This window comes from Chaetodon trifascialis, chromosome 8, assembly GCF_039877785.1.
Source record: "Chaetodon trifascialis isolate fChaTrf1 chromosome 8, fChaTrf1.hap1, whole genome shotgun sequence".
NCBI lineage: Eukaryota > Metazoa > Chordata > Actinopteri > Chaetodontiformes > Chaetodontidae > Chaetodon > Chaetodon trifascialis.
Genome location: NC_092063.1, coordinates 5,570,182 through 5,692,077, shown reverse-complemented (window position 1 = coordinate 5,692,077; position 121,896 = coordinate 5,570,182). Strand labels below are relative to the sequence as shown.

General features: G+C 43.4%; 10 protein-coding genes across 16 annotated transcripts; 4 read left to right on the top strand and 6 right to left on the bottom strand.

Annotated features, from left to right (window-relative positions):
- Positions 1 to 545: 545 nt before the first annotated feature.
- On the bottom strand, positions 546 to 5,773 carry xkr7a (XK related 7a). 2 transcript variants are annotated; one of them, XM_070969409.1, is made up of 3 exons: positions 5,238 to 5,773; positions 2,811 to 3,010; positions 546 to 2,622 (listed from the first exon to the last, which is right to left on the bottom strand). In XM_070969409.1, the coding sequence occupies exons 1-3, from the start codon at positions 5,771 to 5,773 to the stop codon at positions 1,667 to 1,669; spliced, it is 1,692 nt and encodes a 563-aa protein (XP_070825510.1). In that variant the 3' UTR covers positions 546 to 1,666. The 2 variants fall into 2 exon arrangements, with proteins under 2 accessions (XP_070825510.1, XP_070825511.1); XM_070969410.1 differs by lacking the exon at positions 5,238 to 5,773 and adding an exon at positions 4,458 to 4,623.
- A 1,683-nt stretch (positions 5,774 to 7,456) lies between these two features.
- rap1aa (RAP1A, member of RAS oncogene family a) lies at positions 7,457 to 17,183 on the bottom strand. The gene is made up of 9 exons (XM_070968291.1): positions 17,099 to 17,183; positions 15,472 to 15,609; positions 12,916 to 13,003; positions 12,339 to 12,407; positions 12,165 to 12,221; positions 11,932 to 12,072; positions 10,586 to 10,729; positions 9,887 to 10,005; positions 7,457 to 8,182 (listed from the first exon to the last, which is right to left on the bottom strand). Exons 3-8 carry the CDS (start codon positions 12,970 to 12,972, stop codon positions 9,916 to 9,918), a joined length of 558 nt encoding a protein of 185 aa, XP_070824392.1. The 5' UTR covers positions 12,973 to 13,003; positions 15,472 to 15,609; positions 17,099 to 17,183; the 3' UTR covers positions 7,457 to 8,182; positions 9,887 to 9,915.
- A 6,369-nt stretch (positions 17,184 to 23,552) lies between these two features.
- On the bottom strand, positions 23,553 to 41,496 carry kdm5bb (lysine demethylase 5Bb). 2 transcript variants are annotated; one of them, XM_070967852.1, is made up of 28 exons: positions 41,124 to 41,496; positions 39,615 to 39,692; positions 39,053 to 39,175; positions 38,789 to 38,959; positions 38,174 to 38,230; positions 37,226 to 37,381; positions 36,981 to 37,074; positions 36,374 to 36,492; positions 35,255 to 35,413; positions 34,315 to 34,434; positions 34,070 to 34,228; positions 33,387 to 33,568; positions 33,063 to 33,225; positions 32,797 to 32,916; positions 32,038 to 32,232; positions 31,530 to 31,711; positions 31,220 to 31,344; positions 30,037 to 30,187; positions 29,783 to 29,897; positions 29,077 to 29,432; positions 28,099 to 28,237; positions 27,828 to 28,007; positions 26,821 to 26,982; positions 26,211 to 26,696; positions 26,038 to 26,122; positions 25,702 to 25,910; positions 25,345 to 25,611; positions 23,553 to 24,477 (listed from the first exon to the last, which is right to left on the bottom strand). In XM_070967852.1, exons 1-28 carry the CDS (start codon positions 41,274 to 41,276, stop codon positions 24,340 to 24,342), a joined length of 4,644 nt encoding a protein of 1,547 aa, XP_070823953.1. In that variant the 5' UTR covers positions 41,277 to 41,496; the 3' UTR covers positions 23,553 to 24,339. The 2 variants fall into 2 exon arrangements, with proteins under 2 accessions (XP_070823953.1, XP_070823954.1); XM_070967853.1 differs by lacking the exon at positions 38,174 to 38,230 and having other exon boundaries at positions 41,124 to 41,424.
- A 2,903-nt stretch (positions 41,497 to 44,399) lies between these two features.
- tuba5 (tubulin alpha 5) lies at positions 44,400 to 49,778 on the bottom strand. The gene is made up of 5 exons (XM_070968051.1): positions 49,705 to 49,778; positions 47,198 to 47,423; positions 45,938 to 46,086; positions 44,769 to 45,449; positions 44,400 to 44,693 (listed from the first exon to the last, which is right to left on the bottom strand). The coding sequence occupies exons 1-5, from the start codon at positions 49,705 to 49,707 to the stop codon at positions 44,400 to 44,402; spliced, it is 1,353 nt and encodes a 450-aa protein (XP_070824152.1). The 5' UTR covers positions 49,708 to 49,778.
- Positions 49,779 to 51,461: 1,683 nt separating this feature from the next.
- On the bottom strand, positions 51,462 to 59,188 carry LOC139334900 (kelch-like protein 12). Of its 3 annotated transcripts, XM_070968153.1 has the most exons (13): positions 58,871 to 59,182; positions 58,662 to 58,772; positions 57,939 to 58,165; positions 57,621 to 57,774; positions 56,776 to 56,993; positions 55,845 to 55,994; positions 55,607 to 55,721; positions 55,411 to 55,517; positions 55,129 to 55,324; positions 54,878 to 55,036; positions 53,554 to 53,652; positions 53,288 to 53,474; positions 51,465 to 52,453 (listed from the first exon to the last, which is right to left on the bottom strand). In XM_070968153.1, exons 2-13 carry the CDS (start codon positions 58,717 to 58,719, stop codon positions 52,327 to 52,329), a joined length of 1,797 nt encoding a protein of 598 aa, XP_070824254.1. In that variant the 5' UTR covers positions 58,720 to 58,772; positions 58,871 to 59,182; the 3' UTR covers positions 51,465 to 52,326. The 3 variants fall into 3 exon arrangements, with proteins under 3 accessions (XP_070824252.1, XP_070824254.1, XP_070824253.1); XM_070968151.1 differs by lacking the exon at positions 58,662 to 58,772 and having other exon boundaries at positions 51,462 to 52,453; positions 58,871 to 59,188; XM_070968152.1 differs by having other exon boundaries at positions 58,662 to 59,178.
- Positions 59,189 to 59,225: 37 nt separating this feature from the next.
- ptpn1 (protein tyrosine phosphatase non-receptor type 1) lies at positions 59,226 to 67,465 on the top strand. Of its 2 annotated transcripts, XM_070968154.1 has the most exons (10): positions 59,226 to 59,303; positions 59,435 to 59,748; positions 60,447 to 60,537; positions 61,681 to 61,781; positions 62,280 to 62,378; positions 62,489 to 62,626; positions 62,763 to 62,972; positions 63,086 to 63,247; positions 63,437 to 63,597; positions 65,383 to 67,465. In XM_070968154.1, the coding sequence occupies exons 2-10, from the start codon at positions 59,692 to 59,694 to the stop codon at positions 65,669 to 65,671; spliced, it is 1,308 nt and encodes a 435-aa protein (XP_070824255.1). In that variant the 5' UTR covers positions 59,226 to 59,303; positions 59,435 to 59,691; the 3' UTR covers positions 65,672 to 67,465. The 2 variants fall into 2 exon arrangements, with proteins under 2 accessions (XP_070824255.1, XP_070824256.1); XM_070968155.1 differs by lacking the exon at positions 59,435 to 59,748 and having other exon boundaries at positions 59,240 to 59,303.
- Positions 67,466 to 78,277: 10,812 nt separating this feature from the next.
- On the bottom strand, positions 78,278 to 80,023 carry cebpb (CCAAT enhancer binding protein beta). Its single transcript, XM_070967510.1, has one exon. The coding sequence runs from the start codon at positions 79,612 to 79,614 to the stop codon at positions 78,742 to 78,744; it is 873 nt and encodes a 290-aa protein (XP_070823611.1). The 5' UTR covers positions 79,615 to 80,023; the 3' UTR covers positions 78,278 to 78,741.
- Positions 80,024 to 82,141: 2,118 nt separating this feature from the next.
- peds1 (plasmanylethanolamine desaturase 1) lies at positions 82,142 to 87,938 on the top strand. Its single transcript, XM_070967937.1, has 6 exons — positions 82,142 to 82,305; positions 83,247 to 83,366; positions 83,471 to 83,562; positions 83,687 to 83,831; positions 83,918 to 84,130; positions 84,255 to 87,938. The coding sequence occupies exons 1-6, from the start codon at positions 82,170 to 82,172 to the stop codon at positions 84,374 to 84,376; spliced, it is 828 nt and encodes a 275-aa protein (XP_070824038.1). The 5' UTR covers positions 82,142 to 82,169; the 3' UTR covers positions 84,377 to 87,938.
- Positions 87,939 to 88,306: 368 nt separating this feature from the next.
- LOC139334777 (ubiquitin-conjugating enzyme E2 variant 1-like) lies at positions 88,307 to 92,571 on the top strand. Of its 2 annotated transcripts, none has more exons than XM_070967938.1 (4): positions 88,307 to 88,352; positions 89,371 to 89,519; positions 90,544 to 90,669; positions 91,347 to 92,571. In XM_070967938.1, the coding sequence occupies exons 1-4, from the start codon at positions 88,331 to 88,333 to the stop codon at positions 91,491 to 91,493; spliced, it is 444 nt and encodes a 147-aa protein (XP_070824039.1). In that variant the 5' UTR covers positions 88,307 to 88,330; the 3' UTR covers positions 91,494 to 92,571. The 2 variants fall into 2 exon arrangements, with proteins under 2 accessions (XP_070824039.1, XP_070824040.1); XM_070967939.1 differs by lacking the exon at positions 88,307 to 88,352 and adding an exon at positions 88,848 to 88,966.
- A 2,805-nt stretch (positions 92,572 to 95,376) lies between these two features.
- slc52a3-1 (solute carrier family 52 member 3-1) lies at positions 95,377 to 101,946 on the top strand. Its single transcript, XM_070968017.1, has 4 exons — positions 95,377 to 95,473; positions 96,914 to 97,994; positions 99,773 to 99,896; positions 100,842 to 101,946. The coding sequence occupies exons 2-4, from the start codon at positions 96,991 to 96,993 to the stop codon at positions 101,052 to 101,054; spliced, it is 1,341 nt and encodes a 446-aa protein (XP_070824118.1). The 5' UTR covers positions 95,377 to 95,473; positions 96,914 to 96,990; the 3' UTR covers positions 101,055 to 101,946.
- The last annotated feature ends 19,950 nt before the right edge of the window (positions 101,947 to 121,896 follow it).

Below are 121,896 nucleotides of genomic sequence, written 5' to 3'. Positions count from 1 at the left end.
TGTAATCACTCTTGCATGAAACCACTGGAAAAAAATCTTTTCAACAAATGGAAAAAGTTCACATGGTTTGTTTTGAGACTGTCAGACGTGCCCCACAGAGCGGTGAGTCCACGTCACGGCCCACTCATGAATCATCAGAAATTATCTCGTTATGTGGAGAAAACAAGCTTTGTTATCTCGAAATAATAATGATAACTGCAAGCACAGGCGCTCTCAGGTTACATACAATTCAACATGTCAGAGGAATACGATTTAAGATAATTAGTGTACTATGAATAAATAATTTCTTTGGTTAAAATAGAGCAGAGATTCCTCCGGAAATCAACAACTGCTTTTAAAATCAGCACTAAACTAGCAGCGTCGAACAGCGTCTTTATTTTGTACCAAATGAGATATTTCTTTTATGGGAAAGTTTTAAGGAAATTATAATAACAGACCTCTAAAATAAAGTGTTACCAAAGTACCACATGCCTGTACCATCAATAATATCAAAGCTATTCGTAGGAGTCTGGCGTCTGCAGCTATTTTTTTGTTTTTTTAAACATTTTTTTGGACAACAAAGTATGGATACAGTACAATTACAGACAGTGCTGTCCCTCTGAAACCTCCACTTCATTGTACAGTTTAATATACATGGAAATTCATGTCTGTCCTGTCTGCTGTGTAACGTGGATGCAGTATGAAAATACAACTGTTGAGAGTCCTATCAGTAGAATACATCCTGTAAATGTAAATGTAAATCATAATGTAGCTATTGTTCAGTACATACACATTCTGAATGAAGGTGCATCTGATTAGAATAATAGTGATGGCATCTCCCAAAAACAACAGATTGCTTGTAAACACACACAAATCTCTTTTTTGTTTTTTGTTTTTTTGTTCTAGCTTACCTCAAAAAACAAATATAGTACCACAGGAATGTTGTAAATCCCACTAACAGCATGAAAATGCTCAAAGCCTCGTCACAAATAATCACATTTTCAACTGTTTTTACATTCAACTCAAATGTTGCTTTTAAACCGCCCTTCAGATCTGAAGCAGCCTTCTCAGAGACTCCTTCAACATGAGTGAATAGCTATGGAAAATCACGATGGGGATTATCAGTACCTGCGTTTGAGTTTATTGTAGCTTGTGTTTAAGATTACAGTGTGAGTTCACCTTCTGCTCTCCTGCATCTGGTTCAGGGATGTTTCAGATCTAGCTGCCATAAGTAATCATGCATGTTGAAGGCTCGTCTCTGTTGTCGAACCGCCTTGAGAGGATGTGCTGAAGCACCTTCACTGAGGAGGACTTTCTGCCTCTGATTGATAATCGTACAGCTGCACTTCTTTGCCTACCTGTGCTTTCCTCTACGCTCGCCGGACAGCGAGCTTCGCCGTCGTCGTCGACCTCTTCCTGTACCACGCCCTGACCTGAGAAATGATACAGAAACCGAAATACGCACCATCGTGAGTCAACATCACAGCATTTTGCCTTTGTAAAAAAATAAAGACACCACACTCCGTCCCCGTCCTCGCCCGTCCGTCTCCGCCGCTTGACAGTACAGAGAGCAATCAAGTGGGCGTGGAGCTGAAACAGACTGCTCAGTGAGAGTCATCCACCTGCCATTTTATGTAAGGCAGGGTGTCCACACGGCGGCGAGCTGAGTCACAGCACCTTCAGCACATCACACGGTGGTCTCGTACTCCATCACTTCTTTGGGTGTGCCCAGACAGCGGTACTGAATCCTTGGCGTGACCGGGGCAGCGCTTTCGAGCACCAGGATGGTTTTACGCAGCCGGCGGTCGATGAAGTGAGCGTCCCAGGCGGGGTACTTCTTCCTAGGCAGGTCTATTCGGATGACAGGCCCCTCTGTCCTGGGTGTGAGGCGGGTCACTGGGGCCTGAGCTCCCCGAGGTGGTCGCACCTGAAACACGTCTCCATCTATCCCAGGCCCCTGGTCTCTGTCAGACCCTTTAGTTCTCTGAAGGGTCCTGGGAGGGCTGCTCACGAGGTCAGGCGGGAGGCTGGAGGCCGGGGAGACCAGCGACTCCACGGGCACCTCCTTCTCCACAATGAAACCCCACCCTGAGACAGGGCCGTCGGGGTGCAGCAGACAGTAATACACAAACATGAAGAAGGTGCCCAGAGCGTAGCTGCTGGCCACCACGCACACCATGATGACGGCGTAGAAGTCTGAGGTACGAGAGCCGCGGTACAGGTACCAGGCAGTGGTGAGCGCCACATTCTCGATGAACACAGTCAGGCTGTAGATGAGCATCCGGCAGCGAGTGCGCCCCTCTCTCACACTGAACCAGCAGAAAACATACACAATGCCCACCATCATGTTATAGATGATCTCCTCCCATTTGGACATGCAGAAGTCCGTTTCGCCTTGAATTATCCAAAACGTCATGATGCACCAGTGGGCCACGATGAAGATGCCGAAGTAAAGCTGGAACACGGAGGCGAAGAGGGCGAAGGCCAGAGTGCGGGCCCCGATGGTGAACAGGTGCCACAGAATCTGAACTATGACGGCCTTGTAAGTCATGGGTAGCTTATCGTCTCGAGAGTCCCTCAGGACTTTCTGATAGGAGGCGATCATCCAGGCGAGGGATATCAGCGAGGCAGAAGCTGAAAGCCCTGGGGGGACAGAGGGAAGACAGAGACTGAGCAAATGAGACAGGGAAATGGCTCTGGGGTTGCTGTCTTACCATTTAGCACAGCTACACTCTGTGGAGGCCTGACTGAGGCGAGCACAAGTGACTCATCATGCACAGTGTGGGCTGCAGAAGTATGATTGACTGATGTGGTGATTTCGGGGCACTCACCCTGCAGGGGCAGCACCTGACTGGCCTGGATCATGATGCTGAGCTGCAGCACCAGCTGAGGGGCGCTCTTCAGGAAGGACTCAAGCAGGCGCAGCATGCTGATATCGGCGCTCTCAAACATCATGCGCCAGTAGTAGTGACGGCGCTCGGGGTCCCTGTGCCAGCGGCTCTGCACGCCCAAATACAGGGCGTGGACATACCTGCGTATCAGAGGCATACACCATTCAGACACATTCATCAGAGCATTTTGGGGAAAAAGTGAGAATTTTAGGGCTTAACACTGCGCTTCAAAAACTTTTGGACATCAAACACAGACTCTCAGAAGTCATAACTCATTATTCCAAACTCTGGGAGCTGTCAGTAGTTCTTGCCAAAAAGCTAGTTGCTTGCTCCTCTAGGATTTAGATTAGACTGAAACTGAACTAAGCAGCTCTGTGGTTTTAATTTTAGTACAGGCATTGGGGGGGTGAATGCAGAGCTTGTCTGCAATCTCGCTTCACATAAAATCAGTCAGAGGGCTGCAGAAAAATATGAGGGGCTGAGGAGAGCGAAGAAATAAATGCTCTCAATCCACTCTTGAGACTGAAGGTTAGAGCTTGCTATAAATCCCTCATTTAACTCCTGAGCTTTGCCGACACGCAGTCCCACCCCCCTTCTTGCTCTATAATGACCTTGTATGACGAACGCACATCATTTTGTAGTCACACAAACCGTGCAAACACATTTCTGCACTAATGTGTTGACACGTGACACCTTTTCCTACCACGCAAATATGTCAATGATTAACTTTAGCATTACAAGGCACCTAATTGTTTGGAAAAGAATGGCGGTTGCCACGGAGGACTGGAGCTATAAATGTCTCAGTAATTGCCTCGAGGAGAAGGGTCAGAAGAGCCTGATGTCAACAAGCCCAGTGAACCACGCTGGGAGTTTGTATAACCCTTTTTTGTTCTGGTTCCTGCTACACAAAGTGTGCCTAGGGAGGTAACACACTGATGAAATAGAGAATACGTGCAGTAATGAGGGTCAAATGCTCAGGAGGACACACACACACACACACACACACACACACACACACACACACACACACACACACACACACAGAGTTTCATCACGCTCACTGTGTCTGTAACACAACCCCATATCCCATCTCTTGCGCGCTGACATTTAATTCTGGTAGCCGGCCTAAATTGATCCCGATTCACCTGCCTAACTGTGTATCAGTGACGGATCATTCCTGAGTTAACAGCTGAAGGTAAAACACACAGCGGTAATCCTCTTAATGTGCAGACATGCCGGTCTGAGAGCAGCAGCGATGAGCGGCGCACACACAACAGCTTTAATGGCATTACCGGTAATTCTGTGCCGCCGCAATGTTTTAATGTGCTCCTGGACACACTCACACATAGAGGTCTAAGTCTCCAAGAGGAAATTAAGAATCAATATATATTACCCATAGGGCTGTCTAAAGAGGCAGGAAGAGAGAGACCACAAAGACAGACACCGGCAGGAGCCTACAGATACATCACAAAGCTGATTTGCATGTGATTTCATCATTACATGCTAATTTGCCTCTCTGTGACATCCCGGAGAGTCTGTAAAATACAACTTGTCTTTGAGTAACATTTCCTCCAACTCTCCTCCCACCACAGCTCGGCTGAATGCCTCCCTCTGACTGGCAGCAGTTCAAGCCTGTCAAACCCCATCAGGGCACTGGAGGCTTGAGCACTGCCTCACCATCTCTGACTGAGTAGCTGACCTACAGACCTACTACCATCCGAGTGAGAGTAATGCTAAAGTGCACACTGGTTTGTTTTTAATCTCAGAGCATGGCTGGTAATTAAACATGTTTGGGCTCAGAGGAGAGAAGCCGGCTCACAATCTGAAACCTGCCGGGAGATTTGAGAATATGGATTTTACAAACATAAAGAGAAGGAGCCTCAAGCCAAGAGCTGAAAATACACTAGACAGTGAGGGAGGCGGGTACACACTTCACTGCAAATAGGAAGCAACTCTCATGACATTTATGACTATTCAGTTTCTTCAGCAGTCACTCTTTTTTTTTCTTTTTTTTTCTATATAAGGCGATTGGTGTGGAGTTGATGATTTTCCCGGGAGATGATTGACCTAAAAGCGCGTCAGGGGGCTGGGGGTGGGGGGGTGGCAGTGGGTGGAGTCTGATTCTCCCTTTCCAAGCTGGGGAGAAACGTCAAACAATACAAAAAGACATTCTGGCATTTTGGGCACAGTCCTCCCTGAATGATTACGTTTCATAAGCGTTAAGCTACAGGGAGTGATGCTCGGCTTTGGAGACTGCATGTGCACGCTCCTCACACTCACACACACACATACACACACAAAAGCAGATGCAGAACGTATAGTTTCCCCCCCTCCTCTCAGATCACGTTTATGAGTGTTCAGACTTACCTCCAGACCTGTGCCAGCTGAAATATGTGAATGATGGCCTGGAAGAGCCACATGAAGACTCTGCAGCAGCCCCGGGCTCCTCCCCCGGTGCCCGGCCCCGGCAGCACCCCGGCCGCGGCAGTGCGGCCAGCGCCCCGCTCGCCGCTGCCCTTGGTGCTGAAGTCGCTCTCCTCCGCTCCCGACGCAGCCACCACAGCGGCCGCCGCCGTGCCGCTCTCGACGGTTTTCGAGAAATCGTAGGCGAACCATCGGAAGCTCAGCACTTGCACGACCACGGACGGGACTATCACAAAGACCAGAGTCAGTGCAAAGCACCAGTAGTCCCTCCATAGGTAGTAATCCGCGGCCAGCCACAGGTCTGAGGCCCCGTCCGAGAAGAAGACCAAAAGGGCGCAGAGCGTCCAGCAGCAGTCCGGGAGGGAGTAGCGCTGTTCGGAGGGACGGTGCTGAGGAGGCCGCGGGTCCGACCTGGAGGGACACTCGGGTGGGATTTCGTTTCGTAGAGAGACGGGTGCACCATCAGATTTCGCGGCCATGTTTGTTGTAGGGAAGAGAGTGAGTAAGAGATGGGAAAATGATGGAAGGGGGGGAGGGGGGTCGCGTAGCCCGTCGCTCTGTATGCATGCGTGCGGTAGAGAGGGAGGGGAAAGGAGGCAGGGAGGAGGGCCGGGAGAGGTGAGAGAGATGGCGTGTCACCGCCGCTCATCAATCAGCGGTGATATTACACAGAAAATGGGACTTTAATTGCGACGACATAAAAGCTGCAGGTCTGGTCTGGTGCCCTCAGAAAGAAGGTCACCACGGACCAAAGGGGGCTTTAAGTGCTGGACTCAGGCTGGAGGTTTTTATCGCTCCTCTTCCTGCACAGCCTGGACTCCGCTCATACAGCAGCAGCAGCAGCGGCAGCAGAGGGACTGTGACCTTTAGCAGTTCAGAAATCAGCCTGCTGGTAGCTGGTGGCTGCAGAAGTACTCAGATAAGTAGAAGTACAGCAATCTATAAATACTACAAGGAATTGCATTCAAAATCCCATTTATGTAAAAGTACTATATCATCAGTAAGACGCCCTCAAAGTACCACAATATACTCCTGAATTATATATTACATTATCAGATAATATGGCATCAAAGTGACAAGCATGTTGCAGGGTTAGATTGTTAAACCACATGGTTCCCAACACAAGGGGGTCAGGGGCCCTCAAAAGGGTCACCAGATACTGTAATTACATCAGAGGTCCTAAGATGGTCACACATTTTGTGAAATATTGGATACTTTTACCTCTTTGAGTAATTTAAATAGAACCAAGTTTACAGGCAGATCTCTCTTTGGGGGACAAATCTAAGACATCTGCTGTGACAAGAGACCCCAACAAGACAGTTTTCTTTCTAAATGTTCACAAGAAATAAAGTTGAGAACTACTGGTTTAATCTCAGCACATTGTATTTTTATATGCTCAGAAGTATTTTTATGTAAACTATTAATTTGTAACTACAGCTATCAGATAGGACAAAGTGGAAACATTCAAGCTGTGTACATCAAACATGGTCCTATGTAAAGAAACTCTACTTAATACCAAGATTTGAAGATTGTTATTTCCTGCAGTGCTTGAGTAAACGCACTTTCTGTCACTGCGTAGTTCAGCTTCACAGGCACGTCTGTGGATATACTTGCAGCTGTGTGCTCCTCTGTAAAACTTCACATCGTATACTGTCAAGGAATCAGGAGGTGATGTTTGCAGTGAAGTGTTACTGAACCATAAAGAGGCCTTTGTGTCTCACCATCACTCTGAGGTGGAGTCCACCATCTGATCAGTTTCTATTCTGCTTTCGCTGCCTTCATCTCTCAGTCTGCAGTCAGGCTTCCTCTTTCTCTGCTCCTTCCTCTCTTGGCTTCAGCCTCCGCTGCAGCTCAGCTGACTCAACTCCTCCACTAAAACTCTGGTGGCCTGAGCTTAGGCTGTCACTTCTGCCAACAGGAAACACTACAGTTACACTCTCAGCTTGTCGAGGCCCTGTTGGAGGTATCGATCCTGTCACTGCTGTGTGTCCTGACAACCAAAACCAGAACTTTACCAATACATCACCAGCTTCAGCCGTGTTCTTCTGTGGAGAAAACACGATGGACAAAACCGTTAAAAATGTTTCGTTTGCAACCTGCAGCTTCAGCACACATAAGGTGTTTAACAACACGCTGAATAAGGAAAGAAAGGACACCAAAAATAATGAAAATGTACTAAAATTTAATCATTCATAAAAGCTGGAAAATCATCTGTGACAGCAATATTAGAGTTGGTTTTAGTACAATATATTTTCAGCCTCAAGACACAAATCAGAACACACCATTTTCCCCATCAGTCTATAAAATACTAATTTCCTTAGCTTTATTATGCAAAAATGGAAGTAGAATATATTATGGGAAATATGGAAGGCTTGCAGCTTTCAATATAAAACAAAGTCACTTAGGAAAGATGTTATCTCATCAATACACATCCTTGTAAGTAGGAGCGAGTAACTTATGGACAATGATGCATCTCTGTTGACACCGTTAGTGCAGAAATGTAGGCCAACATTTCACATGTTTTCTTTTGCAAACGTGTTGTCACAATATGCCAAAGACTGATGTTACTTTGAATAAAACATTTTAGTTCCCATACACGGATTTAAACCCACGGTCTCTTCTTTTACGCCGACATTTCCAAAAGAAAGACACCTTGGAGAAAAAAAACAAACTTAAAACAAAAACAGAGTTGTCATCAGGCTGACAATACAAAAAAAAGGTGGATTTCTTTGCCATTAAAAAGCAGAGAGGAGTATCTTGAGAGTATGTGCCGTCTCCTGCCATTTTGCGAGTGGTGAAGTATCTCTGTCAGCCTTTTTCAAAATGCTCTGGAGAGGACTTGGAATGCTGGCACGATCCACTGGGAAACAGTTAATCATTACAAGGTTCTGCGAGCAAGAAAAGAAATAATGTCAGTGCATATTTAACACTGCGTAGAACACGAACTGTCTGCTGGGACAAGAGGAGCCTCAGGTCAGAGCAGAGGTCTCAGACTCAAAGGACATGGGAGCTACAGGTGCCACTCAAACTGTTAGAGGTGGAAAAAAACAACTCCAGTGTTTATTTTTCCATCAGTTAGCGATATTTCCATCCTCTCCCCGTCGCACTGCTCAGCATGTTCAGTAGAGTGCTGCCTCTGACATCGTACCCTTGGCTGACAGCAGCTTCCTCCTTGCAGATGAGACAGGAAGCAGTCGCACTAAATCTCAGTGAAAACACAATCAGCTGTCTGCGGCTCTTGAAGCTGCCTGGGCTGCAGGTAAACCACTCTCTCAGGTTTAAAAGGAGACATTTTGGTGCCAGGTGTGTTTCAGTGAATCAGAGTGCTGCTGGTTCGAGTTGAAGTGCTTTTGTTGCAGCTTGTTAAGTGTAAAATAAAAAGCCAATTTTTAATGCTCCGGTTTGGCAGCCTTGTGATAAAATTTAAGCGCTCTAAAATCAAATGTGGGGGAAAAACGTGCATACTCAATAAGTGGGGGACCTTAGAGTGAGTCTGCTTTGGGAGTTAATCCTGGTGAAAAAAAGACAGCAATTAAAAAGCCTTCAATTCACTTCAGTGGCCAAAATAAACCACCAGCATACAGCAGTTTGGACGACCTCACTGAATGTAAAACATCCTCTGAGGTTGTAACGCTCTTATAGAACAAAAAGGTTTGAGAGCACTAATAGAAACCAGTCTTTTAGCAAATTTATCCCTGTCATACAAATCATACACTGAAAAGGACAAGTTCCCATTTTTTTTCTATCAGGTGCCTGCATGAATGCTCAAACTGGTTTTGCCTGCTGTAATCACTGCTGCTGTTCATACTGGCCATTTAAAGCACCGTCAGGGTGATGAGGGACAACATTCAGTCCTTGTTGTGGGCTAAAATGTACTGCAGAGCTTATATGAAGCCACACAAGAGGGTCTTGTCATCCCATCACTTACACTATTTACATGCACAAAGCTCGAGGCACACACAAACACACGGTGGCCTGCATTGGGAAACAGGGGCTGGTTATGTAAAGTCTAGTGTATTCGTACAGTACATTATTTGCAGAAAACAGGCTAGAACATGCAGGAACACTGGTTTACTGAAGTGCAGTTACAATGCTCCAACAGTAGGTGGAGCCACAACATTCATGAAAGGTTCACAACTGGACACATTTCCATAAAACATTATGAACCGTCTGGATTCAAAGTAAAAGGTGAAGCACAAAAATGGTTTCCACACATTTAGGTTTGAGTAATCGTCTGAAACTGAACAATGGTTCCATGTACATGAGAACACAGAGGATGCATGAGTGACGGCACCACAAGGCAAAAGGGGACTAAAGAGGGTTTCCATTAATTAATTCAACCCCCTGCCCCACCAACAAAAGGTTTACTCTTAAACCTGCAGTGTTGCTTTATGAGTCATCATTGTTTCAGCAACATCAGCGGCGCTTTCAACATCCATTTACCGAGTTTATCCTGTTACTGCAACACAATGCACGCTTGCTTTAATAATCACCGCGATAAACCTCCAAACATTCAGCGACAATCCAGAGCTCAGAGAGCAGCGGGAGCCCTGCACATGTCTGGAATAAATTTGGTTTCAACACCCACTCACCTGGCCTGGAGCTACTGTGGGAGGGCATTTTAGAGCAGTGTGCAACTTGACTTCTTTTTTGTCTTCTTCTTTTCCATCGGCGTTTTTCTGTTGATCTGTCGCACCAGATCATAGAAAATCTACAACAGAGGAAGTTCCATGGTTTCAACATTTTGCTGTAGCAAAGGACACAGAACTAACATCTTGCAGTGAGAAGTCACTGATTCGATTTCAGCCATTTTTCTTCCTCATATGATGGAAGTAGAGAATGTTTTGTTATGTGGAGGCTTGCAGCTCTCCACTTACTGGACAACAAAGTCACTTAAGAACGTTTTCTCATCAAAACACACACATAATAAGCATTTTTTATCACTGTTAAAGCAGAGGTGTATGAGCAGACCATAAATCTGCATCAATAAATTGATGAATTCATCACCAGAAAATTAACAAGCAGCTATTTTGATTATTAATTTATGGCTTTGAGTCACCTTTCAAGTAAAAAATGCCCAAATTCACCGTTTTCTAGGGTCTCAAATGTGAATATTTTCTGTATTTCCTGCTCAAATATGATGGTAAATTGAATATATTTGACAATGTGTCACCTTGGGCTTTGAGAAATTACGATGGGCATTTTCACTGTTTTCTAATCTTCTACAAACACAAATGAGAAAATTGTTCTTTGCAGCCCTAGAGGGTATGTGGTATAATAGTATTACTCACCTCATTAACATTGATCTTTGATTTAGCTGAAGTCTCTAAAAAGGCACAGTTGTTCCACTGACGGGCCAGGTTCTGACCCTGCTCCTTGCCCACCACTCGCTCATCCTCCAGGTCACATTTATTTCCCACCAGGATCATGGGAACCTGATTGATGAGCAGAAAATTACTTTGTACAGCATTTTCAACGCTGTGTTTTCATTACCTGCCACTGTTTTATGATCTCATGTGCAAAATGTCTTAGCAAAGCGACGCCTTAGCCAAGAGACCGAGCGAGCAACCTGCGATGAATAAGTAAAGCACACACTCAGCATGCTGTATATCCTCTCTCTAAATTAAGAGATGGGGAGACCAAGACTGAAAGTGGCGGATAGCATCTAACAACAGCTCTGACATTTCCACCCTGTCACTAAGTTCCTGCCCCCCTTCGCTCTGCCCTCTCTCCCACAGAGCTGACTTTAATGAGGGAGTGATGAGCCTGAGAGGCGACACCGGCAGATTATACAGAGAGACACCAAAGGTTATCATTGGAGAGAAACTCTGCGCAGACGGAGGAGGCGTCTTAAAGAATTAAAAGAAGGGGCTTATATTGGAAAAAACAACGAGGAAAATCCATTTTAATACTGATATGACATGATGAAACATACGTGACGAGAAGCATGTTTCTCCAATGTATTGATTTTGAGTTGCAGAAAGTGAAGGACTGAATGTTTCTTTATCCATTTTTTATTTTTTTCTCTTCCGTATCATCTCAGTTACATTCTATATTTATGCCCCAATATCCATATTCTATACTTTCATCATGTCTTTTTATGTGGGCCAGTATACACACATTCATACGCATGTCTTCATTATACATTATTCACATGTATGTTTGCAGATGTTTTCTGCTGCACAGTCCTACACACTGTGAACACGTCCACTGTTTGTTCCTCCTTTTGTTCACGAGAAAATAAAGAGAGCTGTTGTTTTTAAGTTCCTTTATGGGTTGAGGAAATGCTCCCACATTAATAATTTAAAAACACATCTGAACAACAGATCTGTTTTTAGAGCTGCACCATGTATCCGATTAACTGATTAATCGATCAATAGGAAATTAAACTGCCACTACTTTTATGGTAGTTTTAATCATTTAGGTAATTGTTGAAGCAAAACTGCAAAACATTTGATGGTTCCAGCTTCTCAAATACGAGAATTTGTTGCTTTTCCTCGCATTATGGTAAATAGCAATATCTTAAAGTGATACCACCATGTTGCCTTGTCTGTACTTCCTCCGTTACAATTACTGATAAAAATAAAGTATGAATGAGAGAAGACAAATGACATTTTAAAAAGAGTATTACACTCACATCCTCAGTGTCCTTTACTCGCAGGATCTGTTCCCGGAGGTCCTGTAGGTCGTTAAATGTTGACTGTGCTGTAATGGAGTACACCAAAGCAAAACCTTGGCCGTTCTTCATGTACAGGTCCCTCATAGCTGTGAACTGTTCCTATAGAAACAATAAGAGAGGGGGAAGCCATCAGCAGCCTGTTTGCATTGATCTTATAGGACCCATCGATCTGACACTCTGACGTGACTTACTGTTCCAGCCGTGTCAAGGATTTCCAGCATACACTGCTGCCCATCGACCTCGACTTGCTGTCAGAGAAAAACAAACATGAATGCATTAATACAAGTGGAAGCATTTAAGCAGTCGATTATTGAGCTGCATTGAGGAGGTCAAATGAGGAGCGTGAAGGGTGTTTCTGAGCTTACCTTTCTGTAGGAGTCTTCTATTGTGGGGTCATACTTCTCCACAAAAATGCCTTGCACAAATTGGACCGTCTGAAATGGACAAATGAAGCACAGGAAAACATCAAGATGCAAAATCACTGCTAATCAAACTGTCAATTACATAGTTTTCACTGTTTGCGCTACTTCATTCACATCTATTGTGCAAATGAAAAATTCAATTACTGTAGATTCAAATATTACAATACATCATCAACACTCATCTCTGACTAGAAGCTGGTTTCATTTCATAACAAGGATCATTTGATTACTTGAAGCTGCACAGCTCATGACCCAGGCTTATTCTTCCCGCCTTGTCCTTATTTTATTTAATGTGGCACAAATCCACAAATACTGTTATTTGCAGAATAAAGCTGTGTACCACGATGCTGTTTATATCTACATTTTTAAACATAATTGGCCTTCTCATTTTCAATCTCCAACTGATTGGAAATTGCATAATAATCATGTCAGTGACACCATGTGACTATAAAACTGTAATGACCATATGACTCAGTTGTCCCTGCCGCTGAGTCCCTCTGTGGTAGCGGCCATTACTCACCAGTGCTGATTTTCCCACGCCTCCTGATCCCAGCACCACTAGCTTGTACTCGCGCATGGTGGGCAACTTCACTGGACAGCACAAGGGTCTGTGAAAGGACAGAGGGAGAATGAGAAAGTGAGACAGAGGATCTTTGTGTCATTTTCAGCTGCAGGAAAAACAGCTAATGAGCCATCTAAACAAGTGTTAACTTTATCCAAATCACCCTGTGCCAAGGACAATCTCATTATTCTTGATTGTTGGTGATGCTGTTGTAGAGCACTCTGCTGTATTTGTCTGACAGGTGCCACAGACAAGGATAACAAATGAAACTAAACAAAAACCAAATGAAATTAAAAGTAATTTTAACAACCTAACTGGAGTTAATTCATGCCACATCCACAATTCAACAAAACAATAGTGTTTCATTTGAATCTTTACACAAAATCTGCGAACAGAGCTTTTAGACTGTCATCAACACCAACAAGTCACTGGGAGTCTATTCTGCTTGCAACAAAAGACTGTGTATCATCATGTAGTGACTGAAGAGACCGAGCTGGTGTCGGTGTGAACACGCTGTCAATACAGTATCACTGCTAACATCAGCAGATTAAAATGTCGCTCCTCTGCCAAAAAAAGGAGTTCTTTTTCCCACCCACTACCATGGGACTTCAGCTGTCATGACAATGGGGGCGTTGCCTTAAATAAAAACACAAAACAAAACAAAAAAGAAGAAGAAGAACTGAAGGAAACCATAAATGGGCTTCCTTAACTCCAGACCAGCGTTTCACTCAGCAGCTGACATCAAAGAATAATGAAGTGTCTTTACAGTAAAAACGTGTATCCACACGACCCATACGATAAAATGTGGAGCCGCAGTCTCCAGATTCTTAAAATGACAGTGTAGTCACTAGGTATCAGCTCCAGTGCCACAAATAACCTAATCTCATTACAATATGGAGGAGAAAGGCCACGGAGAATGACCCATCATCAACTCCATCAGGCTGACACACTTTAGACAGTGTATGTGGCCTAGAAAATACCAGCAGTCACAAGAACTGACACAGGCATGAAAGTGTTTAGGATGAAGACGCTTTTCATCAAACAATCTGGAATCACACAGGGTCAGTCTGTGCTAACATCTTTGACAACTGTGCTGATTATAATTATAACCATACATGCATCATTAAGCAATCGGGTAAAGGGAGGGCTTTTCTTCTGTGGTGCCATTTGACGTGACATGAACATTTCACAGATAGTCTGACTCACTGGATGCAGACTGCTGGTATAGGCCTGCCATTGGCCGCAAACCATTCTGCTGTCTGTGTGCTACCATATTCAAAATACCCTTCACTACAGGAAACAGCAGCCACCGAGCTAGCAAGCAACACGCTGATCTATGCTGAAAACTGCAAGTTACCCTCACCTGGTTGCTAACAATACAAATGTAAAACAAGCTAGCAGCTGTTACCCTTTATTGGTTCCACCAAACACAAATCCCCCCCCAATACTATTCTGCAATCTGCTAATTCAGTCCTTTGATAGATCTGACTGAATGGGGATGTGAAATTAGAGAATTTTCATGTTTAGTTACATCTATATAGCAAATGAATTCTGGTTTTAAGGTGAAGTTCAGAGATAATGAGTAACAGCGCAGAAAAACATCATCTTAGCCAACAGTCACATAACTAAACTGTTCCTGCACACATACAGAGGCACATGTGGAGAAAAGCGCTTTCGAGGAGCTGTGTTTTAAAGGGCATTCTGAAATGCAAATGTAATCTTCATTTGATGTACAAATGTCAAAGAGGGGGCGATGCACAGTAAAAATCTCATTTAAGAACCTCTTTGAATCTACTAACCATACTAGGTCTGTCGGACATTTGTCAAATGCAGACACAAAACAATACAAAAACCACTCTGTCACACTCGAATGGCATTTGCAATTCTAACTACGACGTATGAAGCACCACCAGAAACCCACAGCGTGAGACAGGCACACGAGGCACTCTACAAAGAGCCATTGTAATGACCCTCCTCGACTCAAGTGCACCATACAAACAGAAAATGGAGATCAGAGGGTGCATGCATGACCACTGTGCTGAAATCATTACCAGGGCGAGGGGGTGCACCTAAGGTTGACACCAACGTGCGCCTGATGCATTTGTTAGCCTGAAAATGCAATCAAAGCCAAACAAGTCTTTGTTCAAGATGCAAATTATGTGGGTGTCACAAAACTTTCTTGGAAACCTTGATATCAGATAAGAAAACTAAACCTGCCTCTGATTAGATATGAGCCTGGCTTCAAACATTACAAGTATCAAGCACTTGAGGTGACAACCTTCACCAATCCTACCCATGAATTTTACTGGCTTTGCTTATGAGTGCCTCCTTGTTGGTAGGCCACAATGCTTACAGCTAATAAACACGTAATCCCACATTTATGCCCAAGAAGAAAATGTCTACCCCAATCTACAAATGAAAAAAAAGCCTTACATATTGAATATACTCTGCACAAAATCTGTACAGTGGGGGGAGAACCCAGCACATTCATGCTGTGAAAACAACTTAACCTACTCTGTACACGGCTGCTGCAGATGACAACTCCCTCTACATCTGGGGAGGATGGGGGGCCCAGCAGATCCTCACGTACACTGATGTCAGCGGGCAGGTGCTGAGGGTCAGTTGGGTGCCAGAAATCTAGGCTACACCAAGCTGTTGAAACAGGAAACCGCCCAAATGTAACCAAAGATTTAAGTTTACATTCAGATCAGCACTAAATTATCAGTCTACTGAAGTCATTTAGTTCAAAACTCCAGGTGTTGCTTATATGTTTAGAAAGGCACACAAATAAGACAAATATTTAGAGAGGCAAATATTGCCTGAGACCACTGGAAGAGCAGGCGATTAGAATTATTATTAAAAAAAAATCTGCTGTGCAGTGTGATCAATCACAGTAGTATCGATTATGTTTTGGAGGGATGACTTTCTGTTGCCAGTTTAAGCTGTATGACTCTACTTTATGGAGTCTGGAGGTGAAATACTGCATGTTAGATGACAAACAGTAAACTTATTCCTTATAACACCTGTTGCTGATCAACACACAAAGAGTAAAACAATTTTTTGTTTGTCTGAAATATTCAGCGCATTTTTCTTTTATTATGGCTAACTGGGTCACTACAAACTACCTTGCAGTTCAATTCAAAATACAGAAAATCTTTCCACAACCACACTTTATTGGAACTTTTAAACAGTCTATCGGGACTTTTTAAGTTAAACGGGTAACGCTCTGTTGGCGTGCGAAACATCACATTACAACGAACTTATTTTCGGGACAACTTCTGGGGTAGTTGGTTTCGAAAGGAAGGGTGTGGCTATTAGTTTCCCAATGCAACAGACTGACTGTTCACCGTTTAAAATGACCAGCCAAAGTCGGCAGTATTAATGGGTCAACATACCAAAAGCGTGAATTTAACTTTACGTTCGAGAGGTCGTTGCCAAAAAATAGCTTGGTTTCGACTACGCTTTAACAACTGAAATGTTAGCATTCGGTTAGCAACATTTGGTAAATGCTAGCTAACGTTATTGGGTGTTAGCCTAGAAAAGATACGGCGAGCTGTGCGGCACAAACACTGTGGTAACTAACGTTGGCTCGGCAGAGAAGATTAAGTTGAAGTCACAGTTTAACGTTAGTTCACGCCTGAGAAACATTAAACTCCGTTTTAAGCGGCTAAACGGTTAACATTGACTGTTTAGCCTACAGTGACGGCTAATAAGTTAGTTAGCCAGTTAGCATTAGGCTGAACTCTTAAATCTCGTTCTGTATTTCATCTTACGTCTGAGTCTTCGCACGCCCGTTGGGTTTTCGTTAACGTGTAGATAAACTACAAACTACCTGAAGCGAACGAGATACAATCTTACTTTAAAGTACTTGAACCACAAACCATGTTTGTATCGACAACTCGTTAGTTAGTCATTAGCTGACGTTAGCTACTGAATCCAGGCATCTAGGTTAGCCTGTAAGCTAAGCTATTTGGCTCACAAAAAATATTTCACTAGAGTGGAGCTGGGACTCATTTTAGTGTCTCTTCAGAGACAACCAAGTATTTAGGGACTAATCGTTAAACTAATGAAGTCACAAGCTGGATAATTAGCTATTAAATTGCTAATTTTACACAGGGGTAAAGCTTCACAGGAGACTTACCGTGTTCCGCTATGTGTGCGCTAAATCACACTGGGTGAATGTACGGAAGGGTCGGGACAGCAGCTACTGATTGGCTCAGGATCAGCCTATCACAGCCGCCCAGGTTAGGGTCTGATTTAAACCTCTTCAATTCAAAGACTTTATTCTCTAGTTCAACTGTTCTCAGTACAGCGTTCAGTAACCGCGTGGGACTGTCCCTTCTGTTGTTTACAAGATATGTCCAGAAAGAATATAGCATCTAATATATTGTCCCATTAAAACGCTTAATAAAGTGAGGCACAGTATGTTGAGTGTGTTAGGATTCTATTAGTAATAATCTTCTCAACACACCAGGAAATGAAAAGCATGTTTCTTTTATAGAGTTAGGATATCACCTCACCTGTAATTGTGTGAATTCATGTCTAACCATCACAGACTGTATAACCACAGAACTTTTATAAAGGGCTTTACATGCTTGAACCAGGATGTCCTTCATTCAACGTGCATTTGCTCAAGTTATGTACTTCACTACCTGTATGTTACTTGATCATTTGCATTTGATGCAATCATTTTATAAATTTATACCACAAATCAGAGGAAGTCATTGTACTTTTTTCCACCAGTGCTGGAAGAAGTATTCAGATCCTTTAAATAAAGTATAAATATCACACTGTGAAAGCACTATGGCCTGCACTCAAAAGCTTACCCAAGTATGCAAGTACTATTATGAAAATGCACTTAAAATATCAAAAGTAAAAATACTTGTGCACAAAAATGCTCTGTGTTTTTCTGTTATATCCGATGTTTCTGGATTTATGCCACTGCTGCATTAATGTGCATGTTCCATTTAAGTGCTGCAGGTGTTTAAAGGTTGAGCTCGTTTACTGTTGACTAGTTTTTGGTCTCTGAGATGTAGTGGAGTAGGAGTATAATGTTGCTTAAATGGAAATACTCCATTACTCAACATCTCTGAATGCTTCTGTTACTATTTGAAAAGTATTTGCATTTACATATGCTATTGTTAGAATGCATCTCATGAACAAATTGGATTAAAACATAGCATGACTGAAAAGGTTTAATCCTGATATGTGCACGATGCATGTTTTCTATAGGACAAGAGTCTGTGGTGGCGAAACCTTCGTCTCACATAAACTGTTTTGTCTGTTCTCTGCTTAAAGATCTGAAGAAATCAAATTTTCACTGATAACATTGCAGACAGTGACATTTAGGATTCACACTTTATTTATATTCTGGCTCAGGAAGCTGAAGCGCCTCTCGTGACATCTGAAAAGTCACATTTGGCGCTCAAACACTCCAAGAAGAAGTAAAAACACAGCGGAGAGCGGGAGTGCCTTCATTATGAAAAGTAGCACAGCTGCACTGAGAGCAGATGTTTGGCAGGTGAATTTCGTGGTGAAGTTTGAAGTCGAATCCAATAACAAGTGCTTTGATGAACCCCGTGTGGCGTGAAAGTTCTTGTTGTTGTTCACGCTAGTGTTTTAGATTCGCAGTGAGATGGGATTTTTGTTTCCAGGCTATAACACAACCAAACTGGAAGTTGTTTTTTTCTGGCTTCTATATGGTCTAACCATCTGATCTCAGGTTGTTTTGTTTGGGAACAGATATATGTTGTTCAAAGTATCAGTCTGAGTTGTTCCCGTTTCATTTTATATGAAGAATTTCAAACAGACATTCATGTTCCCCAGAGGATGAACCCTGCTAACTTTGGTGGATGATGGATTCGCACAAAATTTGCTTCAACACGCTCTCAGATGATGAATCTCATCGACTCTGATGGTACTTTACTCTAGCGCCACCATGAGGTTGAAATGGAGGCATTTGAGTAAAATGTGTTGAGAACTATTGGATGGATTGCTCTTAACTTTTCATCTAGCACCATCCTCAAGTCAAATTTTCAATGTTTCTAGTGATTTTGGTACAACAACCAATTCCTGCAGAACTACTGACATTCCCATTAGCCTTCAGCTGTACTTTGTGTTTAATGCTAATTATATTACCGTTATCTCTCCAGGGAAAACTTTTGGGAGCTAGCTCCCATATAAAACACAACTAAAAATTACAATACACATAAAGTTGTAAAAATGACATTACAATAAAACAGTAGAGGTTCATGGAGGATACCGAAAATTAGCTTATGGCTACATTTGGTGGATGTATTGTGCAATGTGCCTGCTAAATAAACAATAAATAAACTAAAATCCACAAGTTTTACAATAAATAAGCCACAATGGCATCATCAGTGATGTCATGCTAACATGCTGAACTAAGATGGTGAGCTCACTATACCTGCTAAGCTTCAGCATGTTAGCATTGTCACTGTGAGCATGTTAGGACATTAGCATGTTAGCTCAAAGTGCCTCAGAACAGCCTCATAGAGCTGTCAGCATGGCTCCAGATTGTTGTATTCTCAGTGTTTGAGGCCGTTTGTCAGCCTTGTGCAGTTTGCACTTCGGTTTGCTAACATTGCTTTTGCTCCTGAAACACGTCTAATTTGTGTATCGGCTGTCACAGTATCTGAATATTTCCTCCAGGTGAACATCCACTTCATCTTTACAGGTTCCCTCTGTCACTGTGTCGAGTCCCTGTTACTGTTGGCACAACAAAGACCCACATCGCAGACACCCGGCGGGTCACAGCCCACTGACTGCAGGGATTAGATGAGTTACTCTTACTGCATATCTTCCTCATTACACTGGCTAAATATGGAGCTCATGACAGATGAAAGGCTGTGCAGCATCAGATGACTGATGACTGTGTACATCATTTGATGTGCTGTATACTGTGGACAGCGTTGCTATGCGACTTTAACAAAATGTTCCTGCCCTCATTCAGAACAAACAAATGAAAGAGTTATTGCCACAGTCATCATCATAAACTGCAGATATGGAAGTTATAATTAACAGCCTTGAAATAATATTGGGAGCAAAGTACATAGAAATATCTGCAGTATCGTGTCAGTGGTGTCTCGTCCTGCTGCCTCTTTATATAAACTACAGATTCCCTTAAAAACACACACACGCTTGTCATTAAGGGGTGATGGTCTGTCCTGAAGCCAGACCAGTTGAGAACCACTGGTTTATTACATGAGGACAACCCACAAGGCTTTGGCTCTAAAAACACCGTTTTAATAATCGGCTGTGGTCACTTCCTCCACCAATTACACCAGATCAGTAACAAGATGTTTCAGATTAAGGTTTAATTCACGAATTTTCATTCACAATGTGTATTGATGAAAATTCACCCAATTCATGCGATTTATGATTTGCCACATTTTCTCCTCCTCATTAAACATCACATGACGACATACTGTCACTTTCTTAACCTTTTGTTATGCTGTTTGCACGGAGTCCAACAGCTGTAATCCCTCTGTCACCACATCTGCTTCTGCTTCATTTGTCAAACTGGGATCAAGAGACACTGGAGGAGCAGAAAGACACCTGGACTGTCCACCTTTTATGAGACCTCGGTCAGAGCGAGGGTCGGTCAAACGGAGAGCGGGAGTCTCACGGATGCTGCATTTCCTGGTTTGTGTGGCAGTGGTGAAAAGTATTCAGATCCTTTACTTAAGTAAATGTACTAATACAACAATACTGTAAGGATAAGCAAAAGCAAAGAAACAAGATCAGCAAAAAGTACTAAAAGTATCAAAAGTACTTGTTCTGCAGTGAACGCTGCACTGACGCTTTGACTCCTGATGGCGCATGATATTAGCAGCCTTGCATACAGCAGTGAGGGTTAAGGACTGGCATGAGGTGACAAAATTGATGAATTTGAACTATTAATTTATAGCTGTAAAATAAATGCACTGTAGTAGAAAGTACAATATTTCCCTCTGAAATGCAGTGCACCTGGGGTATAATAGCATTAAATGGAAATACTCCAGTAAAGTATTTCAGAATAGCACTTACAGGAAGTACTTGAGAAAATGCACCTTGTTATTTTCCACCACTGGCTGCTGGTTCACAGGATGTCTGTCAGCTCAGAGCGAACTTCATTTTCTCCTCACGTGTTTGTCAGGAGAAACCTACGATGGTCGTGCTGTTACCTGAGAGGATCCAGAAGTTGTTTAAAATGGGAGAAAGTCAGTATGATTGGAGAGGGAGGTGCAGGTTTGGAAGCAGAGGGCTTCAGGATGGATGATGCAAAAAAAAAAAAAAAAGGCAATCTGAAGAAGAGAGGAACTGAAAACATGAGGCAGACTGCAGGCACAATAAACTGAAACTTTAGCCAAATTGTTTGTGCATCATTTTCAGTTTGTCATTTGAACTTTCATTTGAAAGTTTTTTCATTTCATTTGAAGAGTTCATCCGACACTAACGTCGTCCTTTCTGTTCTGTGTGGTTTGTGTTTAATCGTTATCAGACCCTGTTGTCTTTTCTGAAAATCATTGTTTGACTTTGGTTTTATTGGCATTTTATTCATTTCTCACTTTTATTTCTTGCATTGTAGATCGTCTGAGATCACAGTCTGAATTATTATTACTTCCTGTGCATCCTCATCATTTCTTACATCCTGTCTTCATCGTGCACAAAATTAAAGGGCCATTTTCACAGCTGGAGAGCAGGTGCTGCTAACAACATTAACAATGGCTCAGCTCCATTCAAGCGTCCCACTTAGCCATGACAGTGTGACAGCATGAACAATACAGGGACGCTGAAGCTGAAGCAGCTAAATGGAATTCAACCATATTTAATTAGGTTTCAATTATTATTTACACCTGTGCTTGTACTGCTGTGGCATGTCACCACGTCTGTTCCAGTCTTTTTTTATCCTCCTCCCCTTCAGCCTTGTTCTCCTTTGTGATTTTTATTTAGGTCATGTTTTCACTGCCACACAATTTACCGTACCATCAAATCACTGGAGTCAGCGTTTCGTGTGTGGCAGCATCATTGAGGCGTCTCAGCAGTCATGACTTCCTCTGTGTTTATCATATTTTGGCTTCCTCTTCTGGCTCGGCTGGTTTTTGGCTCCCCCCCCTCAGCGAGAGGCAGATTAAGAGCCGAGCGAGGCTCTCGCCCTGTCAATCAAAACACCAAAGACAAACTGCAGGTGGACAATGTTGCTGAGACGCAATTGAAAAAAATCACCTTAATCTGTTGAGGCAGCGAGATGGTCTGTGAATATGCAGCGTGGGTCAGCGCGCTGCAGGCGAGCTGCTGCAGAGTAATAACACAGAACTCTGGAGGAGACTGTTCAATAGTCTTTGTATGTGTGAAAGGCTCTGTGGTTTGGCAGCTGCTTCCTGTAAAGGAATTTAAGTTGTCTTCACAGTCGAAGCCACATGAGCTCTCTGCTTCACTCTCTGCTGTTCGACGAGGACATTTCCCTCCAACACGGCTGATTTATTGATGCCTCACAGCTTAATTTTGATCATCATGAAAAGGACACTTGAATAGTCACTGCCGTGCTTTGAAATAAGCACGATTTAAACATAATACACATGCTGTTGTTTATATTTGGTGGCTGCTGGGATGAAAGATGACAACCTTCATCTGCTGAGGACATTCATTTGACTTATTTCAATGTCACTTCCTTTGTCTCTTTCAGCTCCTGCTGTGTTCATCTGTGACAAGGAAACTGAAGAGGTCTCCAAAAATCAGCCCTCAGTGTGGAGCAGGCCTGCATCAGCTGCGTCTGTCTGCACATCACACCTGGTAACGCATTTCTTTTAGACTGAAAGTTCTTGACACATCAGACATATAATTCCTCTAAAACAGCTGATGATCACTTCATCCTGCAGCTCTTCGGCACTCCGTCACTGCTGCGAGACAACAGGCGGCCTGAAGGATACAGCTGGCGTGGTTCATGGGATGTATTTTTCACACCTGCCATCGAGGCTTTATGGTCACACAGTAATGGATCTCCTCCTGCCAGTACCTGCTGTCATCTTCATCCTTACAGTTTTGAAGAGGAGGAGTCGGGTTTAACTGTGCAACATGGAGCTTTCAGCCCGCCTGAAGTCTTAAAAACATGTCATAACTGCATGCAGAGCTTTAGCTGTTCGAACACAAATATTGATTTTTACCTCAATTTGAGGTCAGAGGAAAAATAAAGAAGTTTGTGACCCAACAGTCAGCAAAAGAAGCCGTTAAAGTCATTACTTCTTGTTAAGTAAGCTGTGAAATCCACTTATGAAAAGCTGAGGAAGATTATCCATCACACTGAACTCCAAGCCTCAAACTACTTTTGTGAAATTATGTTTTGCCTGAGTGCTTTTTAATATTGGTCTCTGGCAAGCGTCAGTCTATTACAGCCCACAGAAAGAAATCTCTGCAAGGAAATAATCTCTCACTTTTGTGGTCAACGTGTCAACAAATACGATGGGAATAATTGGGGTGAATGTGTGCGAGACAGGAGGAATGAGCTGTGAAGGTGCTCACTTTCAAATCATGTTTATGAGGACATCTAGTGGCTTCTTTCTCCCACGTTCAAGTGAAAAGACGAGACTTCTCCATAGAACAAAACTGCTTTATTCCACAATATAAACTTGTAACATCTTCAGCTCCCCCTAAGTCCTTCCCACAGTATCCTTCGCTGGGTTACGCGCCGCAGCGGCTCATGTCAGCATCGTCCTGCTGCATCGCCGCCGCGGAGCTGTAATCCGCCCATCTGTGAAGCTTTCTGTACATCACACCATCGCTAAAGCACCGACACAACTCAGCCGAGATCAAGCCATTTAAGTCAATTCAGACAAAAAATTATTGCTCAGATAAATAAACCTATTCTACAAAAAAAGGGAATAATTATATTAAGATGCATGTACTAAACACTGGATTTCAAAGAAACAAATTTTAATAGTAATTTTTTGGGGGGATAGTGGATGAAAACCTTGACTTCTGTCCCCTTAGCTCTGGTTTAACATGCAAGGAGGTTCAGGAGAAGAGAATATTAACCCTCGATTAACCCCGGGTGCATCATGATTTAGACTCCTTTGGGCTGACGTAATGGAATCCCATGCAGCACACTTCACATCCTGTTTTTTTTTTTCTTTTTGACAACCACAAACAATTCATAAGAAGAAAGAAATATATATAATATATATGTAAAAATACAAAAAATAACTAAACATTATAGTTCTGGACAACAAGTCAAAGAGGAGATAGCACCGTTGTTACAAAAGGGTTGGACAGACGGGACGGGGGTGAGGGGGGTACAGGATCAGTGACACATCCAGACTGGTGGCTCCAACAAACGGACCGACGGCTCTTCAGCCATCATTCGGGAAAATCTCCACTTTCTCTTCATTTTCTCATGTGTCCATCGCTCAGTGTACACCTCACGCAAATGTAGTCCTCCTTCTCCGCCGTCTCGGCCGTAACGCCGACGCAGACTTGGTGGAACCACTGGTTACAGCTGCCGTCACACTGCACCCAATCCACCTGCAGGCAAACGCACAAGTGGCTGATTTAACATTTGACCTGCGATAAGAGATTCTTTCGGGCCACTTGGGGGCAGCACAGCACTCACATGTCACTTCCTCAGTTTATAAGGTGAACTTGTTAGCCAACAGTTGCTTATATTTTCACATCCAGCAGACACAACGTTATCGTTCATCATCTGGAGTCGTGTTTGTGGCCACCTGACGAATGTAAATTAATTGTTGATCTTGATCTCAGATGAATCAAGTCAAACAAGAACAGCTGGAAGTGCAAGTTCAGTAAAAGCACCTGCAACACAATCCAGTCATTTGTGAGTGTCTGGTAAGAGCCTGCGTTAAAAGACAGCAAAGGCGTGATGTGAGGGAGTTAAAGCCAGTAAGAGTGTGCATCACGTCTCACAGAGAGAGAGGAGCACCCAACCTTAGCAGACAGCTCACAGTGATGAATATTATAATATGACCAGTAAAAATGTGCTGTGATAAACAGCATCCAAGAGCTTCACAGTCGCAGCTGAAGCATGCACACAGAAAATGTCACCATAATCCAAGAGTGAGAGGAGAGCTGCCTCAATAAGCACCTTCTTACTCTGCAGAGGAAAACATGTCTATTCTTAGAGAAGAAGTTTTTTTCCTTAAACTGCTAAATTACATGATATTTAAAAGTTAGCTTCTCGTTGATCCACATCACAGGATAAATACCACTACTACTGGATGTAAAATCATCTTATCTGACCAATCACCTTTCTGCCTGCACTCCTTGAGTCAGATGGTCTTTGGATGCATCTCTTAAATATGGCGGCAGAGCAGGTGGTCCAATCACAAACAGTCAAGTATCTTACATGATACTTCACTCAGAGGTTTTTCTCACCTCATCTCCTTCTGGCAGCTGACACCTCTCTGCCGGACACACGGCCATTTCCTCATCGGAGTCGTCGGACTGAGAGAAGTCAGAGCGCGGAGAGGACGAGGTCGAGGCCGGCCTGCGCTGCAGGTTCTTTTTACTCATCTTCTGCCTTTTGTGAGTGTGCTTTTTGTCCTTCCCCCTGCGCTCGGCGTCTGAGTCTTCCCTCTCCAGATGCCGCTTTGCTTTCTTTTCTGAGCCAATCACAGTTCCCCTCACACCATTGATGCCATCCTGAAAACAGAAAGGACGCACATTAAAGCTGATGGTGAGGTGGCGTTGAGGAGCGCTTTGAGCAGCTCGTTTGGTGGTCGGAGCTCGCACCTGGTTCATTGGCAGAGCGTTTCCCTGAGAGTTAAACTGCATGTGTGTGTCACAGTCTGTGGGCGTGTCCTGTGGTGGCGACATGCATCTGTTTGTGTGCTGGCTGCTGGCTCTGTCCAATAAAACGTGGTACAGGCTCTGGACCTCCGGCAGAGACACCTGCAACAGGAGCCCCTCCACCATCAGCTCCTCCAGATCCCGACTTAAGCCTGTCACACAGGAAAATACCCAGAACATAAACATTAACAATCAATGAATAATTAACCATGATGTTTCCAAATAATGTACGGAAACTTCATTTAGCCACTACTGCAGGTAGAGCAGGAGGACACTGACCCTGCAGCGGGATGCATCTCTGCTCGGTGTAGAAGACCGTCTGACCATGGCTTGTCCTGTTCCACTCTGGAGTCAAGCAAGGCGCCTGTATCCAAAACAACAAACCCAAACTTAACAACTGCGAATGACCCTTTAACTGCTACAAACGGTGGCACAAGGAGATGAAAGGTGACCTGCGTGTCGTTGTGAGCGTCATGGCCGCCTGATGCCCAGCGCGTTAAGGTGGGAGGAGTTCCTGGCCTCTCTTCCAGTTCTGGTAGGTTACACGACTGTGAGATCTGCTGCGCTCGGTGCTGCCAGTTAACTGTCCTCTCGATCAGATAGTGCAGCGCGTCGCCCTCCGGCAGGCGCACCCCTATGTGCCGCAGAGACGCCAGCAGAGTGAGGACTTTGTTCAAGGGGGGCTTTTCTGATCGCTGGCACTGTGGACAGAGCCACGGCTGTGTTTCGCAGGAGCCTGAGGGGTCTCTGACACACACGCTGTGGAAGGCATCCCTGCAGAGTTCACACTGTAGCATGGCACCCATGGGCGCCTTCTGACAGACACACACTCTCAGGTCCATGCAGTCCGCTGTGGGAAGGAGCTTTGATTCGTTTGCTGCCCTGAGGTTAGAGAAAGCCTCCATCTCCCTCAAATGTAGCTCCTCCAGAGTTGCCAGCTGGTGAATAAAACAAGACAAGAGTCAGAACGTCTCCTGAGAGTGGCCGCACATCAATCCCATCGACTGCAGCCTCTTATATATATTTATGTTTGCAGGCTACTCTTAGACCTCCGACACTTACTGCAGAGGTAGAGTCCTTGGTCTCTGAAAGCGCTTTTTCCACATCACTGACAGTGTTGAGCCTTGGGGTTTTCTTCTTGTTGCTCTTAGGTGATTCTTTCCCTTTCTTCACCTTCCTCTTTGGAGAACCAATGTTTCCAACTTCACATCTTGGACACAGGACCTGTGAAGAACAAAATAACTGTCAGGCGTTTGCATTAACAGGCCCAGAGGAGTAAGGACCAAAGTTCACTGGCACCTTGTTTTGTTTTGTTTTTTTTGCTATATTTTCTTTTCAGTGTATTTTTGCTAAAGCGGCTCACATCTCTGAAGTGAAATTAACTTGTATAAATGTATGAACATGACTGTATTTCTTGGCAATTGGCTGAAAATGCACAATTTAAGATAAATGTCTTGCACATATACAACAAAACTATTTTTTGTGTTTGTAATTAGTGAGCGAGAGGGAGAGAAAGAAGGACAGCAGCAAGAGTCTCTTTAAACCTCCATCTTGTCTCCTCCTGCTCTGTATGGAGATGAATACTTTGTTTTGATACCATCATGACTTTCTGGCTTTCATTACATATTTTTTCTGTTTATGGTGTTAGACGATGGAACGACTATGAAACAGAGATTTAATGGCCCATAAATACTATGTTAACCAGGCAGCTGTCCTCAAGCTGCTGCGCATCTGATCAAATCCTCTTTTTATTATTATTATCGTCATCTGGCAAAATGATCATAGCTACAGTTTGTGTTAGAGTTTTGAAAATGATCACAGAGAAAGTTAAGATTGTCTTCCTAAAGCATCTGTTACAACATCTAAATGAGCTGCAAATGTGTATTCAATATTATAAATGTTGGTATTGGAAGTATGGCAGCTGAAGAACAGATGCTCCTCCATTGAAACATTTCCAGGACGATAAAACAAAAGGAGCCATAATGTAATCACATCCGGTGGACACGAGGAGCAAGACAGCTGAACCCTGACGGCCGCGTGGTCTTACTGCTCATTTTCAGTGATTTTACCTCCAGTAAGGTAAAGGTGGAGTCTTTCTGAAGGAAAGTTGTAGCTGCAGATTCTTTCCATTCTTGCACTTCCACCATCAGAGACTCCAGCCTGTCTAAAGGCTCCAGGTGGACCTGAATAGCTTGTCCTCGCAGCACCATGTCAGAGAGGCTGTCCATCATCGGCTGGCTGCCGCTGGCCTGAAAAAAGCAGATTATTTCAGCGGTGCAATCAGCCAAAAATCAACCCAACAATGAGAGAATAAGTCAGAAATGTCAGGTGTGTCCTAACCTGAAGCTCCTCGGCTTCTTGAAGCCACTCTCGCGCTTTTCTGATGGTGTCTTTCAGCAGAAGACAGTTTGGGAGGTAAGCAGGGATGCCAGATGCCTTCTCAGCAGCAGCACTCAGAGTCTCTATGGAGTGTGGAGGTCTGCGGTGGGCAGCAAAACACAAATGATGTACTGTAGGTAAAACACTTGGACACAATACCTGCATCAAGTCAGTAACTCCCTATAACAAGAGCTGTCATGGCATTTCCTTTCGACACCTTCACTGGAAGCTTTCTGACATTATTTTTCCGACCGGCACTTTCAAAATGTTCAAAATCTCCTACGCACACAGTTTTTATAGGACACTTTAAAGCCCACAATTTCTTTCAAAATAAGACTCTACACATGGAAAATAACTTAACTGAATCATCTTAGGCTAAAAACAACTATAAAACACAATTCTAAACCATATTTTTAGTACAGTGAAACCCAAAATTCAAAGCTGCGGGAAACTAAGCAATGGTGAGCCAACAAAAAACTTCTGAAAAATGTTGAAATTTAAGGCCTGACTTGAAATTAGTTTTTCTGACAATGGAGAGAAAGGATGCACATTACTGACAGCCATGCCATTAAAGCCTCTGAAAAGCACTTGTGACAGTTAATACTGAACAACACTGAGTACCAATGAAATGAGGGCAGAACTAAATATGATGCTCACTTTTTGTTGATCTTGTTGAATATTCTAGCAGCAGCATTTTGCACTAGCTGTAATTAAAATGAAGCAAAATCAGGAGCACTGACGTAATATTACATTATTCACGTACAATCAGTGCAGAAAGGTACAGCTAGGATACATAACACAGACATGATTCGGTTTTGGATTTAAGCCACTACTGACAGAGCAACCGATCACAACATCCTCTTGTCAGTGTTTTGGATGTTTGTCCACACTGTGGCTCAGACGCTAACGTCATCACGGATCAGTCAGCGCTGCCCTCACCTGGCTTTCAGGAGGCTGCTTGCTTTGTCCTCCCAGTGCTCGGACACGGTGAGCAGCTCCTGCAGGCGCGCCATGGCTTTCTCCACGGACGGATGAGGCGTCAGGCCGACTCCCTGGTCGATGAGCCTCCTCATGGTCTCCAGAGTGAGCGTGGCGGGCTGAGCGCTGGCCTGCTGCACGCCCTCCAGCCAGCGTGCCTGTTCCAGCCTCACTCTCAGGCGGGGCAGCTCGGGCAGCTCCACGTCAAAGTCAAAGCTGACGTCTAAGAGGCTCTGGATCTCAGCCACGCTGGGAACTTCATCTGCCAGGACCTTCTCGCTGTGCTGCTGGAAGTCTTCGATGCGATTCAAGAGCTCCTGAAGAAAGACGTCAATTCAAACAAAGAGTCAAAACCATTCTGCATACCTGAGTTCTGTATTTAAGTCTCAGTCATTATCGCCTAACGACAAACTATATAGTTATCCTAAGTCGGACAGACACTGTACAGTTCAGAGGACAGGTGTACAAATCAGTCTTAAAACAACAGTCAGGTACTCGTATGAACAGTACAGCAGGTTTTTCTGGCTGTTATTATTCCTTTTTCGTGATGTAAGGGTGATAATCGGGCTTCAGCAGTCTGCCTTAGCTGAATCAAGTCAGTATCTGCCAAAGTTACAGTTCTTTTGGTAGGCGAGTTAAAATCACAGATTTCTCCTCCACAGCCTACCTTCAACATGGGGGCTTGAGGGAGACTGCAGGGGAGGTTGTACAGCTGCCTCACGAACGAGCTCAGCTCCTCCACAGTCAGCTGGCTGCAGGATTTCCCATTACCACACCGATACCTAGAAGACAGCGTCAGATGAATTAAAGAACTGAAGCCCATTAACGAACTGGTATCGTTTCCCGACTGGAGGAAACAAGTAAGGAACCGTGGAGACAGCTAATCTATAAACCTGATGTGTTTGAGTGTATTAATCCTACCTGGTCTGCCTCTTGCCATTTAAGAGCTGCTGTGCCACCGAGGAGCACTTTTCTGCATCTTGTGTGACCAGACGTAGCCGACGCAACAAGTCGTTGTCGGGGAACAGCCTGGACTCAGATTCAGCAAGAAGAGAGCGAAACACCGGCAGGCCTGAGGAGAGAACATCTGATTAATCAGTCTGACACATAACGAAACATCCAGTCTAAATAACCTGCGACACACTGCGCCGACTTGCCTTTCATCACTTTTGGCCACAGTGACTGTGTTGTTTTGAAACCAACCAACACGACATGCTTTATAACTGTTAAAAAAAAAACAAAAAAGGAAAAAAAAAACAAAAAACTTGTGTACATATATTTATATTGTGAGATTTTTTATTTTACTGCTGTTATAGTTCTTCTATTGTTGTATTTTTTACTTACTTTCTTATTTTTATATTATTTACTTACTGTCATATTTTTAACTTTTTAATTGCTTCTTCTTGATAGATGTGTCATGCACCAACCTCACCAAAGCAAATTCCTCGTATGTGTAAAATCATACTTGGCAATAAAGCTTTTTCTGATTCTGATTCTGATTCTGAACTTAGATTACGACGACTATATCAGATGCATTTAAGTGAACCTGCAGTTTTTACATGTATCCAGGGTTCACTGTTTTCAGTGTTTAGTACTCAAAAAAATCAACCTGCACACACTCCGAACATGCTCACAAAGGTAACGGATCATTTTGACACTAGCTGATTTCTGAGTTTCAATCACTGTAAGTGCTGCTGGCATTGAGTAACAGAACTTTGATCACACTGAAGGAGAAGATTTTTATTTCCGTCTGAATATTGTTTTGTAAGCAGATGCCTGCAGATGACTCTGGACCTTATTAGCTGGTAAACACAATGACACCACAGCTTGAAGCCTTACCCTTGTCCAAGTTCAATAAAAATACCACAGAAAATGAGTATCTCACATGTTTTTGCTAATGGTACGTCCAGGGGTTCACCAAAAAAGGCCATTTCGTGTAATTACTCGGATAATACCTATATTTAAAATAGGAAATCTATATTTAGGCCATATTTCCATTATTCCCATTCACTATATTTCTCATTTGAAATCCTGTGTAATGCCCCTATAAACCACCGCTTTGGTCCATTAACACTTCGTTTTCTTATTTGCTCTTGCTGTTTACCTTTCTTCTTTTCCAGTTTAGCCTCTAGAGTCTCTGACACGAGGGAGGCCCAATCATCATACAGCTCAGCTCGCTGCTTCACAGCATTCATCATGGGGAACAGGTCGTCCAGTGTGTATCTGTAACTGCAAACAAACACAACCCTCAATTTCTGGAGGTATGCAGTAATAATAAGACACAGATCTGCTTCAGGAGGTCCTTCCAGACATGTAATATTCATTACATTCACACATCGCACAGACACCGTGTTCTCTGATCTCTGTGAACAAAGCCTGTTTACTGTCTCTGGATCAGCTCCAGAGGGACTTACTTCAGTGTGAAGTTGGCGACGGGGCAGGAGCAGAGGTCGCTGATGTGGTGCAGACAGACCAGAACCCCAGGGCTACAGGGACAGGTGAGGGCCGACAGGTAGCAGGTGGTCCTGCACTTGGCACACTGCCGCTCGTCATCCTGGAGGTGATCGTATCTTGCCTCCTTGCAATGCACCACCCCCTGAAGGTGTGGGACAATAACAGAGGTGTTAAAAAACAAGTCAAAGTAGAACGCAACAGGGTGAGTGTGTTCGCTTGAACCGACGCTTCACACGGTGTTAAACACGTAATCGCTGTAAAGACACAAAACGTACACAGTAAAAGCAACTGTTAGCAATTATTATGTGTTTTTACACACAGAGAGGAAATTTTATTTTGCAGAAAGGTAGTTGCGTGCACATCCTGTCTGTATTTAGGCCAGATGCAAGATAACAGCATCCCACACGAAGAAACATAATCTACAGAAACTATAATGGCGTACTGGCATGACAGTGAGGACTATCCTACCATTTTCTTAATTTTCTCTCTCAGCCTCTGCTCTTCTTGGATCATGGCGACCATGTCCTTATGGACGGCCGAAGCCAGGACCACGTCGAGTGTTTCTGCTTTCAAGGCCATGTTGCACACCATCTCGTCGTGGGAGAACACATTGTACCGGTGCAGCATACGATAGTGGTCGACGCACTGCCTGCCAAGTGGCATCTGGAGAGCAAAGAGATGGTTTGAAAGGACAGTTCATGTCATGTTCAAAGTCACGGGACTGGCTAATGCGTGAAATTCACTGAAAATGAATCTGCCACAAGTTTGATGACTGATAAATCATTTTTCAAACACGGTCATTTTTTCTGGTTCTGAAACTGAACACTGAAAAAAACTGATTGTCTTTGGAAGTCACCGCGTTGTCTGTGGTGACTGTTTTTCATCTGATGCTTTACAGACCTGATGATTAATTGAGAAAATGATCTGTAGGTTAATTGATAATGAAAATAATTGCTGCAGGCCTACGTGAGATAAAAACTAAAACAAACTGCACCAGTCTTTCCCTGCAGCTCATAATGACGGCCTTTAAAAAAACACCATATGAACACTGCAGTACTGTAAACCACATAAACTGTTTCTTTGTGTAATTCTTGTTTACCATTAGAAATGCTCCCGTCTTTCACAAAGGCTGTCATTCAATGTAATTATGCTTGAGGCAGTATTTTCATTAACTTCACAAACAACACGATGCGTTGTTAGGAGCAACAGGAATAAAGTGATGCATACCCAGTCCACGGTGCAGAAGTTGACCGCCTCTGCGAAGTTGAAGCCCTGATTGAAGCCGCTGTGGTAGGCTCTGGGAAACGTGATGACAAACTCACCCGCACACTGGTTTGTTCTGTAAATCTGAAGGACGGCAGAGACAAAAGAGGATGATTTATGATCCTGTTGAAAAGACCAGCTGCTCGTTCAGGAAAATGTCAGCTGCGCATGACAGCGTATAACTGATAGAAAGCATCGGTGCATGAGAGCAAAGCTATATGAACACGTACTGGCACCCCGTGGGCCATCAGGGTGTTGGGGTTCATGATGGTGACTAGCTGGTGCAGCAGGTCAGGCTGAGACTCAAACAGCTCCGGGGCCAGTTTCCTCATCACCTCTTCCAGCTGCTCTGCAGCAAAACCAGGAGCACCGTACCAGGTTTTGGGTTCCCCCCTTGGAGAAAGCAAGATAAACATAAGATTTTGGTTAAACTGACACAAAAACATCAAAGTCTTGATGTGACCTTTGCCATCAAAAGCCACCGTAAGTAATCTATGCTCTCATCAAGGACAGTAGCAGAGCTTTAGTAGCAGCAGGCTTTTCTTCTTAAGTACCAGTGCAGGTAGTTGATGGAGTAACTCCAGTGATCCTCGATGTGCCAGCAGAAGGAGGAGAAGCACATGCCAACATAAAGCCACGGCAGCGTCATCCCACAGATGTCAGCTGTCACATGAGTCAGTACAGACGGGTTCATCATCGCCAGGTTGTTCAGGTTCCAGCCACACTCGAGGTATTTCTGAAAGACAGAAAACACGGCGAGTTTAATAACACAGGAGTCACTGTTAAAATACTGTTCACACCACTTAATTCTATGTTAGACTGATGATATCTGATGGAGTCAGATGTGGCTGCCACATGGGGGTTTCTGCAGGAAGTTAAATTTAGGACTTTTCCAGACATTTCAATAACAAATGGAACATAATTTAATACCCAAATCATGATCATATCATGAAAGCATATCACAGTTTTTAATACTAGCAGTATATAACAATATACTGCTAGTATACTGTGCTCCTGCAGCACAATTTACTGTCGCAACAATCCCACTTTTAGTTTATAGGTGTGTCAAAGTCTCTCAACAGCCCACAATCAGCCATAAAAAATGGACTAACATTAGTGCCAGCACGAGGGAAGAGAAAATGACCTGAAACTGAATTCATTGCTTTTTAAGCAGATGCGCCGGCCACATTTTGATTCCACAGACATCTCGACAGCTTTGGGGCGGTTTGATTCATACCTCATCAGCAGGGGAAACCTTAAATTTTCCGTTCGGAATAGGAAATCCGCTCCCAAACTCCTTTGAGGCAATATCTGCTCCATATTCTACAGTGACGTCCTCCTCGATGGCTCCCACCAAACGCCAGAACTCTTTCTCCACCAGCTCTGTGGGTACCATCTGCAGTGAATACAAGTAAAACACATCCAAATTTAACATACTCGCAGCAGGAGAGGCCGATTTATTTTGAACCCTCTTCTACTTACATGAACCGGCATGTTGAAGTAATCAGATTTGAATGCATCAGCCATTTGCCCAAATGCACGCAGGGAATAATCTCTGTACGCTTGTTCAAAGCCGAAAGCCTCATGAGGTTTGTTGCATTCCTACGAGTAAGATAAAAAAAGCAGCGAGTAGCAGACAGACTTGTTTTAATAGCTCACACAGCCCATTACTCAAGAGTCAATTTGTATTATGTTAAAGCAACATTATGCAACTGTTTTACTTTAAAATAACAGCTTCAAAATCATGCTGATGGTACACTGACACAGTGGAATGGTGCCTCTTTCATTCCACGCCTGCTTTTGCACTGTGTAACTTGGGTTTAGCAGAATCCACATTTAGTGCTTTAGGCACTACGTCACACACCAACAACTTTGTCTTCAAGCTAGCTCGACATTCTGAGCGCGTGTTTATCGTTTTTTCCAACCTGCTCCACGCTCAGGCAAAATATGACAGCTACAGCAGCCTGGAAAATGGTTGTATGGCCACTGAATTTGATGAATGTGCTGTTTATCAAACCACAACGGAGACAGGAATTAGATGTCGGAGAGCGTTTCTGGTGGACAATGTTTTATGGAGAAGATAATTGATTTACAGTTTATTGATGGACAGCTTTACTTGCTGCCACAGTAACCGTTAATAAGTGCTAACTGTAACCGCAGTTAGCTAGTTACTCATGCAGCTAGCTGGTCTATGAGCCGCCTCTGCCCAGAGAGAGAGCTCAGAGAACTGACATCTGAAGGGAGCACACAGGCATTTTCTACATTAAATAAGATCCAGATCAGAGTCCTGATGGGAGCCGCTGAGAATCACCTCGGTATGACAGTGGTGTGAAAGTGAATCACACTCTGAAACTGTTCAAAGTTACGAAAAATACCAATTCTTGCATAATGTTGCTTCAGCGAAGCAGCAGTTCATCCTCACCTGAGCCAGACACTTGGGGCACCTCCAGTCTCCTTTGGGGACGTCGTGCAGAGGAGGGATCAGGCAGAAGGTGTGGTAGCTGTCATCACAACCGTCACACAGCAACAGACGGTCTTCTTCTCCCCCACTGCCACACACCAGACACACAACCAGATCCACCTGCAGAACAAAAGGGGAAGCTTGTGATGACTCTGTTTCAACGACTGACAAGAGCAGCTTCAAGACAGGAGTGAAGAGTAACTTCTCTTCTCCACAGAGCTTTTTCTATCAGGAACCTGTTATCTACTCACACAGAATGTATTATTTACAGATTTAAAGAGTTTCAGAATGCAAGTACAACATATTAGAAACGTTGTCTAATGTAGCCTCCATGTACACTGGTCAATCCAGCTGAGATCTGATTCACTTTGTCTCACGCTTAGCCACATATAAACTTCTCTGTCGGCCAGATCAGCTTGTGTTTGATCGTATTTGTAGAACTCCCTGAAGTTTTTCTTGTTGCTTTAATCAGATGGAGAACAAACAGCTCATTCCTGCGTTATGTTTGTGTAACTTTAGCTGCTGTTATCGCTGGGACAGAGGAGACAGAACGTGGATTTGCTAAGAAAATCAGACAGACTGCGTGCTGCTTCAGTTACACTTTGGAAGGAGTAAAGATTACGGAGGCGTTTTGGAGACACAGATACTTTTTCTTTTCATCATCTGGCTAGAATGTGTCTCACACCATCTCCATCCTCAACGCCTCTTGTGTTTACACTTGGCTTTATCAGGGTGGGACAGCAAGCCCATCTGCGCAAGACACATGTGCCAGAGTGCAAATGGGGTCTAAATGCCAACTTTTATGCAATTCAATGTGAATGTTAACCTCATTTTCTGTTCTATACATCATTTGTGTTTACTTGTGGACCCTAGGAAGGCTACAAATTGCATTAGCAGAAGCTAAAGTGGCTCCTCTAAACAAACTTTCACACTATTTTCACAGCACAAGTCTAATATTACGTGATTAAAGCTAAGCTCGGACTTCCAATGATGCATTAAACAGACCGGCTTATTAATTTTTGATCAAGAATTTTGATATCTCATGCAAGTTTCATCTCCTCCAAAGACATTTCTACTCACTGGGCTCGGAGGAACAGGAGGGATGAATTTCTTGTACCGTGACTTGGATTTGTCAGCTTCAATTATTGGTTCCTTACTCTCAGCTTGTTCCTGTTTTACTGGAATCGGAATCTCTTTCTCTGCAAGACAACAGGAAACATTAATTACATCATTACGCAACCTGCCATGTTTTAATAAGAACTTCTACAGTGAAAACTCTTGACTCTATCGCGCCCCCATGGGATTTACAAGCAGTAAACAAAACATTTAATAAATGTTTATACCACACTATGATGTAGTTGTGCTTACATCTTTTAAATGTTTATTAGTGCACATTATTTGTTAACAATTAGAACTTCTCCAACAAGACATATTTTATATTTTTTACACCAATGTTTTATTATATTGTCATTCGCTATCTTTTTACACACCAGCCTCCATTTTTCAGTGACCACAGGACGAGTTACAGTTGTCGAAAAATACACGAATCAACACGTATTTCTGCTTATAACTATGATGCATTTATGAAAGGTTTATATAGTGTAAATAGGGAGAGGGGGTGTTACTGTAGATACTACAAATGCCATATGTATAACTCTACTTTCCACTCTGGGATGCAAAGCCTGACCTGGTTCTTGCTTGGCAACGAACGAGCCCATCCTCCGCCTCAGGTTCGGCTTGCTGTCTGCGGGCTCGCCTGGCTCAGTCTTCACACAGAAGGCCTGCAGAAAAAGTGGGTTGTGAGACGGCGGGCAAACTAAAACTGTGATATAAATGTGAAACTACGTGGAGAACAGTGAAGAATGAAGTCTGCGCTGCTCGTTTCAGGACAGTTTTAGTCAGGTGTGCGTGGCGCTCTTCAACGACACCCACCTCATACTTCATGCGCTTGGCTCTGCGGGCACTGGGACATGTGTCTGGCATCTGGCCAAGCTGTCTCTGAGCCTGGTCCTGCAGCTTGAGCTCCATGGTGTCCACGCTCTCCATGCTGACTGGACTCTCCAATGGCTGGACTGGCTTCTGAACACACTGGAGGGAAACAGTGTGACAGTTTAAACCAACAGCTCACTCGATATTAAAAAAAGCAAATGTGGGCCTAACTGGAAATACCTGTATGCTAAAATGTGGTGAACAGTCAGATATAAATGGTATGAGTGTCTTAGAGAGGAAGTGTGAGTGTACATGTACCACAGCCTGCATTTTAAAGGGATCTTCTTCAGTTTAACCGCCGTAATAACATAAAAACAGGGCAATGTGTGACGATAACTAGGAAGTGTCAGAATCTACCTAATGCTGCTGAAAGACTGGGACACTTTATCTAAGACAGTAGATGATAGTTTCAATTTGAACAGCCGGAGGACAGAAGAGGCTGTAAGAAGGATGTGGTTAGTTACAGTTTGTCAGCTCAAACAAGGAGCACAGAAACTAAGGGGGAACATGCTACATCAGTGGAAGTGCGCAGGTGATGAATGTCAGACTTTCAGGAGTTACATGTGCATTGGTTTAAATAATTAGTGTAGCACTTTTGAAGGACAGAAAAGAAAACTACAATATTTGAACTGAGACATAATTAGCACTCAACTGCTGACTGGCACAGAAACAAAATATCTCACATTTGGCCCAAGATACATGTTATGTGCAGACTGAGTTGCTACAGTGAGGATCGCCTGAGTGCTGTAAAACTGGCAAATGACTGTTTGAGGACAAGTCAAACTCACAATACGGTGTCTGAACATACATACAGTACACTTCCAGCCACAGACAAACGTGCATTTTGTTAATTGTGAGGCCGAGAGGCTTCTAACCACGACACAAACATACCTTTTCAAGTTCAGGATCAGCCTCCAAACGCATCAGTTTGGAAGCTGCCTCTGGTGCCTGAGGCAAGAGAGAGCTTGGGTAATTAAACAATTTAGAGTGACCTGTCCAAAGGTCACATGGTACCAATCCAATGACCTTGGACAAGCTCTCTTGCAACATGTTATGGAATATTAGGGTGCAAAAGCTGACATGACAAGACACTAGATAATAAATTGGCTTTCAGTGTATTAGTCAGACATCAGAGTTACCCTCCCAACTGAAACAAAAATACTATTAAAAACTCAAATTTTGAAATAAAATACAACATAAAACATAGATATAACCAACACAGAACATGCATATCCGAATAATGCATTTCTTTCTTTTTATCTTTATGGTCTGTTGGTCAGCCTGTAATCCATATTCCCTACAAGTCTTTGATCGACTTGTTTCATGTTCAACGTAAAGTGTAACAAAGGCGTATTTCACTCTGACTGCAGCATCCAATAATTGGTAGTAATAAACAGTGTGAATAAACATTATTAGGAATTTGTTTACAGATGAGCCACACACGGTCGTGTGTGTGACATGCTTTGTGCTTATCATGAAGAGGAAGTTCTTCTGCGTCCAACTCACCAGCAGGTTTGCTCCACTTTGAAACAGATTGTAGGGATAAAGAATTTTCTCATAATGTCCTCGCAGGTGGGAGCCGACAGCCTTGCCGGGGGCGAAGCCCATTTGTAGTGCAATCTTAGTCCATCGTCTGTCCCGACAAACAATGTCAAATCCACCCTCATCTGCCACCAGCTGAAACGACAGTGAGTTAGGTTACTGTGTGAGCTGATAAACGGTATTTGAAAACCCTGTATACAATAATGTGCAGTGGTGTCAATTATCAACCTTATTTAGCTTATATAAATCCAAAATCTTCCGCTCCACATGAGGAATCTTCAGGGCACATCCCTGCAGATCCCAAAATTTGGCAATCTGGTCCAAGAAGTTGAGCTTGACTCTGGTCTGTGCCTGGGACAAAATAGAAGAAAAGGCGACAATCAGCTACAAAGAAGTTAAATTCAAGTTAAAAATAAACCGAGACAAAGAATCCTGCGAAAACCAAGATAATCACTGATCCAAACAGGCTGTATCCAGGATCACGAGGCAGTGTGACATGTTGGATAAAATAAATAAATAAATGCACTTTTAATTTCATTTTCAAATGTTTGGATTATATAACAATTAGGCATTGTAGTTTCCAGTGTAAATTTGTAATTTATCCTTTGTTACATAACAGCATCACAAGGCATTGATGACACTACTGCTCTTTGTTATTATTATCAGCATAGCCGTTACCGGCCTAGTAATTACAGTAACGAGGTAAAAATAAGACAATTAATGCACAATTTTAGAGCAAAAATGGATTCAGTGAAATAATGGCTGGTACAGTCTAAAAGACAAAACTCACCTCAAGCTCATTGAGCCTCTGGATCCGAGGAACAAAGTGAAGTTTGTCAACATCACAAGCAAACGGAGGCTGCCAACCCTGCCAAGAAACAAAATACACATGAAGGTCATCACAACACGTAGCCTGGGTGGGGATTTGTAGTGGGTAGTTTTTACAATTTTCAGTGCTGCAAAGTCATATCACTAATTCTATTTGTTTTTCCTTTCAAGATGGCTCTCTTCTAACCACTTTTTTTTCTCAAAACATGGACCCAAATTTAAGAAATGCTCCTATTCTTGAGTCACGGTGAATTAACTATGCTGGAATTGGGCACATAAAGGAAGCGTGTAACTACACGGCTGCAGGTTTTAAAACTGACGTTAGACTCAAGGATGGCTGAAAAGCAAGGCCTGCTGTTACTGAAAGAACACAGTGATCCTTTTCAGCTTCTGACACACAACACCAATCAATATTTGTGTCAATACTTCACACAGCTTAGCACACACTATGACAATAGCCCCCCATGCAAGCGGGGACCCAAGTTCTTGTTTTAAGTCAGTAGCCAACATCCCCCACTGGCACACAAAATGGCCAGATGGAAGACTCACCAGCCCAGCTTACCACAAAGCCAACATGGAGGACAACACCCTGCAACACAGGCTCACACATGAACACTGGCTCATCTTCAACAACCTTAAATTTCAATAAAGTGCAACACGACTTCAATGTTGTGTAACGTGGCGGGTTAAACCACAACTTCAACAGTCACAACTTGTTATTTAACAATAATAGTGGTCTTTGTAATGGAGTAACCCAGTGTGCTGCTTGTCCCATTCATGATGCAATTTCTCTAACACTCCACCATAAAGGGAACATTAATTTGGCCTGACCCATAAAACACACACTTGTTCATATATTCATTACAAGCTGCCAGCTGACCGAGAAGTGATGGATCACACAGACTCGACACAGTGACCCAACTGCAGCAGGATGCTCTTCAACAAATAATCCATAATTAACGTCGGCTGCAGGACTTTCAGGACACTGAAGGGCTGAAACAATCCACACCATTAACACCCATGTGTGTCTAAAGACCATATCATGATTTTCTGCGCAGCCGAATGGCTTCCGCATCGCCACCTCTATCAAAGCCGCGAGCTAAAAATTATGACAGGTTGGTTGAGAGCTGTTAGCTAGCGTTAGCATGCTAGCTAAGTGGCTCAATGACCGGACCGCCGAGGCTTTGTTGACACACGGTGAACCACGACTATAATCCACTTTTAATAACTTGACCATAACTATTACCGCCAACTAGCTCAAAGTCGACCAAACAAGCCTGGTTACGACGTTTATAACCACGAATGAGAGCTAGCTAGCGGTGGCAGCACAAAGAATGAACATAGCCGTTTATCCGCCATGTTGAACAGTCCCTTTAAATCCCGAGCGCTCGGTCCAGCTACAGCGTCTTAACGGTGCTCTAATTCAGCATCCGTGTCGGTGCGACGTTTTATCGTCGTTTATCACACTCACCGGAGGCGGTCGGACTTTGCAAATGCCAGTTTTTTCAGCTATGGGACGGATCTTATTGATGAAGGCATACGGATCTCTAAATTCTTCCCAGCTGGGCTCGAAGACCGGGCACTCCGGAGGAGGCTTGAACTCGTCCGGCCGAGGGTGGCTCATCGTTTCGGACCGACCCGGTGGAGGCTCGGACAGGACAGGGCACCGGTTTAAAAAAAAGTACCGCCGCGTTACGGTTTTCCTGGAGTGTTTTTATTTTTTTTAATCCCGTTTGTTCACCGTCAGACTCGGTGGCAGGCAGTCGTCATCAACACGAGAGGAGGCAGCTTACACACACATACAGCCTGCACACACACACACACACACACACACACACACACACACACACACACTCACAAACATACACTCTCTCTCACACACACACATCCATGCACAGTGAGGAGAATGTTCCAAGGCAGTGAGCACGTCCGCTCAAAAAACTAGACACCACGCAGTTTTATTAATGCGTGTTTGATTTCTCAGTTTCCGCAATGTTTGCTGCTCCGTCGACTTCTTGAGGAGTGACCAGAGCTAAATAACGTTCCCATTTTGTCAATATATGAGTATAATACACAAGTTGTAAATAGTTTTTTTTATTACACCCCGTGTTATATAAAGACATCAAATTGTTGCATTTTTCCTCTCACAGCCTCAAACTTTAGCACAGAAAGCTGAATTTAGCTGAATTTCCTGTTGAGCTGAGAGACTGGGCCCCAGCGGTGTCTCAATGTGCAACCATTAACGTGCAGCCAAAATCAAGAAACCGTTAATAAACTAATTAGTACTCAGGCTAATATATAAGACAGTCTGAATCGGGCTCAACTATAACAGTGATGGATTTTTCGTCCCCTAAAACCCACACACGTAAAGGCTTAAATGTTAAAAATTGAAATGTTTAGTAAAAACAAGTTGAAATGGGATTGAGGATAGGTGACAATGTGTGCATTTGTGTACTGTGAGGTTGTACTCTGATGCTGTGTGGGATTTATATGTGTATTTGTCAAATTTGCTGTACTCTGTCCGGTTTGGTGTATTTGTGTACTCTGAGGTTGTACAGAAGGTGAAACCAATTGTCCTTGCAGAAGGACAAACAGATCAATCTAAATCTCAATCTAGTGTGCTCCACAGGCCACAGCCTAAAATCTTGGTTAGACATCAAGTATGCTAAATATTTTCATCACCACCCAACAATACTTTGCATCTATTTGGGAATAATATTATAAGCTATTTCTCGCGTGGTGATATTAGAAAAGAGTAACCTGTCCTGGAAGTCTGTAAATCAATTCCCTTCTTTGTGGACTGTCTTGGTGTGTTTACACTTGCGCGGATGAATTCGTTCAGGTGACACCTTCACGGCCACCGGGACTCGTTGTTTAAATAGCCAGTCTGTGCGGTCTGATTGGATGTTTCTCAGCAGCGTTTTATAACATCTGGTGCTGCTCAGGCAGAGGCACCTGGTTCAGCTGCTGCAACGCCAAAAACTCGGTCAAACTCATCTTCTCGCGTATTTCACGTCAAAGTAACCACGACAGTTTCAGGAAGGAGCTAAAAGTGTGGCTTATGTGAGCTGTGGAAGAGTAAGATCATCATTTCAGTTCATTTCTGTGCGTCTTCAATACTTTTCTACATGATTTGGAAGGATTTTACTGATGATGATCAGCAGGGGAGAAAGTATTCACTACTTCAGTAAAAGTTTCAGTACTACTACTATTAATATATTGCATTTTAAGTCAAAGTCATCAAGTCCCAATTTTACAGTAAAAGTACAGAATTTTAGTCACAAAATGTTCTTAAAGTGTCAAAGTAAAATAACTTATCCCAAAAAATGGCCTCTGTCAGTGTTCTGTACTGTTACATTACTGAATCATTGTTAATGTGTAAGCGGTGCTTATCCGTCATGACTTGGTCAATGTGGAGCTGCTGGGAAGTTTAAGATACAATAATGCATCATATTCTATGAAAGAATCATATAATTGTTATGTAAAATCTTAAATATCTAAAATAAATGTAGTTAAAAGTAAGATTTTTCCCTCTGATGTGTAAGTATAGCAGAAAACTGATATACCCAAGTACAGTAAAAGTACCTCAAATGTCTACTCAAGTACAGTACTTGAATAATAATACTTTGTTCCTTTCCACCATTGCTGATGATACATGTATTTGTTTTATGTATTGCAGTATATGATATTACGATATTATATAAAAATAATAATCCTGAAAACCCCTGAAGCCCCCGTTTAATAGCTCAAAAACATATGTTGCATTGCTTTATTACCTTGTTACTTCACGGCATTTACGTATTTGATGAGAATTGCTTATTAACATGATTTCACTCTGTTGACGTCTCAGAAGTCTCCTACTTGAAGACCTCAGCTGTAAAATGTGTAACTGTGATAAGTGTTTACAGTAGTTTTTACAAAGCGCCGCTCTCCCAAATCTCAGATAAGTCTGTTTGGTCTCACAGTCTCCTGTTCGTTGATCTATGATTTAAGTGAATGATAGAAGTTTTCTATCATTTTATTTGAAAGAGGTCTGTCAGGGAATTAGACCTCTTTTAGGCCGAAGTGACCTTGAACTTATGAAGCGTGAATTTGTAGGAAGCATCTCTTTGTCTTTAAATGTTTATTTTATTGCAGATACATAACCCATACAAAACATATAAAGCTTTCCCTTCCTTAAAACAATTTCTTTATTTGGTGTAATAATAATGTTGCATAGACATTTCAGTTTCTTGTTGTCTTGATCAGAAGAAAAGCAAAGTATTAAAAGGTAAAAAATGGCAGATTTTGAAATTAGTATAATACTTGTTGGACAACAAGGAGATAAAACAAACAAAATACAACTGTTTGACCTTATTGTATTAATAGGTTATCGTGGTTAGTTTGCTTGGGGGTTTTTCTTGAGGTAATCTTTTAGGTATGTTTGCCTTTATTCAATAGTATGCAGTTGAGAAGAAGACAGGAAACAAGAGGAGAAAGACAGGAGGCAGAGGTGGTCCGTGACAAAGACCCCTGGGCGGGTTTGTAATGATGACGGGGTGAACGCATGGTTTCATCTTAGACCTGTAACACCCTGCTCAGAACATGCCAAAACCAACTTTATTTTACAGCACAATTCAAATACAACTTATTGAAGGTCGTCTTCTTAATGTAAAGCTCATGTTCTAAAAACATGGCAGCGAGAAAGATCATCGATTTGTTTAACTCTTGCTGATAAGAGCCGTCACAGCCCAAAGCCTCACAAGGTTCAGTATTCCTCGTCGTCATTTTCAGAATCGGGGCTCATGTGACCCAACTCCTCGTAATCCTTTTCAAGACAGGCCAGGTCCTCCCTGGCCTCTGCGAACTCTCCCTCCTCCATGCCCTCACCCACGTACCAGTGGACGAACGCGCGCTTGGCGTACATCAGGTCGAACTTGTGGTCAAGGCGGGACCAGGCCTCAGCGATGGCAGTGGTGTTGCTCAGCATGCACACGGCCCTCTGGACTTTGGCCAGGTCACCACCAGGAACCGCAGTTGGAGGTTGATAATTAATGCCAACCTGGTGAGACAAAGATAACAATCAGACACATGAAGTATCTCCAGCAGCACTTCTTACCCTCATAATGTTTCTCACCTTGAAGCCAGTGGGGCACCAGTCGACGAACTGAATGGAGCGTCTGGTCTTTATATTTGCGATGGCAGCGTTTACGTCTTTAGGGACGACATCACCTCGGTATAGCATGCAGCACGCCATGTACTTGCCCTGACGAGGGTCACACTTGACCATCTGATTGGTCGGCTCGAAGCAAGCGCTCGTGATCTCAGACACAGTCAGCTGCTCGTGGTACGCCTTCTCAGCAGAGATGATGGGTGAGTATGTGACCAGTGGGAAGTGGATGCGTGGAAATGGGACCAGGTTGGTCTGGAACTCTGTCAGATCGACATTGAGGGAGCCGTCGAAGCGGAGGGAGGCCGTGATGGAGGACACGATCTGACCGATCAACCTGTTGAGGTTGATGTAACCAGGACTCTCAATGTCCATGTTGCGGCGACATATGTCGTAGATGGCCTCGTTGTCCACCATGAAGGCACAGTCCGAGTGCTCTAAGGTGGTGTGGGTGGTCAGGATGGCGTTGTAGGGCTCCACCACAGCTGTTGACACGTGGGGAGCTGGGTAGACAGCGAACTCCAGCTTGGATTTCTTGCCGTAGTCTACAGACAGACGCTCCATCAGCAGAGAGGTGAAGCCAGAGCCAGTTCCACCTCCGAAGCTGTGAAAGACGAGGAACCCCTGCAGGCCTGTGCACTGGTCCGTCTGACGAGAAGGACAGAAGGACTTGTTTTACATTTAGCAAAATGTATTTATTCACTTTTTTGCACACAGCTGAGATGAGAAGATCGACACCATTCTCAAATCCCTCCATTAAATATGAAGCTGCCTGTTAGCTTGCCTTAGCACAAAGACTAGAAACAGAGGGAAACCACTAGCCTGGATCTGAGCAAAGGTGACAAAATCTGCCTACCAGCACCTCAAAAGTTCACTTATCAACACATTACAGTTAAATTGAACTATTCCAAAATACAATGTAGCACAGAAATTTAGCATGTTTTCTAATGTTAGCTTTAAGATCAGGCAATAAAACTGTGATTATTGTAAGAGCATCATTATTCTCCCTATTAGATTCTTTTAGAAATAGTGTCAAACAAATAGCAGTAACGATGTCTTCTGAAATTTCCTCACTGAAATTCTTTCTAAAAACAATGACAGCAATTCATCCGACGGGTTTTATCTTTATTTCTGACCATTTTACGAACACGCTCCATGACTCCATCAATGATTTCTTTCCCGATGGTGTAATGGCCTCGCGCGTAGTTGTTGGCTGCATCCTCCTTTCCAGAGATCAGCTGCTCAGGGTGGAAAAGCTCCTTGTACTTTCCAACCCTGACTTCATCTGAAAAGAAAGGTTTTATCCAGAAAGGTCAATACGATCAACAGCAACTTTGGTCTTTAACCTTTTCAATCCTACAGACTTATTGGTGATATGGTAGATGGGTCTCTTAATGTAGCAAACACCTGACTAACTTTCCTGTCAAAATCTGATAATTTGATGCTCCTGAATGATCACAGAAATATTATAGGAATACTACAGGCAGCAGTGTGTCTCCATGATCCTCTCGCTCTTCCCTGACTGACATGTTTCTACTTGTCACTTTGATCGTGAAGGTGACTCTCCTCTGCAGAGGTTACAGCACAGAACAGAGCTGAGTATTTATAGTGCACACTTAAGACAATATCATAGATCCAAAATGAAACTGACAGAAGGGCAATAAATCCGTCTGCTCCTTCAGCACCACGGACAGCACCGTGGATTAATCAATACACAGCAGAGTCAGACGACTGATATTTCAGAGCCACGATCATGGACATTGATTCTAACTTGTACAAACCTCAGATAGATACAGGATCAGTGAGTCAGGTAGATTAGACTAACATATCCAACTGAACAGCCCTCTGCCCCTGCACTGTCTGCTATGAATGGGTGGAGAGGGGGATACCATCTCCCCCCAAAATGGCAAACTGTTTTCACTACATTTTGGCAGCTTCGGGGCTTCATACTGTGGATGTAGAGTTTCACTGAAACTCAGTGGCAGACTGTTTTAAAGCAAAACCACTTGCACTGCTGTGGCTACAGTGAAAGCTGGGATGAGCTGGTTTAGATTGTGTGACGACGCTGAGAAATGTGGATATTTTGTCTTTAAGCAGCTTGAGCATAAACTGAGGGACACACTGGAATAAAAGGCTTTGTGTGGCACTGCGCAACTTGCTATTTACACAACACGCTTCTGTAATTGTTAGCCTGCATTGAATAAAAGGTAAAGGAGTCGCCACTGCACTTGTTGCTTGGATACCAGTGTTCTCATCTGCAGTTACCTGCATGACCCACGTTGATGGAGATGCACTCACAGTAGACGCATACGACCACACATAACAGGACGACGGGAACGGAAATGAAAAATAGACATAAGGAGGATAAAAATAAACACACATACAGGAGTACTCACCAACAACTGTGGGCTCCAGGTCCACAAATATCGCTCTCGGAACATGACGCCCAGAGCTCCCAGTATTGAAGAAAGTGTTGAACGGGTCTTCACGAGAGTTCGGTTCTGCCGGACTCTCCAGGAAGACGCCATCCGGGCCGACGCCATGCTCAAGGCAGAAGAGCTCCCAGCAGGCATTTCCTGTCTGGACACCTGCCTGGCCCACATGGATGGAGATGCACTCTCTCTGAGCATAAAAAAACCCCCATAAAAATGGAAGTTAAGATGTCGGTCACAAAGTTTTTAGCACAATACACAGAGCAAAACAACTCAAAAACATTCATGGTTCATAAGGACAGCCATCTATTGCAATAAACCTGAAAAGGATTAACAATGAGCTTTTTCTACTGTTACATCCAGAGTTAACATCCACTGTTTCAGATCTCTGAACTCTGAAACTCAAAATATAAGTCATGGTTGTGGAAATTTAGGAGGGCTATGGAAGCAAAGAAGGGCCTTAAGGGTGTGACTTTAAAAAGCAACTGAAAGAAAAGATAATGTGTCTCCATAAATGCTGGATGTGAATATAAGACATCAATCAAGATATGTCAGTGTTCACAACTAGTTTCCACTGCCCCCAGGTGGCCACAGAAATCAGTTATTGCAGGTTTAAAGCAAAGTCCAGGGCTGAAAAATGGAGCCAATGACACCGAAGAGCCAAAAACTGCAGTTCCTCAAACGGCCACTTGAGGCTGGCTCCAAAAGCGAGTTGACCCCATAGACCCCAGTGATAACACGCCCAGCTTAGCAACAGAAATAAACATGTTTACAGCCTGATACAAAAATTGGTTTTGTTGTCTATTGGTAATATGACAAATATACTGAAGTGTGTTTTTATATAACTCAGTTGTTTAAACTGTATTAAGACTTAAAGGTGTATAATTATGGGCTTGGCTGCTTTGAGTGACAGCTAGCTGCTTGGTTTCAGCAACCAGGCTTCATTGTGCTGCCTCAGCTCCACCCACACTCCACCTCTTTGCCCATTTCTGGATTAACTGGCAGTTTGGTGGAGTCACTGTCACTGAGCTTCACGATGGCTCTTCAGGAACCTGTGGGTGACGTTACAGAGCCTGCGTCCATGTTTTATATGGCCTATGGTTTAAAGTGCTGAAATATTTTGAAGCGGTTTGAATTTTCTGTACATTATTTCAAGTTGTGTAATTTCGAACACCAAGAAGGAAATTTTTGGTTTGTTTTTAAGGTTCACAAAGTCAAAACGGGAAAATTATCCAATACTCAAACAAGACTAAGAGTCTACAGCCATGCTAGCAGCTCTGTGAGACTGTTAATTCACAGCAGTGGATTGAGCTAAATGCTAATGTCAGCATGCTAACATGTGAAGCAGGTAGCCTATAATGTTTGAACCATCTTAGTTAGCATGCTAATATTTTCTTATTAGGACTAAACACAAAATTCCCCTTCGGCTGCTTAAATTTTGACCTGATGGTGGTCTTAAGGAAAGAGGAAAAGTCAATGAATCACCACTCAGAGTTGTTCACTGGGACCATAAATGTACAAAATGTGACAAACAACAAAAGAAAATTAAAATTGCACCATTTGAAATAACCTACTGGACATTACAAGGAGGAAAATTTAAAGCACAAATAATTCAGACAGATAGTTTCCATAAATAAATATTTTAATTTGCTATAACTTCAGTGGTATTTAAAGTTGAAGAGTGATTCAGTTTCACACTTCAGCTGTTGATGAAAATTGAAATGATTATGGTCTTTCTTTGCCTCCGTACAGATCAGCTCAGCGTGCAGTGGAATCATGTCTGATAATTGACTGTATTAGTCACTGTATTTGCACTGTGCTTTTCAAGCTGTTGAGTGTAAATAATGTCAAAGACAGGAGAGGCTTACTCCAGCGCTGAACGGTTACATTTTCTAAGTGATTTCCACGATCATGTTTCAACGTGTTGAGAATTTCAGGTTTTGTTTTCCCTGGAGGAAGAACATCAACCAAGATGATTTTTGGCTGTTGAGTGACATTTGTAAGACATGAGTAGACTCAAGTTTGGGGATAAGAACATTGATTAAAGAAAATGATCATAAAAAAGGCTTTTCGAGGTACTTCTGAGGGCCAGCTGAATGGGCTGAGGGTGAAGATGAAGCTTTGACCTCCTCTTGTTGTCTGTCAGTGATTGTAAACTCATAAAACTATTAACACCCACAGTGCAAAGAGTAACATGAAGACATCATTCAAGCCATCCGTTTTGTAGCTTCAGGTCTGTTAACTAATAACTCAATTTGTCTGCTCAAATACCCTCAGGAAGAGTTCTGGGGAGTTTTTGCAGCTTGGATGAAAATCAGATCTTATCTCTCACAGATGCTTCTTTCTCAATTCCGTTGAAAAACACGAGATTTCAGAAAAAGTACAATATATAATTTATGGAAACGCTTCACCTAATGTCAGACTTTACCTGGATAAGCTTCCTCATTTCTAATAAGCTGTTATTGTCTTACCATGTTGCTCCAGATGGTGAAAGTTGTTGTTTTTGGTGCAGGTTTCTGTAAGTTGATCTGCAGGGAGGCTCCAGACAGACGTGCAGTTCCTCTGCTCTGTTCTGGAACAGGTAACGTGTCTCCACCAGCACTTCGCTGCTCTGTCCCACCCGCTGCCAGCCGCTCTTTATATCTGCAGACAGGCTCTCCGATGTGTCTGACGGCGCTTATTCAGGCTTTAGACGGCGGAGGTGGGAGTAGGTAGATGGAGGGAGGGAGGGATGGTGAGTTTCCTCCCTCAAAATGTTTCTTTACTCACTTTATTTCCTTGCTACTTGAATGCACAAGAAAGAGCACTTGGAGAGAAAATTAGACACATTAATTTGGTCATCTGTCACATTTTAATTCATATTTATCAGTCTGAGTCAATTCAGCAATGCGTCAGTGGCAGAGGTGGAAGAAGTCCTCAGATCTTTTACTTAAGTAGAAACACATTGGAATCAATCAATAAAGTACAAAAAGTACTCATTATGCAGAAAGGCCCATTTCAGAAAGGTTTATACTGTATTCTATTTTAAGTACTGATGCATTAATAAGTACAGAACTTTGTAGTTGCAGCTGGTGAAGGTGGGGCTTATTTTTGACTGTGTATGCTGCGAGGCGGCCTGTGAATTTCACCAAGGGATCAATAAAGTCGTATTTTTATCCAGAAAAATAGACAATAATTTACATAATGAGCATATTTTGTATTATTATTTTGAATCTGGAAAGTAACTTGTAACACCATCAAATAACTGGAATGAAGTAGAAGTACAATATCTGCCTCTGGGTCATTTCTAATCTAACTTTTTTTATGACATCATATAGTGATGGAAGAAGCATTCAGATCATTACAGAGAAGAATCTGAGTGTGCAGTCCTGCATTCAGCAAATGAGACAAAGCTTCATCTTGATAAAACATCTCTCTGCCAGCATTATTAGTTTGGTGAGCGGGAAAACTTTCCAGCAGAGCTGAAGCATCAGATAACTGTTACAGCACTCAGATGAGACTAAGAGTCTCCTGCCACCGTGAGGCTGCAGGCGCCGAGATGCTCTGAGCGAAACGCTAACAGCTGCTGATATTTGCTATATGCACACAAAGTAGAATTACATAGACCTTGGTAGACTTTTACTTATGGTGGAGTATTTTTACGTTGTTGTAGCAGTATTTAATCATAAGATCAGTGTATACAAACTACAGCTGAGGCTGATGGGAAAGTCTTTGCAGGTATTCAGTCATAAATCAAAGTATTGGACAAATAAAAAAATGATGGTGCTGGATGACACGTCAGGAATCATCAAAGTTATCAGAATTTAATGTCTAAACCAAATTTCATAGCAAGTGATTCAATAGTTGTTGAGGTATTTTACTCAGAATCACATGTTCAGTCTGGACCACAGCACAGGAAGGCTAATGCAATCATCACAAAATGCTTATTCTTGTTAATATTAAACATACTGGGATTTTGGCCACAGAAACCAGTACTTTGGTTACATGTAGACATTCAGGTCTTACTGTTGAAATGGACTCATCGAGTTGTGGTACATCTGTTCTGTACGGTTTGATGAATGTGAGGCATCGCACTGCTTTGATTGGCTGGACGATTCTCCACATTTGCTCTGTGCATGTGAACGATCTTACCTCTGACTCAGCTGACGACGTGCGAAGCGAATGCGTTTTGTCTCTCTGCATCACTAAACGGGTGTTCACAGACTGAAAAGATGCACCGCAGACGTAACGTGTCAGTTCTCAGTGTGTTTAATCACTTCCCAGGCAACAGTGATGGTATGACTCTGTGTCCTACATGTACATGTCCAGATCTATAAGCTGAGGAAGAAAAACAAATCACATGCACCTCATACTTACTGGTTGGTGATTTTTCAACTGTGCCAGACAGAGGGACAAATATTCAAAGTAAACTGGTACAATTCAGTCATTTTCTAAAACAATATTTATCTCTAAATATATATTCTGAGAGCAACAATTAGTATTAAACCTTTTGTATTAAAGTGATTTGAATCTAAAAGCACTGTTTACAGGAAGGATTACAAAAAAGGGCTGAAATACTGACCCATTAATGACCTTGCAAATGCCAAATGAGTACACTTGAAAATAAGCCATTGTACTGCAACTATCATCAAAGTCAAATGGGAGGCAACACGGATGTTCACGGTTTGATGTAGGCCAAAGTCATAAGGCATGTAGCAGCAACTGGAGTCTACACCAACTCCGTCTTTTCATGTCATGATGAGTAGAAATATATTGCACTTTGAAGACAAACTGAAAAAATAATCTCACAGGTAACGACAGCAACAAGTACCACCGAAGAGAGTCATGCAAGTGGCGATGGGCTCCTTGGAGGCCTCTTTTGAGGTGAAGTCTACCACGGCGAAGCTGAATCTCTGTTGCACGGTCCAAGTGTCAGAGGGGCGACCACCCGCAGGAGGAGGTGTCCCAAACTGCTGCACGTATTCATTCACCTATTTGCATACTGGCAAACAAACATCTCCCTTTGTGGCTCTGTTTTAGTGGCATTTTAGCAAAGTCTAGCTGCCTGTCCTCGGGTCTGCTTTTCCCCTCGTGGTTCTCATTCTTGGCAAAGATCACTTCTCTCGTAGAACGCAGACGCCCGCATCGCACCGCTGCGTCGCCATCGAGGTGACGACCTCCCAGGAGTCGATAACCGGGTCGTAACATTCAATACTGCTGAGAAGAGAGTTCCCGTCATATCTGCAGAGATGTCAGACAAACAGGGAGGAAGTGAGAGTTTTAACCACAACCAACAGCACTGTGTCGTGCAGCGCGGAGGCCAGCAGCAGACTGTAAAGGAACCGTTAACAGAAACACTGTCGTGATGTGTCCCAGTTACTATCATCCAGATAAACCTGATAACGTCTCTCTTAACAAGAGAAGAAGAAGAGAAAATAAGCTCTAGAGTATTACATTACTCATGGCAGAGATGTCTGAAGTCTGTCTTAAATGAGAGTCTACAGGGTTTGATCGTTCCTCCTGCTCGCTCTGGCCATTAAGAGATGTCTTCCTAAAACGCTTACAATGCCAGTGATGGCCGACAAAATCCACAGTCCTCGCTGATCTGAAGCGAAGACGAAGCTTCGGCAGCCTGAGATAAACCAAGCGGGATATCTTCCAAATTTACTGTTTTAGCACGAAAATCTTTTTCTTGCTGCAGCTCAACAGGAAGCAGACAATGAAATATGAGAGACAGATCCATGAGTGTGGAGGCTCATCAGTCCCCAAAACACAGAGCAGAGCTTTGTAATCCTACGAGGAAGACACCATAATTTCCTCTGAGCAGCAGAAATGCGGCGTTATGCAGGTCATTTATTTGAAATGTACACTTGCATATATTTGACTGGTCTGTTCAGCGCCTTGCATGACTGAACCTGGTTCAACTGGTTTGCTGGATGATGTTTTGATGGAGAGAACGGACGGACTGGTGCTGCATTTTTTCACACAGTTGGTCTGAACAAAGCTGGACAAAAAAATCCGAACCTCTCCTGTGAAGCCACCGTCACAGAAGGATGTCAGGACGTCGTCTCTTACCCGGCGATGGCGTAGAGACGTCCACGCAGAACGGTTGCTCCCACGTAGCATCGAGGAGTGGTCATACTGGCCACAGTGGTCCAATAGTCTGTTCTGATGTTGTAGACCTCAACAGAGTCGAGGTGTGAAACACCATCAAAGCCTCCCACTACATAGATGTGGTCATTGAGTAAAGCCACACCAGCCCCTGAAAACAGCAGGAAAGTGTCCGATGAACACATGAAGTCAGCAGGAAGATTTTACTTCAATCTGATTCTTTTACCTACCTGAACGCTTGGTGGCCATAGGTGTGACGCTCGTCCAGTGGCCTGTGTGTGGGTCATACCGCTCCACCGAATTCAGGATATTTAGTCCGTCGTATCCGCCTATGAGGACGTATCAGGGAAGGTGTAGAGAGAGATCATTTAAGTTGCTCCCTCTTTCCAGCTTGTCTTGTTTTATTAAATTAAAATACATTGAATATATCATCTTAACCCTCCAGAAAATAGTCAAACAACACAATTAATGTCAGAATAATCAATAATCTAAAGGGTTGTTAGCATCACCCCTTGACAAGCTTATTGCACTTTATCAATATGAGCGAGACGAGCTGAGATGGTGACAGTATCTTTTTGTGGGACTGTGTTACACTCCAGGACTTCACAACTACTGTCTGTGTTAGCACCAGGACTTACAGCCAGTGTTGCATTATGGGTTGTTTGTAGCTTGTTGCTAGGTTAGCGAGTGTCTTCAAGTCTGTTTACAGTGTGTCTTTTACTGTTAGTCAACCATCAAACCCTCAAAGTGCTGTGTTTGGCCCTGACCTACAGGAGTTTCCGAAGGCTTGTGCAACGTGTTTAACTTAAAGTGAAAATGAGCCTGAAGTGCATCCCGACGTGTTTACTGCAGAAACGGACCAACGACTGAATCATCTGCAGAGCAGCCAAGAATCAGTGCTGTCACAGATGACGAGCGGCTCAAAGAGACGAGAAGTCTCGCTTGTCGTGCTTCATTTTGACCGTTTCCGAGAGCCTCACAAGGGAGAGTGTGAGTGTGAGGCTGATAGGAAACCGACACAAATGTGGGATTTAAGTTTGCTTTGCTGGTTTCATTTCATGTTTCACTTCTAGAACAGAAAAGTGCCGCAAGGACGAGGCCTCTCTTCTCTTATTAATATCATCTCAGGGAGGTTTCCAAAAAGGAATAATAGCAAAGTGTTTCCCAAAAACAGGTGTTAGCCTTTTATTTGAGTCAACACTGTGAGAAATTAGTCAGCAGTAAGAAAATTACTTGGCAGCGATTTAAATGAATTAATCATTTCAGTCATTTTTCAAGCAAACGAACAAACACTTGCTGGCTCCAGCTTGTCAAATGTTTGGATTTGCTGCTTTTCTTTTGCTTCTGTGACGATAAACTGAATGTCTGTGGGTTTAAATACGCCACATCCATTATATTTTCTCACATTTTATAGACAAAACAATGAATTTACTAGTTGACAAAATAATCAGCAATTAATCAATAATGAAACTAATCAGAAGTTGCAGCCTGAATATGAACTTAATAGGAGTCAAATTTATCAAAAACTGAGATGTCAAGCTCATCTGTCCATACCTAGACAGTAGATCAGTCCACTGGCCACCACCAGACCAGCTCCTTCTCTAGCTGTCTGCATATCTCCCAGCATGCTCCACTGGTCAATGTTGGGGTCATATCGCTCCATGCTGGTATGACGTCGGCTGCCGTCGAAGCCTCCGGCAACATAGATCATGTCTGTCGAGAGTCAAATAAGATGAAACGGGATGGAAAAAAATCCACCGCCGCATTGTTACCTTATACGTTTCTCCTCACAGCAGCTCGCTCACCTCCGAGCGTTGTCGCTCCGGCGAGGCCACGGCGCACATTCATGGTGGCAACGGTGTACCAAACGCCATCCTCGTCCGCTGTGTAGTCCAGGCACTCCACGGAGCTGAGCCTCGAGCGGCCGTCGTAGCCTCCGATCACATAGACTCGATCGTGGAGGGACACTGTGGCGACGTAGCGCCTTTTCCGTGCAATGTTCTGTTGAAGACACACTGAGATATAAAATTCACTGAGAAATAAAACAAATAAACTGGACGGTTCTCTGTCACATATTGAATACTTACAGGGAGAAAGCTCCATTCTTGTGTTTTCGGATCATATTTCTCAACTATGTCTATTGGTGACTGTTGGCTGCCAAACCCACCGATAACCAACAGGACTTCTTTGGCACCTGAAAAGACCCATGAAACACTTTCACTATCAGTGTGGTTTATAAATATATGCATACAGCTAACATGTTATTAAAAACAGGTTTCCCACCTAATCTAGCTTGTGTGCGTGGGCCCTGCATCTCACTCCTCAGCTCTGGTCTTAAGTGGAATTTCTTGGCTTCATCAACGAGGTCTCGACATGGCAGGCTACACCGAATGAGGGGCTAAAACGTGTCAAAACTTGCTTAATTACAGCGGTAACGATGATAAATACTTCAGCACATAATCCTTCATTGTAAGCTTGGCATATGATTACACAACAACCTGCTGTGTGCCGCCTGGCTCACCTCAGCATCAATGACATCTGTAATGTAGCGGGGGGTCAGGAGCGGCATTCGAACAAACTCGAGCATGTCTGGCAGGTAGGGCTCTCGCTCTTTTCGGTTGTGCTTAACCCAGTTTAACACGGCTTCAAATACAGGCTCCTCTGAGTCCACCTACATACAGAGAGCATATACAGTGAGAAGGCATTAATCCACATATGAATTAAATAATTAGCTGACAACTTCAGTTGAAGATGTTGCACAATATTCATTAGAGATGCAACTACTCTGGCTGAGCCGTCCCATCTACAACTATGATCATTTACTGTTCAGCAGCTGTATTTTTCCAGTGTTAAAGACCCAACGTGCAACAATCCGCTCCGCTGAGGGTAAAACGAGCTGTAAATTCTCCTCACGAGAAAGATGACACAAAGAGAAAAGTTTCACTCAGCACAAATTATGCGTGACTGCGATTTACATGTATGGTCTCGTTTTATTTTAAAATCAACAAAAAATGACAGGAAGAACCATTTGAGGGAATTGATGATCCATAAATCTTTGTGTGATAATGACTGTGTTTTCACAAAGCAAGGCATGTGGTTGGGAACAGGAATTTCCTGAGCACAAAGGCAAAGTTCAATCAGGTTTTCTTCTCTGCAATTTCATTGTCAGCCCGATCCGCAAAAGTGACTGGAACTGGGGGGGCCCACGGACTGAGATTACAGCAGGTTGGTACTTGCTTTTCTGTTTTTGTACTCGGGTGAAAGACAATAAGAAAGCTGTGAAACTCAAAATCAGCTAACACGACACTATTTTAGTCAAGTTACTTTTCAGGCACCCTGATGTCACTCTTCACTATTACAGATACATATTTAGTTATTCATCACATTCAGTTCAAGCAGCCTGTAGAACCAGCAGTAACACCAAAAAGCCTCATGAGATCCACGTTTCCTACCTGAATTTCATCACATTTTATAAGCTTTTCGACTTCTGTCTGGCTGAGCAGCATGAACTCCTCATGCTGAACCACCTCGGAGAAATGCTTCTGGGAAAAGAGCTCGGCGGCCTGCATCAGGTCAAGGCAGTTGTGAGTTTCGGCAAAGTCACGAATACCCAGACAGTTGGAGGGATCAAGCTGACTCTCCAAAAAATCACAGCATGCTCTTTTCACCCCTGAGGAAAACAAAGACAGGTTTGTATATACACACACATCCCGATAGACACGACGCTCCTTTCACTCAACAACTGTTCATTTCTAAAAGCTGAGGCCATCTCATTTGAAAAGTGGCGCCATGCCGTGCCTCGGGGTTTCTGCAGGGCCCTCCAAATTTTGAAAGAACCTTTAAAAGCCACATTGAATGCGCCTTAATACATCACTTCCCAGCAGTATACACCAATAATCCCTGATGATGCAATTAATTAAATTAATGTGATCTAGACTCAGGAAAGTGGCATTAAGTGGATGGATGGATTAACCATTTTCAAATGATTAATTCATTTAAGTTTATACTAAAATAGATATTGGCGATTTGGCAATAAGCTCCCTAGCTACTGTAGCTAGCAGTGATGACGGTGGAAGGATCCACAACACACAATCGACTGTCGCAGCAATCCCATGTCAGATCAGATACAAAAACATTTTACAACAAACGCATAAGTCACCACAGCAGGAAGGAGGGAAGACTTTTGCAGACTGCATTTATGACTTTATAATACCCTCTGTCCTACACTCACGACGATATCAGCTGGCTGCGGCACACGCCTTTCAAATCCAGGGACAGCAGGCACTCCTAAACTTACCTTTGAGCTGCAGCAGGCACGCTGCAGGGAGCAGCTCTTGGACGTTCTCCACTGTGACTAACACCGTCTCTGTGTAGACAAAGTCCAACAGGATCTCCATAGTCGCTGCAGTGAGGCCCTGAATGTCGACAAAAGATTTCCCCTTCTCTGCAAGCTGCGGAGCCACAAGAACAGATGCTATCAGGTGCCATGGCAAGATCACTTATCCTGTACCTACACGTAACATAGGCATCTTTTTCGCTTATTCTCTTAATTCTATCAAGACGTGTGTAACATGCTTTTTAGAGAAAAATAATGGTAATAATGTGTTAGCGTTACCTCACTGGTGAACATGGCACAAAAGTAGTCACTGCAGGCAGCGAGGACGATCCGGTGGGCTGGAAAATCTGTGTTCTCCACCCTCAGAGTGATATCACAGAGTGTGTTGCTCTTGCGGAGCGAGTTCATAGCATTGAGGATGGATTTGGCATGGGAATTGGTCATGATGTCTTTGGGAGCCATGCTGCCTTGAGAATCTCTCAAGGATCTCAAACTACTCCAGGAATCTAAAACAGATAAGACAGTTAGGTCACTCTTCACTCTATTTGGTGAGTGTGTGTGTGTGTGTGAGTGTGCGTGTGTGTATGCACAGGCAGAAAATGTGTGTTGCACAGTGACAGAAATAATGCACATTTGATGTTACTAATGTGAGTTAGAAAGCCTGAGAAACAAAGATGAAAAGTACATTAAGGTACTGCACACCAGTACTGTTTAGAGGTACTGATACTTAGCCCACGTCTAATTTGTGAGATGTCCACTGCATTCTAGAGGTCAATACTATTCAATATACAAATTAATTTCATTTGACAGATAGCTGTAGTCAGCAGATTCAACTAACAAAAACACTGACAGGGCCCTTTCTTCAGTAATAACACTTTCAATTTTAATTCATAAAAATCTTCCATTGCAAACACTTGAGTGTTACTTTACTTAATTTTTGAATGCAAGGCTTTGACTTTCCATAGAGTAATTGTGCACTGTGGTACTGCTAATGCAACTTACCGTTAAAAGATTGGAATACTTTTTCCACCACTGGGAGGCAATAACTATAGCTACACATTAGCAAGCAGCAGCCAACGACAGCGGAGGGCTAACGCCAACGCTAGACAACAACTAAGAAAACACAGCCATGTAAAGTGAGCTGGTGGCCAGAGGGAGACAACACATGAAGCGACACACACAGAAGAACTTGTCAAGAATTTACATAATACCTGTCGCAGCAGTAAGGCTGATTCAAAACGTTTAGCTAAGTTGCGTTGCTAGCTAACGTTAGTAGCACCAAAGTCCCTTGTCCCAGTCCTTGCTGTCAGTCACACTGTCTGGAGAAAGCCACTGAACTAACGTTACAGCTAATCCATGATGACCTCCGCTCGGTCAACACTGTGCGCGGCCTCCTTGAGGACATACACGTCTGTAATTTCAGAAGAATTTCATAGCATCCCCGATACGGGTTTTAAGCAGCTAGAATATTTCGTTGACTAAACTGCAGCGGGTCACAGCAGCAGAGTCTCCACAGATTGGACGTAAACAGACCATTACGTGAGTGTACGTGCGCGCTCTACGAGCACTGGCGCGCGACGTTCCAGAAACAAGATGCCTTCCGCGCGTCCCCGTTGGCCTGTCTCTACAGCCGCCGTAGGAAAGGTAAAGTGACCGTTTTATACTAACAAAGTTACCTATGCCGGTTTAAAGCGGCATGTAAATCCCACGTAGCATCCTAAAAATCAGGAGCGGGATATTTTCTCTTAAAGAAACCACATTTGCTCTTTTTTTAGCCACCCGACGACGGCAGCTACACCGTGTAGGAGGAGCCAGCGGCGTGTTTCCGCTAAGACCAGGCCGAGAGAGGAAGCGTTAGCACGGTTATCTGCGCTGCCGTACGGAGAAAGACTGAACAGTGGCGGAACAGTTGTCAGCTACCGCGGGACGCTGTTCGAGTACTAATCGCCTGATCACCGGGGAGCTGGGGTTGTCCGTATCTGGGCAAGAAGAAGAAGAAGAAGAAGAAGGAGTGGCAGCTGGACTGTCAGCCATGGAAGCCGAGTTTCGGGAAATCGATGAAAACGGGAGTTGGAGCGCCGTTTATCAGGTAAGACCTCTCGGCGAATCAAGGTGGAAATGGGCTGCGGGCGAAGCCTCCACTTGTTAGCTTCATGTACGATGAGTCCGCAGCCTGGTTCGTCCGTAGTTCGGTCCGTGTTCCGCCTGCTTGGACCGGTGATCGATGTGTGTGCCCGGGTCTCCAGCAGGCAGCACATCCCATCACTGAGCTGAGACACTGTGTCGGTACAAACTGTACGTTTTAGTGCCCGTTGTCACTTTTTGTTGCGTGTGTTTTAAAATAATTGTTCTAGCTCTCAGTCCTCTCTTTTTCACACTTTATTTTACTGGCTTGTCCACAGTTTCTTGCACTAAATATCCATAAATTGCAGCACAGTGTGAATCAGCTGATATGATTGTTTCCTCACACACACACACACACACACACACACACACACACACACACACACACACACACACACACACACACACACACACACACGAGGAGGACACTTGCATGGAGTTATATCTGCAGTATGAGAGCTTAACAGGTGGTGTGTTTCTTTTCCACAGAATTACATTTAAGGAAGGAACAACTACCCCTTTCAAGATCCTTAACGCAGCGTAGCTTCTGTTTTAAAGCAGCCAAAGCGCTGGAGACACAGCCTGCACACTCATGTTGCATCAGACTTTTAATGATGTAAATTTTATATTAATGCAATGCTATTTCTTTTTATTCTGTCACAGGAGATTCGTCAGCAGTCCTGTGAACTCCCGTGCAAGGTTGCCAAATTACCCGAAAACAAGAATCGGAATCGTTACAGAGATGTTAGCCCATGTAAGTTGCTTTTTTTTGCCCATCTGGACAGAACAGGCCTTAAATGTTTTCAAATATTCCTTTAAATTGATGACAGGGCTGTAATGGCCTGTTTATGCCCCAGCACCAGCCGATGGTGGCCCATTCGTTAATGTCACAGCAGCATCAAACTGAGCCGTCCACACCTGAACGTCACAGGAAGCTGCCAACTCACTGCTGTTTGACCTCAGGTTCAAGCATTGTAATAATCATTTCATTCATGACACAAAGACACTGTTGCACAATAGGCAGAATGTTGCGTCACTGTGGACGGACTGACGTAACACGAGATGCCACTTCATATTCACAACTTTTGTCCTCTTTTCAAGAGCGGCAGATTTATGACTGTGCAGGGTGGAGTGTGGGGTATCAGTGTGTGGTGATAGCACATGGAGGTAAAGCTACATGACTCTGGCAACATAATGATAATCCTGTTAGGTTGGCTTTAATGCAATCTTCTGTCGCACCACCATCAGTATGTTTTATATCTCATTTGTTTATTACAGCGGACAGCGCACTTTAATCAATAGAGACATATAAATAGTGACTTATAAATGCTTATCTTGAACCTATATTCTTTGAAGCACTTTGTAAACACAGACTAAGAAAGGCAGCATGTAAACACATTTAATTGTTATGAATGTGATCCCTGCGTTTGACCACTGATGTGCCTTTTCATGTAAGACTAACTGTTCAGTACATTTTCATCACTGTTTTCCACTGAATTATTATTTGATTAATGTTTTTTTTCCATAACGTCACAATCCAACAGCTGTGGTTTCCTCTTTTTCACACTGAATAAGATATGCAAATTGTGCAGAGCGGCTTGCAAATAGTTACTGTATATGCCATCAAGCATGCTTCTCACTGTCAAGATGTGAAAATCAGTAACCTGAAACGTGTTTGTGCTGTTTGCTTTTTAACTGTTCTTTGACTGGATATCAAGAAAAGTTGATCCATCTCACTGTCGAACCAAAAGCTAACACCTGTGTTTTGTTCAGCGACAGACTCGTCATTTGTTCTCAGCAGCTGTGCTGCTCTGAGAACTTTTCTGGTCCCCTGAGGGTTGTGACATATTAACAACACACAAGCCTATTTTTATGATTCTGTGTTTCTTCCCATCAGTTGACCACAGCAGAATATGTCTGCAGCTGGGTACGAATGACTACATCAATGCCAGCCTAATAACAGTAGAGGAGGCACAGAGGAACTATATTCTTACTCAGGTAAGCATGGAGGAGACTCGGGACGCGCCTCTGGAAATGCTGCAGTCAGACAGCGATCGTGGTCCTTAAACAATATTTGGAATTGTGTCATTAGCAAGGAGGCGGGGAGCGGTGGAGGTGCTGCCTGTGCTGTGATGACAAAAATACAATATACAGAAAGAGAGATTTAGCCTGGCCGTCACTGATAAGTACAAGGTGGACAAAAATAATAGAAACACCTCAGCAATCAAGATTAAAGTTGAATCAACATCTCTGAAACAAAAAACTGAACATCAAAAACACAAAGAGAGGATTTCTTGCAGGACTGTTGTATCAGACGTGTAAATTTTAACTTGGTGTACCTAATAAAGTGGCAACTGGGTGCCTAAGCGTTTAATAACTGTTCATGCAATACGATAATGTAGTTGTGAGCAGCTATAAATGTTGCTCAATGTGTTTTTCAAGGACTGTAATGCCTCCTGGTGGCACCCGTCAAACACAGCATTGGCTCTTTTTCAGGGACCCCTTCCAAATACATGTGGCAACTTCTGGGAGATGGTGTGGGAGCAGAGGAGCCGCGGCGTCGTGATGCTGAACCGAGTCATAGAGAAAGGATCTGTGAGCACTGCTTTCTGTCCTTACGGTGTGACTTCTTCATGTGCCAGCTTGTCTTGTTTTCCACAGTAGCCTCACTGCTTCTCTCTTCCTGTTTGTTGGTGCACCTTCAGGTGAAATGTGCTCAGTATTGGCCTCACAGAGAGGAGAAAGACGCCATCTTTGAAGATACCAATTTCAAGCTCACCCTTATCTCAGAAGACATCAAATCTTACTACACAGTCCGTCAGCTGGAGTTGGAGAATCTGTCTGTGAGTACTTTATCTCTGGAGTTTGAGTGTAAAAGTGGACGTGATTACAGCCTTTTAATACTCAGTTTATGTGAGTCCTGGTCCTTCCGTTGGTCTTTTAATTCTCAGTATGTTTTCCCTCCGATCTTCTTGACAGACTCAAGAGACTCGTGAGATTTTACATTTTCACTACACCACCTGGCCTGACTTTGGGGTGCCAGAGTCTCCTGCCTCTTTCCTTAACTTCCTGTTCAAGGTGCGAGAGTCAGGTTGTCTGAATTCAGACCAGGGCCCCGTGGTGGTGCACTGCAGCGCTGGCATCGGACGCTCTGGGACGTTTTGTCTCGTGGACACCTGCCTCTTATTGGTTTGTACAGAGATCAGCTCTCTTCAAATCATATTTAGAAGCTAAAATGACTCAATCAGGCCCTTAAAACTCAGGCCTCTAATGCACTGAGTGCTTGTCGCTGTGCTGTGCAGATGTCCCTCCGTAAAGACCCGTCTTCAGTGCGGATTCGTGACGTGCTGCTGGAGATGCGACGCTATCGAATGGGCCTGATTCAGACGGCAGATCAGCTTCGCTTCTCATACCTCGCTGTCATTGAAGGTGCAAAGTACATCAAGGGAGATACGTCTCTGCAGGCAAGTCCTTCCTCTATTGTTTGCTGTTAAGACACACATTTCATTGGTGTGTCTTCTTTTCAGATGAAGAAACTGTACGTGCACAGTTGACTGAAAGGAGTAGAAACAGATGTTACAAAACCACCAGTTTCCTTCTATTTAATATGAAGTATTTTGTAAATACTCAAAGGGATTTTGTTTTTTCTCAAGGAGTCATGGAAGGAGCTCTCAAACGAGGAAGACGATCCTCCAGAGTTCACCCCTCCTCCTCCTCTTCCTCCTCCCAGAGACCCACACAATGGCAAAGTTGAGCCCTCCTTTTTCCCAGAAAATGATGAGATCATCCAGCAGATGGAGATCCGCAGTCTGGGGTAATCATCTGATTAATGTCTCTGAAAGAAGATCGTCATTCGATTAAATTGTTTTTAAAAAGAACAGGATTTGTTGTCGTCAGCTATTCATGAAGCCGTCAATAAGGTCTTGGCGGCTGCGTTGGCAGGCTGCTTGTTTCATAGCATCAAGGATGGGGAAAGGCTTCAATGGAGCTCAGGACGCATAAAACTGCAGGTATGACGACGAATTTCTATCAGCTGATGGTCAAACAGCAGCAGGTGGTAGAAAGGATGAGCGAAACTTAAAGTGAGTCTTTTCACAGCCTTTAAGTGTTGGCAGAGACACTATAGTACCACAACAAACCACGTGAAAAATGTGTTTATTAGTCTGTTGGTTCACACGGGATTTCGTTTATGTGCCACACGGAGCTGCTGACACGCTGAGATAAACGAGCTGAACTGAAATATAGTAGAAACCATGCACATATTTTGTCATTTGAGGTGTGTTGTGTTACTTCGGTGAAATGTAAATTAGAATAGTCACAGTTTATGTGTTAAACATTGAGTTTTAAGTGTTGAGTCAGAGTGTTGAACGTCTCATATTAGCAGGCTGAGGCTGATTTTGTCAGTAGGTCCAGTTAGCTTCAGTTAGCTGTTACACGTGGTTACTGAATGTAAATATTTAGCAGCAGTGGATCTCTACGCAGGAACTAGTTTGTGTAACCCATTTTATTCCATTTGTTTTAGTTTTAACTTCGTCAGCATAAACATCTCATTACAGTAACACAGTCACTACGTTTACATGCAGTCAAGTAACCCTTTCATAACCAGAATATCAGCAATAACCCGGTTGCGCACGTCCATGTAAACACCAATAACCCTTTTGAAAAACCAGAATATGCTCATATTCGGGTTTTTAAAAACCCGACCCAGGGGTCATATTCGGGTTTTTAAAAACCCGAATATGACCCCTGGGCTACTCCTTTTCTAACCCGAATGTTTGGTCATGTATACGCCTATCGGAATATCCCCATCGAACGGAACATTAATTTGTGTTCTGCGCATGTTCTATTCGCAAGGAATCTTGGTCTTTTGAGTGCAGGTAGCATGAATATGGATGGCACAGCTCCGGCTCCATTTCCTATTTCTTCACGTTCTTGCCTTCCATTAATGCAGAAAGTGAGACAGAACAGTGTCAAGTACTGGTGGTGGGTCAGCACCAGCACCAAAGCGCAGACGAAGGCGACTGCTACTGCCCCGGGCTGTTGTTGTTGTTGTTTTTGGATACAGTGAGAAGAAGCTGAAATGACGTGCACTGCGTCATGACGTTCTCCGTGCGTCGACACGTTGTCCGTGCGTCGCTGTTTTGGTCAGGATATCCCAATTGATTACCCCTGTTTGCTCACATGTAAACGCATGTAAACAGGTTATTCCGAATGTTTCAGAAACCGGAATATTGACCATAACCCGATAATTGACTGCATGTAAACGTAATGACTCCGGTCCTCGGGCCCCCCTGCCCTGCATGTTTTAGATGTTTCCTGCTCCAACACACCTGATTCAAATGAGCGGCTCGTTATCGGGCCACTGCAGGACTTGATGACGAGCCGATCATTTGAATCAGGCGTGGTGGAGGAGGGAAACACCTAAAACATGCAGGGCAGGGGGGCCTGAGGGCATATAACACAAATCCATTTGAACTTCCAGCAGCTGGTGCAGACGGTTTCAGGAGTTTTGTCAAGGATTTCTCAGCTGTGACATCGATCTAATAAAACCGTTTTGGGACATTAAAGCGCCGCTCTGCTCTTTTCTTTCCTCATTCAGGTCCTCACAAGAGTCGGAGCTGAGAAAGAGGAACGTTGCTGCTCCCCAGCCTCCTCCTGATGGTGCTGATCAGCTCGACGGCTACGTGGAAATACAAGATCATACCTCCAGAGCTCCGACCAAATCCCAGCAGCGTGAGGCCACGGAGCAGGAGCAGCCCGAGGCGGCGGAGCAGCCAAAGGAAAGCTGTCCTGTGCCGGGGACCTGGTCCCCTCTGCTAACCAACGTGTGCCTGTGCACAGCACTGGCTCTCAGTGCTTACGTCTGTTATCGAGCCTATTTCCACTGATGTCTATCCTTCCTGCTCCTCTTTGTTCCTCCCTGTCTCCCCGCTGATGTTGCAAAGTGGACTCGGCCGGCCAATCAGCCTGCTTTGACTCTGGGTTTACTCTGCGAGTGAGTGGATTATTTGGACTTGAGCAGATTCAGGTTCACTCGTTTATTTTACAGATGCAGTGTGAGGGGTCGGCTGGTCAGGAACAGGCCGCCGATCCTCCTTACCCCCAAACGTTCTTTTAGTGTGTCATCTTGGACGCTCAGGGCCTCAGTTTTTCAGGTGTCACATCCCAAATACGCGTGGCGACTTAAACGCTGACACAACAGTCAACACGTATGGCGGTCTGTAGAAGAAGAGGGTTTTGTGTTAGCTTCCCTGTTCTGTGAACCAGGACGAATGGCCTGTCAGCCCATTTTACATGGATCTCCTCTCTTTTCACAGATGTGTACATGTTCTTCCATTTCATACTTTACCCAAGTGTCCGCTGGGATTTCACTTTGTTTTCTTACACAGATTAATCAGAAATCATAGAGGCAGATTTTTTGACCAGCTGGTCTGGAAATATGCCAGTAAAAAGGGCGTATTTTCAGACACCTTTGAAAAGGGTTTGTTCTTTGGTTACAGGTCAATATTAAACCCGACAGGTGACACGTGTGAAAGCAAGAGGGAAGCAGCCCTGTGCCCACTAGAGAAGAGATGCATGCTGGAGTGGGCATTGAAATGTTTCCTGTCCTCACTGGCGGCCTGCAGGAGGCATGCTAGTGGAGTACATACAGTATGTGTGTCTTTGTGTGTTTGTGTATGCACATTTGCGCGAGTGGTAGTTAGGTGAGCTTTCTACTGATGCTTGAGTTAAATCTACTCAGTGAGAAATATTAATATAACATTTACAGTACATCAAATGTGAGATGTGGACTGGGTTGCCTGCTGGTAACTCGCTCGCTTGCCGTTTTCTCTCCATGGTGACTCAGAAGAGACTTTTTTTTTTTAACAAAGAAAACGGTGCAGAGGGGAGGCGGCGTGTCTCGTCCTCATTCGCCTGGCATTCTCAAATCAAGGATGGAAAAATCACCTGGATTTACTTAGTTACTGTTTGAGAGAGCAGTGGGTAGAAACAGAATGTGTAACATAACCTTAATGCAAGTGAAATGCGTTGTGAAGTCAGCGGCGTTTCGCACAAGAACGCCAGCTCAACGAGACGCCGGGCAGCGAACACCCAACTCTTTTCTCCAGCAATACAGATACTTAATAATGTGTCACCCTTTACTTTGTCAAACTCTGAATTTGAACCAGGGATTTTGAACAAACCAAAAATCAAACACCAGCACAGGGATGAAAACAATACACTGTAGTGACGGTCCGCTGTGTGATGGCGCGGCTCTGAGCTGGCAATGTTGTTTTTGTATGATTACGATCCTTTTTTTTTTTTTTTTGTTAGCATGCTGCATTTGTGAATCGACAGGTTTGTCCTAAGAAGAGATTAGCTAAGCTGCTAGCATTCAGTTTACCATTGTGACTCGACAAAGTTCAGCACTCGAGTCCAACAGCTGTACCTTTCTTTAGAATGTATAATCGTCCTCTGCAGGGACGCACTCTTGTTAGATATATATATTTTTTTCAAGTCAGGTTTCAGTGTGCTGAGTTTTTTTTTTTTTTTAAGCTTTAGCAAGGGATTAAGTCTCAGCACCTGTGCAGCCATTACACCAGGTTTTCCTGTTTTTCTATACGTATGCTGAGCTCAAAAACATGTATTTTTTTATTTACATTTGTTGTTTTCCTTTTTTAATAAAAAAAAAGTCTACTGTTGATTTGTTCTGGTTTGTAGAACAGATTTACATCTATAACCTCATTCTCAGTCTTACTTCTGAACAATGACTATGGTAATAAAAGGTCACACGCGACTGTGTTCTTATCTCGTTGTTGGGTCATAATGCGAACACAAAAGGCCGATGAGTCCACCAAGCCTCCGGTCGGCTGCGTGAGGCTGGCAGCTCGCATCGCTGTGGACATTTCAGTGGTTCCAGCTGTCTGCATTTACTTTTCTGTGACCTGAAGGAGCATCACAAGCTGCTTTTAATCAGAGATATTACAGAGAACATGTCACATGTAGGCACACTGCTTCATAGTCACTAACTGCTTGAATCAAACATGATTTTAAGTCTTTAATCTGACATGTTGGAGCTACTGCTGAATAATGTTTGGCAAGTGTGTTTTATCGGACCTTTAAAACCCAGACAATTGAAATCTACGTCCCCCACCTCTTCTAAGTGCTTTATATAAGGTGGGGAAATGGATTATAACAACATTTAAATACAAAAAGGGAAATTAAAACCAAGTAAGAGACTATAGCAATGACAGAAATCCATTGAAAAAGAGTTAGACATAAACTAATAGACCATAAATACAGTTACAATGAAGTTACAGTGCAGTTAATAAGCTCCAAGTTCAATAATAGATCTATCTATCTATCTATCTATCTATCTATCTATCTATCTATCTATCTATCTATCTATCTATCTATCTATCTATCTATCTATCTATCTATCTATCTATCTATCTATCTATCTAATGAAAGAGAGATGGGGAGATTAATCAATCAAAGGTCCAGGAGAGCAGCAAGACATCAAAATTTATATTCTCTACATCACTGACAGAGTGTGAAGATAATTGAGGGATGTGCTCAGTTTTCATGGTTTTTGTCCTTTTAATGATATTTTAGAAGACTTTCAAGGAATTAATTAAATGCTTTGAAGGTTCAGAACTACTGATGCCACACCTTGAAAGGGGCTTATAGCTTGACTTTATTAATTCTTAATAAGTAATTTACTAATTCGTCATAAATTAGTTTTAAGCCACTAATTGGAAAAAAGAAATGAGTTGCCGGATTGTGAAAAATCCTGTTGCAATGTTTGGTAATAATACAGTTACAGCTGTTGGTAATTTGTGAATGCTTGCACAGGTGTCGTTACCCAAGACTGCAGTTACACGTGTCAATATTTTGTTAATGAATACATTTTAGGCCATTGACTGCAGCTCCTCTGTAGAAGTAAGGGGTCCAACACTTTCACAGCATAAAAGTAATTCTTATTGATAGTTTATAATTCATCTGTAAAACAAGAGTAAATGATTTATTAAGAATTAATGAAGCCATTGGTGAGGTACAGAAATATCTACAATGATGGATGATTGGAGCATGTCTTTGTGCTTTTACCGTGCGCTCTAAAGTAGAAAATGCAAAACCCCAGGGCCGTGAAAGGTTGTGATAATAGAAAACAGAAATAGAATTTAATAACTTGCTCACCTTTTAGACACATACTCAACTGAAAACAGCACAAACACAGTATATTTAACATTTGACCTCATCAGCTTCAATTGATTTTTGTAAATATATGTTTAAAGGCTCAGTCGTTCACGAGCGAGGATGGAGCAAGGTTCACCACTTTGTGAACGCATGATTGGATGAAGGAGATTACTGCATGTGCTCGGGAACACTTTGTCAAACTGCTGTCAGTAAACAGAGTTTGTTTGCAAATGACTGCATTCTGATTTTATTTGCACTTTACACAGAGTCCTAACGTTTTTTTGGAATCAAGGTTGTATTTAACACAGTGAGTGCTGTTCACTCTGAGTCCAGAGGGGCTGAGTGCAGTGTCTTAAAGTCACCACTAGGTGGCTCTGTGGGACTGTGACACTCGCTGGTTCCTGCTGCCATGACTTACACTGCAGCCCACTCTTTCCGTTTTCTGTATGGCACCTGGGTTTGCTCATTAATTATCTTTTGTTTACAGTGAGCTGCAGTCGGGAGTGTTCTTCTCCTGGCAGAACATACTGACGGTGATGCTTCATGCCACAAGTGTTGCTGCCATTACATTCCTAATTGCTTCCATCAACATGAAGAGTATTTTTAATGACAATGTTCTTTGCCCTCCGCAGGTAAGCTGGACTGATCATCTATTCTGGCAACTCCCACCACAACGATTAGAGATATAAGATTGTGTCTCAACAGTTTGTTGTGAAAACACACCCAGTTCTTTTAATACGCAGGCACACAACAGGTCGAGGTTGATGTCCAAACCGTTCCACTACACAAAGCCAAAGACTGAGTTTGGGTTTGTTGTAGTGAAAGATCACGATAACGATGGCCAGCGGACTCTGAAGGAAGGAAGACCATGTCTTGAGACACATGCATTGCTTGAGTAAATTCCACCGCGCTGGTGTAGTACAGATGATTTGGCAACACTCTTGGCTAGAACTTCCTGTTTGGGAAATAAGAGGCAGGCACTGGTACGGGCTGTACAGGAATGCAACTTAAACAGAGTGAGTAATGGCACTCCCAACCACCACTCTTTGCTGACGTCAAGCCAGCAGACAAGAAAGAACACGCTGCACTCGTTCGCAGTAGGAAAACTACAATCAAGGTGTCACCAGGGACCAGAAGTCATCTCAAAGCCACAGTTGTTTGTATTGAAATGACAGATCCGATCTTAATGTTGTCATGACTCGTGCAGACTGCGGTCAAGGACTCTGCTGCTTTACTACTTACAAATAAGTTAAATGTCATTTTGAATGTACAGTATGTCATATCTATGTGTGTCATCTCCCAGACCTACGCGTCTGCGAGATGTGTTCATGGCGAGAGCTGTGAAAGAAGTGAAATGTCAAAAGTGTGCTCTGTTTTGTCCTGAAGTGCTTCTTCTCTCAGCCTAATTGTGCAGAATGCTGACTCCACATTCACCATTGACCAAAAAGGGATATCTGCCCTGCCTAGCTGACTCCTCCGGCATGTGTCCACAGTTTAGTTATTAACCTGGAACTTCCCAATAGCTGGCCAGCTGTGAGGGTGGGTGGGACGGTCTTTGACTGTAAGTCTCTCTCGTAGCCTGCAGATCATTTTCGCAGGGAGTCGAGCAGGGATCAGGAAATTCCTGAATGTGAGGGGAGTCAGATCTTTCCAAGTGTGACTCTGCAAAGTCTGAGTCACCACACACAGCAGTGCTGTACAATGGAAGCTTGATACCAGGAAATGTGAGCACACTGTCAGGTGTGCCATGTTTCTTCATGTCCTTATCATTTCAAAAATTGCCAGGGGCTGAATGACTCTTAGGCAGCTTTCAGTATCGATAAGTGGTGAAAGGTAACGCAGTACATTTACTTTACTAACAAGGGAAATACTGTACTTTTTACTTCATTATATTTATGTGGCAGCTATAGCTACTAGTTACATTTCAGATTAATATTTTGCATTAAAAAGCTCATAAAACCCAACACATTGTTAAAACAGTTTGACATTTTCTGATTTATGCTTATTAGCTTTCTTACCTTGAGTTATTTAAGATACTCAACATCTGTACAGCACATATGAAGCTACAGCCAGCAGCAGGCTAGCATAGCTTAGCATAAAGACTGGAAACAGGGGGAAACCGCTAGCCTGGCTGCATTCAAAGGTAACAAAACTCACACACCAGCACCTTTAACGCTCTCTAACTAACACCCGAAGGGTAAATATGAGACGAGTCTTGGCTGAGACAACACTGCTGCTCTACACTTTGGTTTTTGTGTGAGATGTTATGTATTAATTATTGAGCTTTAGAGGTGTTGGCAAATGGATTTTGTTAGCTTTGGATAAAGGCAGGCTAGCTGTTTCCCAGTGGTTCCAGTCTTTGTGCTAAGCTAAGCTAACTGGTAAGCTCATACTTAGCATACATATATGAGAGCAGCATGAAAATACTCATTTAACAACAAAGCAAATAAGCGTATTTCTTAAATGTCAAACTATTTCTTTAAAGATTAAACCAGTGATTCCCAACTCCTCATTATGAAGCAGCGACTAGTTGGGCCTCTTAGCAGCAGCTGTTAGCGGTTTCATCGAAGTCAGATTTACCCTGTAAGCTTCCCGGATGGTTTCATTCAGTAATTGTTCGAGGCCCGACGAGGTTAAAGTATCAAATATATTAAAACAAGCAAACATTAGAGAAAAGTCCTGCAAAATGAATACAGATTTGTGCTACTGAACTTTGTTTCTTCTTCCTTCCTCTCTCATTAGTCATCGCACCACCCCTCAGGTTTATGTAGGGAACAAGTGGACTAAACCACCTGACAGTATTTAACTACTTTAAGGTAAAAGTAGCTCCATATCAACCAGTTACCACAGCTAAATCCTGTTTAGACATCAATGCATCAGTACTAAAGTACTTTAACTTTTGATCATTTAAATACATTTCACTGATAATACTCTGTACTTTTTGTTTTTAATTTATTCATTTTATTTATTTTTTGGTGTGGTATTGGTGCTAAATTAAGGACATGAACGTCATAGTATCCTGTGTTCAGAATAAAACTCCCTCCCTGACGGAGCAGCATGTTTGTTTTGAACTCTTATGTAAAACAAAATTGTTGTTCTCATTAAACTGCAGCGTCGCAGTCAGAGGTTGATGTCTTTGGTTACGTCTGTTGACACATTCACGCCTGAGCAAGTTCCTGTTCCTGTTCCTGTCCCCCTGGGTGCTGCTGAGGACCAACAGACATCAGTGTGATATAGTACCTCAACTGTCATAGGCTAAGTTCATGCATGTAGGTCATAGCGTAATACTAATACTCGGTGCGCTTCAAATCTCCCGCATCCTTCCTCTTGTTGAACGCAGTCAGGATGATGACGTCTATGTATCGTCCACATGTAAACAAAGTTGGCTGACCTGCCTGCTTAACCACAGATGTCTCCGTTGTGCTCTGTTGGGTTATTCTTGTTGTTTTCTTCACACCGCCTGTGGAAAAAGAAGACAACTCGCCTCACCGGACGCGTGATTGTTTGTTTGATTTTCTGATGGAACACTGAACCCGTGACAGAAGCACACACACGCTTGTCAATGATTCTGTGTTTGCGACAACAGCTTTTGGGAATGAGGTGAAAGGTAAGACGTGGCAAACGTGAGGATGGTCACATTGTTAAGCTGGTGTGGGTGGTGAATATTTTCATGGTTGCCGCCATCAGCAACACACCCTACTTCCTGTTGAGTAATCTGTACATGTCAAAGCCCACACAGGGCTACTGCTATTACATCAAGCCGGTTTCTGTGATTTGATGAGTGTAGAGCTGAGAATCTATTGAACACTCTACTGATTTACTTTCCAGCGGCTCCTCGACAAAACACCGTTGTTTCATTTTTTGAAAAATTCTCCTTCAGGCTGTCTGACATGCAGTCACAAGATCGGCTTCCCGCAGTTTTATCTCCCCATCTCTCTATCTAAATTCACATCTAACCTCTTTTAATACGTAAGATGTTTTATTGTTTGGCCCCTTTCGCCGGCACCTTTGGTTTGAATAGAGATTAAAAGTTTGAATATAATGTTTTTAACCTGCATATTTACAAGAGCTGCTTCACTAGCTAAAATTTCAACGTTCATGCAGAGCTGGTTCGATCAAACAGTGTCCACAACTCCCCTGATTTAATCTTTATGTGCAATTTACAGTAAGTGCCCTTCCCACTGCTTATGTTTGCGCAATTAGTTAGTGCTAGGCTGTCTTGAATGGGCATATTTCACTTCCATAAAAGTCACAATTCTCAGGCTGGGTTGTCAAAATAAAACGGGATGTTCGCTTCAATGACGGGGGTGTCTGGTAATCTAGGAAAGTTTCAGAGGAGATCTTTGAGGAATAGTGCAATGGGCTGAACTTTCTATATCGATAGAAACTTCACACCTTGACAGACGAGCTGGACATCTTCATTTTTATGAAGTCCTCAGAAGTCACTGAGGTCTACTCGTCTGCGTGGAGGAGCCAGTATGGTAACAGTGCATCAGTGTTAAATCAGTGCTGAGTTACATCTGATGAGAGCGGATCTGTTGACTGTGATTGATTTTCTTCATGTGAGCTGACCCTGAATGACTGAAAGAACTCATATCCACTCATATGACACACATAGATATGACAGACTGTACATTCATAATGACATTTAGCAGTAAAGCAGCAAAAAACTCTAATGAATTTTACCACTTCATTGTTGAATATGTGTGAAAAATAGACTATTCAAAGCCATCTTCTGTTCAGGGGTGGAAAATAGAAGCACATTTACAGCTGATCTTCTGTAAAAATGTAGGTACTTGTGCAGCGATTTACTACATTTTATGCTATTTTACACACGACAGTTCAGAAGAATTATGATACTTTTGTACTCAGCTGTATTTTTTTTTGAGAGCAATAGCTACTAACTTTACATGTGAAGATTTTAGATACAAATCACATGACCAGCTGGTAAAATGTACTAAATAAAACATTGAAATGATACATGTCTGTTAATCCAAGAACTCAATATACGTAACGCGTCTCTGGCATGTTTGCATTCACAGTTTGCTCATAATATTCATGTTCCTTTCTTCAATTTAAGTTTAAATACAGGATTTTTTATCACAGGATCTATTTGCGTTGTGGTTTTGTGACTTTTAAGTACGCGATGTGAGCATGTCCTCTACCACTGCTTTCTTTTATGCATAAATGCATAAACTAATATTGAACAATAATCATGATTTGGTCATATTTTAACATTTATTGAGAGCAGGAGTCAGTGTTGAAATGGTGTGTGCTGAATAAACTTTTCTAATATATTTAAATGTTTCCTCTAGGATCATCCTCAGAGGCGTCTTTCGAGCGTAATCTTACAGTTTTATTATTACTATTTTACCACGAGATTCCTAAACTGTGTAAAAGGCTTCAGTTCTATATTAATCTATAAACCGGTTTGTTCATGATACATCATTGTAGTGTTTTGGATGCAGTGAGGAAACACTTGGCGATCACTCTACACAAGGCTTCAGCTGAACGTTCACACACTGAGCGCCATGAAATTAACTCTCACACAATTGTTGCTCTAATAATTAAGCCATTACTCATTTTGCAAGGATGGCCTGCTGTTACACAAGACATGGGCAGTGACACTCGCTGTGTAGTGACCGCAAGTCACTTCTGCACGTCAGTTTTGTGTTTTCACAGTCATCTACAGCAAAATAGCAGAAGTGGACAAAGATGTTGAAATCTTGGTGCACTTCAAGGCAGATCATGCTCTGGTCCATTTACCGTAGCTCAGGCGCTCTGGCTTCCCGTCACAATGGTCCGGATATCCGGTGTCCCTTTCACTTGGAAGAGGAACTGTAATTAAGCAAGAAAAATCTCGGTGTTCAAATCACCAATAAGATGGCATTTACCAAAATGTGCTTTAATTGTGGTTCAAGATGGCACAAGTTTGGCTATGTTTTATGGAGAAGTTCAGTGTTTAGGGGCCCAGACATCTTGACCACCTTTTGTCTCTTCTAGACCTGAGAATCATAAGAAGGTCTACGTCGATCAATCATCTTTAGCTTTCAAAGTCTTGAGTAAACGTGGTCAATATGATACAGATAAATATGACACAGATAAAAGTGTCGTGCTCAAATAGTTCTACACAAATCATTTCAGCATCTGAGTGGAGTCATTTCTCTAAAATCAGCTTCAAGTCGAGCAAAGAGTTGTTTATTATGATGAACATGAGCGCTGCAGTTTATTTTGATTCAGTCCCTCATACACCAACTTCCCGGAGCACCAAATGTGGATTAATCCATGGCTGAAAATAGTCCCCGAGAAAAACACAATCTATTCCTGTCTGAGTGAAATTCACTAGAAACTACAGCGCCCAGCTGTTTCAGGAAAATACTGATCCACACAGGCGAGCCCAACGACCGATGCTTTTGGTCTTTTCATGGGATTTGGTCGCTGTAATAAAAACATTCAGCATCACCAGCCTTTACATGCATCGATAAACTGTGTCACAAGTAGTTTTTGGCTGCAAATTTGAACTGAATTAACAGAAAATAGCAAATGCTGTGCTGCTGCAGGTCTGTACTGCTTTGCAGCTGGTGTGAAGTTGATCAGCGAAACGCCAGTTCAGCACTTTTGTTAATACAAAGTGTAATATTAGGGCTGCAACTAACAATCATCTTCATTATCAAGTAATCATTTTGTCTGTAAAATTCCAGAAAATAGCACAAAAAAATGCCTGTTATAATTTCCCACACAGCGAGGTGGCCTCTTCAAACGTCTCGCTTTGTCAAACAGTCAAAAATCTTTTCAGTTAACCATCATTTGTGATGAAGAAAATCACCAAATCCTCACATTTAAGAAGCTAGAAACAGCAAACGATCATTTGATTTTCAAAATAGTTTCATTTCATTTGTTGCTGACTGAGCAATTCATTAATCGACACTTTGTTGCAGCTCTGCACCATAAATTAATTTGAACCTCTTTCTCATAACCTTATCTGTGAGGATGCAATAAAACCCTCATCCATCCGTTCTGACCATGTTCGCGGCGTAACTTCACTCAACATGCTGACGTTTGGTTGTGTAATGTGGTGCTAACAGCCATAAAAAGTGGACCAGAGCCAGATCATTGAAAGTGTTAAACAATATAATTGTACTTTTTTATTGATCTGGGAAAAACAATCTTATGCAACGTTGCAGAAAAGTGTTTTAAGGAACAAACGACTGCTAACAAGTGTCAAAAAAACACACTAATATGACTCATAGGTGAAAAAAGTTCTTGCATTTCTCAACAACTGGAACAGAGCGGACATTAGAGTGACAGGTAGGTGTGTGTGTGTGTGTGTGTGCGTGTGTGTGTTTGTATTGCTTTATCAGAGGAGTTTTTAGGAGGCCAGTGAGCCTGTGGAGGGGCTGTGATGCAACTAGGAGTTTACGGACAGACGCTGCCCACTGACGGTAAAATGTGGAAAGGAGGCTGGGCTAAACTTTGAAGAAAAGAGGTCATCCTGTGTGGGAATTTCCCTCTCTCCTGTCAGCTCGAGAGCCAGGACCAGGGAAAGACAGCGTGGGGCTCCGATAGGAAACGAGGGGTCATCGAAGAAAGAATGCCTAGAATGTTGGAACGAATCCCTGCCAGCGCTGACAGCTACGGAGGGAGCGGAGAGAGCTGAGAAACACAGCGCTGGATGCTGAATCATGAACACACTGTTTGACACATGACCGTCTCAGCGGCTGTGTTAGTTATGTTTTGAGCTTTTCCTGAAACTGGTTAAAAACGATCAGTTTAACTGGCTCTGTTATGCACCCAGTGAGTCTCGCAGCCAGGCCACAAATACTTCAGCTATTGTCCTGAACATGGAGGATAACAATGTCTTATTTAGATGTGGGTGTAGCATTCTTCAAGTGATGATGTGTTGGAAAGGGAGGATGTTGCACAACAGTTAAAAGCTAAACTGTTCCATCATTGAGTGTGTTGAAATATCCACTGTATTCAAAATGTCATCCCTCACAGCACAAACCAGCAGCAGCGCAGTTTTTATACTTTATTTAGAGGGTAGAACTTTTGTGCCGCTGTAGTAAACACGTCCTCTCCTGAGGAGCTAACAGCGGTGAATTTTCCTCCTCTCTGCTGTCTGAAACCAGAGCTAGAAAACACTCACCACCCTGAAATGTCACGGATCACATACAAATCCCACCATGCCTCTTTCTTTATCCTCTCTGTCTGGGGTTAGATACGTTTCACGTTGTGCACATGGTGAACTGCAGTCTCAGGGTTTGGTAAATTCCACTGCAAACCAATTGTCGACTTATCTATCATGTCTGGTGTAACCTCCTTTGTCACTCCCATTTTCAACTTCTACATTTTCTGCTGAGGGTTTTCCACTTGAGGGCTAAACGAGGTTTGCTCGGGATTAGTCGTATCTCTCAGGCACTCACTCCCAGCCAGGTCTTGGCTGTTGAAGCGAGACCTGAGGTGGTGTGAGGAGGTTAGTTGCTGATTAATTTCCATGCAACCTTGAACCCCTCTCTGGGCCAGTGGACCCAGCAGACTGTTGACAGAGCCGTGTGCTAAAGATAAAGCTAACATTTCAGTGCTGTGTGCAGTTTGACCGAGTCTCTTTTTTTCCTTGTTTTTTGCTGCTCTCAGCAGTATCGTTTCAGTATAAGCTGGTTTGATATATTTCCTGATCTGATGACTTTTGTGTCAAATCTATGAGTAAAGACAGCATTGCAAAAGGCATTAAAGAGTTACCCAATGATGGTGAAAGAGTTGGTTTCTTGCAGCGGTTAGTCAGATATGAACCAAATGGTTCTGGAGAGTCACCACACCTTTCTATTGCATTTGATGGCAGAAGAGAAACTTCACATATCAATCCTCATTTTATATTCTCAATTCAGGAACTGAGGAGGTTTCTCCCCGTGCTGATCAAACCAACTTTCTGCTTTGTGGAAACCATAAATGATGATGACTTATGATGATGGTGATCTGAGGCGTTATTAAAATGCCACTGGTGGCGACTGGATTGATAAAATTCACTCAAAGCAGAAACATCATATTCCCGCAGCGTGTTGACATCCTTCAATTTTGGCAATTGGACCAGAATTTAAAAGACTGGAAATTTGCCTTATAGTAAAGCCAGTTTTTATCTAAAATACATTTCGTTTGACACCACAGACAGTCTGACTATGACGAGTGTGAATATTTAAGGCGAGCATGTCTGTCTGTCTGTCTGTCTGTCTGTCTGTCTGTCTGTCTGTCTGTCTGTCTGCGCCTACACCTGCTGCAAAAGGACAGAAAAGAAGAAATTACGAATGAAATTGTTTAAACAAAGTATAAATCTGTTTAATTCAATAAAATATCAAGTACAATTAAAGCATTTCCCCTTTTAATATTAAATAATTAGACTTATTTCATTCATTGCCAATACTATTACAAAGAGTTGCATCATTTCACTGCAGCACAACTCTTCCCTTGACAACCATTGCTCCAGATACACAAAATGTAGAAATTCACTCGCATGTATGTAAAACCTGCACAGAAATACTGCATACACAAAATTACATCTGAGAATAAAGCTACGGTGACATGTGAAGAATCGAGAATGATTGCGCAATCCATGCACCCACTTCTTCAGTCCCATTCAGAGTGTCCTTGTAAACTGGTGGTCACTGTCTTCACCTGTGAAGCGTACCGTTTTCGACATTTGCTCGGTTGATCACCTCCGGCTCTAAAGTCCATCAATGATTAGACAAGCGGCCACAGATCCGCGTGGAGTCCCCGCTGGAGGTTTTTTTTAACACTGTCCGGTGGCGGAGAGCAGGTTGCGCAGGGTGGCCAGCTCTCTGGACAGCTGCTCTACGCGCTTTTGTAAACGATCATTCTCCGCAGCCAGTTCCAGCACTTTGTGCTGAGTCTCCAAGTTGCGCATTTTTGCCTTGTCCCTGCTCTTCCTCACGGCGAGGTTGTTCCTCTCCCGCCTCACCCTGTACTCTTCACTGTCCTTGTCCAGGCGTTTCTTTGCTTTTCCGGTGGACATTTTGCCACTGTGCGATGGTGACCTGCTTTTACCTGACGGGGCAGGTGTGCCGGGCGGGCTGGAGCAAGTCGAGGACGCGGTGGAGATGTTTCCCAGACTGCCGCTGGTGGACTGGTAATGAAGGTAGGACCTCATGTCAAAACCAGACGACCCGTTCTCCATCTTTGCGTCTTCCTGACTATCGTCTCTCTCGGCAGCAGCAGCAGCAGCAGCTCTGTAGCGGCTCCCGGCGAGTTCAGGGCTGAGCACACTATCCACACGGGTCTCCTGCAGCTCCGTGTACCCCAGCGCGTAGGGCTCCCTGGGGTCCCTCAAGTTGTCGCACTGACTCGTCTCCAGCTCGTTCAGCAGAGAGTAGTTCTTGTAGTTCTGCAAAGCTGTAACTCTCTTGATCTTGTTCTCCGCCAGGAAATCTGAGAAAACGTCCCCCTGCTGGTGCTGCTGCTGCGGACAGTGCAAAGCTGAATCCAGGTAAACACTGAAGTCTATCGCTCTCTCCCGCTCTTCGATGCCCAGCTCCGTCATCGAGTCGCCGAGCCTCCAGTACGCGCCGCTGCTGACGGGACTGATAATGCTGTCTCTACTGTGGATAGCAAAGCTGCCCTCGTCGTAGAAGCCGGCCACTTCCATGGATCTTAACACCCGCCGGATTGCAGGAGCATGGAGGGCTGAGATGAGACGCCCACGGTGGTTTTGGTTCTGTCGCCTCAGTTGTCAAATGGCTCAAGTCTCGGAGAGCTGTGAGTTTAAATCCCTTGTGTCACTGTGTGTGACAACATGCAGTGAAACTACTGAAGAGGCTGTTCGTACAGAGAGGGAAGAATTGACAGCTCTTCCTGTCTCGGGGGGGTTTTATTAAAAAACGAGGGGCGGGGTTTAGCTGGGCAGGTGTGTGACGCGCAGCGAGGAGCCAACCGGACAACCTGCGCTGCCTCAGAGGACCTCTCCCGCGTTCACCCGCTGGTGTTCGGACACAATAAAAAACGAATTAACCTGGATTTTGTGCGCCATCTGTGAGTTATTTGTGTCTCAGACTGTGGGCTGCAGCACCAGAGCAAAGGAGGGAAATGTCACATTAGTGGTTTTATTCATTTACCATAAAGAGAACTAAAACTCAAATAAAAAGTGAAAATTCAAACACCAGTTACTTGTTGCGCAGCACCAAAACAAAACACGGTGAATACTTTAAACCAGCACGTCCACTCACGCCCTCTGCAGTCACATCTCATCACTTCGACAATAATGGGAAAATCCCACTCAGTGGCAAACATTTTCCAAGTTCAAGCCTCATCATCTCATTAGAAAACGCTCATGGAAGCAGCGCTGGACGCATCTCCAGACAGCTGTTTCCTCACCACATCCACTGGCTCAAAGTGCTGCTGCGTGGTGAAACTGAGCGCGATGATGCATCCACTCCAACACTGTATGAGGGTCAGGGTGGGTGTCAGAAAAGTAGCCAGCCTGGCTCAGTGTGTGTTTTCAAGGGGCGTCATGGTTTTGCTCTCCAAACATTAAGCTTAACAATAAATTACCAACAGACAAGTGATAATAAGTGGACACAGTGATGTCTTAGCATCATGTCCACAGGCTCAGCGGGTCCAGTGAGCCTAAACACACACAAGCTGTTCATAACTGGACTCCCAGCTCTTCTTATATCCACTAGAATTTGAGCTCAGAGCCCAGTGATTTGGATTTAATGTGAGGTCTTAATGCCATCTTGTGGTGAGCTGTAAATAAGCAACATTATAGAGATCATATGAAAGTTTAGGAAATGTGTATGTCTCCATAAACCGCTTCACGGGTGAGCAGCCAAAAACACTGTTCTGTTTGGTTATGTGCTCAAAACAGCTCTTGCCTCAGAGCAGCGGTGTTACCGTTTACTCTGTGACTCATTACAATCTGCAGCTTCTTTTTTGTTTGATTTAGCTGCTGTGGTCAAAAATGGTGAGTCCATATTTGGGACATGCACAGTGCCAAATCAACACTTTCGGAGGCCCTGGGGCAAAACATTTGCTTCTGCGTCCGATCAACCACTCAGACACTGTTGTATATGTGTCTCCTGTTGCTTTGAAGTTTCACGCAGTGACACAGCAGATTACACATGCCAGTTTCATTATGCGTAACCAGGACTCACGTGTTGGGAGGACACCGCCTGACCCTGCTGTAGAACGACTTTATACTTATACTCTTTACTGTTGGGTTAAATCTATAAACGTGCATCATATTTTATTGATCCAAATGTTTATGTCTAAAAGTAAGACAAATGTAGCGGAGTTAAAAGCACAATATTCACCTTTGCAGTAGAAGTATAATGTATTATAAAATGGAAATACTCAAGTCATGCACAAGTACCACAGTATTAAAGGTAAGTGTGCTTACTGTACTTATTCCACCATGGCAGTCAGTAAACCTTGGCTGGTAGAGTGTCTCTTAAACAGTGAGTAAGTGCATTTATGCCAGTACTGTGCTTAAGTACTCTTGTACTTGAGTATTTCGAATTTAAATTGCTTGATAGTTATACTTCACTCCATTTCAGACATAAATACTGCAACTTTCACTCCACTATATTTATCTGATGGCTACATTTAGTTACTTTACATATTCACATCTTTCATAAAAATGTAAGTTTATAGATTAAAAGCCAGGGGAGTGAATGAGGCTAGATGAATGAGAGTAACTGCGTACATACACACCAGTGCTGATGTTAAGAATGTGTCATTTATTGTTTTAAAAGTTACATAATCTCACTTCAACTACAAAGTTTCGCTCTTTCCTCCACTGCTGCTGACAGCCCACCTCTTTAACTGTCGCCCACCGTCGCCATGGTTGAAGCTGTGGTATCACAGGTGACAGGTGTCGCTGTAGCACCTCCGGTTTTCACGTGTTTCACGACATGTCTACACGGAGAGCTCCATCTACTGTACGTCCAGCAGCAGGGCTGAGAGCCGAGCGGGCACCAGACAGGACGGGTGGGGTCAGGAAATGCGGTCTTTCCCCTCGCAACTCCTATTGGTCCCTCGCTTGTCTGAGGAACGCTTCCCCGAGCGGTGATTGGCGGCGGCGCTCAACGACTCGCGCCTGATTGGCTGAAAATGCTACGCTGTCTGTGGGCTGAGAAGTTGATGATTTCGTTGGTTCCTGACTGTGAGTAGAGAGATTGAAGGGGCTGGGCCCACAGCGGAGAAATGGCGAGAATGGTGGACGAGAACGGCTGTGGAGCGGAAACACAGAACCCAGAGCCGCAGGGACCGGGCCGGGGATCGGCTAGATGGGGTCCACAGCACGCCGGTGCCCGAGAACTGGCCAGTTTATACTCACCAGGTGAGTCGATCCCCGCAGCGGCTCCGTGTTACCGGGCTCGTTCCTCGTTTCAAGTGTCCATGAGTGGCGTGACATAACGCCAGGCTTCACATAGCGTAGTTACCAAGTCAACTGAAAAAGAAATAATTAAATAAATAAATAAAAACTTCACACGGAAGAAGAGACGGATTCTCTGTAACTGCTCCAAATACATGACAGCGCGCAGCTCCGTGCTTGTCACAGTCACACTTTTGTTGTTACACAATAGGGATCATGTGAGATCGGTGGAATTTGTGTTTGGGTCGCGGTGGTCCTTTGACATTTCGAGCATCAGGCGGAGGTCAGAAGGATCCAGCGCTTGTGCTCCAGGCTCAGGAGCCTCGTTTGGCCCCGGAGCCGCCGTGACCTTTCACAACAGCCACTCGGAGAGCAGTGCTGCAGCGGCTCCAGAAACTACCGAGGTCTCTGAGCTCAGGTCCTCCCACCATCTTTCAGGCTTTTTGAACTTGAACGTACAAAGTGAGAGGCCTTCATTGGAAGCACACTTGGTCCTCATGCCAGCTGAGGATGTTACCAGCATCTGAATGTGACACTTTTGACTGTTCTGTGATCAGACTTTTTCCTGCCTGGGGGGCTCTCTCTGTCTTATGTTGAGTTGTAGGATGTGGACAGGTATTTCAGGCCCAGCTGCTCGGCAGTCACATAACAAGCAAATTGCAGAGGAGCGTTGCCTCAGCGCGGTGAAGAAGCCTCAGATAGTGAATTACACTGACCCAGTTATTGACCTTTGCACCATTTTATTTTGATTTGTGTGACATCACATCATCAAGTTCAGGCGCCACAGACTGGAGACATAACATTACTCATAATCCTATCAGAAAAGTGTTCAAACGTGTGCGCGTGAGAACTGCTGCTTGTGTGTTTAATCATACTTTCATGTGTGCTGCTGTTTTTCTTTTAAGGCAAAAGATGTCAAGAATGGATAAGTGTTGTCCTCTGCTTCTCTCTCATGGCCTTCAACTTCATTCACCTACTTGCCAATTTCCATCTGGGGCATTTGTGGTACATCCTGCTGAGCATTGGTAAGCACTGACTGAAAGGTGGTCTGGTGTTGTGTCGTCCTCAAACAAGTGTTGACTGTTCTCTCCTTTCCCTGTGCTGCTCTCCTCCTCACGCTCCTGTTCAGCGGCAGGAATCCTCACCGCGGACTTTATGTCTGGGCTTGTTCACTGGGGGGCTGATACCTGGGGATCCGTGGATCTGCCCATCTTTGGAAAGGTATCTATGAGTGGATTTCTCCTTTTCTCCAGCGCGAGAGTCCATTGGTTGCATTCTGAGTGATCTGTTTTGGAAGGGATCATTTCCTGTTTTACACTGTTCGACCGTCTGATCTGTCCCGCAGGCCTTTATACGACCATTTCGAGAGCACCACATCGACCCCACAGCCATTACCCGTCACGATTTCGTTGAGACCAATGGTGACAACTGCATGCTGACCCTGGTCCCTCTAGCTAACATGGCCTTCAGCTTCCTCACGCTCTCCCCCGGTGAGTTTTCCATCCGCAGACCGAGCCTGACATTCTCTTCCACATGAACATGCCGTCTCACCCTGTTTTGCTTCTCTTTTTTGCAGCGGAGATTTACCATATCTACCCCTGGTACTGCTACTTGTTTGCACTGGTCATCTTTGTGACCCTGACCAATCAGATTCACAAGTGGTCGCACACGTACTTCGGCCTGCCTCGCTGGGTGGTGCTCCTCCAGGACTGTCACATCATCCTTCCCCGCAAGCACCACCGCGTCCATCACGTCTCCCCTCACGAGACGTACTTCTGCATCACCACAGGTTCGTCCTCTTATCCCGGAGTTATAGATGGAAGTCGGCCAGTGCTCGGTGTTTTTGAAGATGAAATCTCCCAGTTTATGTGGTGAGCGTGAGGCAGACTCTTCACTGAGCTTTCTCCCTGCAGGTTGGCTGAACTACCCCCTGGAGAAGCTGGGTTTCTGGAGGAACCTGGAGGACCTCATCCAGGGTGTGACGGGGGAGAAGCCCAGAGCGGACGACCTGAAATGGGCTCAGAAAGTCAAGTAACGCCGCAGGCTAACTGCACCCTACCTCAGAAGACGCTGGTTCCGTCCAGCTCATCCCCTTTTTTGCCTCACTTAATCCATGAGAGGAAAAACTAACAATTTCTGATGCCATAGCTTTAAGTCTCGCACATTTTGTCTGTTTCTCAAGAGGAGGGCTCTGCTGATGGACTTTTTTCATTCCCCACTCATGGAGATCATTTCAAATTGCAATATATCCTCTACTCTTTGTACTCCAAACACAACTCATCCCTTATTTCGAGGTGATTTACAGATGCGCTTTGGTAGGAAGGTATGGTCACACGCAGAGTTTGCAGTCCGAGGAGATGAAGACATTTCCTTCACGTCAGAAAAGTCGAACGGTCCCGAGAAAGAATACTTGAAAGAGTGAGCGCTCGCTTTTTTCTCCTCCAGAGACGCAGCTGCTTCTTTGGAGAGTTGATAAATGTCGTTATATTTAGCACTGCTTTATTTTCTCTGGATCGCTCTTCGCATCTCTTTCTAAGGGTCTACTTGATGTGCAAGGAATGAAATTGGATTAAGGCCATGCTGAGTAGGGCTGTGGTGATGTAGGATTTTTGGACGATTTACCGATGTTGAAAGCTAAAGAACAAGTTCGTTAATTACTGTTACATTTTGTGGCCGCTTGCACGTTTGGGTTCAGCTGCACACTTTTGGAATTATTTTTCAAAGAGAATTGCTGAAAACATTTGTGAATTCAGTTTTTTTCCCACTATAGCCCATTGTTTTTTCTAGTACCTTGCTACAAATCAAGATGCAGCCATGTTTAACAGTTTAGTCGTTGATTTGTCAATCTGGGATAATGACTACAGTTACAGTGGAAGTTAAAATCTTCCCATCGGGATGAAAAAGGACAAGTCTGACAGCACAAAAAAAGGGTTTTAAAGTAAACAAGCCAAAAAGTGAATACAAAACCAAATTATGCTCGTTGCTCTCAGATCGAATCCGTTGCTCTCTGGATGTTATCCGGCCTTTGAAGCACTCCACATTTACGTCTTTGATCGTAGAATCACTGAAGATGATTTTCAGGCTACATAATTTCATCTGAAAACGTCACATCCACGTGTGTGTAACTGTAGTCGCCGTGGACGCCAGGCCAGTAGAAAACCTGGTGCATGCACACGTGTCTCATGCCGCCGTTGTGCTGAGCCGGTCTGGACGTCCTCTCAGATGATCGTGTCCCCCGTCAAAAGCATTTTTATTTGACTCCTGGTGGACGGACAGTTTTGCGAGGAGCCACATGCAGTCTGAAGGAGCTGCCTTACACACACACATGCAGTACTTGTGTCTTTTCTTTGTGGCTTTGTTTCATGCAGCACTCCTCCGTATTGTTGCGGTGGGGATTCTGTCTTTCTGGGATTTGTGTCTCGGCTAATCAGACACAGATATTCCTCTTACGTGCCAACTGTTTGTACCATTGTTTTCGCTCCCCGTCTTTTGCTATTCTTTTGTATCGCGGGAGGGAACGTCCGTCTCTGAGCGTAACACTCCCCGTGAGTTTAGCTGTCGCTGTGTACTGTCTCGGTAACTGTGACAAACACGCTCGGTGATGTCACAAGGGCTTCGGAGAAGGCTGACGATCCAGGAATTCCTTCACTCCTACAGATGAGATTATGTCATGAACTGGTTGAGAGTTTTTTAACGCTTTAGTCAGTCATCTGTAAATGTCTTGTACAGCTAATAACTATGCAGTTTAATAAGAGGCCCTTAACTATACGTCTTAACTCATCGATTAGGTTCAAATGCCTTTCTTTTTCTAATTGTTTACACACATTTGCTAAACTGGAGCTCAAAAATTTAGCTGCTCAGTAACCTGCATGACAAAATTACTTTCACTAATTAAGATGTCACTTACACAGACGTAAGAATGCGTGCATGCATAGAGCATGTCGGCTTGTGCAAGCAATACACCGGGTCACCGGCTTTCCTTTGAGTTTGCGCAAAGCAACACACTGATGAGGGAGGACTGAGCTCGCTCCACACGACATTAATTGTGCTGCTTTCAAAAGATGACCCAGGTTTGAACTACCAAAATGTTGTCTTCATTCCAAGGAAACCCTGGCAAAGGTTTTCAGGCTGAAAAGGAAGGAGCTGCTCAGCTGTGTCGAGCAGTTTAAAGGCTGAACCATTAAGCTTCTGGTGTTACACTCAAAGTAGACAATTAAATGACAGCAGTAGTTAATTTGTAAGCCAATAGTCTATTTTATATCATGTAAAATTCCAGTTTTTGAATCCTTCATACTTGATTATATCAATGATTCACTATAGGTCAACAGCAGAAGTGCAGATTGCGTAGTGCTTGTAGAGTTGTGTGAGAAGCAGTTTCGTGTGTGCGTTAGGTAGTGTAATATAAGCTGGTAAGTGGATGCCGCCGTGTGTCACTGCATCAGAGTTTAAGGCTTGTGTTAGAAGTTCTACTCTCGTAGTCCTTTTTGATCAGTATTAGGCAAAAATATTGTTTGGGCACCGCTAACTGCAGTCTGTAGACACACAACCTGTTTTCTAATTAAGAATTTTGGCTCTACTGGATGTTTCGGCGCTTTGGTAAATCGCTTTTTGTGATAATATAAAGGTAATGACAGTTTTAAGGATGTCTTGTGTTTTTGTAATGCTGCAGAATAGGACAGTAGCTAAGGGTAACGGTTAGAAGTATTAGACATGACACACCATTTAAAACCTTTAAGATGATGGGTAGAGGTCAGGAGGAGCCCATACCATAATAATCTCTGCTTGGAGACAGACTATTTATGGCTGTCGTAGTTGGAGTCTGGTTGTCTAACTCGCATTTACTTACTCTTCATTCTTATTCTCCAGATGATCTCAGGATTGTGGTTAGAGCGATTAAGATAGTTTAATATGACCCCCCTGCCCCCCCCATCAGTGACTTTAAGACCCCCTTATTTAATAGATACAAGTTGTTTAAATCATTCGCCTCCATCAGATTCTGTTGTCCAAAGAAGCCGCCTGATTTTAAATATGTTATATTTTCTATTGTAGCCATATATCAGTGCAGTTAACTTGGCCTCCTGTTATTGAGGCAGAATTAGTGATTACGCTGTGTTGGGTTTTTCTGCTTAGAGACAATGGGCTCTCATCCGTGGATCTGAAGGGTGTTTCGTGATGATGTGCGGTTAACTAAATATTTTCCCACTGAGGGCATTTTTGTGAAGGCAGATGAACTCGTTAAGTGGTGTGGGCAGTTGTCGTCAGTATGTTTGACATGCTGTGTTGAAATCACTTTTGTAATGATCCTTGGACTTTTTATTGAATTGCCTTATCCTCTCCTTGATTGATTTACTGTAAATCTTGCCAGCGATGTGGGAAAACAATTTATCGACCGACTTAATATTGCCCTTCACTTGCTTCTCACTTCTTCTGAGGCAAGACTCATATGGATGTTGTAGTTGGTTATGTATGCTGGTGGTGATGGAGTTTTAGATATCAGAATAATGCCTTGATGCCTTTTTGTTGTCTTCAATTTGGGAGACTAACAATGTACATATTAAACTGTATTTATAATAAACTGAATAAACGGTTGATAATTACGCTCTGTGTCTTCTCTGATAAATGTCTCTTTCTTTGCTTTAAAGATGTGGCTATAATAGGTAGACTGGACATTCATCACACTGATATGTGACTAGTCTCACTGTCTTTTAGGAGTTTTCAGTCAGAGCAGAGGCTCATAAAGTCTTTCATTGGAGACATTTTGACATTTGGTGTATAAAAATCCTCCATCCAGCCTCTTTTCCTTCTTTGTCAAATGTCAAAATGTCCGCTGTGAAAAAGGCCTGTTGGCTATTTATTCATGTGCAGGCACCTGTTGGGAGGCCGCGCAACAATGGACGTTTCACTCCGAGCGACGCTGTGCGTTTCTCGCGCACGCACCGTCGCTCACAAAGGCAAAGCTACGTGCACGCTCCCGCTGTGTAGCGACAAGATGGCGGTCGCCGCCCCATCAGGTAAATATTCAGGATAAAATAAATCACCATAAGAAGCGGAGCTCGATTAATCCGCTCAGTAAATTTTCATCATGTAGCGATCGAGTTACGTACCGAGGTTAATTATCTGGTGACGCAGCTGCTGCGTGAAAAGATGTAAGATGCTTTTGGAGAGAATGAATAGGAAACGATGCCGTTAGCTAACGGTAAGCTAACGTAAGTTAAGTTACATGGGAGGAGATGCTCGATGACTGCCGACAGCGGAAATTCATGTCGTCTAAAAGCCGTAGAATCATCTCGCACCGGCCGTCTTCATGTATAACATTATGCAACTTGTTGGCTTTCATTTAATAACGTAATTTCGCATAATAATAGTGTATAGCTTACGATAATGAACCACAACACCGCCACCCTAACGTCCGGTAACGTAACATTATTCACGTATCTGCGATGTAAAACCGTTCGCTGACTCTGGAAACTGATGTCACAAACCGGGTCCTCGGCGTCAGCTGTTCTCATTAGATGCTGGTGCATCAACATTCAGCCATAGCTAGACCGTTAGACGTCAACAATGCCAGTAACGGTACGCTTTCTGAGACGCTGACTTGAAGCTAATGCAGACAACCCGATGGATGGTGAGTGTCTTTGGATGACTGAGCTGAGCTGAGCTGCTGCACCAGCCGGTAGTGTCACGGTATTTGTTTGCATGGCTCAGTTAACGGCGCAGCACCGTCACATCTCACTGCAGAGGCCAAATGATGCAGCATTGTCGAAGCCAGATGCTAAACCAGAGGATATGAATGAACGTTTACTGCCATCAGAGGACTGATGGCAGCTCATCACCCACGGCGTTCCTCGTTTTCCTGTCACGTTATTATGCTTGAATGAGTCGTGCCAAAAAAAGCTCACACCTGTACAACTGCAAGTCATTGCTTTGTCTGAAGCTTCGGCAAGCCTGGTTCGACCTAGATCCACTTGTGTTGCAAGCGTGCATGTGTGTGCGTAACAGTGTGGCTTTGGCCTGTTTGTCTGCAAACAGGTGTTAAAGTTCCTCGTAATTTCCGGCTCCTGGAAGAGCTGGAGGAAGGCCAGAAAGGTGTGGGAGATGGAACAGTGAGCTGGGGTCTGGAGGATGACGAGGACATGACCTTAACACGATGGAGAGGGGTGATCCTCGGCCCCCCGAGGGTGAGTGGCACCATTTCTTAAAATACTTAGAGGACTGTTCAGTAAGCATTAAAGTAGCCAAGAGGTTCATTTTGTCAGCTATTTAATCAGTCAGATTTCCTTGTTAGTTTTTATCATATCTAGTTAACCTCATCCTGTTTTTTTTAGTCAGTTTAAGTTACCTGAGAGTCTGGGTGTTTTGGTTGACATTTTAAGTCTTTTTTTAGTCTATCCAGTCAAGCAAAACCAATAATTTTCTGTCATTTTAGTCAAATGTATTTAGCAGAAGTTTTTATCTTACCATTATCTGATGGAAACGGGTTGGGTGATCGAGAATGCAGCTTTGCAGAAAGTGTTGGGCCTACTGGTCTGATGGTATCAATTTAAGGAAAATATCCAGAAATAGTTCAGTTGCTAAGTTCGCTGCTCAGGTGTTTGGTGCATACAAGGATGATGTCTCTGATTCCAGGGCGTATGGCGTCGGTGCAAAAAGGTCACAGACGAACATGTGTCGTCACAGTTCTGTGCAGCCTGTTTTGTCAGCACACCAGTCGACACCTACATCCGCTGAAAAGATGCAGAATCACTGATTTTTGCAGTAATTGTTCACTGCTGTTAAGCCAAGTAAAATAAATCTGAAGGCAGATGTAAAGGCGTGGACTGACGATGCTACATTAGCCGTGAAAGTGAATTTTAAGCAGCAGAGCAATAAAACACCTCATGACAGGAAGCAACAGGTCGCACATCTTAAAGCACTTCACAGAACTGATTCTGTAACGTAAACGTCTAGAAGACACCTCAGTACCTCAAGGACCTTTCCGGAGGACTGTGGACATTAACGTATGTCAGACTTCGGCTGGCTCAGCTGGTTTGCGTTGAGTTTAAATCAACATGTGCTGTTATGGTGGAGCTGGCTCACACCGTTACATGTTTAACAGTACTCTCTCCCATGGGTGCTATTGTTGAATAATACACTGAACGCTGTGTGCTGTTTGTTCATGCTTGCTGTCCACTCTCACCTCTCCCTGCTTGTTTCTGTCCACAGACAAGCTATGAAAACAGGATGTACAATCTGAAGGTTGAATGTGGGCCAGAATACCCAGAGTTACCACCGTACGTCCGATTTGTGACAAAGATAAACTTGAACGGCGTGCACACCTCCAGCGGTGTGGTATGTAAACCAGTCATTACTCTGGCTTTATTACCGCATGTGGACCCAGCTGTCCGCAGTCTTTTCAAATACATGACAATGCTCTCGATCCTGTACTTGTTGCATCGATGAATACATTTGCAGAGAGAATTTGGCTCTTGTATATTTTGCAAGATCAAAGTTTGTCCAAACCCAAACTGAATTGCTTGTATTGAAGAGCACTCACATATTTGGAGACCTGTGCATGCAGCACAGAGCCTGTTAATGCAGTAGAGTATCCAGAAAATATGAGCAAGTTCCTGTTCTAAGTGCATGCTTGAATCCTCTGACAGCTAATGCAGCCATTACATTAATTTAGGCACAAGTATAATGTATGTACATCTTCATTTAGACATTTTAGGGGATTTCATGTTTGCAGTTTTAGTCCAATCAGTGCAGTTTTTGTCCGGGTAGCTGGAAAGCTTTACTTAAACAAACCACACACTGAAAAAAGTAAGTACGTTTAAAAGCAGTTAGTAAATCAAGGTCAAGCTCAGGTTTGGACTCAAACAATAAAAGCCAATATGAAGAAGTCACCAGTGATCAGCACTGTCATAAAATATCTTAAAATCCCACCTTGAATAATAAAACTCAAGTCAGGGTTTAAGGTTCGCAGGATTCAACCTGTAACACAGCCGTCCTGTTGTGCTGTCCTGCAGGTTGACATGCATGCGGTGACTGCACTGGCCAAGTGGCAGAACTCCTACAGTATCCAGATGGTGCTGCTCGAGCTGCGACGGCTCATGACGTGCAAGGAAAACATGAAGCTTCCTCAGCCTCCTGAGGGTCAGATCTACACCAACTGAGCCCCTGCTTCTTTTGCTTCCACCCCCACCCCGCCCCGCCCAACTCTTCTGTTCTGCTTCATCCCTTTATCCCCATTCTGCGCTGTGTGACCTTTCACCTCCACCTGCCGACACCTTGGCTGAGCACGCACACACACACACACACAGACACTCACACACAGACACAGACACGGAGCAGAAGACTTAGTGTACAATAACAGATACATGTAAACATACACATATGCACATACACAGAATCTGCAGAGACACACACACACACACACACACACACACACGTATTGAGCGTTCATGAAAGTCATTCCAGGCACTGGCCCCCCCTCCCCCTCCCATCACTGGAGCTCTGGGTGGACTCGATGTGACGAGGCAGGTGGAGTCCTCGGTCCACGCCGGATCTGACCATTCGAATACTGTACATGTTACTAATCTTTTTTTATTATTATTTGTTAAAAAAATGCAGATTGTACAATAACATAAATAATCTTATTGAGTGTACCTCTTTGTGTGTTGCTTTTTTGTAACCTTGAAAACAGCCTCTTAACATAATTGCACATAGTTGGCTGAAGTTGTTGCTGTTAGTTATCAGATAGTCTTCTTTCACGTGTACATACAAAATCCCCCGCCCAACACGTTTGACTTGTCGAATCATTTGACCAGTGTCTTGCCATGAAGCCAGATCAACAGCGTGTGTTGACGTGGACTTGCACCTCATGTTTTTTTCAAGCAGTCCGGCAGTAAATGCGTGACTGCAGCTCAGCAAGGTGCTGAAGCGGTCACCTTACTCACACATGGCTTCCTCCTTCCATGTAAGAATTGTCCAAAGTAAACATTGTGTACGGTATCTATGCCACTATATCTGATCTTAGTATGCATAGCAGCATAGTATGCAAATCTACTGTAGGTCTGTAGAAGTCCCGGTTAAGCCGTGCTTGAAAGTAGAAGTGAAATGAGCTACCTCTTTTGGTCCTGTGTAACGTCAGGGGAGATGTCTGACTTGTGAAAATGTCTTTGCTACTTCATGTGACAATTTGTTTTACTTTCTCCACTTCTTTCATAAATCTTAATTCATGCTTTTCATGCATTTGTGTCGTTGTAGATCACTACGTGTTGCTGCTCACGGGTTCCAGGTCATCAAAGTTTATATGGAGCATTTCTACATAATGACAGTGTTTATTTGCACAAAGTCTGCTCTCCGTTTAGGAGCAGAAACGTGATACAAGCTCTCTTAGAGACCACTTAAAGGCACAGTTCAACATTTTGGGAGATGAGCTTTGAGTTCAGTGAGAAGACTTGTGCCTTTGCAATCCTAGCTTAGCATTAAGACTGAAAATAAATCTGAAGCTGTTAAATGAGCCCGTTGGATCTTGTTTAATCTGCACATGGTGACTAACTCAGTCAAGAAATTGTTCTTTGAGTTAGTTCCTGTCGTAACTCGCAGCAGGAAATTGAATAAGCATATTTCCCAAAGTGCTGAACTGTTCCATCAAGATTTTGCTCCCAGTTCAGCTCTTACTGCTTGTTGGTAAAACACTTTATGCACAGACATCTTACATCTACATAATACACTTAAGTGTTCAATATCCTGACTTCAGGAAGAAAAAATGTTTTGCTATAAAAATACAAAAAAATGGAAATATATTTAGCATATAACTATCTGCATGGGATTAGAACATGGAAACTGTATTTTTTATTTCATTGTCTTAAATATTGTTGACCATCTTTTAAAATCTTCAGTTGTAACTGTTGTGAGGCCTCCAGTGGTGAGTGTTTTAAATTTGATGAGATCATAATACAGTACCCATGACATATCAATGTCCTGATCATGTCTCAGTTTAGGCATAAGTTTGGCCTGGAAGTTAACCTAGTTTCTAAAAGGTTTTAGTCAGTTTTAGACAGATGGCAAACTCATTGTGCCACACCGGCTCTTGGTTGCTTCGGTGTCTTCATTATCTGGTCTGCACTTTGCTCACTGGTGCCCTCCATTTTTATTCATTAGCTAAATTTACTCACAGGGGATGTAGCTGCAGCAAGGATCTATCCTGGGCCCACTGCTATTTACATTATTGATGAAGGATTTGCTGTCAATATGTCCAGACAACAACATCCAAACGAATGTGGATGACAGTGTAATTTATGTACATGGCAGCAGTTTGACTCGAGTTGCTTGTTCATATAATGCTCTGCATGTTTTTCATCAATTTCTTTCAAGATTCAGGTGAAAAAGTAACGTTGTAACGTTCAAATTAAATCGGTAAAATGTCATTTGAAACGAGGCGCCGGCAGAGGTGAACATTCTGTGGTCATTTCCCACGCTGATTACTGCAGGCTAATGGCTCTAAAACCTTGGCAGCCTTTGTACAAATTAACACCTAAAATCCTAGATAAGAAACTGGTACATTTCCATTAGCACCCAAAGTTCAAAGTTCACAGTTTGCTGAGTTGAGAGTTCAATGAGTTCAATGTCAATATTTGTCTTTATCACAAGATTATACATGGTCTGGACTTTTAAATTGTTTTATTGCTTTATACCTGCTGTTTATAATGCATGACATCATCAGCTTTAGATAAGGTTTAAGATATAATCTTAATTATGTTATTGCAATACTGAATGTCACTGATGTGTGCTGCCATTGCATAAAGAGCACCTGCAGACACATCTGATGAGTCCACATTGAATCCTCTTCTTCTGTGTACATATCGAGCCAATCACAAGTGATTGTGCAGATGGCTGGCGTTTTGTACAGCCAATGAAATTCTGAAAACGAGGATGCGCTGCTTCAGTGGGTAACTTACTGCCAAATCAAGGAATTCAGTGTAAATAGGGATCTTACACAGAATGCCCTCAATATAAAGATATATATATATGGCCTAAATTTAAGTGTGTTTACAAAATTTTAATATAGATGGCCTAAATATAGATGTTTTAATATAAATACAGATATTCATCCAGACATAAAGCAGAAAAGCATATGTAAAATATTCATTTTCATCCAGCTAATCAGGTCCAGAGTCAACTGCGAGCAATAAATAATTCAGGTGGAAATAAACACCTTCTACATCAGTGTGCTTCAACTTTTATTACTCAATGCCAAATGATTCCGACTGTTGGGGATAAAATGTAAGAGTGTTAGATTTCCAAACCATGCCTAGACTCCAAATGGTTCAAGACCAGCTTTCAGTTGCCTTTGGGTATGTCTTGGATAGGTGTGTTAGGCTAAGTCTACAGGAAAGGGAAGAGGTTGAGTCTTATTTGAGGTTTATCTAATCTCGAGTCCACAGGCAAGAAAACGAGTTTGGCTGTGTGAAAAAAAAAAAAATAGAGACGGGGAAGAAAGTTTATGTAAACGCTTCAAGCAACATTCAAGTCAAAAGAGGAACTGAGAACTTGTGGTCGGTGTGAGACAAACATAAGAACATGGAGACGTTAAAACATGCTGCCTGACCAGATAACGAACACAAAGAACACAAGATCACCACTAGACAAGAGGCAGATGTTGTGGGCTCTTATCACTGCATCGTAAAGAAGAAGTGGGTACATCCCAGGAACCTTTTTGCAGCTAACCCTCCTCCTTCCTTACTGCTGAACCTCCACCTTGGTGCCTGATCACACACTGCAGCTGACACCTGAGGCCAGCAGGGGGCGGTACACACCTGGACACTCGAAACCGACTAGTGCAGGAAATGTTTTTGTGCTTGAGCAGGCAAATATGGTAAAAATGTCAAGGGTACCTTGAAGTGTTTAAGCATTGACTTAATACCCTCATAAAGACATGAATGTAGTAAAGGCAGCCCAGTGGATATAGACACTGTCCTTTGTTATCCAGTGGGGCTGATCTATGCCTCCAGTGGACTCTGACCTACCCAGAAGCCACGTGGTTCCCATCAGTGTGTATATGTATGCGCAGCCAGAGGAGAGCTGTCACTAACCTCTATATAAGATGACAGTGAGTCGTATTCAACGCCTCCTGGGACTGAACAAACTTGTGAGTACATTTCCATGCCTTAAAGGTAGTTTACATGCTTGTGGGATTAGCTGTGAGTGTCTGGTAAAAACTGTATGTCCTGGTGATCTAGAACGTAACAATCTGCACTCAGGCCATGCTTTCTTTCAGTCAGCTTGTGTGATTTAAAGGCGGGATACTGTTTTCCCTCAGAAGCCTTTCTCGAACCAACGTGGATGCATCATGTGAGCGTTTACACAAGTCATTTCCTGAAAGCTACAAGCGTGCCAAAAGGAGCAAAGGAGGCCCATATGGTTTGTTGGATTCCTCCAAAAGGTGTGAAAGGGATGTGGAAATTGCATCAGCTGCTGGAAAGATGAGCGGCATACTGTGTGTGTGAAAGGAAATGACTGACGCTTGTCCTTGACTTGCTTTGTTACATTAATGCACATGAAGCTGTTGGCTGATAGTGACGAATAAACTCAGATGGCCTCCTCTCACTTCTGATTCAAAGCCTCTGCCGACAGCCTGGGGGCTTTCTTTGCCCACAGTGTTGTCTGAAGGAATCAGCTCTGAGCAGCAGCAGCAGCACAACTGCATCCTCCAAAGTAATATTTTTAGCTGCATTTTATGCTCCTTTATACTTCACATTTCTACATAATAAGTAATTTACTTTTAATTTTTTAAAGTATATTTTGCCAATAATCCATGCTTTAACTTTAGGGGAGACACTACAATCGATGTGAACCAGTGTTTCTAAATTCCAGTCCTCGGGGACCCCTGCCCTGCATGTTTTAGATGGTTCCTGCTCCAACACACCTGATTCAAAGCTCATTATCAGGCCACCGCAGAGCTTGAAGACGAGCTGATCATTTGAATCAGGTGTGGTGGAGGAGGGAAACATCTAAAACAAGCAGGGCAGGGGTCCCCGAGGACCGGAATTTAAAAACACTGATGTAAACTAATAAATATCACTGTTAAACTTTATTTAACAATTATTTTTTGTGATTTGGATAAATGTACAGAACCAAAATCTGAGCCAAAATAAATCCCTAAATGTCTATTTTGGCTATTTTCTTGCTTGTTAATGACGCAAAAGAACCCAGAATAGAATGAATTTCTGACTGTTGTATTGGTGCTTTAAAAAGGATCCCAGTTCTTCCTCAACACTGGCTCTGAGCACGAGTTTTAGTGACCGACTGTGTGATTCATGTGATCTATGATGGAGGAATTATTGAGTCAACAGACCACAATTCACTTTTCATCATCATGTGTTCATCATTAAGACAATTTTGGTTCAGTTAAACCATCTGACTGATTAGCTGATCACATATGCACGAGGAATCACAGCAATGTTTCACGAAAAAAACTCTTCAATTTCTATGAGATATTTCACAAAATATAACATTTAAAATGTTAGAACGCCTTATTTTGGAACAACTTGAAATGGCTAAGTTTAATGCTCCTGACTTGTCGTTGAAGGTTTGACACACAGCAGAGGTGGAACCATTTGGGGAGACGCCCTCTTCTTCTTCAGATTCTCTTCAGGCTGATCTGACATGGCTCTGCTGATCCACATACTGGCCTGTGCCTTTGGCCTGGGCTCTTGGGTGGCGGTGAACGGCCTGTGGGTGGAACTGCCGCTCATCGTCAACACTCTGCCAGAGGGCTGGGAGCTCCCCTCCTACCTGACCGTCATCATCCAGCTGGCCAACCTGGGACCCCTGCTGTTCACCGTCATGCACAAACTGTGCCCGGGTTGTCTTAAAGAGCGTGTTGTTAATTACGTTATCCTCTGCGTTGGCGTCGTCGCCTGCATCCTGCTCGCCCTCTTCTGGGACCAGACGACGATTGTGGCCGGGGCACGGCGCAGCACTGCCTTCTTCATCATCACCTTCTTCCTCTCTTTGGTGGACTGCACCTCCTCAGTTACCTTCATGCCCTTCATGATGCGGCTTCCAGCGAAATACGTCACCACATACTTTATTGGAGAAGGACTAAGTGGTTTCATTCCTGCTGTGATCGCTCTGGCACAAGGTGTGGGCATGTCCGACTGTGTCCCCTCCAACTCCTCAGTCACTGCAGGAAACCACACAGGCGGGTCACTGCAGACAGTTTATTTTCCTCCCAACTTTTCCATCGAGGTGTTTTTCTTTCTCCTGGCAGTCATGATGTGCATAAGCCTGGCTGCTTTTGCGGCACTGGACAGGCTCCCTCGCACGTATGAGTGGTCCATCGAAAACCTCGTGCCAGACGCTGTGGCATCTGTCAGCTCCGGCCTGGATAACCCTGGAGTAGACACTGATGGAGAGGATGGGAAATGCCAGGGCAACGGGGCAGCCCAGAGCAAGCTTCCGCTGGCAGCCCCCGAGCACTCCGTGTACCAGCTGACCTTCATCTACTTTATGGTGTTGTTTGCTAACTGTGCAACCAACGGCCTGCTGCCCTCGGTGCAGACGTACTCCTGTATGCCCTACGGGAGCCTGGCCTATCACCTCTCTGCCTCCCTGTCGTCAATGTCCAACCCACTGGCTTGCATCATTGCAATATTCTTCCAAAACAGGTAAATATCTAGTTGTGTAGATTTTGATTTTTCAGTGTAAGATCTGTCCTAAGACAATAGTCAGGTGTTTGAAACAGGTTTTACTTGCTTTAATCGTTCTGTGCAAAAACACACACGATCAGCCACGACATTAAGACCCCTGACAGGTGAAGTCAGTGGGTCCGGGCATTCATGTGGATGTTACACAACGAAACATTGCTACCCGTCATGGTAAAAGCAGCTCCTGATCGCAGTGGCCTCCTCCAGCAGGACGGCGCCTCCTACCGCACACACAAAAAACTGCTCGGGAGCAGCTCAAAGAGCACAACAAAGAGCTCGCGGTGTCGGCCTGGCCTCCAAATTCACCAGATCTTAATCCAATCAAGCATTCATGGGACGTGCAAGAACAAGTCCGATCTATTAGGGCCCCACCTCGCAACCCACAGGACTCAAAGGATCCGCCGCCAGACACCACAGGACACCCCCAGAGGTCCTGCGTCCATGCCTCGACAGGTCAGAGCTGCTTTGGCTGCACACAGACGGCCTACACAATATTAAGCAGGTGGTTTTAATGTTGTGGCTGATTGGTGGATCTGAAACTGAACATCTTGGTTCTGTTCCAGGACTAAGAACCTCCTCCAAAACCCCACTGACATTTGAAAGTACACGATGAACAATCTAATATTGTTGTCTGTATTTCTATTTCTGGTTTTTAGTGGCGTTTAACTCACACCACCACCCATAAGCCCCAAACTGCCACAGGAGAAGTTCTCAGCCAGCAGAGATAACTTTAAAGAGAGCTGTGGTGAATTTTATGGATATGAAGTGTTGAGCTTAAGTATGTACTAAATTTTCATGGCAGCTCTAGTTTTTTTCTGTGCTCACAAAGTAATCCTTTTTTAACTTTGTTGAAAACCTTCTGGTTCAGTCTCTAACAGTCAGTGCTCCAGTGGGGGCTGATCTGTCTTAAAATGTTTCAGTCTTTTCGGGAAGACCGATGAAAGAAATGCTGAATGAGAGATTGTGTTACAGAAGCTAGTGGAACAGAGGTTAGACAGGAAGTGATGTCATGGTTCTCTATATAAGGTTTGTGTTCCTGCTCCTCCACTGCAGCACAGGAAAGAAGCACAATCCAGAGAAACAAGAAGAGAGACCATCACACTGAGAGGACAGTGTAACTTTGGAGGATCTGTACTTTACTGGACTCATTCAGACTGTCAAATGTGATGAAGTCTCATATTAACCTCAACTTTTACAAAGTGTTGCTGATGCAGTAGCATCCTTCATCCAGTCATGTGTTCACAAAGTGGTGAACCTCGCTCCATCCTCACTTGTGATCGACTGAGCATTTCCAGGATGCCCCTTTCATACCCAATCATGATACTCTCACCTGTTACCAATCAACCTGTTTACCTGTGGAATGATCCAAACAGATGTTTTTGGAGCGTTCCACATCTTTCTCAGTTTTTAGTTGCTCCTGTCCCAACGTGTTTGAAATGTGCTGTTGCATCAAATTCAGAATAAGCAGATATTTACAAAAATCAATGAAGGTGATGAGGTCAAACATTAAATATATAGTCTTTGCACTGTTTCCAATTGATAATATGCCAGAAATGTTGAGCAAGCTATCACACTCTGTTTTATTACAGAATACAGCACTCTACCTTTCTTGGACTCGCGGTGTAAATTGCTTTGGCACACAGTTGTGTGAGATAATAATCAAACTCATTCTCCGCCATCTCAGCGGATTCTTAGAAATAAAGGAGCTGCCGCTGGTAACAAACCTCTTTTGTTTTCAGGTCGCTGGTCTTCCTCGGCGTGCTGATGGCGCTGGGGACGGGATTTGGCAGTTATAACATGGCTATGGCCGCTCTCAGTCCATGTCCTTTGCTTCAAGACTCTGTGGCGGGAGAGGTTATCATTGTGAGTGAAACACAAACATGTTGAGAGACAGAAAGACACTAAAAACATTTCTCAGCAGCTCAGCTTATGAGGGAAATGCATGTGGCAAAGTTCAACACCACCTTTACAAAAGCATTGAACAACTCGCTCAATTGACGAGGAGGTAACGTGTGTGGGTTGTTTTTGTGTAGCCGAGTATCAACATTTGAACATGACCAGGTGTGAAATCCTGATTAGTTTTTCTGCACACAAATGATGCTAAACATTTCCAGTGGTGGAGGAAGTATTCAGATCCTTTACTACAGTAAAAGTATGAATACCACACTGTTAAAATACTAGTAAAAGTCCTGCATTGGAACATGTTACTACTAGTACAGTCAGGAAAATATACAAAAAGTATTAAAAGTAAAAGCAGTCAGTGCAGGAAAAACGCCTTACAGTATTATTATTATATCATGAGATAATTTCTTTCTTTCTATTTTCATTATGGATTAATGTGAGGAAATGTCGTCACAATTACCCAGAGTCCAAAACATCCGAGCAACAGCAACCAACCAAACCCAAAAGGTTTTAAAAATACGTTAAAGTGGTTATAAGGAAAAGCATGTTTTGTGTGTAAAAATGAAGGTTCTAAATTGATACTTCGATACCGTTTTGATACAAAATGAAATGACATCATGTCCGTTAATCATACACTCGACCGCATCGAAAAGACTGAAGCTGTAAAAAAAGCAGATGTACAAAGTTTAAAATACTGGTATCACGTCAACATTAGTAAAGAACTAAAAACTAAAGCAGTCAGTGGAACTAGTGGAGTACAAAGTGCAATATTTCCCTTTGACGTGTACAGAGTAGCGTGAAGGGAAAATATTCCGAAAGTACCTCAGTTTTGTGCTTTTATAAACGTACTTAGTTGAATTTCCCAGCTCATCATTCAGGTGAACTCTGCTCTTTGGTCCTCACCAGGTGCTCTCATGGCTGTTCTTCACCGGGACACTGACTTATGTCAAAGTCATGTTGGGCATCATCCTGAGAGACCGGGACCACAGTGCCCTGGTCTGGTACGGAGCTGTAGGGCAGCTGGGCTCTATGATCGGCTCGGTCACCATGTTCCCGCTGATTAACGTCTACCATCTGTTTCAGTCAGGAGACATCTGCAACACAATATGTCCACTTTGACAGCTGATCTGAGGACGCTGGAGACACAACAACAACACTTTGGGAAATGCACTTATACAGTTTTCTTGCTGAGAGTTAGATGAAAAGTTAAATACCAGACTCATACCTGTGTGTTAAGTATGGATCTAGAGGTAGCTTAGCTTAGCATAAAGACTGGAAACAGGGGGAAAAGTTGGCTTAGTGCTTCTAGTTTTTTTGTATGGATTGAACAAACTAGATTAAAAAAAGGTAACTGGCGAGCTTTAAAAGTGTTGGTAAGCAGACTTTTTACTTTGGACAGATCAAGGCTAATGGTTTCCTCATTTCCAGTCTTTATGCTAAGCTAAGCTAACCGGCAGCTAGCTTCATATTTAGCCCACAGACATGAGAGTGGCGAAAGTCCTCTAACTCTCAGCATATTTCACACAGAATAACTCCTTTGAGAATCAGACAATCTGCCATCCTTCAGCCTTTTGTTAAAATGTTGATGTTTTTGCATTTATTTTTGTGATTTTTAATCCATGTCTGCACTTTGCTTTGTCAACGTTTCGTGTCAAAGTCCTTAAACACACTTCAGTGGTGAGAAGTTTAACACTGAGATGCAGCTCCTTTTTTGATTCTCATCGTTTCTGAATTGCAAGAAGCTGTCAGCCTGTTTCTGCCCACTAGATGGCGCAAGCACACTTCTCTATATTAAAAGCTATCACTAGGTGCCTGCAGTCTGTGGGCACCTAGTGATAAGTGGCCACAAATCACACACATCTATACTGTGTACATGAAAAAATAAAGGAAAATAAAGGAGATAAAAATGATTTTGCACACACATGCCAACGATTTAACACTGACATTTCTACACCTGTTATATGAGATGTTTCCGTTTAAATGTAAACACGCATGAATAAAATGAAAAGCTAATAAAAAGAGGTTGTTGAGGCATTTTATTGCTATGAATATGACAGAGACGGTCGTGACACACACAACCACACATAGTATCACACCACCAGCTCCAGCTCAGGAACAGTGAGTCCAGAGATACAGCTGTGTCCGATAAACACTGAGGGACAACATAAGTCACACTCAAGTCTGTGAAGCTTACGTAGTTCAATTCATGTTGAACTCATCGTTCTATTTTCTTTTATTGCACATTTAGTTGTACCAAGTGGTACAAGTACATAGATTTACTCAAGATCTGTACTTAAGTACAATTTTGAGGTACCTGTGCTTTAGTATTTCCATTTTAGTTTACACTATTTCACACAAGATTTATTGGACACATATAGTTACTAGTTACTCGACAGATTAACATTTGACATCAAAACCAGACTGTGAGTTTATAAAATATGACACATTGCTCAGATTAGTTGCAGTGATTCCCAAACATTTGGCTTGTGACCCCTTTAAAAGCTGCCTGGTTTGGGCCCTTTGCCATTTCAGTGGTTTCACTTCTAAACTTCTCACACGATTCCAATGTTTGAGTCCCAAAGAGGTAAAATGACCAAATAAATCAGCAAAAATCAAAGATTAGAGAACATTAAAAAAAATGAAAACAACAGATGACATTTTTCTGCAATGTACTTTTACTTATGATACTTAAAGTGCATATTAGTTGTATATTGGTCCCCCCCCCCCCACAAAAGGCTACAAACTGAGAAAGTTATGGAAATGATGATAAAAAACAAAAAGAGAGAAGAGGCGAGATAAACAGCCATGAGAAACCAGACAGACAATAATCCCATAATATGTCTGGTCCAAGCCCCCATCATCCTTATCAAAGATGCTGCTGCACATCCTCTGAGGAGGACGGAGGGACGCTGGTCATCCATGGGAACCGCAGAGTGGTTTCCCATCAGCAGCTGTTCCTCCTCTTTGCCCCCTTGCCCTTCAGAAGGAGAGCGAGAGGTTCCCCGGCCTGGAGGAGGACGAGGAGGAGGAGGAGGAGGAGGGCTCTAATTACTGATGCTCAGCGGGGGCCGATGGCTGTTGCTCCTGCCGCTGGTCACTTGGGAGCTTCCCTGACCCCGGCACTGAGTAAAAACAAAAAGATAAGGAAGGGAAAATGGGGCTACAATTAGCCCTGTGTAGCCTCCAGGGCCCAGGATCAGTGGAGGAGAAGCACAGATGGGACTTTCTCACTTGGATTTGTTGAATCTACATTGCAGCGCTGTACAGACATCACTGCAGTCGGTTGTTGGTGCAGGATGGGTTTGAATGAAATGTTAATCGCCTCAAACAATGCATCAGATTCACTGTTTTTGTCTCGAGCGTGGCCGTAAACCACGAGTGTTCACCTGAAGGCTGCGTGTGAATGCCGCTCACCCGTTGTTAACATGACCTTGAGTATTTACATGTAATCAAAGGGATTTTCTCTAAGCTTCATTAGCTAAATTCCTTGATTGGCTCGGGGCTTTTGTGTCGAGACAAAACAAAGCAGCAGAGGAAAGTGTATCATTTTCCTGCGAGCGTCAGATGGTCCCATCGCTCCTCCAGCTGGTCAGGAGGGGCCGTGGCCACCTGGATGCTGTGTCCCGGTCCTGTGAGATCCTGCAGTCTCCTCTGCCATGTGAAGACTCCACTTACTACGCCACTGAGAGGTCCATCTGCTCAGGACGACACCTCCCAAAGAGGGCCCCCCCCCCCCACCTCTACCACCACCACCACAGCTCCCCTCCCTCCAGCCAACCACTGTGCCTCTCAGCTAAATGAGCAGCGTGTCAAATGGAAGGAGGCTTTACCCTTCCTTTAACTGGATAAGAGAATGAATTCACAGCGCCATGATGCAATGAATGAGTGAACCCACCTGCACTCCTGCTGAATCGACAGATGTGTCACCTGCATCTGACTTTACTCGATCTTCTCGAACAAGAGGTTCACCCAGCGGTGCGCTAACATTCGACACAACAACCACACAAGAGGAGGGAAGGAAGGGGTTTTTTCTCTTTGACAAAAATAACAAAACAAAGCTCAGAGAGTGGAAATCTGCTCATGTGAGCCCACGGGACAACAGACTTTGGCAGCTGATGTTCAGGTGAACAGCTTGTGGGTAAACCGATTGCTGATGCATGCAGACGATTCACAGACAGGCATGGCTCAGACAGCATCTCTCCCATCAATTTCCACACACAGCCCATTTAATAAATGCTGTCCATTTATTTGAAATTGGATGTGACAGCCCTATGTCATTTCACTATGGTGTCTCGGAGCAGACAGCGATGCACATGGGCCCACTCCTCGTTTTCTATCAGCAGGTATTGATGTTGCTTTAATGAAGTGCCTAGCACTCCACCCTAGGAAGAGACAAGTCTGTCAGCATATGTAAATGCTTCCTGCCTGTCATTGTTGTGAGGGGTTCAGCATGGGTCAGCATAGATTCCCCCTCTGGGAACCCTTTGTTCTGGGGCCCGACTGTGCCACATGAGGGAACCAATTACAGAGCCGCACAGCAGGACGGGGGTGCTAACTTGTTACCCTGCTGTAGTGAGCTAATTATTACCTCCAGTCTGTGGGTAGTACACAACCAGTGCAGCATGGATGGGTAACAAAAGCTATCTTATCTGTGTGCATGTAGCTTCTACACAACTGGTTTAAATTTCCAGCATGTGATGAGACATTTTGCTTCAGTGAATTAGTTTATATTGAAGGCACCATTATCACAGTTTGGGAAAAGGTCATCCTAATTTTCCTGCCATAAATAGCTACTGAACTACTTAAATCCCTGCGGAGCTCCTTTGCATTGTCAATGCAAAGGCAATTTACGGGCCGCAGACTGCCAACCACATAACCTTGATGTGGTGTCAAGAAATGATTTATGAAAATGCATCCTGCTCCCCGGGTCCCGAGTGAGACCTGGCTGGACCCGGAGTGTTGACACAAAGCCCGCATGGCCGAGCAAACAGACGCTCGCTGAATTATCATTCGTATCGTAACATCTCGACGGGCTTTTGTTCCCAGTTCCTGATGAGATATTGGCGGTCTGTTTCTCATCAAGGAGCACAAGAGATTCTGCCAGGTTTTCTGCCAGCAGCAAAATGTTTCAGCTGATGCACAAAATGATGCTTTTACGCTAATTCCAGCGAGTGGAGATGGAAAGTCGGGCATTTGATGAAAAGTAAGAACGAGCATCGACCTAAATGTGTAAACACACCTGAGCAGTAACTGCATTATGGGAAGTGTTTTGGAGGGTAAAGTAAAGGGCGTATTTCAGGACAAAATACCAAACACACCTCTTCATGCATTTAGACGCCCGTCCCTTCTTGCTATTAGCCCCCTCCCCTTATATCCAGCCCATTCATCTCCTTCTCCCCACCCCCAGTGGCCAGCCCAGCCCAGCTGCTAGGGGCTACCAGTCCCCCTCGTGTGTGGGGCCAGTCAAGTGGAAAATGGCTGCCACCGAGAGAGCCCACTTTAGAGAGCCATCATCCTTTGAAGGGGCATGATGGCCTTTGACAGCCACAGTGTTAACATGCAGCCCGCACGAACACAGCACTGCTATTATCGTGTTTACTAAAGCAAGAGCAGAGAAGAGGGGATCAAGGGGAGACCCTGTTGGTTGATGTTTGAATCCGGAGGTGGCGGGGTGCTCGTCTGAACCGCGCCACAGTGGCATTGTGGGGAAACATGACACGGGATCGCTCACAGCCAGGTGGAGGTTGTGCTTCAACACGTCAGTCGAGCGACGGCGCATGTCACCACTGTGTGTTTTTGTCTGTTCTCAGACGAGTAGTTGCCTTCACGCAGCAGGTGACGGTGTGACCGGATACGCAGGAGCGTTTGGACGCTGGATCTCCAGTGAGTGCGGAGGTGTTGGAGGGAATTTACATTCCTAAATGTCCTTTAATTCCATGAATTTCTCATATTGAGAATTTAATTTTCCTGTTTCCTGTTGCTTCACATTAGTGGTTCATAGAGGCACTAAAGACCAGCGACACACTGCTCTCATGTGTTTGTGTGGCAGGAGTTGATTCAGGCGGCTGTAGAGGACATTTAACTTTATTACTGGGTCACTGGATGGACGTCTCCGTCTTTGACACACTTCCATAAATATCTGACTGTCTTGACTGATTTTTTTGGTCACAGAAACGAGTTGTGAACACAACCCTGAAATATCACCTTTTACACCAATACCATGAACTTGTTAGCAAACAATTGCTTATTTACACACCCAGCAGCTACAGAACAACGTCATCATTCATTTGGAGTCATGTTTGTATCCACCTGGCTCATGTAAGTCCATTTTTGACCCTCTTTTAGCTCAATGTTTGGTCTCTACCAACTCCTGAGGGAAATATATGTCTCCTTAGCTGCTAAACGCTCCATTATGTTCCACAGCTAGTCTCTACCTGTATCAGTCAGCTGTTTGATGCTGAGCAGGTAGTGTACAGTGGCTTTTTAGAGCTTTTCACCTGAAAACAGTCACCTGCTGCAGCCGAAAACAACACTACGAGAGTGGACCGAAACAGCATCACTACGATGGGAGCTGCAGGTGACAGTTCTGCATAGGTTCATCGCTTCATGCGCAGTGTCACACAAATATCAGTTTAATATTGATTAGTATGAAAATATCGATTAAAGCTGCTTTAGGTAATGATAAAGGAACATGTTATTTTGATATTTGTGATTAACTTAATGGCACATTTATTTACTTTTGACATGAGTTTAGTGTGTTGAGTAAGGGACGGCCTTTCCATCAGTCTTTCTTAGATCCCCATTAGCATCAGCATTAGCATTGGCTACTCTTCCTGCGGTCCACCACACATACACTCATACACACACTACAGCCACAACAAAAAACACAACAAACAAAGCAGCTCATCTCACTGAATTAACAACCAAAAGTACAGAAGAGCCTCAGAACTGTGACACTGAGGCAAACAACATAATAAATCAATCACAATTCCTCAACAATTCATGGAAAACTTCATTTTTTCTTCACTCATACCAGTAAATCCTAATTCTTAGTAAACACAAACCATTGTCTGATTCTTAAATTATATCCATCCTACACATTCACAAGTTTAACGCTCATAAAATAAGCGGGATCATACTCATTACTCATTAGCTTTAGGTATCATGAACCTTCTTTTGTTGCGCATCATGTTCAATAACCGTTGAGCAAACTGAGAGAAATACCTTTCATATAATACCTCAATGATCTTTTTACAGACATTTAGTCACAGGTGGATCTCTGGATGAAAGTGAGCCAATGTGACGCTTTATTTTGAGCTGCTTGTAATTAATTTATCTCTTTTAATGAAGCACCGGACCAGATCACAAACAGTAACCGAGCTGCGACAGAACTAGTGTTTAAAACTCTTCTCACTGACACACACCTTCCCAGTTTGCTCACAGTGTCAATAATCCGGCAGGACGAATGACGAACAGTATGAAAAGTGTTTGGTCTGAAGTGTTTCAGCTCAGAAAAAGTGCCTAAGCCACTGAGAGCAGCAGTAATATGCTCATTAGTTGGTGCAGCGTGCTCTAATCCACCTCTGACCTTCTGCAGTGTGTGCAGCCTAATTTATGGATGCAGGTTGGATCAGCAGCAGATAAAAGCTGACACCGTTTCATCCGGCTCTGCTCTCGCTGGCTCCACTCCAGCGCTGGCTGACTGCTGATCTATGGCTGTAACTCGGCACATGTTGCTGGAGGACACACGCGGAGCTCAGAACGAGCAACAGTGATTTTAACGGCAACAAATGGTCGAGGTATGTCGTTATCCAGATTTTTGGTGAAGGGATCATTACCTGCCACAGATGCCACTGTTGTTTTGTGTCTCCATTTGTCCTCGGGCTAGTATAACCACGATACTTGAAAAGAGCAGGAGGTGCCTTTGTGTAGACGCACACCTGATCTTCGCAATCAATTGGCAGCTCTCCCCTCACACAAGTCTCTCAGGCTCTGCCTCAAGGCCGTCCATCTGTTGCTGCGAGGATGTGTGGCTGTGGGCGAATGTGCCTGCGTGCAGGTCGGCATCTATCTGTGCGCACATGCGTGTCGGGAGTGGGAGGCTGCGGAAAGTATGTGATTTGTGGTTTTGCGCCTGTTGACCCTTCTGCTCCCAGAGGTGTAGCTCTCTCGCTCCCTCTGTTACCATGAAACTGATGCTTCAAAAGGAAAAGAGGTGACAAATAAATGTGGCAAGAAGCTCAGTGTGTAATTAGTACAAACAGAGGTAGCATTAGATAGCTGGGGGGGCACTCAGATGTATACTTTGTAATGAAACAAGCATATCACGCTCTTTATCCTCCCTATAACCAGATGTAAACATATACATGGAGTGAAGAAAATCTGAGGTGAAAAGCATAAAAAGATGCCGTCTTCACACAATATACTGTAACAACAGATTTTTATTTCCTGCTGAGTCTGCATTGTGCTGCTGTTCATCTTCTCTGAGAACATTACAAAAGGCTTTTGATGGTGGTGTTGAATGCCATCGGCGTTAAACACTCCAGCGTGTGTCTCATTTCAGAGGAATTCAGAGGAACAGCGCAAATGATCGTGAAGGAAAGCCTTCATAGCCGTGTTGCCATCAACATATTTCATGCATATTGTAACACGTCTCCTCATCGCTCCACACAGATCTGATGTGTCCTTCCTCACAGTACGTGAAACAATCCAAAATGTCATATTTCCTACATTTTTCTCACTGTCAGAGCTTCGATTGATGCTCTTTCAGTTACATCACCTTGTTGCACCCTCTTCTTGACGCCTCCTGCTGCTAATCTGGATGAACCAACTCCTAATAATCCCATAGCGGTGGTGGATGGAACGAGCATTCATTCGCACTTTCTTTGGCCGATTTTCTACAAATCCAGTTAAAGTCTGCGCTACACCTGCATGTAAACCCAGCTCAGGATTTTAAACTGCACTCGGCCTGTCCGTCGCTCAGCATGAAACGTGGTGACAATGAGAGGAGGCAAGACAGGCGAAGAAGCATCCGTAGCTTATAACTCTCGCACACCTCGAAGGACAATCATACCGTTATTTTCCTTTCACTTCACTTTAGTGTCTCTTCAAGGGAAACTTGTTTTGCAGCAGTTATTGAACTACAGAACATGCAGAAGTGGAATAAAGGAATTTATTAGGGAAAGAAGGCTGAGGGTTATGTTTGTTTGTTTTTCCGCCGACGAGGGGATCGTCTAGAGGAGGGTCATTCAGCTTTTTCACATCCCAGATTTAAATCTTATTTCAATCATTTATCTTTCATTCTGCCTTTGTTGTTAAAAAAAAACAACTGTATTTTCATCATTAGGAATCCAGGACAACAAAAATCGCCGGGCCTGAGGCGCCACTTTCTTCTTCAGAACTTTGAATTCGTCTCTCAAGTGCTCTTTTTCTTGACACAACTATTTCTGACAGTTTCCATGTGAACGGCTGAGTGCAGCGCTGCGAACGACTTCCATGAGAGACGGTCTGACAACGTCTGCTGTTATCTCCATATTTTAACAGCGATCGTATCTCTACAACAGCAGGCACTTCAGACGCGTCATGTGAACAGGTTTCCAACATGGTCGGATGAGATAAGCCTGCGTGAAAATGACTGCTCCGTACATGATGAGGTTTAAATAGTTAAACAGGAGTGCATCAGTTAGCTATTAACGGCAAAACAAAGTGGGTAACACTTTTCTCAGCCCATGATTTACAGTATAATCAAGTACCAAGAAAACACTTGTGGCTCCTATTGGGATTCCAATGTAAGTACAGTAAACATAAATAAGTATTTATGTACTACACAATTACAATAAGCTGCTTAAACTGCAGAAAAGGGGAGAACAGTCCGTGCTTTATATCACAGCCCTGTTGTATCTTATATATGTTCTTCTGCACGGGCCGTGTTATAAAACATTACCACAAATTGTACCAATTCTGTTATGTTATTTGGAAGTGTTTGTCAAAGGTAGGATCCAAAGAAAGTATGAATAATGCTTGAGAAGATCTTTTTTAATGAGGTGAAACACAACGTTCAACCACCCCAATCATTTCCCTGCATCCCCTAAAGGCATAGGGGAAAAACTAAGAACAAATAACAAACAAGCCAAACACAAAAAGGAAGGCGATTAATGGACAACAACTTTATAAGTGTTAACAGGTCACAGCAGAAGATACACACTTTTATATGCCTACTACATATTTAGACTTTTCTTCTGAGCGTTTTAAGCCATTATCTCAAGGGTAAAAGCTGAAACTTCTCCTCTGCTGGGGGAGTTTGACGGGCTGAAATGTATCTGCGCCGTGCATTATAGCCAAAGAGCTCATGGGAATATGATTTTTGATACCACTGACCTTGTAAATATTGAACCTTTCTGATGGATGCGCTGTACATAACTCGATTCAGGCCTGTTCTGCGTTGAGTCTGCTCATATTTGATGTACAGAAATATATGAGAAACCGATAAATAATTCATTGATAATGGAAAAGAAGCGTGTGTCGTGCTGTTGCTTTGTTGTACTGCCACCTTGATTCACTTTGCTGTGATCAAAAAACATTTAATTTGCGATGTATCTGTGTGTGACATTTGGATTTTGTATTTCCTTTTAATTGGTATCAGAGGACTCGCCGGTTGTTCTGTAATAACCTGTTGGGGTTTTAAGCTTTAATGATTTATTTCATTATCTCATACAGACTGATCTCTCTCATGCCTGCACTGCTGCTCTGTAAGTAGAGTATCTGGAGATGAAAAACAGCAGTGTGTCATGTTCAAACCGGTGCCCTCGCTCCCTGCGTGCTCTCACTTTAACATGATTTAGTTCATTATGGGGATTCAGCGCTGGAGAGAATGTCATATGCTAAGTTAACCTCTGCATGCCTCACTGGCTCGTTTCCAGTGACGAAAAGGACACGAACATGGAGACACTCTCTTTGATGACGACAACTGGCAAAGTCCCCAACCTTTAAAACAACTCGAGCTGCTGCTGGATGCATCTGATGGTGTGAGTGCACTCAATAAATCTGCGAGGGTCTGATTCAGACTCCCACACATCACCGTTCAGTGTCCTTGAAAGCGGATAATGCCATATCAGTTCAGGAAACACAAGATCCGTCCACTCTGCCACAAGTCAATGACTCACTGAGAGCTCTTTTAATTGTGTGGATAGCGGGCGATGTCCATTTCACAAATATATTGAGCAAAATACTATCGGATCATTTCAAACAAACCCTCGGAGCTTGTCTTTTCATTGGACGGCCTACTGTGAGGACAGCCAACAATCCCATTGAGAAATTAGCAGGGTCCCCTGTGCTTTCCTCTCCTTTAATGAATAATTCAGCTGTCAGGGTGAAAGCAGGGCAAGGAGACCTTGTCAGTGCCGACTGACTCAGCACTCTGTGGCCTGAGGGTGACACTCTAAACCTGAGCATTGCATCCTGTTTCCTCCATAACAGGTAATGGTGCTACAGTATGTCTCCTGTGCTCGTGGCCACATGAACGTCTGAGTGCAGAGGAAATACAAAGCAGGAAGCTTCCCTCAGTATCTACTCGTCACCAGGCTCCCATAAACGTTCTGAAGATAAAGGTGGTTCACTGGTGGTTGAAGCACCTTGGTAGCGGTTGATCCACTACTTTGATCCAGACTGAAGCATGTCAACAACTATTAAATGGATTGCTGTGAAATTTAGTAAAGACACTAATGGTCTCCAGAGGATGAATCCTACTGACTGCTGTGATTCTCTGACTTCTCTAGTGCTAACAGTGGGTCAAAGGTTCCATTAACCTAGAACTGTTTTGACCTAATCCAGATAAAAACGTACCCATACCGTCGTCAAATCACAGATTTACTGTTTCCAACCATGATTTGCAACAGTTTTAGAAGACACAAACAAATGATTTCCTGCCGATAGTGGCATCAGATCACAAAATGCTTCCCATCAGCCTCAGCTGCACATGTGTTTAGTGCCAAGTAGCAAATGTTAGCATGCTATCACACTAAAATCTGACAGTTAACATGGTAAACAAATAAATGTTAGCATTTTCACTGTTAGCAAGCCTGCTGTGCCTGCATGCAGCCTCGCAGAGCTGCTGGCATGGCTGAGGACTCGTAATATGATCCACACATGCAGGAAAGAGCAAATAACAGTCAAGATGCACTATTTTCCACACATCTCATCTGTCCTTACACCTATTTATCCTCATTTCTAACACCAGTCTTTACTCCAGAGTATATTTTCTCCTTTCTTTCATTCTATTGGATGCATCATGCCTCTGGCTGTCTGCTGCATTCATAGTTAGTGGAAGAGGAATGGCATTTCAGCACAGTTACAAAAGATGATTCCACATCCAGGGCACACAACCCCCCCGGGCCTGCTGCATTTCCCTCCTATGGTCCACAGAGCTCTAAGCAAACATCTGTTTTGCTCCGGAAACAACCTTTGATCTCAGAGCGGAGGCTTTCTGTCAAATTAATGAAGGAATGGGATCATTCCAAACACAGAGAGCGAAACTGTGAGATCTGTTTTCCTCTTATTGATCAGGTGTGTGAGTGCGAGGTTAAAGATGATTCATTTCTTCAGCTTCTGCTCATGAGTGCATCACACTGGATCGATGAGTTACAGGTTAGCTGAGACGCAAACTCAGCGAGTGTTAACAATTAAATATAATATAGCACTACCTGCTTTGACTTCATTACATCTGTGCATGCAGAGCAGAAACATGTGCACGGACTGTACGCAGCGCTGTATGTAGTATTTTACAAGTAGAGCAAAAAGAAAGCCTTTAAAACTTTTACAATCTTTAGATTAAATCTTTCTATGCCGCTGTTAAATTATATTTTCCGCAAGCTTTACTCAAGTTAAGTAGTTCTTACAAGGATATCATCAACTGCTCGTAAACTCTACTAACTGAAGTAAATGTCTCAGAATATTCTCCACTTTGCCTAAAAGTACTAACAAAATATATTGTCCTGTCCAGGAGACTTCCAGGGAAATTACTAAGCTGTAAAATAATGTGTTAATGTTTTATTTCCCTGCACTGAGGTTGAAATGCTCCAGGAATTTAAATATGCTGGGTCTGAAAATACGGGAATGAGGGTAAAAAACGAAAGGTTTTTGACCTTTGATAGCTGCTAAAAGCATCAAAGTCCCAGAAACAATACAGAGGACATGTCCTCAGGGTCCTCTGGTTGTACAACAACTACGACAAATATGCACTGTAATTACCTCAGATTACATTTCTGAACATTTGTATAGCAACACTAATTAATATCTAATATTGCAGTTGCCATTACGGCCTTTGTTGAGTAAAGCTCAAACCATCAGGACTGACACTGCTTTAGTGTATTTGTTTGCATTTAACATTACATGATGCCATTTAGGTGTCCTGCACTTGCTGGTATACATAAATTTATTAATTCAAATCCAAATCAGTTTGCCCATATATGTAAAACAGCACAGGACTGTTAGCGAGCGGTTACTTTGCAGAGCAACACTGAATGTCACAGGTGTTTGTTGTCTTTTACATTTAACCCTGATTCCAACAAAGTTAGGATGCTGTAAAATGTAAATAAATAGACAATGCAATCATCAGCAAACTAACTGTTTTTGCTAACAACAATTTTCCAAAGTGTTCCTGAGCTCATGTAGTAATCTACTTAATCCAGTCATGTGTTCACAAAGTGGTGAACCTCGCTCCATCCTCGCTTGTGAGCGACTGAGCCTTTCCAGGATGCTCCTTTCATACCCAATCATGATCCTCTCACCTGTTACCAATCAGCCTGTTTACCTGTGGAATGATCCAAACAGGTGTTTTTGGACTATTCCACATCTTTCCCAGTCTGTGAAACGTGTTGCTGCATCAAATTCAGAATAAGCAGATATTCAATCAAAAATCAATGAAGCTGATGAGGTCAAACATTAAATATACTGTCTTTGTGCTGTTTTCAATTGAGTACAAGTCAAAAATGTTTAGCAAATGATCACAATCTTCTATCATATTATGTTTCATTCAGAAATGTGTTTCATTACAGAAGATAAAGAAGCTCTGACTGCTGTTTTACTGTGACTTCAAGTGTTGGTCGTTCAGCTATTACTTAGGCAACAACATGAACACTGACACGATTTTACATTTTTCCTGTTATGAATAAAATCAATATAATTGTATTCCACAAGAAAGCCATTACCGCCTGTGATAATCTGACGACATTACGTTTCCCTCCATCCATTATGCATACCTGCTTATCATATGCAGAGTCACAGGGGGGCTGGAACGTATCCCAGCCCACACTGGGTGAGAGGCGGAGTACAAAGCCCAGCCGACCATGGCCACTATAAATACTGCACATTACACGAACAGTGCCCTTAATCTAATGATACCTTTGTGATTAAAAGCAGGTAAAGCTTCATTTATGTAGAATGCGCAGTTACAAAGTGCTTTGCACAGACGAAAAGATTAAAAATGAATAAGCGAGGGAATACATTTTCCTAATCATACAGTGTGCATATCAAATTATACAAGGAGAAATTGTAGAATTGACCTGTTTTTTTTCACCTCTTTGGGGAGTTTGCCCATTGCATGTTGGGACTCACTTCAAACATTACAGTGAGTGTGGCAGAAGATGAGATACAGGACAACACATTGGTGATACTGCCATCTCTCTATTCTGTAGTATAGTTCTCTATAGTGTCACTAAAAATGAGATTTCAGCTACAGTATGCTGTCAGTGTGTGATGACGACATGGAGCACAGCTTTAATTTGTGTCCAGATGCACATGGATGCCTCAATGATTCCTTGATTCTTTGACTTTTGAAAGCTGACTTGACAATCATTGTGAGAAATAATTTTCATCAACAAAACCAGAAACATTACTGTCAATCTCACAAGCAAAGCACAGTACCAATCATTAGTGATGCAGAGAGAAAGATTAAGTGACAACAGCCTTCTCCCAGACATAAAAAAGCCTTTTATTGAGAATTCAAACAGGTGTCATACTGGTTTCTGAGAGGCAAAACAAATGACAGGCTACTGAGCCGTAAATAGCACAGCAGACGATGGGAGATTGGCCATATGTCCGCTGTGTGTGTGAGCGCCAGCTACACTGGCTTGGTTTTAGAAAGGATTCTTTTGGGAACGTCCCAGTAAAAGCTCCTCTGGGACGGAGAGGGATTCATCTGCAACATCCAGTCACTCAATTTTGGTCAGCTGAAATGTTTAAACAGTGCACTTGTCTCCTCTGTGGTCTGTATTAAAATTAAAATTTCTGCTGACTGTCATCTGTCACCGCAAAGCAATTAGATGACAATCACGATGAAAACGCTGTAGAAACACAAACGTCAAATACTGTACAGTGAGAGAGCATCAGTGGATCCAAAATGTTGTCAGCGCGCAATGTCGGCTTGGAATTCATATTTGTGTACCTCATTAGCCCTTTTCATGTCCCCCCCTACATTCACTACCAAGAGAGTGCACGGTCTCCAGACTCATGTGTGTGTGTGTGTGCGCGCGCACATGGGTGTTAGGAGAGGATAGGGCGTTCTCCGAGGAGCACGCACCTCCATCTGGGCCAAAGTAATTGGTCTGCTATTCATATTCAGCAGTGTAATAGCCTCTAGCTGTTCACAGAGTCACACATGAACTAGTTACACTGAGAACAATCAAAAGATGGGCTGACCCGAGTGTCAGTTCTTCAGGAGCGGTAACCGCAGCAACATGGTGAGAAAATCTAACCTGGTTTGATGGGATGCATAAGAGGATAAATCCTTTTCCTGATTGAATCTGTCGCACATTATCCACAGGCTTCCCGTCTGCAGCGTTTAGCAGGAGATTTACATTTCCTGCGATGCAGAAACACTGTTAGATTGTGGTGGTTCGTGGTACTATGAAGGTGGAAAAAGACGAGTCTCAGCGAATCTTGCATGATGATGAACTGCCATTAATAGAACCTGCTGCACTTTGAATAAAAACATCTGCCCTCCTTTCCCTGAGAAAGGCCTACAGCAGCCCTGCACTCTGAAACGCATGCGGTGAATCATCAATTACAGTGGCAGCTTATGGTGAATTATTATCATACTGAATAAATAATTACGTTAAAGCACCAGAGAGTGCCATGATCATAACATGCACAACAACACGTTCACTGTGTCTGTGCATAAACATTTCCTTGGCAGCCAAGAATAAACTGGGTCTATTTCACTGTTACAGCCATCTCGCACCACCGTCAGCGCAGTGGGACTCGTGCAAACCCCCCTGCTATAAAGGTAAGCTGCTGCTGATGTTTTTCCTGTGTAAAAACACCTATAATTACCTGTGTAATGGAAGAAAGCACCCTTCATCATTTGATCATTCCTCAACAAGATAAATATGGTGGTCAAGGCATTTAGAGACAAATGCTATCCTCTTGGTGGCAAGGGTTTGGAGTGGTGTATTTATCATGGTTTGAAGTGGTGTCTGAGTCTAACCAAAGTACTGATTATTCAGAGTGAAGAGGAGCTGCCAGCCCATTACCTCCCAGAAAATAACAATGTGAACACCCGCCTCCCTGGCCTTTCCCAATGTAGTCTGTCAGAGCTTGTCAGCTGCAGCACCATTCATTCAATCTCAACAAGCACCGTGCTCCAGGATTCATTCCCCGTCCGGCACTATCTCTCCCTCCTTTTAGCTTCGCTCTCTCTACGCTGCCTCGCATTACCTCCCAATGTCTTGCAGGTTGCCTCCCCCCTCCCGCCTTCAGCCCCATCCCACCCGCTCACTTCCTCCCATTCTGCAAGCCTCTGCTGCTCCACCCCTCCACCCTACTTGGTCCTGATGAGCCATTGTGAGATTCAAGCAGATGGATGGGGAACAAAGGGGTGAGAGGGGGGCCCCCTCTGCCTGTCCCCCTTGTATCACTGCCAACCAGGCTCTGGGTAATCTTCTCAAGCTTTCACGGCAGAGCAATGAATAACCTCAGCCTCCTCTCTGAGACCCAGGCTCCGCCGCAGCCCCCCCCCCCCTTATCTTACCCTCTGCAGACTCGCCAGGGCCGGCTGCTCCCCGGATAGCATCTCTCACCCTCGCTTTCTACTCACTGTCTCTGCCCTCCACACCCAATCAGGGTTTTTTTTTTTGTTTCTAGGGGCGTGTTACAAGGCCCGGAGATTAATTGGGGCTGTGGCTGGATGACATCTGGTCCCAGCTTCATAAAAGTCTGGGTCCTTGAGGTCTGCCGGGTTTATAATGAAGTGTATATAAGTTAATTTTCTCATCAACAGAGCGTTAATCAGAGCTTCCTCAATGGCCGTTTCAACACTTATCTGGGTTTAGTTCAGAAAACAGTTTTGGTAAATTTGATTACCAGAACTCGCTAATGCAGCAGAAAAAGAACTGATGACGTAAACTGTACTTCTAATTAAAAACATTTTAACCTTTTTATCAGTCGCATTTCTTCTTTGCTTTAAAGGATGTTTAGAGATATTCAATTTTTTTTTTAAATCTCACGAAAAGCCCAAAACCAACAATGACCTGATCCTATTGACGAGTATTGACTGTGTGTCCAGAGCCTCATATATCTTACTCCTCTGTGCCACAGAGCTCCATTGTTGTCCCAAAACTATTAAGAGTACATGAATGAACCTCGCTGTTGCGCTGGGTGACATGTTTCTTCATTAACATGAACTCACGCACTTTGACTCAGTCCCACGTACACCTTCCTGCGCCTGACAGCCCACAATAAGTACACGATTTACTCTTTTTTGAGTAACATTTGGCGGAAAAAGATTAAACTATTGTTAAAGATGAAAGCACATATTTGTGACTATTACAAAAAACCCAGTGGACTAGAGGATGAATATACAGGCTGAGGAAAGTATTGATAAATGGACTAAAGATTTTTGTCTGACATACAAAACATGATCAGAAGGAAGAAAACCTATAAAATCATTATATGCATATATATGTGTGTGTGTGTGTGTGTGTGTGTGTGTGTGTGTACAGGTGCATATACACACACACAAGTAAAATAAAAGAAAAACCAAGGAAACAAAATATACTACATGGATAAATAATCAAACAAACAGATAAAACAAAACTAATGAAGTCAAAGCTTTTGGATTGGACGAGATCAACACATTCTTCCTTTTGGTCTTTTCATGGATACTGACAGCTATACTCTTTAAAATGCCAGGATGTACAGACTTCTACATCCATAATAAAGCTTTATGCCTTTACACACACACACACACACACACACACACACACACACACACACACACACACACACACACACACACACACACACACACACACACACACACACACACACACACACACACACAAAGCAAAAACAATCCACCTGTTCTACTTTGCAGGAGCAGCTCAGCCACTCCACAGCTTCCTTGCACGGCCCTGTTAAAATATTGAGCATGTACTTAAGTGCTATTTGGCCAAGTGTCATTTAGGCTGAAGGGCTCTCCATCCACAAAAGATGTCTTGAAGTGACTCTATCAGAGCTGGTAGTGAACCGCCGAGGAATACACAGGTGTTGAATTATTTACTCTCGATGAAATATTTATACTTTTGTCCCACAAACTACTAACTACAACTATGAAGTAGGGCTGCAGTTGCACTGAGAGAGCAGGAGCCATGTTTGTGAATCATGCTCTTTATGTCGCATTTGTTTTACAAATGCGACATAAAATCACTGTTTGAGATCATTAAACTTGAATTTACTGAAACTCATAATACAAATGGAACAGGTCTTTAATTTTTGCTTCAGTGAACGTATACAGTGACTGTAATGCATGCTTCACTGACATTTATTAATAATACATAATTCAGATTTCATAATAAAAGCCCCTTGGACCCATCTCAACCATAATATTTAAACCGGTTTAAATGATAAAAAATAATTTGTAAAAGAGTCCAAAACAAACAGCTGCTGCTTTTCATTGTAAATACATTGGCCTTAATATATATAATATACTTTAGACAGCTCCTTACTTAAATTTGTGTTATTCTGAAAAGTCTGCAGTATTTCTAACCGTGAATTCTTCGACTGCAACATTTCCACCTTTTCTTTTCTTCTAAATTGATTTATTTCACTATAAACATGAAGCGTAAACCCACAGAGCGTCTTCAAACTCAGCCTGCTGTGCACAGAGGTGACCAGCTGAAAGCAAATTGTTCAGGACCTCGTCTGTAAGCTCTCCATTTTGCTCCATAAACTATGATGACATTCTCTGATTAAATTATAGCAGTATTGACTTTTGGGAACCACTTGCCTAAATCTACAAGATTAGCCTATGATTAATGACGGACACTTAATCCTTTGTTCAAATTGGACTGTTCAAAAAGAATTGTAGCGGCGAAGACAAGACATTCACTCTCTCCTCTCCAACACCTGCCACCTGCTGAAGAACAGCCTGTAGGACTAAATGACTACAGCGTGCATGTTTGTATCCTTTGTCCTTTCAAAAATGCCACCTGGCGCAGGTGTACGACTTTCATACAGATAAAATGTTGACAGCATGCAAGTCTGTCTGGGACTTTTACGTGATGTGAAAGGCCAAGTGAGCTCCTGTAGCCTCAGCGCAAAGCCTTCACTGCTGAACTACTGAAACAAGATCGATTGTCAGGAAATTTATGGACGGAACAAGAACGTGAGTCAATTCAAATACCAGTTGTGGACGTCTTCAAGGGTCCAATTCATACTCAGCTTGAACGGACTGGGTGGTTTCTTGCTTTTAATCATCTGACTATATACAGACGACATCTCCGACTGTATCTCAAAGGGAAAGAAAGCTTTTGGCTGCTACCATGTCAAGGTCTAGGACTGAAGGGGGTCAGGGCACCTCAGCTCTGGAACAAGCTGCCTGCTGAACTCACATTTGCAAAATCGGCATCTTCTTTTTAGTCGTTTCTGAGTTAATTTGGGTGATTTGTTTGCATGTGTGAGTTTTTATGTGTGTATGCAGGTTGATATCTGTATGTATGTCATATTTATGTATTTATGTATGAGTTGATGAACATTTTTACTAACTATTATTGCTTCACATTTATAAAAATTAAGCTTTTACACTAAACTCTACTGTGAGATTAAATGCCGCACCTCGATGGTAACCATTATCAAATCGGCTAAAAACGCTTTACTTCTATAAAAATGGTTCGACATGGGCTTTCTACAAACGTGCTATTTTTGTCACAGCCTGTATTACCTGTCACAGGAGTGTATATTCATGTGTCACATAAAGAGAGCTACCATCAGAGCTTTGTGGATATCTATGAAAGACAATGAAGAACACAGAACTGTAGCCTTATTTAGACAAAAAGGGTTTGCTGGGATATCAGACATCAGTGTGTGACACTTTAGTCACACACTGAGCAGTTGTTTATACATAATCTCTTTGTAGTTTCAGGAGCTCATCCTGTGGTTGATCATATTCTCTTCTATCTGTGTTCTGAAGCTGACCTGTTGTGCAGAGATGTGCATATTTACTCTATTCATAGGCTCCACGCAGCACACATGCTACAGGCATATATTCATTATTGAGTAGCCTGTGGCGACTGTCATGTGCAGACAATGGTGGAAGACAAAAACAGTGCATCTACCACACAGGGAACCTTCCACACTTGTAGCCACACTATGTAGATAGCGCGCCCAAATGGCGTGTTTTTTAATCATATTCACATAATCTTGTGAGAGTCGTATGTGGAATCACAGATAAGCCTCCTTATGCTGCTCAGATATTACTGCAAATGAGCATGTCTGAGAAATGTAACACCTTGCACAGACTCTTGCATTTTAATTTCTGTGGCATCTGTGACCAGTCCGTCATGTCCCTAACCCCCTCGGGGGACCCCCAACCTATCTGCTGCAGACCCCAAAAACCCAGAGGGGGAGGGGGCAGGGACACATTTGATTGATGATGGTGTGAATTAAACAGAAAGAGATGGAGAGAATCCTTTTATCAGGCCAGAAACACGAGTGGATTAAAATGTAGTTGTACAACCCCTCTGTATAATGCAGCAGCCTGGTCGCATATCACGAGGCACCAGAAGCCAAGATGAGAGCCGCTCGTTATTATTGCCCCCTCCTCGACCCACCACATGAAACTTTGCTGAAGCAGGAAAACAGGGACGAAACACATGAAACAGGGCTGAAAATAGAGTTGAAAAGACGAGTAGGTCCACAGGAAATTCATCTGATACTATTCTGGCAATCGTTTTGCTCCTTTTTCACGCCAAATATTCAACCGTTTCTCTTTTTTCTATTCAATTAACTGAGCATCTGTGGATTTTGGACTGTTGATCAGACGTTTGTAGACATCACCTTAAACTCTAAAGAATTATAACAGCTATATTCAATCATTTTCTGATATTTTACCGATCCATCCATCTATTTTCTATGCCGCTTATCCCTTTCGGGGTCGCGGGGGGGCCAGAGCCTATCACGGCTGTCAACGGGCGGGAGGTGGGGTACACCCTGGACCGGTCGCCAGCCGATCGCAGGGCACATTCACACAACCATTCACAATTTAGAGTCTAAGTTCAATTTAGTCACCAATCAACCTAATGAGCATGTTTTTGGTCTGTGGGAGGAAGCCGGAGTGCCCGGAGAGAACCCACACATGCACGGGAAGAACATGCAGACTTCACACAGAAAGGCCCGACCCGGGAATCGAACCGGCGACCTTCTTGCTGTGAGGTATGCGCGCTACCTGCTGCAGCCCATTTTACTGATCAATTGATATAAAAATAAATGCTAGTTAGATCACTATTTCTTGATGATCCTCAGTCACACTCCTTTAGATTTTGGAACTATGCATAATAAAGGTTTTGTATTTAGTAGAAGTTGACAATAGTTGTGGCTGTGTCACAATAAAAGTGAGAAAATGTTATCATGCAAAATTCTCTGGAGAGTTCTTTGGCTGCTGCTGAATTATGAGCCTCAGGTCATGTGATCA

What these genes read in the sequence shown, in the direction of transcription:
- peds1 (XM_070967937.1), top strand. Translation starts at nt 82,170, where the DNA reads ATGGCGAGAATGGTGGACGAGAACGGCTGTGGAGCGGAAACACAGAAC. An exon ending in GGCCAGTTTATACTCACCAG is followed by an intron (nt 82,306 to 83,246) that starts GTGAGTCGATCC and finishes TTTTCTTTTAAG; the next exon opens with GCAAAAGATGTCAAGAATGG. An exon ending in GTACTTCTGCATCACCACAG is followed by an intron (nt 84,131 to 84,254) that starts GTTCGTCCTCTT and finishes TTCTCCCTGCAG; the next exon opens with GTTGGCTGAACTACCCCCTG.
- slc52a3-1 (XM_070968017.1), top strand. Translation starts at nt 96,991, where the DNA reads ATGGCTCTGCTGATCCACATACTGGCCTGTGCCTTTGGCCTGGGCTCT. An exon ending in GCAATATTCTTCCAAAACAG is followed by an intron (nt 97,995 to 99,772) that starts GTAAATATCTAG and finishes TTTTGTTTTCAG; the next exon opens with GTCGCTGGTCTTCCTCGGCG. An exon ending in TGGCGGGAGAGGTTATCATT is followed by an intron (nt 99,897 to 100,841) that starts GTGAGTGAAACA and finishes GGTCCTCACCAG; the next exon opens with GTGCTCTCATGGCTGTTCTT.
- rap1aa (XM_070968291.1), bottom strand. Translation starts at nt 12,972, where the DNA reads ATGCGCGAGTACAAGCTAGTGGTGCTGGGATCAGGAGGCGTGGGAAAA. An exon ending in GCGTGGGAAAATCAGCACTG is followed by an intron (nt 12,408 to 12,915) that starts GTGAGTAATGGC and finishes TGTCCATTTCAG; the next exon opens with ACGGTCCAATTTGTGCAAGG. An exon ending in CAAAGATCAATGTTAATGAG is followed by an intron (nt 10,006 to 10,585) that starts GTGAGTAATACT and finishes CCTCTGTTGTAG; the next exon opens with ATTTTCTATGATCTGGTGCG.
- cebpb (XM_070967510.1), bottom strand. Translation starts at nt 79,614, where the DNA reads ATGGAAGTGGCCGGCTTCTACGACGAGGGCAGCTTTGCTATCCACAGT.
- kdm5bb (XM_070967852.1), bottom strand. Translation starts at nt 41,276, where the DNA reads ATGAGCCACCCTCGGCCGGACGAGTTCAAGCCTCCTCCGGAGTGCCCG. An exon ending in GTCGCCAACTTCACACTGAA is followed by an intron (nt 31,345 to 31,529) that starts GTAAGTCCCTCT and finishes GTTTGTTTGCAG; the next exon opens with TTACAGATACACACTGGACG. An exon ending in CCACCTTTACCTTACTGGAG is followed by an intron (nt 26,983 to 27,827) that starts GTAAAATCACTG and finishes TGTTCTTCACAG; the next exon opens with GTCCTGTGTCCAAGATGTGA.
- tuba5 (XM_070968051.1), bottom strand. An exon ending in CCTGGAGCCCACAGTTGTTG is followed by an intron (nt 46,087 to 47,197) that starts GTGAGTACTCCT and finishes CTTTCTTTTCAG; the next exon opens with ATGAAGTCAGGGTTGGAAAG. An exon ending in TGGAGCGTGTTCGTAAAATG is followed by an intron (nt 45,450 to 45,937) that starts GTCAGAAATAAA and finishes CCTTCTCGTCAG; the next exon opens with ACGGACCAGTGCACAGGCCT.
- ptpn1 (XM_070968154.1), top strand. Translation starts at nt 59,692, where the DNA reads ATGGAAGCCGAGTTTCGGGAAATCGATGAAAACGGGAGTTGGAGCGCC. An exon ending in TGGACACCTGCCTCTTATTG is followed by an intron (nt 62,973 to 63,085) that starts GTTTGTACAGAG and finishes TGTGCTGTGCAG; the next exon opens with ATGTCCCTCCGTAAAGACCC. An exon ending in ATGGAGATCCGCAGTCTGGG is followed by an intron (nt 63,598 to 65,382) that starts GTAATCATCTGA and finishes TTCCTCATTCAG; the next exon opens with GTCCTCACAAGAGTCGGAGC.
- LOC139334900 (XM_070968153.1), bottom strand. Translation starts at nt 58,719, where the DNA reads ATGTGTAGCTATAGTTATTGCCTCCCAGTGGTGGAAAAAGTATTCCAA. An exon ending in GTGCCTGCTGCAGCTCAAAG is followed by an intron (nt 56,994 to 57,620) that starts GTAAGTTTAGGA and finishes TGTTTTCCTCAG; the next exon opens with GGGTGAAAAGAGCATGCTGT. An exon ending in TATGGCCACCAAGCGTTCAG is followed by an intron (nt 53,475 to 53,553) that starts GTAGGTAAAAGA and finishes TGCTGTTTTCAG; the next exon opens with GGGCTGGTGTGGCTTTACTC.
- LOC139334777 (XM_070967938.1), top strand. Translation starts at nt 88,331, where the DNA reads ATGGCGGTCGCCGCCCCATCAG. An exon ending in GGCGGTCGCCGCCCCATCAG is followed by an intron (nt 88,353 to 89,370) that starts GTAAATATTCAG and finishes GTCTGCAAACAG; the next exon opens with GTGTTAAAGTTCCTCGTAAT. An exon ending in TGCACACCTCCAGCGGTGTG is followed by an intron (nt 90,670 to 91,346) that starts GTATGTAAACCA and finishes GCTGTCCTGCAG; the next exon opens with GTTGACATGCATGCGGTGAC.
- xkr7a (XM_070969409.1), bottom strand. Translation starts at nt 5,773, where the DNA reads ATGGCCGCGAAATCTGATGGTGCACCCGTCTCTCTACGAAACGAAATC. An exon ending in CAGCTGGCACAGGTCTGGAG is followed by an intron (nt 3,011 to 5,237) that starts GTAAGTCTGAAC and finishes TCTGATACGCAG; the next exon opens with GTATGTCCACGCCCTGTATT. An exon ending in TCAGGTGCTGCCCCTGCAGG is followed by an intron (nt 2,623 to 2,810) that starts GTGAGTGCCCCG and finishes CTGTCCCCCCAG; the next exon opens with GGCTTTCAGCTTCTGCCTCG.